The sequence below is a fragment of the Culex quinquefasciatus genome, chromosome 2 (genome assembly GCF_015732765.1).
Source record: "Culex quinquefasciatus strain JHB chromosome 2, VPISU_Cqui_1.0_pri_paternal, whole genome shotgun sequence".
Lineage (NCBI taxonomy): Eukaryota > Metazoa > Arthropoda > Insecta > Diptera > Culicidae > Culex > Culex quinquefasciatus.
The window spans coordinates 144,988,172-145,105,671 of record NC_051862.1 but is presented as its reverse complement, the minus strand read 5'-3'; the positions used below and the strand labels follow the sequence as shown (position 1 = coordinate 145,105,671).

The 117,500-nt window shown below is 39.6% G+C and overlaps 6 protein-coding genes and 1 long non-coding RNA gene across 9 annotated transcripts; 3 read left to right on the top strand and 4 right to left on the bottom strand.

Moving 5' to 3' along the window:
* Positions 1 to 47,563: 47,563 nt before the first annotated feature.
* On the top strand, positions 47,564 to 65,113 carry LOC6049916 (neurogenic protein big brain). Its single transcript, XM_001866562.2, has 6 exons — positions 47,564 to 48,092; positions 49,498 to 49,664; positions 51,514 to 51,640; positions 61,164 to 61,371; positions 62,755 to 63,536; positions 63,655 to 65,113. Exons 1-6 carry the CDS (start codon positions 47,920 to 47,922, stop codon positions 64,112 to 64,114), a joined length of 1,917 nt encoding a protein of 638 aa, XP_001866597.1. The 5' UTR covers positions 47,564 to 47,919; the 3' UTR covers positions 64,115 to 65,113.
* A 5,493-nt stretch (positions 65,114 to 70,606) lies between these two features.
* Positions 70,607 to 76,482, top strand: LOC6049915 (leucine carboxyl methyltransferase 1). Its single transcript, XM_001866564.2, has 5 exons — positions 70,607 to 71,031; positions 74,564 to 74,747; positions 74,807 to 75,158; positions 75,219 to 75,413; positions 75,487 to 76,482. The coding sequence occupies exons 1-5, from the start codon at positions 70,810 to 70,812 to the stop codon at positions 75,521 to 75,523; spliced, it is 990 nt and encodes a 329-aa protein (XP_001866599.1). The 5' UTR covers positions 70,607 to 70,809; the 3' UTR covers positions 75,524 to 76,482.
* Positions 76,483 to 78,834: 2,352 nt separating this feature from the next.
* On the bottom strand, positions 78,835 to 83,838 carry LOC119767793. Of its 2 annotated transcripts, none has more exons than XM_038257304.1 (8): positions 83,690 to 83,838; positions 80,630 to 81,502; positions 80,338 to 80,568; positions 80,188 to 80,274; positions 80,051 to 80,119; positions 79,900 to 79,989; positions 79,731 to 79,830; positions 78,835 to 79,669 (listed from the first exon to the last, which is right to left on the bottom strand). In XM_038257304.1, the coding sequence occupies exons 2-7, from the start codon at positions 81,372 to 81,374 to the stop codon at positions 79,745 to 79,747; spliced, it is 1,308 nt and encodes a 435-aa protein (XP_038113232.1). In that variant the 5' UTR covers positions 81,375 to 81,502; positions 83,690 to 83,838; the 3' UTR covers positions 78,835 to 79,669; positions 79,731 to 79,744. The 2 variants fall into 2 exon arrangements, with proteins under 2 accessions (XP_038113232.1, XP_038113233.1); XM_038257305.1 differs by lacking the exon at positions 83,690 to 83,838 and adding an exon at positions 81,563 to 81,582.
* LOC119767794 lies at positions 81,547 to 82,564 on the top strand. Its single transcript, XR_005277708.1, has 2 exons — positions 81,547 to 82,140; positions 82,204 to 82,564. It is a non-coding gene; the product is annotated as an uncharacterized LOC119767794 (long non-coding RNA).
* Positions 83,839 to 87,174: 3,336 nt separating the features above from the next.
* LOC6049910 (very long-chain specific acyl-CoA dehydrogenase, mitochondrial) lies at positions 87,175 to 89,564 on the bottom strand. The gene is made up of 4 exons (XM_038256055.1): positions 89,375 to 89,564; positions 88,991 to 89,174; positions 87,455 to 88,933; positions 87,175 to 87,389 (listed from the first exon to the last, which is right to left on the bottom strand). The coding sequence occupies exons 1-4, from the start codon at positions 89,437 to 89,439 to the stop codon at positions 87,252 to 87,254; spliced, it is 1,866 nt and encodes a 621-aa protein (XP_038111983.1). The 5' UTR covers positions 89,440 to 89,564; the 3' UTR covers positions 87,175 to 87,251.
* A 3,570-nt stretch (positions 89,565 to 93,134) lies between these two features.
* Positions 93,135 to 97,246, bottom strand: LOC6049911 (very long-chain specific acyl-CoA dehydrogenase, mitochondrial). 2 transcript variants are annotated; one of them, XM_001866567.2, is made up of 5 exons: positions 97,087 to 97,246; positions 96,887 to 97,031; positions 95,563 to 96,831; positions 93,384 to 93,596; positions 93,135 to 93,328 (listed from the first exon to the last, which is right to left on the bottom strand). In XM_001866567.2, exons 1-5 carry the CDS (start codon positions 97,152 to 97,154, stop codon positions 93,188 to 93,190), a joined length of 1,836 nt encoding a protein of 611 aa, XP_001866602.2. In that variant the 5' UTR covers positions 97,155 to 97,246; the 3' UTR covers positions 93,135 to 93,187. The 2 variants fall into 2 exon arrangements, with proteins under 2 accessions (XP_001866602.2, XP_001866601.1); XM_001866566.2 differs by lacking the exons at positions 95,563 to 96,831; positions 96,887 to 97,031; positions 97,087 to 97,246 and adding an exon at positions 93,676 to 95,550.
* Positions 97,247 to 101,002: 3,756 nt separating this feature from the next.
* LOC6049913 (very long-chain specific acyl-CoA dehydrogenase, mitochondrial) lies at positions 101,003 to 111,829 on the bottom strand. The gene is made up of 4 exons (XM_001866568.2): positions 111,552 to 111,829; positions 103,154 to 103,355; positions 102,872 to 103,090; positions 101,003 to 102,747 (listed from the first exon to the last, which is right to left on the bottom strand). Exons 1-4 carry the CDS (start codon positions 111,614 to 111,616, stop codon positions 101,344 to 101,346), a joined length of 1,890 nt encoding a protein of 629 aa, XP_001866603.1. The 5' UTR covers positions 111,617 to 111,829; the 3' UTR covers positions 101,003 to 101,343.
* Positions 111,830 to 117,500: the final 5,671 nt, after the last annotated feature.

Sequence of the window (117,500 nt, the reverse complement as noted above, 5' to 3'; positions counted from 1 at the left end):
AATAAAAACAACAATATATTCATGTGAGCAAGCTTCCTTCACCTCCTTTCGCTTCCTTCTTAAGGAAACGCTTTCATAATCTTGAGCATAAACATACACGGGGGAAAAAACGCTCAAAAAATATCCTTGATGGCCCAGAAAAAAAGAGCATTTTGAAATGGGGCACCTGGCGAGGTGGATTTCCTGCTTCTTCGTTTCGATTGTTGTACGGGGTGAGTTTTTTTTGTTTGAAATCAACAGGGGTGTTGTGTTCGAATCTGTTTGGAAATGAAAATTTATTACTTTTGAATTTGGGAGCACAATATGGTCGTGACAGGGTTTAAATTGAAGAATTTATCGATATGGATGCAACACAACAGTGACCCAATTATCATCTTCATGGGTAAAATGTCTAAAATACAATGAGGTTAGCATTAATTGCAACAAATCAATCAGTAAATTGGTGTTGTTAGAATGAAAACAAATGTTAGTTAGTGATCAGTCCCAATACCTTGCAAATGTTTTAATACTTTTGGAAAACAAATTTTATTTCTGGAAACAACCGAACCCAAATACAACCAACTCATTGATTGACGATATATGCATAGTTTTATTTGTTTGTGTGGATTAGGGAGCCAAGAAATAATGACCCCCTGCTTCACAAACATTTGAGCAAGAAATTTTTAGAATTGTTGTAGGGTATTACCAACATTTTTAGAATGATTAAAAAAATTACTGCACATTTTTGAAGATATCGAAGTTAAAAAATGTATAATAAAATATAAGTAACACTGATAGAATAAATTTGTTTCCGAAGTTTGTTTATCTCAAGCCTTCTTAACAAAATTAAAACAGAATTTCGCATCATTAACATTCAATTCCATCTTTCAGTATTTTCTTCAATTATTTTCAAGGCTAAGACGCCCATGACGCACAGAAGATTTTGAAAAAATATGTAGATTTTATAAATTTTTGAAATAAAATTCAGATAAAGAGATTTTTTGCCTTTCTTACTAAAGAAAGGTATAGGGTTTGCTTTTGGCTCCGACTCCAAATCAAGCTTCGTTCCCAAATCATTGCTCGAGAAATATTCATTCGAAAAATCTGCAAAAAAATCATGGACGACCGATTTTCGACGCCCGATCGTTTGACAATGACAGAATTGATCTATTTTCAATATCCGAATTTTGGCGCTTAATTTACTGTAGAGCACGCGTGACGTCCGTGTGTGGTAAAAAAGTGCTCAATTTTGTGGTAGGGGGTTTCTCAGAGCCCACATTATGGATTTAAGCTCTCTTAGGCGCATTTGAAAGGAGATGTGCTGAACCTGAACCAGTTCCATACCAAATTTGAATTTATCCATTTTTTAAGGGGACTCGGAGTGTGTTTTCACCTGATCAGGTGGTTTTCAAATGAAAATTCGATCGAAAATTGAAGTATTGAAATCGTTTATTTATCCAAAAAATTGCATTTTTCGAGCCCTACATCCTCCCAAATTTTCATCCATGTCGGTAATGTGGTTCATGATTTACAGCTTGTGGACTAATTCACTGTGATGGGGAAAAACCCCTAAAAAAGGTAAAAGCCAATTTTCACCAAATGCCAAAACTATTCCTTTGGCATTTTATCTAATTTTGTTTCTCCATATCATAATCTAGACCATAATCGAGGTTCTGAAACAAATTTGACCTCATTCGGATTTACCGTTCAGATTTTAGAAAATTTCCATTTTTGCCTTTCTTACTAAAGAAAGGTATAGTGTTTGCTTTTGGCTCCGACTCCAAATCAAGCTTCGTTCCCAAATCATTTCTAGAGAAATATTCATTCGAAAAATCTGCAAAAAATCATGGACGACCGATTTTCGACGCCTCGTTGACAAGTTGTCAAGTTGAGCTTCACATGCAGACGCGAGCAATGCTGGCGCGTATAGAGTTTTGATACTAGATTACCCCCTTTTAGTGCAAGTTGCTTTATCGATTGCTCGTTCATCACACATCGCCTTTCATGAACGCATACTGGACGCAAGCAGCTATTCGTTCTGAAGCCCCATGCTCATTTTTTTGATTTTCTATTTTGTTTTGCTCATTCTCTGATCGATCTTTGAGTGAACGAATTTCTGGTGAGCGTTCAAGCTTCCCATGCGCCAGTGACAACGCACATCGCGGGTTTGGTTTTCTAGCTTCGGTACGAGCCTTTTTGTGTGTTAGTATTTTGGTTCATCGTATCGGCTCGTCGGCAATGAACCCAGCGTGCGTTTGTCGTAGTGAAGTCTCACCGAGCGCTCAGTTGCAGTATGCTTCCCAATCCCAAAAACGCCTAAATGCATACTACATAATTTTCTGGCTTGCTTATTGAAAGCTCAAAATTTTGCCTAACGCCTAAATGTCAGTTTAGTGAATTCCAGTAGGCGTTTCAAAGCTTTCAAGAACATTTAGGTGGCTTTACCGTTACATCGTTTACAACACGGCAAATTCTCGGGTGTAGAAACACTTTCTGTCAGTCATTTTGTAACCACTTTAACGCTCTGGAGCAAGACGGAATTATTTTGTTACTCGTTAATTCTTGATATTTTGAAAAAATGCAAAAAACACTCAGAGAATACGAACAATTTAGCGATAGGCAGAAAACATTACGAACATCGCAAATTGAGAGCTAATTCTCTGCCTCACAAATAATTTGTTCTGATTTAAAAAACGAAAATGCTTATGTGCGAGCACAGCTTACACCCGGCCATGGCAAATTAAGCAAAAACCAGCGCTTTTCAGTTTTATGAAAAAATCATGATGAGTTTTGAATTGATTCATGAATGGACCATTCTTTATTTTGCAATTTCTTTGAAAAAAAAATCAACTGCCGTTATCTTCCTTTTGTAAGAAAGGCTCTATCTCACCCCAGGTGGGATTAAATCGGGGTTTTTGAAAAAGTCCTTTCAGCTTTGATTTTTTTTTTCAGTATATAACTCTATATAACTCTAAAACTCTAAAATTAATTTAAATATGTATGGGGTCACATTTTAATTAAACACAGCCATAATGTTTTTTTTATTATTATCGGAAGATTCAATAATCAAAACATCAATTCACTAGCTTATTTTCTCTTTTTTGACGACTTTTTAAATGAATGAAATTGTAAGACCATAAAAGCCAAAAAAAGTTGTTTTTTATGTTTTTTTTTTGGAAATCAAAATAAAAAGGTACCGTAAACTGGGGTGACTTTGATAGCCCGGGGTGACATTGATAGAAATTTGATTTGGCCACTAATTTTGATACATCCAATCCAACAGTCACATTTTTGCATATATGTTCGATAATAAGCTATCCCATAATGCTTACATGTTCAAAATTCTCAAAAATGTTTAGATATTAATTTGACAGGCATTTTAAAAACCTATCAAAGTCACCCCGGGCTATCAAAGTCACCCCAGTTTACGGTACTAAACATTACCTTATCAAGTCCAATGTCAATTCAAAGTCTTCGACAAAGCCAAAGAAAATACGATTATATCGACAAAAAACTAAACAGAAGAAATGGGTACCGTAAACCAGGGTGACTTTGATAGGATTTCAATTTATTTTTGGAATATTTTCCAACTTGTAAGGTTTGTATTGAGATTATTATATTTAATTTAAATTATGTTTAAACTGGGGTAGCCCACACATGGTCCATAAACCATTTTGAAAAAAAGTTTTTCAATAGTGTCTAAAAAATAGATACGTTAAAAATTCTTAGTTAGAATTCCAGGGTGACTTTGATAGTCATAGTTTTTCTGGTTCAAATCAGATTAAAAGTGTTCAAACCTTATTCCTAACGTCAAATGTACCATTACTAAGGATTCTAACGTAGTTTCCGAGGAAAAAATCAATGTTTCTTTTTAGTTAACTAAGTGTATAAGCCTTTTAACAAAATACATATAAATTTAAGGTGAAATTGTTTAAATGTCAAGTTTTTGCCTGAAATTCGTTGAAACTAGTTTTTGTTTACCAAATTATCGATGATTATTGCATTTCAAAAGTTTTCGCATTTTATATGAAATTGGTTCAACTGAAAATGTCTATGAGAGCAGGGATGTATAGACAAACAAACGCTGAAAGTTTCATCCAAATCGGAACACCTCGATACGACCTATTACTCACTGGTGAAAACTCGCTCTTAATTTTTCAATACCTGAGTTGATATTTTCAAAACAACATATGCTTCCATCTATTCAAAAAAATAACGAATTTCGTTAGCTTCTTGCTATAAAGTAAAAAAAAAGTCCTAATTTAATGAAGTGAGCCCTAATCACTATTATTAACCCTTGCCGCTCTCAGTGGGCTCCCACCAGGTCCACGTGCCCCGCGTACCAACGCGATCAAAAAATGAGCGACTCAAAGCCATCTGCCGCGACCTCTATCATACACACGTGACCAGTTGAAACTTGATCGGTCCAACTTCTGGTGGACTTCCCGAACCGATGATGCGCGGTGATGAAGGAAACATTCGGACGGCACATAAGGCACACACACTCCATTTGTTTTATGAATTTTGGTGCTCCCCTTCACTTTAAGTTTTTTTTTACAGGAATATTGAGAGCATAAAACATAAAGTGTCGCTGCGCTCAACTTATGCTGCGTGCCGCGTGTGTGTGTGTGTGTGCTCCGTTGGCGGCTTCTCATGATCCGATGAGGTCAGATGCTGTCAGGAGAACGTGGGAGAGTTGGGCATTGCTTGGAACAGAATTTGGAGTGTAGGAAAAAAAACTTAAACACCCAAAAACATTACAGACATTTAGGAATTGAGAAGCGGCTTCCTGAGTTGGAAAGAAAATGCCGTCGCTCCTTTTGATATGGTTCATTTGACAAAGCGTGTGGTAGTTAATTACTTTCCATAAAAACTCGTTAATTTATAACGACCGAAATTTATGACGTCTGAGATCGGCGAACGAACGTTGTTGGTTGATTTGGTGCATACTGAATCGAGTTATGAGAATGCAATGTTGAAAATAATGGAATTAAATAAATGTTTGGTTTTTTACGATTTTTTATTTTCTAGAAATCATGAAAATGATTTTTTTATCAAATTGATTCATCAATAATATTTGTAAAATTATTGTAAATGACAAAACATATTTTTAGAAATTTTTTATACCGAAACCGGAAATGGTTTATTTTTTGCAGGGCGTAATATTGAATGTTTGGCTCTTTTGAAATGCTAGTCTTGATTTCAAATTTCACGAATGTTTCATGTTTTAACATTGAAAATCGGACCATAAGTTGCTGAGAAATCGACATTAGACATTAAAAACTTCAATTTTTCTGTTTCTTTTTCTTAAAGCGGCTCTATCTCAGCAACCCGATGTCCAATCTTCAATGTCTCTTAGACAATTGTTAAGCAAATTTTCTGAACTTTAAAAAAATAGAAATGGTCACTCATGGTCACTATTTTTAGAAATAAAAAAACTGCAAATATTTCGCTAAAATCAAACTTTCGGTGGCTATATCTTGAAAAAGGAGCCCAATAACAAAAAAATAGATCTGTACTTTTCAATTGCAAATTCAATTTTATATTTAAAAAAAATTGTTTTGTATGAAATTTCTATTTTTTTAAATCACTTTTTCACCTCCGTGTACGCAGCAGCAGTCAAGTGCTCTGTGCTCTATCGTTTTTTCGAAATTTTTCGCCGTAGTTGATTGTGATTACCCGCGAGTTTGCTTCTCCAGCATGCCAAAGGCCGGCCGTGGCCGTGGCAGTTCGAGTGCGGCCTCGAAAAACCCGCGAAGTTCGTCTACCGGCCGTGTGCAAAAAGGTAAACAAACAAACGCCGTGTCGGCCGCCATCGCGCAGGGGAGCGTGAGCGCAGATGGAATCGACAAAAAGTTACTACACGGAGAAAAAAGCGTTCCGGAATTCGTGAACAATGTACCACGAAATCGGGAACAGCGTGATATTCTACGGTACGAAAACGTACCATGAACACTTTCCATGAACTAATCGCAAATCATGCACACTTGTTCACGCTGCTAAGCTTTTCAAATCCCCTAAACATTTTGATATCGATGAGCTTTAAGCTTACAAGCAATTTCACAGCGCCATCTGCATATCGTTCGATACTGTAATGAAGCTTTCAACCTGCCATCTAGCGGTGGGTTATTGGTGGGTTACGCAAGCTTTGCGCTTCCAGAATGTTCTTATCTAAAAGAAAACTTTTTTCAAAACAAAAAAAAAACAAGAAAACTAAGTTTTTCTTTATTCACAACATTACTAATGTTTACAATGCAGATTCTTATAATAAATTTTCACAATGATATTCACTCAAATTTCCTTGCGCTTGTGAAGCTGAAATCTGCTCTCCGCCGAAGATTCTCCCAACAGCGGATGCCTGCTTCCGGATTCAGGTTGTTAGCCAGCTTGATCTTACAATTTCGTTAAGTTTGAAAACAGACCAGTTCCACTCTTGCCTGGTCATCGCCGCGTCCTCGGGGGGACACACTTCGAAATGCCAACGCCCAATTTCGGAATTTGTGACGGCTGACCACAACCTGGAACGCCGGGAGTAATTGCGTTTTGTCCTGCAAAAAAGCTGAAATTAGCATACACAATACTCAAATAAACAAATAACTTACCATTTACACTCAATCCTTGACCGTCGGAATGATTCCCAAGGCCGACAATGGCCAATGTTCCAAAAAAATATGGTCCATTTTAGCTGGAAACCCGGAAACATTGACACTGAATCTAGTTTCAACATGTTTTGTTGCTAGGCGCTATCGACTAAACTTTTTTCGGGGACGTGCAGTGATAACGAGACGCGCAAACAGAACACCGTGCAGATATTCCGTTACGATTTAAAAATATATTAAATCAAAAGTTTATTATTTAATTAAATTGTATTTAATTTATACACATCTTTATAAAAAAGTTATAATGTTTTTAAATGATTCCCAAGGCCGACAATGGCCAATGTTCCAAAAAAATATGGTCCATTTTAGCTGGAAACCCGGAAACATTGACACTGAATCTAGTTTCAACATGTTTTGTTGCTAGGCGCTATCGACTAAACTTTTTTCGGGGACGTGCAGTGATAACGAGACGCGCAAACAGAACACCGTGCAGATATTCCGTTACGATTTAAAAATATATTAAATCAAAAGTTTATTATTTAATTAAATTGTATTTAATTTATACACATCTTTATAAAAAAGTTATAATGTTTTTAAATGATTCCCAAGGCCGACAATGGCCAATGTTCCAAAAAAATATGGTCCATTTTAGCTGGAAACCCGGAAACATTGACACTGAATCTAGTTTCAACATGTTTTGTTGCTAGGCGCTATCGACTAAACTTTTTTCGGGGACGTGCAGTGATAACGAGACGCGCAAACAGAACACCGTGCAGATATTCCGTTACGATTTAAAAATATATTAAATCAAAAGTTTATTATTTAATTAAATTGTATTTAATTTATACACATCTTTATAAAAAAGTTATAATGTTTTTAAAATACAATTAATTCCAATTTATTGTTATTGTGGGCGTCAATAATTAGAGTTCGAGCGCGTTGATATCTCAATTTGTTTATTAAGTTCTATAAACAAATGTAAACATTAAAATATGTACCAGCCAGCTAAACAATAATGTGCAGTGTGCTAGTGTAGGTGAGATTGGGCTCAGATAAAGTTATCTACGTGCGCATGTATTGCGTGTACGTACACTAAAAAAAATATGTTATATTGAGTCATAACGATAAAGTTTATTTTCCTGAGTACAATGACCCTTTAAAAGACCCTAAAGGATTTAAAATGGATTTTTAATTGAATTTTAAAAAATTGACTTCATGGTCCTTCTTGACAGAAAAGGTCCTACTTGACAGCTCGTTCCAAGGGGACCATAGTTTATCAATCGAATAAATGTTGTCTTGTCAATATTTGTTTTGCATTAAAATAAAAAAAAACAACAACAAAAAATGACAAGACAACATTTTTCAATGGATTAACTATGGTCCCATTCAAACAAGCTGTCAAGTAGTATGCTTTATGGCAAGAAGAGCCATGAAGCTAATTTTAGAAAATTGAATCAATAATCCATTATAAAAAGGGTCATTGTAATCAAAATACTAACCTAAATATTTTGATTTTGAAATACCGTTGTACGTCTTTAACCGATCTGTGTTCCCAACATTATAAATTACCTAAAAGAATATAAAGTTTGTATTTGATTTCAAATACATCGAGAAGAACTGTACAATGTATTCTGAATAGTTTACAACGGTTTTATAAGGTTTTCCAATGAAAATTGATTTTTAAATTAAATTACCTAAAAGAATATAAAGATTGTATTTGATTTCAAATACATCGAGAAGAACTGTACAATGTATTCTGAATAGTTTACAACGGTTTTATAAGGTTTTCCAATGAAAATTGATTTTTTTGTAAATTGTTTTTTGATCCAAAAACTTTAATAAAAATGAACTTTTTAAATGCACTGGTATCCTACTAACTTTATTTTTGAAACTTATAAATATTTAAGTACAGAGCAAGTATTTGTAATGCAATCATGGCCAATCATGGGAAACAATTTATGAAATTTTTGAAAACCATGCAAATATTATGAAGACACCGACAAATTTATAAACTAAAGTCAATAAAAACACATTTCTCTTCAAAATCTACCAAATCCAAAATATTTTTTGCCTGCGAACTATTCTTGACATTTTTTTTTTATAATTTTGATGCAAGTCGACATTTTGCGATGGATCAACTATAGGCAATTTGGAAAGAGCTGTAAAAAATAAAAATGAAATTATTCATATTAAAAGAATAAACAGATCAGATAGTTTGGTTTTGGCTTTTATGTGGATTGATCTTCAGAAACTTGTTTGAACACGTCAAAATTCGTTTTACTCCACACATGAACAAAAGGCTGCGTTGAACTTGTGTTAGTGCATGAGATGTTAGAAAGCTCTCTCGGGCAAAACACTTCACAGGTAGGTGGCGTCACAAAACCAAGCTGTTTTGGGCCATCCGGAAAGCTTTTTTAGACATAAGAATCAGTTCGCGATTTTATGAACAATGTGCACGATATCGTGTTTTGTTCTCCATGATATCATGAACAAGTTCACGATTTCATGAACAGTGAAAGTACGCGATTACATGCACATTTGTTCACGAATTTCAGAACGCTTTTTTCTCCGTGTACATCACGGGTACACGGATAGAAATCCTGTCCGAAAAACCGTAAACTAATTGTTTTAAAATCGACAACATCGATTGTTTTCGATTTCGTTTACAATGTTTTCAAATATGAAAACATTTTCTTCGATTTCGAAAACTTTTGTTTTCGAATGCGGAACTTTTGTTTTCGAAAGCTAAACTTTTTCCGTCACCCTTTTTGGGGAGCGTAACATCTGTCAAAACGCAGCCTAAAACAAAACGTCAACCAAAACATGACAGTTTGTTTGTGCCGTTTGTGCTAAGTTTTTTTTTCTGTTTTCGGTCGAAGAAAATCGTTGCCGGTGTCCCGACAACAGGTTCCGTTTGGAGGGTGTTGGCCAAATGGAGTGTTGCTGCCCAAGTGTTCAGCTGTAAACACCGCCAGGTAAGGCGTTTCGGGTAAAGTGCTCTCCGAAGTGGTGAAATCACCTGACCGGGAAAATCAAAGGTCGATCCGCTCCGCCCGCTTCGTGAAAGTGAAAAAAATGCAGTTGCCAACGGCCACCCTCGGAGACGGAGAGCGATAATGATTGCATCGCCGGAATCTTCTCATCCTCCTGCTCCACGGCCGCCGGGAAAGAAAATGTTGTCCATCGGGAGGAAATCATCAACGAGCCGTTGCCGTGCTTCCGTTGTCCTCATGTCTTCTAACAGAGGAGGGTAGGTTCTGGTGATGCAATCACTGCGCTGTCTGCCTTGTCGAGGGTGTCCGTTGGCAACGGTTCCGTCTTTCATTCCAGAACTGAACTGATCATTTCTTTCAGAACCGACACTGGCGATGCGGATCAACCTTTGACACTTCTCCCGGACAGGTGATTTCGACAGTTCCGGAAGCACTTTTAAGCCAGGTACCGAAACGACTTTGTTGGTGGTGTTTGCAGCTGGACACTTGGGCAGCCTCTTCCTCCTCCTCCTCCTCCTCCTCCTCCTCCTCCTCCTCCTCCTCCTCCTCCTCCTCCTCCTCCTCCTCCTCCTCCTCCTCCTCCTCCTCCTCCTCCTCCTCCTCCTCCTCCTCCTCCTCCTCCTCCTCCTCCTCCTCCTCCTCCTCCTCCTCCTCCTCCTCCTCCTCCTCCTCCTCCTCCTCCTCCTCCTCCTCCTCCTCCTCCTCCTCCTCCTCCTCCTCCTCCTCCTCCTCTACACTCTACCACCACAAAACACTTCTAAATTTCTTTAATAATTTTATAATTAATTATTCTGCAATTCCAATTTCTAAAATTCTATAATTACAAAATCATAAAATTCTGAAATTTTAAATTCTAAAATTTTAAAATTTTAAATTCTAAGATTTTAAATTCTAAGATTTTAAATTCTCAAATTAAAAAAAATAAAATTCAAAATTACTAAAATTCTAAATTTTTGAAATTCTAAATTTTATAATTCAAAAATTCTCTAAACCTTAACAACGGAAATTCTAAAATTCTAAATTCAAGAAATTTCAAAATTCTTAAATCCTTAAATTCTGAATTGCCAAGATTCTAAAATTTTGAAGTACATGAAATCTTAAATCTTTAAATTTTTAAATTCTAGAATTCTAAATTTAAAAATCCTTAAATTCTCAATTGCAAAAATTCTTAAATTCTGAAATACATAAATTCTGAAATCCCTAAATTTTCTAAATTCTATAAAACTAAAATTCGAAAATTCTAAATTTCTAAAACTCTAAAATTCTAAAATTCTAAAATTCTGAAATTCTAAAATTCTAAAATTATAAAATTCTAAAATTCTAAAATTCTAAAATTCTAAAATTCTAAAATTCTAAAATTCTCAAATTCTAAAATTCAAAAATTCTTAAATTCCTAAATTCCTAAATTCCCAAATTCTAAAATTCAAAAATTTTAAAATTCAAAAATTCTAAAATTTTAAAATTCTAAAATTCTAAAATTCCTAAACTCCCAAATTCTTAAATTCCCAACTTCCCAAATTAACAAATTCACTAATTCCCAGATTCTCCAATTCCCAAATTTTCATATTCCCAAATTCTTAAATTCCCAGATTTCCAAATTCCCAAATTTCCAAATTCACAAATTCCCAAATTAACAAATTCCCTAATTCCAAAATTAACAAATCCCCAAATTCCCCGATTCCCAAATTCCTAAATTCCCCAATAATTAATAATTAATAATTAATTATTCTGCAATTCCAATTTCTAAAATTCTATAATTACAAAATCATAAAATTCTGAAATTTTAAATTCTAAAATTTTAAAATTTTAAATTCTAAGATTTTAAATTCTAAGATTTTAAATTCTCAAATTAAAAAAATAAAATTCAAAATTACTAAAATTCTAAATTTTTGAAATTCTAAATTTTATAATTCAAAAATTCTCTAAACCTTAACAACGGAAATTCTAAAATTCTAAATTCAAGAAATTTCAAAATTCTTAAATCCTTAAATTCTGAATTGCCAAGATTCTAAAATTTTGAAGTACATGAAATCTTAAATCTTTAAATTTTTAAATTCTAGAATTCTAAATTTAAAAATCCTTAAATTCTCAATTGCAAAAATTCTTAAATTCTGAAATACATAAATTCTGGAATCCCTAAATTTTCTAAATTCTATAAAACTAAAATTCTAAAATTCTAAATTTCTAAAACTCTAAAATTCTAAAATTCTAAAATTCTGAAATTCTAAAATTCTAAAATTCTAAAATTCTAAAATTCAAAAATTCTAAAATTCTAAAATTCCTAAATTCCTAAATTCCCAAATTCCCAAATTCTAAAATTCAAAAATTTTAAAATTCAAAAATTCTAAAATTTTAAAATTCTAAAATTCTAAAATTCCTAAACTCCCAAATTCTTAAATTCCCAACTTCCCAAATTAACAAATTCACTAATTCCCAGATTCTCTAATTCCCAAATTTTCATATTCCCAAATTCTTAAATTCCCAGATTTCCAAATTCCCAAATTTCCAAATTCACAAATTCCCAAATTAACAAATTCCCTAATTCCAAAATTAACAAATCCCCAAATTCCCCGATTCCCAAATTCCTAAATTCCCCAATTCCCAAATTCCCCAATTCCCAAATTCCTGAATTCCTTAATTCTCAAATTCCTAAATTCCCAAATTCCCAAAATTCTAAATTCCTAAATTCCCAAATTCTTAAATTCTCAAATTCCCAAATTTCCAATTTCTTAAATTCCCAAATTACCAAATTCAAAAATTCTTAAATTCCTGAATTCCCAAATTCCCAAATTCACAAATTCCCAAATTCCCAACTTCCCAAATTAACAAATTCACTAATTCCCAAATTCTCCAATTCCCCAATTCCCAAATTTTCAAATTCCCAAATTCTTAAATTCCCAGATTTCCAAATTCCCAAATTTCCAAATTCCCAAATTCACAAATTCACAAATTCTTAAATTCCCAAATTCCAAAATTAACAAATCCCCAAATTCCCCAATTCCCAAATTCCTAAATCCCCAAATTCCTGAATTCCAAATTCCTAAATTCTCAAATTCCTTAATTCCCAAATTCCCAAATTCCCTAATTTCTAAATTCTTAAATTCTCAAATTCCGAAATTCCCAATTTCTTATATTCCTAAATTCAAAAATTCTTCAATTACTAAATTCCCGAATTCACAAATTCACAAATTCCCAAATTCATAAATTCTTAATTTCCCAAATTCTCAAATTTCAAAATCCCAAATTCCCAAATTCACAGATTCCCAAATTCCCAAATTCCCAAATTCTTAAATTCCCAAACTCCCAAATTCACAAAATCCCAAATTCTTTAATTCCCAAATTCCCAAATTCCTAAATTCCTAAATTCTTAAATTCCTAAATTCCTCAATTCCTGAATTCCTAAATTCCTAATTTCCTGAATTTCTAAATTCTTAAATTCCTAAATTCCCAAATTCTCAAATTTTCAAATTCTCAAATTCCCAAAATCCCAAATTCCCAAATTCCTTAATTCTCAAATTCCTTAATCCTCAAATTCCAAAATTCCCAAATTCTTACATTCCCAAATTCTCTATTTCCTATGTTCTTAAATTCCTAAATTCCTGAATTCCTAAATTCCTAAATTCTTAAATTTTTAAATTCCTTAATTCCTAAATTCCTAAATTCCAAATTCCTGAATTTCTTAATTTCTAAATTCCCAAATTCCCAAATTCCCAAATCCCCAGATTCCCAAATTCACAAATTCCCAAATTCTCAAATTCCCAAATACTTAAATTCCCAAATTCCCAAATTAACAAATTCACTAATTCCCAAATTCCACAATTCCCAAATTTTCAAATTCCCAAATTCTTAAATTCCCAAATTCTTAAATTCCCAAATTCTCAAATTCCCAAATTCTCAATTTTAAATTCCAAATTCACAAATTCTCAAATTTCTAAATTCCCAAATTCTTAAAATCACAAATTCACATTTTCCCAAATTCCCAAATTCTTAAATTCCCAAATTCCAAAATTATCAAATTCTTAAATTCCCAAATTCCTTAATTCCTTAATTCTCAAATTCCTAAATTCCTAAATTCTCAAATTCCTTAATTCTTAAATTCCTAAATTCCAATTTCTTAAATTTCTAAATTCCCAAATTACCAAATTCTCAAATTTCCAAATTCCTTAATTCCTAAATCCTCAAATTCCTGAATTCCCAAATCCCCAAATTCCCAAATTCACAAATTCCCAAATTCCCAAATCGCCAAATTCGCAAATTTCTAAATTCTCAAATTCCTAAATTCCCAAATCCCCAAATTCACAAATCCCCAAATTCTTCAATTCCCAAAATCCCAAATTCCCAAATTCTTAAATTTCTTAATTCCTGAATTCCTAAATTCCTAAATTCCTTAATTCTTAAATTCCTAGATTCCTAAATTCCTAAATTCATAAATTCCTAAATTCCCAAATTCCCAAATTCCCAAATTCCTTAATTCCTTAATTCCTTAATTCCTTAATTCCTAAATCTCAAAATCCCACATTATCAGGTTCTTGAATTCCTAAATTTTCTTATTTCGATATTCCCAAATCTCTAAAATAACATAATACCAAGTTCCTAAAATCACAAATTCCCTAATTTTGATTCGGGATTCCCAGATTCAGAAAATCCCATATTCCCAAAAACTCCACATTCTTCAATCCCCAGATCCCCATGTTTCCTGATTGTAAAAACACTAATTTCTTGTATTCCCATATTCCAAACAACACACACACACACACACACACACACACACACACACACACACACACACACACACACACACACACACACACACACACACACACACACACACACACACACACACACACACACACACACACACACACACACTCACACAAAGATTAGTTTGTTAATTAATGATGTATTTTTGCCTCAATAAATAAAAAAACGAATCAACTGTTTTACTGAACCAAAAGAAATATCCAACGGTCAATTCAAAACCAAAACCAACGGTCAATTCAAAACCGATTAAACCGCCACCCTTCGTTTGGGATGGCTGCGTGCTTTTGTTTTGAGCCAGGCGTACCCAATCGTCACGCTTCAGAATCGAGAACATTGTTGTCGATTTCAATGCAAATGTTACCGGACGACTGGTCGACAACATTACGAAACGAATTTTAGAGCAAATCGACAACAATGTTGTCGATTTCCCGGACAGGATTTCTATCCGTGTATGTTCCGAGATCACCAGTGCGAGCCCGTTCAGGTACTTCCAGTGCCACAACCAGTGGCACATCAACATCCGCCAACATCCCCATCAGGAACGAGTTCCAGATGCTGAGCGACGATGAAAACAACAACAACACCGACGGTAGCAGCACTTCCGACGACGACGACGACGGGCGTGCACGGAAAAAAGTGTCGACGCCAAAAAAGAACAATTCTCCAAAGGAACGTAGATCACCTCCAATTTTTGTTTTGGACACGTTGGCGGACGATGTTGACGAGTTGCTGGAAGGCCTCGGATATTGTCTTAAAATCGGTAAGTCGTCAGTGCAAATTTACACATTTGACGAAAAGAACTTCGACCTGGTTGTGGAGAAATTGAAGCGTCAAAACTTCAAGTTTTACACATTCGACCCCGTTAAGGTCGTTTTGCAGGGGTACCAAGACCGCCCGATCTCCGACCTCAAGAAGGACCTCTCGGGTGCTGGAATAACGCCGCGTGACATAAAAGTGCTCTCGTGGAAGACTACAGTCACAGGTACACACACACTGTACCTGTTGTACTTCGACCGCGGCACCGTCAAAATTCAAGACCTGCGGCGAACTAAGGCGTTGGACGGGTTTTTGGTAAACTGGCGGTTCTACTCAAAGAACCCGTCGTGCAACCTCCCGCCCCGCTGTGTGAAGTGCGGTGAATCACACCTCTCTGAGGCGTGTGCACTGCCGTGCAAAGCGGACTTGGGGGTCAAGGCAGAGCAAACGAAGGCGCGCATCAAGTGCGCCAACTGCGGAGGTAACCATACCAGCAACTACCGTGGATGCAGCGCACGGAAAAACTACCTCGAGGAGCAGGAAAAGAGGAAGAAGAAAGCAGCAGCGTCCTCCTCCTCAGCGAAGTACGAGCGAAACCGTGCCGGCAGCTGGTCATCGTACGGTTCCAGCGGACAACTCAGCGTTCCCTCCTGGATGGGGGCGATCGTTCGCCAGCGTGGTCGCTGCCGGCAGTGGCAATACGGCCCAGCAAGAAGTTACCGGAGAAGATCTCTTTACCCTGCCAGAGTTCTTTGCTCTCGCAGGGGAGATGATTACGCGGTTTCGGACCTGCCGTAACAAGGCGGAGCAATTCCTGGCCCTTGGGGAGCTGATGATCAAGCACATCTATAAAGGAAGAAAAACTGTGATCTAGTTTTAAGCTTTTTCTATTTCTATCCCCTTTCCCTTGCAATTTTAGTAAGTTTTTTTTATTTTTTTCTTACTCTTGGTGACACCTTTATTTACAAGCAATAACTGTTCCAAAATGGATTATGATGTAACACACAGCTGTAAGGAACTCCAAAAATCTGTAATGTACCTCAAAAGAACTTATTGTATCTTGATTATTCACCAATAAAACCGAATTGAATTGAATTGAATTAAATCACCTTTTTTCAAAAAATTGTAACTAGGTGGCAGATTTTTTAAACATACTTTTCTTTTTGTAAAAAAATAAGTTAATAAAAAATCGGCATTATTTCCATGAATCTATTTTTTTCTCACTTTTCTCACCTACAACTTTGCTGGAGACACCAAATTGATCAGAAAATTCACTCAAAAGTTGCAGCTGTTTGAATATTTACGTTCCTTTATGTATGGACAGCTTCCAATGGAGACAATCAATGAGATTCGATCTTGTCAATCTTTGCATAATTTAAAATCAAAATTTTGAATAGCAAATAGTAAAAAATACCCTGAACAATCATTGTGGACTATTTTTCAAAATTTAATGAATTAAAATCATAAACAAATCTTCAACAGCATGAAGTCATGTACATCGTACGGTAGTTCAACAATCTGAGTTAATACAGTTATCGCTCGGACGTTGATACGACAACACACGTTTCTACGAGCACTCTTCAACACAATAGTCTTTTGTGTTCGGCACACGCCGTGTGTCCTTAACCTCAACTAAAGGAATTTACTGAAAAGCAAAGATGGACAAAACCCGTAAGAATACGCTGAAAATGGTTTTCGGAAACGCAGCGAAAGTTCCCGCCCACGTGGACGTGCTACGGTTCACAGCGAACGTTTTGAAGATTCCGGCCACGGATGTCCACTCGATCTACCGCGACGAGAATGATCGCTGTTTTTACGTAAAGTTCTTGGATGAGCCGACCTTCGTGGAATTTACCGGAAGAATAGAGGAGCAGTACCGTTTCGTGCATAGCGATGGCCAAGTGGCCGTGGTGAAACTGGAAGTGGCCAGCCGGCTGTTCAGGTACGTGAGGATTTTTAACTTGCCGCCAGAAATCGAAGAGAAAGACATTTCGGCCGTTCTGTCCCAATTTGGAACCATTCGGCAACATGTCCCGGAACGCTACCCAACGGAATACGGCTACACGGTATACAGTGGTGTGCGTGGCGTCCACATGGAGATCGCCAAGGAGATACCGCCTAACCTCTACATCGGTCACTTCAAAGCACGCTTGTACTATGAAGGTTTGAAGAATAGATGTTTCTATTGCAAACTGGAAGGACACATCAAGGTCAACTGCCCGAAGATAGCGAGCTTGAAGTCTTCGACACCAGCCGGATCGTTCAGTGCCATCGTCGCAGGGGCGATCGCAGCCAACGCAACTGATCTCACACTACCAACCGACATGACCACGCTGACACCACAAAACAAGCCACCAATACAACCGCGCGATCCCGATCGCGGAATTTCGCCGACGCCGGAAGAAGCAGACGACGACAACGAGATGGACGACGACGATGAAGATGAGCGAGAGGAGGAATCCGGCGCTGACGAATCGCCCGATCTCGGCGGCGACAAGCATCGTAAGCCCCGAAGTAGTTCACGCAACGTACTCGAGCAGTTGGAGAACCGTTCTCGCTCTCGCAGCCTGATCCGGCCTGAAGGTACTGGGGGAAACGGGGGGAAGAATGGGAAAGAGGGGAAGGGTGGAAAGGGGGGAAAGGGGGGGAAGGGAAGGGGTCGACCACGCAAGTAGATTAAGTGATGATGGAGAAGGAGGATAGTTCGTGCGAAAAAGGAGGAGAATGGTAGTTGGTATGATCTGCAACTGTGTAAGAGAAGACGAATGTATGTGTGTGTGTGTGGGTAAAAAAACGTAAAAAAAAACAAAGAGGAGGTAAAGATGTTCAAAAAAAAAAAAAAAAGCGTAACCTCTCAATTGCCTAAAAAGTTATCCGGCTTGAAAATAATCGTAAAAATGTTGGCAAGTTAGTTTTGCCCACTACAAAATCAATTGTCGAACAAAAAAATGGCCGACCATAAAACTTTCAGCGATTTTAAAATTTATCGCCCATCACCGATGAAAACTGTAACAGATTGGTGTCCGCGTATAAACTGGCATCAAATAAATAAAAGCAAACCCCAAAAATTGATAGCCAATCAAACCACATTGAAAAGAAAAAAAAACCGCTCACGAGACGCACTCTGCGTGGAAAGGTCATAAAAATCATCCCACCCTAGCCACGGAACAAACTGCTTTGACCCGGGCGCGACCCCTCTCTCTGGGCCCTGACCCTTTCTGGGCTAACCTTACAAATTTCTGTTCTCCCGATGTAGCACCAAACACAAACAGCATAATTCGCAGCATCCTCGCCGCGACCTCAAATATGCTTTATATATGTTGGGAGGGCAGCACAGCATAAAAAACAAACAACTGTTTCATTTTCCCAGTTTCTTTTTTGCTTTCCTGACCGGGAAACACCACACACCAGTGCAGAGGGGTGAGGACGGTGATAGTTTCCAGGAGAGAGAAGGAGGAAATACTGGACGACCCCTTCGCTTGGGTGAGTCTTTTTCTTCTTGTTGTTGTAATTCTGTGAGCATCTTTTTGAACTCGCGGAATTGGTTGCAGTTTTATTTTCGATGGAGATTTTTTTCTCGTGGACCACTAGTCCCGAGTTTGGAAACAAAATAAACTGTATTTAATGATAGAATAAGCTAAAAAAATATATGTTCGAAATAACGGGAAAAACAACGGGATCGGTTTTGTGAATTTTGATGCTATGTTTTTTTTTATTTATTTTTTTTTCGTTTAAATAACAAACTTTTTCATAAATTTAAGAATTCCCGAAAATCATATTTTAATTTTTTATATCGCTCAGCGGATGGGCAGACAATACTGTCACAACCATCATTATTCACAACCAGATTAAAAAAATAATGACTAATACAGAAAAAATAGAAAATTTAATCTATTTTTTTGAATGTTTCTAGAATATCGCAATTGAATTTTAAATTGAAAAGAACGTGACATTTTTTTATAAATGGCATCGTTTTCATTTAATAACCATTGGATGATAATTTCATATTAAAATAATTATATTTTTTATTTACTAAAGTATTGTATAACTTGTATTTCTGATTATTTTTGAGGAAACTTGGAAAATTACCATAACTATCTATATTTTACATATTTCGACTTTGTAATTCTCACAAATGTTTGCTAAGATAGAAATTGCAAAAAAAAAACTAAAGAAATTAACTTTCCAAGTTATTTATTTATAAAATTTGAAAGTTTACTAAGCTTCCTCCCATTAAAAATAACATATTTTTGATTTTTACCCTGCTCCAAAAAAAAAAATATATAAATAAGTTTCGAATGCTGAAAAAATCAGTAAAAATTAAAAAAAAACTATGTTCAACATATGAAAGAAGCTAGATTATCTATGTAAGCATTAAACCAAAACAGAGAACTTGAAAAAAAGTTTGAAGTTTCTCATAGTTCTAGCCATAAACAAAATATTAATGGACAAAAATTCTCGAACAAATTATTGATTCACTGCGGGTGTATCGATACTTAAAATAATCAAATTTGTTTTTTAATTAAAAAAAAACTTTTAATCATTTTCCACATTTCATGACCAAAATATTGTCCTTTAAAATGATATTTTTTTTTTTCTATAATTCTTTTCACCTAAGGCCGTTACAAATATTTTTTGAAGTTTATGTCCCTCGACTCTGGCCACAAACGCAAAAAAAATTAAAAATTTAAATTTCATGCCATGGTTATAACATTTGAAGAAAAAAAGTGTTTTGAAATGCATTTTACACCTGCCCAGATGTTTAAAAATCTTTAGATTGCAAAATATCGAAGTATTTCCGAAATAGTTTTCTTTTTTTTGTTGAAAAAAATATTTTTTCTGCACTTTGCAACAGAATTTTACAAAAACATAAAATATTGTTGATTGATCTAAAATATGCTAAATATTTATTTTCAAATATTTTGTATAATTATTTTCAGTTCATTTCTATTACAATTTTGAAGTTTAAAAAAAATGCCCCCTAATTTTTGGAACGATTTCAAAGGGGAGGAAGGGGGGGGGAGGGGTAACATAAACTTCAAGAAAAAATTTGCAACGGCCTTAAATTAATTAAAAAAATATTTTTAATTGGGTCACTGAGAAAACATTCAAACAATTTATTGATTAGTTCTTCAATCGGTAGAAAAATAAGTTTGCCATCATCAATAGTTCAAAATTTCGATTTAAAAAACAAACACTTCCAATGTTTAAAATTGTTTTTTTTTTTTCAAAGGTTTGCAATGTTTATCAAAAATAACAAATTAAGATGTAGAAATCGGGAAAGATTTTGTCACTGTTCAAGTAAGTAAGTTTTCAAAATCTTTTCAGATTTTCCATAACTAAATTTGATATTTTTGATAAACATTGCAAATTTTTGGAAAAAATGACCAAATTTGTCAAGGACATTGGTTTGGACATGAAATGAAGTCTTTTAACCAAAATTTGGAAATTTTGAAAATTTAAAATATGTTTTTTCAAAACATAAACAAATTACCAAATTTGATAAAATCTGCTTAATATTTTGTTAAAGTGGGAATGTCACATGAATAATTTTGTAATAATGCTATCATAATTGAATTATTTTCCATGTGCTAAAACTTGAGATGTTATTTCTTCTGTTAGGCATTCTCTTATAAGATCTTTTCAATAATTTTTTTTTCTAAGTTTTGTGGGTGTTTTTATTTATTTTCTTATCGTTACCGTTGGTCAATATTCATATTCTTACAATCCCAACCAAAAATATTAAATAAAGGGAAAACCTACAAATATTTTTGTTAATCATTTACTTAAAAAAAATTGCGATGATTCATAGTAGTTTATGCAACAAGTTGCAAAAAGAATATTTTTTTAGTACATTTATCCAATGAACTTGATAAATACGACGAGTGCTAAAAAACACGATTTGCAACGAGTTCCTTACAACATTTTTTCATTTCAAAAAACACCCGTTGCGTGGAATTTTATTTAAGTCAACTGTCAATTTGTTTAGTCAACTCATCGATAAAATCAAAACTATATTGAAAAGTAAAACTTTTCGAAACAAGTGCTGAAAAGTTCAACTTTTCAGCACTCATTTCAGTTGATTTTAGTAAAGAAAGGTAGGCCTTTTCGTCATGCGAGAATGACAACCCAAGTAGCAAGAAAAACATCGCTTTTTATTTTTTTGTTGAACAATTGCTGCACAAGCGTTTTTATACGTTAATTATTGAACTACCCAAGTTGCGCACTTTATTCGCCAAGAGATTTCCGAACTGCTTGTTGAACTCGTTTACTATGTTTTCCCAACGTCCCTGAGGACTCTTGAACGCTGGAAAAAGCGCACGTTTTTCTGTTGTTGAACATCTCTTCATCCGTCAGAAATGTGCGTGGTTTAAGTTAGTGTTGCATCATTGCATAGAGAACGTTTGTTAAACATGTCATAAGAACTCTTGACTATAAGATTCTGAATTGGGTTTGGTGAACGTTGTTAGAACCTTTTAACAACATCCTATCTTTAAGATTCAGAAGTGAGTTAGGAAAACGTTTTGAGAACCGTCCAAGAACATATTGTGGCAGACAAGAAATTTAAAGAGGCTTTTCATAGTATACGTCCCAAGTTTTCGCTTTAAATATATTTATCTTTATTTTAAACTTTATTTGTAAGTAATGTCACTTTACGATACTTTAACTACTAGTTTTGTGATTTGTCAGTTTTGATAGGGATACGATGGATAATAAAAATATCAGCAAAAAAAATCATTCAATTTCATTATTATGCTTATGGAGATATTTTTTTTTTTTCAATTTTTAAGTACTAATCAACATCGCTTGCTGCTATATAATACTTTGCTGCTGGTTCCCTCGGTGGCTGCATTTTCAGTTTTCCTTTTTGATGAAGAATCCTCACGGCAAGTATCGAACCCTCGATCACTCCAAATGTTAAGTCCGGGCGCGCGTCTGCATTTTTCCACGAGGGGTTATGTTGGATGAGCTGGCCTAAACGTCAATTAGAAATCTGCGGTCATCTAGCTTTTACCAAGTTCACTAACAGTTTGCTAAAACTTCCCTTGAACATAAGCTGTTTCTATTTTTAGAACTATCTGTGCTTGTTTCGTCAACATGTTCTTTCTCGGTTTTTAAAACACGAAGGCAAACTTTACATTAACAACTTGTTTACGAGAAATCCCAGCCGAAGCCAAAGGTCAAATCTACTATGCTATCATGTTTAGCAAACTGAAATGAAACATCATGTCTACAAATGTCATTGCTCTCCGAGTTCTACAAGCATGTTTCATTTAAGTCAGAATATACTTCAAAATGAACTTTTCGTAATCCGTTGCTAGATTTGGCATTTATGTTAAACAACCATGTTTAACAATGGTTTTTTGATCAAAATTTGAACAAATTACAAATTGTTATGACACTAGTTCAATAATTAACGTAAAAAAACGCTTGTGCAGCAATTGTTCAACAAAAAAATAAAAAGCGATGTTTTTCTTGCTACTTGGGTAGTGTCATAACAATTTGAAATTTGTTCAAATTTTGATCAAAAAACCATTGTTAAACATGGTTGTGTAACATAAATGCCAAATCTAGCAACGGATTACGAAAAGTTCATTTTGAAGTTTATTAATTAAGTGATCAGGGACCAAAAACACCCCCTAGAACAAAATTTCATGAAAATCGAATGGACAAAGCCAAAAATGAAAGTAATTGGAGTAAAATAATGGATATTGGAGTAGAAATTGGAGTTAATAATAGATTAAAAAAGACTTTTTCAAATTATTTGTTATGTGTTCCTGAAATGTTTAACCAAACTCAAATTCCATTCCATCTTTATTCCCTCCCCAACCTCGGCACAAAGATTCCCATCGCGTGTTCCGGAAACCTACTTGGCCAGGACCGCGGCAAGAGTTGCCGCTATATCTGTGCGCGGACCAAGCCGAACAAAGCAGCGAATTCCTGTTCCTGTTGCAACCCCTCCGCTTACGGATTGCTTGCGGATGCGGAACAACAATTTTCCAGTGCGCTTTCTGATGATGATGGGTTCCGAGATTACAAATCCGGCGAACGGGGCTTTAAACTTTTTGGCTTTCACAATTGGCACACATTGTGGTGGTCGTTTCAATTACAAGTGCGGTAATTTTCCTTGCCTTCCCCCTTGGGCATTTTTTACTTTTATTCTCGATTTACGAAGGGGGCATTTTTTGCTTTTTTTGGTTTGGTTTTTTTAAAACGAACTATTACATAAGCCAAGCACAATTAAGCCGCAGCAGCAAGTGATAGGCACTTGTCCTGGTCGTTTTGCGTTGATTTTCCCCCTTTGAAATGTGTGATTTTAAAGCCTCGCCAGACATGACAATTATGGTTGATTTTTCCCCCTGTAATCTTGATTACATGCGGTTAGTCCTTGTAAATCTGGCCGGAAGAAGGAAGGACCCTTCCCCTGGCCGGAACCATGTGAGCATATTTTTGGCTCGCCGCCCGAGATTGCAGATGAAAAGGGGGAAGATTTTAAAATTTAAAACCAAACCACCCCGGCCCGGTTTCACTTGCTGCTGCCATTCTTCCCACGTGGCACCGCGCCTGTTTGGCTTTGCAAGTGGGAGTCTGGACAAGTGGTCACAATGATTAATGATAACACGTTTTGATCCGATGAATAACGGTTAATTGTGAGTTGAACCATTAAAAAAGTATCCTTTTTTATGTGTTTTCAACATTCATGTAAAACGCACGCTTAAATTCGTTGCGACATGTGTCAAGTGCACGTGGATGGACGCGTCGTTTTGCTGGAAACACGTTTGTTCTCACCCGATGATGTGCTGCAGCTGAAAGTTAGCCGAAATTAAGTTATGCGTCCAGTCGATCGATGATGATGAGATGGGTGCAATTACCAGCTAACGGGATAAGTTGTCTCGAAACAAAGAAATAATTTTAAGGAAAACTGCAATGAAATGCAAAATTATCACCTGTTTCAAGAGGTGGAATATGACTCAGTCACAACGGGATCGTTCATGTCTGTTCAATGTCTCGTTGACAAATCTACAGTAGCCAACAGTGATTATTTTTCGACTGATGTCATGTAGATGCACTTTGCTTGATGGTTGAGATGTGTCACAATGTAGGCAAATGTTAACTTAGAAGGTATTCAAAAATACATCGATTCCTCGTCAACCCAGCAGGACCCGGATCACATCTGAACATATTTTTCAATTATTGAGCTCTTTGTTCACGAGACTCTCAAATCCTGATGATTTAATTTTTCTTCTATAAGTGTATTTAGCTATGTTTTTAAAACTTCACAGTATTTTTCGCTAAAAACCAAACATTTCTTTTGCAACGCAGCTGAAGACATGATTTTTTCAAAAAATGTGGTGGAAAAATACCAAAAATAAAATCAAATTCAAAAAAAATGAAAACAACAAAAAATCCAAAACAAAAATACAATCCAAATCAAAAATACAAAAATACAAAAAAAAAACAAAAAACAAAAATACTAAAATGAGCATGAGCATGAGCATGAGAGATCACCCATGGTTGCCCCTCCGTTGCTGAACAGAACCGTAATATCCTTTCAGCACTACTGATTATATGCTTCGACGATCTAGTGGTGTTTCCCTTATCAACAGCATGTATGAATGCGCTGAAAAGATAAAACACCATGATTGCTAAAGCTAGATCAGTTGCGAATAGGTAACAGTCATTGGCCACCAACGGCGCCCGCCATGTCAGTTTGTAGATCTCGATTTTAAGGGACGGGAATGTTAGTTAGCGCAGGTTGCTACTAGGGCAGCTGATTTACTCTGTGCTTACACCCCACAAGCGCCAGGAACCTGAAAATTTGTTAGTAGGATAGGGTGTTTGGTCAGGATTCACCATAGAAGATGATGATGCGACCCAAAATCATAGTGTTTGTTGAAAGGTATTATGTTTTAATCTCAAGGCAAGCAATCGGATGCTGCGGATGAGTCATTTCCCGTTTATCGGCTGTTAACTTTTAATTGAAATGGATTTATCTTAGACAGCCGGCTGTGGAAAGATAGAACCAAAATTATTTGTAATTAAATGATGAAGAATTTAACAGTCTGACTTTTTAATTGAGATGTTTTTACGAGTTTTACATGATTCATGTTTAGTGGGGTACTGATTAACGAAGCGAACGACGAGTTACGATGTTTATCGAGCTGAAATGGTATGATAAGGTTTTGTTGTTATTGCACACCGACGACGAACGCGAAAAAACCCTGCGACCCGACCGAAAGGCATCGCAAATAAGACTGGCACAATTGTCATCGATGACAACCAGAACCAGCCGCACTTTTACACACATACACGCACGCGAAAAAAAAACAAAAAACACACCGACGATGAACGCGAAAAAAAAAACACGACCCGACGGAAAGGCATCGCAAATCAAACTGAGGAAATGGAGAGAAAGAAAATAACATAAAAAATAAAACCTAATCACATAAAACCTACTCACATAAAACCAATCACCCCATGCACACAAATAGCAACACAAAAGAGACGAAAATTATCACGAAAAAACAGAACTGCGCGTCCACCGAAGCACCGCACTTCTGATGGCATTATTCAATTATTATGCCCAATCACCCCATGCACACAAAAGAAACGAAAATTATCACAAAAAAAAACAGGACTGCGCGTCCACCGAAGCACCACACTTCTGATGGCATTATTCAATTATTATGCCCAATCACCTCATGCACACAAAGAGCGACACATAAGAGACGAAAATTATCACGAAAAAACAGGACTGCGCGTCCACCGAAGCACCGCACTTCTGATCACAAAAAACAAAAATACTAAATACAAAAATACTAAAATACTAAAATACTAAAATACTAAAATACAAAAATACAAAAATACAAAAATACAAAAATACAAAAATACAAAAATACAAAAATACAAAAATACAAAAATACAAAAATACAAAAATACAAAAATACAAAAATACAAAAATACAAAAATACAAAAATACAAAAATACAAAAATACAAAAATACAAAAATACAAAAATACAAAAATACAAAAATACAAAAATACAAAAATACAAAAATACAAAAATACAAAAATACAAAAATACAAAAATACAAAAATACAAAATACAAAAATACAAAATACAAAAATACAAAAATACAAAAATACAAAAATACAAAAATACAAAATACAAAAATACAAAAATACAAAAATACAAAAATACAAAAATACAAAAATACAAAAATACAAAAATACAAAAATACAAAAATACAAAAATACAAAAATACAAAATACAAAAATACAAAAATACAAAAATACAAAAATACAAAAATACAAAAATACAAAAATACAAAAATACAAAAATACAAAAATACAAAAATACAAAAATACAAAAATACAAAAATACAAAAATACAAAAATACAAAAATACAAAAATACAAAAATACAAAAATACAAAAATACAAAAATACAAAAATACAAAAATACAAAAATACAAAAATACAAAAATACAAAAATACAAAAATACAAAAATACAAAAATACAAAAATACAAAAATACAAAAATACAAAAATACAAAAATACAAAAATACAAAAATACAAAAATACAAAAATACAAAAATACAAAAATACAAAAATACAAAAATACAAAAATACAAAAATACAAAAATACAAAAATACAAAAATACAAAAATACAAAAATACAAAAATACAAAAATACAAAAATACAAAAATACAAAAATACAAAAAAAAATACAAAAATACAAAAGTCTTCATATAAGTTTGGGAGCTGTCCAAAGAAAAGTGCTTTGAATTAATTATAAAATTTGACACTTGAGAATGGATTTTCTAATATCCGGAAAAGTTGTAGGTTATGATTAGGTTATTTCAGAAAAAAAACTGTACCAGAAGAACACGACTTTGACACATTTTACCCCCTTCTCACTTAAATGTATGTAAACTACGTCTGGATCCACCATCGTTAGTTAGGTTATTAAAAGAGCTTTCCAACGAGTTCAAAACATTGAAGATCTGGCAACCCTGCCTCGAGATATGGTCACTTAAGTGACATTTATGTACTTTTTTAAAGCCGGATCTCACTTAAATGTATGTAAACTATGTCCGGATCCACCATCCGACCCATAGTTAGTTAGGTTATCAAAAGAACTTCAAACGAGTCCAAAACAATGAAGATCTGGCAACCCTGTCTCGAGATATGGCCACTCAAGTGATATTTATGTACCTTTTTATTCCGGATCTAAAAAATTCATGAAATTTGTGTACAGCTACTGTTGGTAATGAGTGAGGAAGGCTCCATTCACATAGGTGGATTATGTGAGTTTTTTCGCTTTGAAAATATAGAAAATGCACAAAAAAAAACAAAACAGAATCAAACCATCCACATTAACGACCCCCGGGTCTTTTGTGGTCTCTATTGCAAGTTGCAAGTCGCCGGGACCGTGGTGTAGGGGTAAGCGTGATTGCCTCTCACCCAGTCGGCCTGGGTTCGATCCCAGAAGGTCCCGGTGGCAAATTTTGAGACGAAATTTGTCTGATCACGCCTTCCGTCGGACGGGAAGTAAATGTTGGCCCCGGACTAACCTAAAAAAAAAGGTTAGGTCGTTAGCTCAGTCCAGGTGTAGGGGTCGTCTCCCTGGGTCCTGTCCTGGTGGAGTCGCTGGTAGGCAGTTGGACTCACAATCCAACACCTAGTTTCGAGTAGGAATCTCGCAATCGAGAACGCCAAGGCAAAGCTGTAGAGCGAATAATTTGATTTTTTTGATTGCAAGTTTCTGCTCGAACCTAGGAGTCCGAAGGCTTGAATGGGGAGAGCACCCAAACCTCTTTCTACTCCAAGAAACCTTCCATCCCAGTGTTTGAACTGACGACCTTCGGATTGCGAGTCCAACCGCCGTCAGCGATTCCACCGGAGTAGGCTTGGTTTGGTGTGTTGTTTGTACTTATGGCATGGAGACAACTCCTACACCTGGAATGACTTAACGGCCTAACAACCAAGGCCGGGACCGACATTTTACTTCCTCATCCGATGGAAGGTTGCAGCAGATGGGAATCGAACCCAGAATCATCCGCTTACAAAGCGGACAGCGTAACCATTCGGCCACGCACTGCCACAGAAAATGCACACATAAATATCAAAAAATCATTCATAGATGTTAAATTGAATTCTTAATCGAAAAAACTTTTGTGAAATTTTGAACCGTTTTTGAGTTAACAAAATTGTGTGTTTTTTTAAACAGTGGCCATACTTATAAATCATTCAAATATATATAATAAAGAGCTAAGAAATTTCTCTACTAGTTGCTTTTTTGGACATTGCTGATCCAACTTTTTTTTGCTGAGATATGGCCTCAATAATATTACTTATTAGATAATTCCTGATCCGATAATTCCTTCTCGAGGTCAAATTTCTATTCTTCACGGTTTCGAGATTTGAGATCAATTGGATCGGAGTAAGATTTTCCGATTTTCTATGATTTTTAGTAGAAATACCTAATGGTAGCACATATTAATATTATTATTTTTACTGTCATGAACTGTTTACACTATCATTTTTATCAAATGAGTTATTAGCAGCAACATTGTAAAACATCAGACTGCACACACGCATCAAACATTTTGCGGTTTTCCTCCAAAAATGGACCACACCACGAATCAAACTCGTCCACCGCCGAAAAAGTGCCCCACTATTACCAGATGCAAATTGCAGGGAAAGTCAAGTCAAATAAATTCTCCCTGATTACGCTGCAAACATTACCCGGCCTTCATTTGAATACTAGCAACTTAATTGACCATCCTTCTTTTCCAGGGCGAGGCGCCCCCGGAATTTGTCGGCATGTGGTTTTTTCGTTTTGCCAAAAAATGTTTTCCTCCACCAAAACGGGACGGGATTAATTGAATCCGCAAGCCAAAATATTGTCGGAAAAGCAGCAAGAAACAAAAGAAAGAAGAAAAAAGAAAAAAAAATCGGCAGCCGCAAACGAAACAAAGCTGCCGAAAGCAAAAGACCCGAAGGAAAACAATATCCCGGCCGAATGAATTTGAATTTTAAACTTTGTGGGAGAGTGCCTTTTCGGTTCGTTTTCCACTTGTCTTTTTGTTTTTTTTTTTTTTGCACTGATGAATTTTTTTATTTAACAAATTATTATTTTTTGTTTGTTTGTTGAATTTCAAAAATTACATTTCAATGATTGATTTCAAAATTTTAGTTTTAAACATTGAATTTGTGGTCACCATTTTTTTTGTCTGTGTTGTAAAAACTGACATGTGTACGTGGTGTGGTCCTGCTGCAAATGTGAGATGCTAACAAATTTGGCACCACCAACGCCGTCGTGTGCATGTGTTGCACTTTGCACTCTGCACCCTGCGACTTTGGTGCCAGCGCTGGGAAAGCAGACGAACACATGTGCCGCGGCTGATGCATGATGATTCGATGGTGCGGGGAAGGAAGCCTGATGTTTTGGTGTACATGCAGATGGGTGCATTTTTGGGTTTCTTAGGTTTTTGAAATTATCCTTTTTAAATTTCTAAACAGTCGATTCCGGGTTTCATATCAAAAAATTAAAGTTTCTAAACAAAAAAATGTTTAGAGAAAGGTAAACAAAAACTAAACTTAAGCTTTCTTTTAAAATTTCTTAGCAAACAAGCATTACAAAATGCTTAGGGCAAAAATCAAAATCAAATTATTCAAAATCAAATTATTCGCTATATTTCGAGATTCCTACTCGAAACTAGATGTCCGAAGGCTTGATTGTTGAGGCAATTGCAAACCACTTTTTACACCTAAGCTTCCATCCACCCCGGGATTCAAACTGACGACCTTTGGATTGTGAGTCCAACTGCCTACCAGCGACTCCACCGAGACAGGACCCAGGGAGACGACTCCTACACCCGGACTGAGCTAACCTCTTGGTTAGACCGGGCCAACATTTACTTCCTTGTCCGACGGAAGGCGTGATCAGACAAATCTCGTCTCAAAATTTGCCATCGGGACCTTCTGGGATCAAACCCAGGCCGACTGGGTGAGAGGCAACCACGCTTACCCCTACACCACGGTCCCGGCATGATCATCAAATTTTTTGGCGGTGCAATGCCAATTAAGTCTAATTTGATTTTAATAAATGTTTATAAATCAGTTGTTTATAGTTTCACCACGATTGTTCAATTTTTTAGTAGCCTGTTGGATTTTTTTTTCAAAGTTTATGTCTGGAGTTTTTATTGAAAAGGTCCAATAAACCAAATTTCCAGTTTTTTGCTGAGTGTTTTTGAAACCGCCTTGAGACAGGGGTATTAAAAACACTTAAAAAGCAAAACTGAAAATTTGGTTTATTGGACCTTTTAAAAAAAAACTTCAGATGTTATCCCCAAAAGTTTAAATATTTTACAGCACAAAACACAATTATCCAGAAAAAAAACATCAAAGACCCTTGTATTACTTAAAATTTAAGTCCCCGAAAGAAGTAAAAGTTCATCAACATGCAGTCTAGAGAAAGAATGTCTAACAGGGTAGACTATAAACACCAGCAGCAGCCGAAGCCACAACCTTACAGGAACAGACAGCAAAAAAAACTGCCGAAATTTGAATCTGGTTACACACCTGCCGGCTTGTTGTTGGAGAGTGTGAGCCTTTACCAGGCCATAAAAAAAGACGAAAAAATAGGGGTTGTGTGCACGATGAAGCAAAACGGATGAGCCTCGATGCACTCTTTTCTTTTAAATCGAGCTCATTTTTTTGAACACGCTCTGCTCTGCTCTCCGTATTCGCAAGGAGCACGACGAACCCCGACGACGGCTGCTGCTTGTTTTGGCAGACTACGCAGCAGAAGCTTGGAAGGTTGTTGGTTTTGCCTTCCTCACCTCAATGAGGAAAGGCTATACAATCACTCAAAAAATGAACTTCTTTATTCGACCTCTTAGACCCACCTTCACGTATACCTATCGACTCAGAATCAAATTCTGAACAAATGTCTGTGCGTGTGTCTGGATGTGAGTCCGTGCACCGAAAAATATGCACACGATTATCTCCGAACTGGCTGAACCGATTTGGACCGTTTTAGACTCATTCGATCCATCTTGGGTTCTCACAAGACCCTAGTTAATATTATGAAGTTTAGAAAAGTACTTCAAAAGTTATGCTAAAAAAACGATTTGCCTAGAGTTTGAAATATTGTAAAAAGGGTGGTTTTTGTAAGAAAACCCATCATGCTATACATTGTTATAATGGTATTTGAAAGACCTTTCCAACGCGTTTAAAAGATTAAAGATCTGACAACCCCATCAAAAGTTATGAGCAATTATGTGTTAATTATACTTTTTTTGAGGCCGGATCTCAAATATTTTGATGAAAAAGTTGTCCGGATCTATCATGCAACCCATCGTTGGATAGATAATCAAAATACCTTTCCAACAAGCCCAAAAGATTGAAGATCTGACAACCCTATCAGAAGTTATAAGTACTTTAGTGTTTTTAATTAACTTTTTTTGAGGATCTCAGATATTTTGATAAAAGAATTGTTATTTATACACTTTTTTGCAGTGTTGGTATTCTCGCGCTCTCGCGAGAAAAAAAACTCTCTCTTGAGTTCTCGCCGTGAGTCTCGAGCTGCCGAGAGAAACTAGCCGATTGCCCGTGCTCTCCTCCACTCGCGAACGGACATTCTCGCGAGCCAGAATTGCCCGTTCGCGAGAAGTTGAACGTGTTAGAAACAAACAAAAAACAACACAGCGATTGAAGTTACACCTCTATACCATCGCCTGGTTCGCATTCATAAGCCTGATAAACAAATTGCTAGCTTGGGACGAACGGCTAGCACAAGGTGCTCGCGAGCGCTCGCGTCGAGAACGAGAACGCGAACGGAAATGCGAGCGCAAGCGAGAAGAGAAAAGTACTACAAGTTCTCTCCCTCGCTCGCGAGCGAGAAATGCTTTCTTTCTTCTTTTTGATTTTTTGAGGCTATGTGGTGTATGAATGCGAGGAAGGCACCAACCACCTAAAGGTGGATTAAGTAACGTTTTTATTTGGGGTTGTGACATTTTCTTATGTGAGAAAAGCTGCGAGTTTTGTTTTTCAAGAACAATTTTTTAAATCATGATTTCTAAATTGTTTAAATGTTTGTAATTTCCTCATAACTTTTGCTATACCGTCAGTGGGGGTGACTTCACGGAGAGACCGGCCAGGGCAAATCTAAGAAAATCTTGGTTAATTTAACTAAAAGTATGGGTTAATTCCCACCCGTGTGGATCAATCGGACCGCGCACTGGACTTTCAATCCTGAGGTTGCTGGTTTGAATCCCGCGGCGGGTGCTCTCAAAATTCTAAGTGTAAATATGGGTATCCGGCGCTGTCTTCTCCGTGCCGTACTCAAACACTTAGGAGCCCAGGGCGGCGAAGTCCTTGTAGTTAAAAGGAGAACCCATCATGCTATACATTGTTATAAAGGTATTTGAAAGACCTTTCCAACGCGTTTAAAAGATTAAAGATCTGACAACCCCATCAAAAGTTATGAGCAATTAAGTGTTAATTATACTTTTTTTTGAGGCCGGATCTCAAATACACACTAGCGGTTGGTACTAGCAATGGTGGCCGACAGCTATAAAGTCAACTTCGTCATGGGTTAATTTTTGACACAGATTTTTTTCAACAATCGATTGTTGATTTTGTTAACCCGAAATTGCTGACCAACAGTAACCAAAAAAAATAGTTGGAATTGCCATTTTTGTTGATTTAATAAAGGGACGAGAAAAAATTCTAGCAGACGACGACTAGAATACTTTTTTGAGAATATTAACTAAAATTTGTTGTTTCTAGCTGAAATATTGAGGAATATTCTGTAAAAAACAGGCTAGACAATATTTTTCAACTATTTTTTTCGTTGTATCAATCGAAATATTTTTTCATGCAGAGCAGTTCTCTCAGATTTTGGTCGTTCGATTTTTTTTTGTATTTTTTAATCCGTCTGAAACTTTTTTGGTGCCTTCGGTATGCCCAAATAAGCCATTTTGCATAATTAATTTTTCCATATACTTTTCCATACAAATTTGGCAGCTGTCCATGCAAAAATGATGTATGAAAATTCAAAAATCTGTATCTTTTGAAGGAATTTGTTGATCGATTTGGTGTCTTCAGCAAAGTTGTAGGTATGGTCACGGACTACACTGAAAAAATGATACACGGTAAAAAATGTTTGGTGATTTTTTATTTAACTTTTTGTCACTAAAACTAGATTAACCAAAAAAAAATTTATATATTTTCATCAAATGCCAACTTTTTAGAAATTTCTAGGTTGTGCAAAAAATCTTCGACTGAGTTATAAATTTTTTAATCAATACTGATTTTTTCAAAATAAAATCAAATTATTCGCTCTACAGCATTACCTTGACGTTCTCGATTGCGAGATTCCTACTCGAAACTAGGTGTCCGAAGGCTTGATTGTTGAGGCAATTGCAAACATCTTTTTACACCTAACCTTCCATCCACCCCGGGATTCGACCTGACGACCTTTGGATTGTGAGTCCAACTGCCTACCAGCGACTCCACCGTGGCAGGACCCAGGGAGATGACTCCTGCACCTGGATTGAGCTAACGACCTAACCTTCAAGGTTTACATTTACTTCCTCGACCGACGGAAGGCGTGATCTCGTCTCGAAAAATGCCACCGGGACCGTCTGGGATCGAACCCAAGCCGACTGGGTGAGAGGCAACCACACTTACCCCTACACCACAGTCCCGGTGATTTTTTCAAAAAATCGAAACATTTGTCGCAAAAAATTTTCATCTTCATTTTTCGATGTAAAATCGAATTTGCAATCAAAAAGTACTCCAGTGAATTTTTGATAAAGTGCATTGTTTTCAAGTGATAGCCATTTTGAGGTAACTTTTTTGAAAATAGTTGCAGTTTTCATTTTTTTAATTAGTGCCCATGTTTGCCCACCCAAAACATATTTTTGAAAAGCTGAGAATTTTCTCTTCATTTTGCTTTTTTGAACTTTGTTGATAGGACCCTTAGTTGCTGAGATATTGCCAAGCATTGTGTTTAAAAACAGGAAAATTGATATTTTATCAGTCTCACCCAAACAACCCACCGTTTTTTAATGTCGATATCTCAGCAACTAATGGTCCGATTTACAATGTTAAAATATGAAACATTCGTGCAAATTTCCGCTCTTTTCGAAAAAAATATTTTCATTTTTTTCAAATAAAGACTTATATTTTAAAAGGTCGTATTATTGAATATTTGGCCCTTTTGAAATGTTAGTCTTGATTTAAAAAATTTGAATTTTTTTTTTGAAAAGATCGGAAAATGTTAAGAATGTTTTATATTTTAACATTGCAAATCGGACCATTAGTTGCTGAGATATCGACATTAGAAAATGGTTGGTTTTTTGGGTGAGATTTGGAAAACATCAATTTTCATGTTTTTAAACACTTGCATGGCAATGTCTCAGCAATTGCTGTTAACTAAGGGTCGTATCAACAAAGTTCAAAAAAGCATAATAAAGTGAATTTCCTCAGCTCTTCAAACATATTTTTTTCAAAAGTGGGCAAAGATGTGCATTAATTAAAAAAAAATAAAAACTGCGACTATTTTCAAAAAAATTACCTAAAAATGGCTTTAACTTAAAAACGATGCCTCTTATCAAAATTTCACTAAAGTACTTTTTGATTGCAAATTTGATTTTACATCGAAAAATTAAGTTGAAAAATTTTTGCGACCGATAGTTCAATTTTTTGAAAAAAATCAGTATTGATTAAAAAACCCATAACCAATTTTTCAGTTTTTGCTTTTTGGGTGTTTTTTTACACCCCTGACTCAGGGCGTTTTCAAAAACACCCAAAAAGCAAAAACTGGTTTATTGGAACTTTAAAAAAAAACTCCAGAAATGATTTATAATAATTTTTTGTTCAGATTTCAGATTTCTCCCACAAAACACTATTATTTCAAACATTCATATCTTCTAAGTTAGATAATGTACCACCACGCACTGTGGCTCAGGAGCTGTCTACTGCCCACCATTGAAAAACGGCTAATATCCACTTTTGGCAAAAACGAGATATTAGCACCAGGTGGTAGAGGACGTTCCAACGCATCTTCTGGAACTTGAATTTTACTGAAATAGTGTCTAGACTTGGCTGCCGATGCGAAAAACCAAATGGCTAATATGCCACTCTTATGGGAAATTACCTTGACGGAGATTTTGTGTCAAACACTAAAACGCGTTTTTCTCGGAATACTTGATTTGGCATAATAGCCGAATTTTCAATTATGGGCAGTCTAGTTAGTACCTTAAAACATATCAAAAGTCAATAAAAGATAAAAAAAATATATTTCCGTGTACCGTCATCAGGGGTCACATCAGTATGGTGGGTGAAATTGGGTCATATAAATTGCAGCATTTTTGTATGACCTTAATCTCTCCCTCAGACACCCCTGATGATGGTATCAATATTTAGTTTTTATTTTGTTGTTATGTATAATCATTTGAAATAAAATTGCAAAAATCATTTTTTATACAGATTTCAGTACCATCTAGAAATCAAGCACATAAGATGTCACACTTAAAAACACATTAACATAAATTGAAAAATTGTATCATCCGTGTTAAAAAAATATATTCAAAAATGTGTCCGATATTTTTTGTCCTAATCATAACTTTAAACTTTGCTGGAAGGAGCGGCCGTGGCTGACTGGTTACGATGTTCGCTTTGTAAGCGAATGGTCCCGGGTTCGATTACCATCTGCTCCCAACGAGAAAGTATACACCCAGAACTGGACATCGGCATACAAGAGGATAAAGAGCACGATTCGGTAGTAAAATGGTACTGTGTGCGGACTGAGAGGATAAATCCCGATATTACCGAGAGTACTTTACTCATGGGTTCATCTTCAAAAAAAAGTTCATTTATCAAAAAAAAAGTACCGATACCGAGACTCGAACCCAAGACCTTCGGCAAATTGAACCGTACCTTTGCCGTATGGGCCACCATGGTTCGGTGACTAAGTGGCGATCAATTGTCCATATAAGCCACTTAATAGGATGAACTGTTCCCAATGAACGAATGAACACGCGAGAGGACTATAATCTCGCAAAATAGCACTTTCCTCCTCACGTTTCTTTTCGTGAGGACTATCCTCTCGTTCTTAAACTTTGGGTGTAGGAAATATTAATCTTGAAACTCTGAACATGAACGAAAAATCAAAGTCGCTCGAGTCGGGGTTCGATCCCCCGTCCTTTGGATTGGTAAGCAAAAATGCTAACCACTAGGCCATCGCGACTTGGTGAGCTACATGACTGGAATTAGGAGTACTGCTACCACCATCAACTATATACGCGCTGGGTCCTTGTGCAAGAAGATTCGTGACCCCTTTTTTTGGTTGTTCTTTTGACATTGAGGATGCATGAATTATGTTCATGATTGAAAAATATTATCTTAAACCATTTTTTAATGCTGTATTTTTGCGACGAATACGAAGGTAACAATTAAAACAAACAAACTAACAATGTATCATAATTCTAAATTTTGTTTTTTTTTTAATTTTCGTTCTTATGTTTTCTTAAATATAAGCATGAGGCTAATAATTTAATTTTCATTAATTTCAAATAATGTTAGTCACACATCATTATTTGTTTTTTTTTTTTTTTAGCTTTTCCAAAGCAGCAAGTTTAATTTCAGCAAACCAAATTAGGTGGATTAATTTCCACTTTCCCGTCTTTTTTTTTTGGCACAAACACACACACTGTCTCTGACACACACGCGCGCAAACTTTCCACTTGGAAGAATCTGCTGCGGTGCGTTGGTGTTCTCGTCATCGTCTTCTGGGGGCTTTGTCTCAAGCTTGAAGTGTTTTCCTTGCCGTTTTTACTTTATTTTTCCCAGTACTAGGGGAACTATACCCTTTCTCAGCCTATTTCTATTATCGGCCTATCAGCACTTTGATCATGAATTACAGCTTATATAAAGTGTTTTTGACTGTGCCAAAGTAATAAATAGCTCAAATAAAAGTGAGCAAGCAACTCTCCATTGTTGAAACATCTGAAAATGTTGATTTAATAGCAGAAACGGCAAAAGTGATGAGAATTGGTCGAACGGCTTAGTGTGATTAAAATGGGTATATTTCCCCTACTTATTCTGCTGCTGCTTCCCTGGTCATCATCATACACTTTGGTTTGTTTAATGTTTTTTTTTCTGCTTGCTTTTTCTAAATTGAAGGTTGTTTTTCGGGGCTTCATACGAAACTCTTTACGAAGCTCAAGGGATGGATCAGCCGGCCAAAAAAAAGAGCAGAAAAAAACATTTTCTCAAACAGAAGCACAACAGAAGGCCTCGTCGCGGTGGTATTTATGTAAAGCAATTATTTTCAAACTCCCAGATCGTAAAGTTGAGCCTCCGGTGGCGGCAGATTTGTGTCATCGAGCGCCATCTTTTGGGGCTTTGGGTTGAAATTTTGAAGAAGGATCAATCGAAGAAGGGTTGCTTAATAATTCAGTAAAGTGTACTTGATTAATGGATAAGGTCTTGGGAGGCAGAACAGGGGCAGTTTGATGAACTTTCAATGTTAGTGTCTTGGGGGAAATTGCAATTATTAATTTACTGTCAAAAGTCTGAAAGTCAAAAATCTACACAAATTAATTGAACGTGATCTGACTCACATTTAATGTAAACAATCATTATGATATGTTTACAAAACGGAAAACGTCCAATTAAATTATTGTATCCAATTCCAGCAATTCCACAGCAGCTGCTCCTATTACCTTGTCCTGGCAACTTTCCAATAATCCTCGAAATCGTGCACCCAGCACGATGAAAAACGGTTCGGTCAAAAATGTCCCCCAGCCTTAAACGAGCTTATCACAGATTCAACCGTCCACGCAATCCCATTTTTACATGCATGATTCCTCTTATCCAGAATTTTACCTTTCCACCGTAACAAGCAACAACAACAACAACTCCTTTTTGCAACATTGTTGCTGCAGCAGCTGCCCCAAACAGGATGAAATCTGAATTCGACTGTATCGTGAGTACGATAAGAGCCGCGCGCGATTCGACATTCTCTAATTGATCGAGTGGAACGATGCCATTCGGGCTTCGAATTGAATTAAAGATTCGAACCAAAGAAGGCAACTACAACACCAAAAAACCTGGAAATCCAACATTGCAACACGTCGCAAACGTGGCGCAGCTTGAATCGAGAGCGAAATCTGCGCGACGAAAGCCAAATTGCCCGTTATTGGTATTTAAGAATGGCGAGATCGCCAGCGACGCGATTCGAATCGTTAATTGAGGCTACAACTTCATCAGTGATTGGTGATTTCGGGGCAGATTTTTTGCGTGATGTGATTTGAAAGAGGTATCTAAAAAATGGAATTACCGTGGAATATTACTTGATAAAATTTTGATTTCATGTCCATGATGAAAGGGAAATCAACAATAATAGCAGGCTTTGAACCATTCTGGATTTTCAGGAGATTTCCATGAATATAACTTTTTTGTACTTTTGGACTTACTACATCACTGAGAATGTTTATGAAATTGCGTTAAAAATTACTTCACTTGAAACAAAAGACTGAAAAAGAGTGTATTTTCTATTTTTTTTTAAATAAATACTTTTAAAAGCACATCGACGTCGTCGTGCTATCTTGTCGCACCCACCATTTCGACGTTCCGAGAAAAACACGTTTTGATGTTTGACCTTGAATAAACGTAAACAATAACAAACACGTTTTGTTTGGCTAACCATTATGTGCATTGTCCCAAAGTTTGGCGTTCTGACCTGAAATTCCTTTGGCCAGTTGTCGCACAAACATCAATTTTCAGGGAGTGACAAAATAGCACGATAAGATTGAAACTACTCTCATATGTAAAGTGACAAAAATGCACAGAGTTTTTTTTCGGATTTAGTTGAATATCTCAGGATTAAAATCGAATTTTGGGGATCTGTGAAGGTCAAAAGGTGAGGCATTGTGAGCTGCACATAATGGCATTCTTAACTCAATTTGGCCCAAAATGAACGTACGACAAGTTAACACGACGGCGAAGACATGATAAAGGGATGAGAACTTTGAAAAGTGCTTTTTTCAAAAACTTTTGCGTGAAATTTGATAAGGCCGTTGTATATTTTCAAACCATATCTCACAACCCCCCTCCTTACAAAAAAATTAAAAATTATAATGATTTTTTTTAATTTTTTATCAAAAGAAACATAAAACAAAAGAAGTAAAGTTTTTCCTAGAACAAAAGCTGCTGAAAATGGCCTCCCAAGCAACACACTTTGTCAGATAAACGTATTTCCTAACTGGTTGTATAACTAATCCGCCTCGTTATCACAACTTGTTCAACAACTCCTGTGAAGTGGAAAAAGCGCACTTTTTGTTGTTGTATAACTTGCCAGAAAAAGATGCATGTTATCAGAGTAAGTTGTACAAATGTGTTTGACAACACTGTGCTATCTAACAAGAGATTCAACGAAAAAAGGGGGCGTGGTTTACGGCTGTGCTGTCAAATCAAAGCGCACACTGGAAAGGAAAGTTAGATTGAAAACAGCTGTCTAACCGTCGACTAACTTACATGTAAACAAACGTTTCCTATTAGAATTTCAATCAACGACCATACTAATAAAAAAAGTACGCTTGTTTCTGCAAGATTTATTTAAAATAATTCGAAATTGAATTAAAAAAAAGAAAAACAATCATGGCGCGCATGTGATTAGTGTGAAATTCCCCTGCATTGCGAACTTTTAGATTTTCCTTTTTTGATGAACTTCCTCTTTCCCAAGATTCGATCCGACGACTTCGACGACTTGTTGTTATCTCCACGGCAGGTCCAGGCGCTCTTCCGCATTGCTCCACGGGGCTTCATAGTAAATAAGCTGACCTAATCGTCAATAAGAAGGTTGCTGTCTGTTTTGTTAGCTAAAGAACAAAGGCTGTCATTGGAATTGAAGTTATATGAGTTTGTTTCAAGTCAGTTTTTATAACTCCATTATATAACTTATAACACGGAGTAATATTGAAAATCGGTATGATTATGATTTGTTGTTTTCTCTATCATAAACTCTATAAGCTGATAATTTTTGTAGCTTTTACCAGTGATATGTTCACAAATAAATCGGTCAACAATCAAAACTATTGCAATCTTCAATACATAAACATTTTTGAAACTCTAAATTCCTCATGTACAAATTTACACCACCTAACAACACGCAATGTCAAGTTGAATATGTATGTTGAGCATCCGTTTTATAATCTATTCTCCGATAACATTTGTGTAACAAAGCGAGAAAACCTAAGGTTATTTATAGAATGGTTGGCCACGCCCATTTTTTAGAAGATGCCGTCACATGACAATGTTAGATAAGCAGTGAAACAAACAGTGCAATATTGTTTTTATTCAACAAACTGTTTTCGAGTAAAACATTGCAGATGAGGGAACAGCATCTTGGCATATCAGCACTTTGTTTGTTTGTTTATTTATTAGTAGCGTAAGGGAAACCCTTTTTGATTGCTACTTTCGTATTTGTCGCAGTAATACAACTTTACTTAAAAACTATTCCAAAACGCGAGACACTTCCCATGAAAACCTGCTTCCGTTCTCGATCGCTTAACCTCCGTTGGCAGCATGTTCCAGTTTACCACGCCTCGTACAAACAGTGAACTAGCGTAGGTTGCTGTGTTGTTGCGCGGGATAATCAAGTTTGCCAAACGACGACCCCGGAACGGTATCAGCTTCTGGAACAGTGCAGGTGGAGAGTGCGTGTTGATCAGCTTGTGTAGGAAGATGCAGGAGCGATGGGCGTAGAGGTGGTCCAGCGGGCATCCCAGGAGATTTGCTTGCAGATGACTTACGTGGTCGTAACGGTTTAATCCGTATACAAACCGGACACAGCAGTTCAGCGATATCCGTAGTCTATCCATGGCACTTGCACTCGGATTGACGTGTAGGATTTCGCCAAACAGAAAATGGGGGAGGATCAGCGATTTAAACAGTTTTAGGCGAGTCCCAACCGGAGCACCAGCAGCACAACTGTAGAGCGTGCGGAGACTAGCATAAATTTTTCCGCACTGCTGCTTAATCAGGTCGTCCCACTGCAGATCTGCCCGAAAGATGAAGCCGAGATTCCTCGCACTTTCAGTCCACTTGATTACCTGCCCATCCATTACCACAGGTGGCAGCATGTTGGCTTGAACAGCTGCTCTACGGCGACCAGTCACGAACAGCGCGTTGCTTTTTGCTTGATTGACATACAGTTGGTTTCGACGCGACCATTCCACTATGCTTGCGAGATCTTCGTTCATCATGCGTATGATTTCACGGGAGCAGGGCCCAGGACGACCGATGTACAGCTGAACGTCATCTGCATACATCTGGATTGAACAGAACTTGAGGGCCGTCGGCAGATCATTGACGTGGCAACAAAACAACAGCGGGCCCCACACTGATCCTTGTGGAACTCCAGAAGTGGCTACTCCAGTTTCAGACTGTTGATCACCGCAGAAAACAGTCTGTGTTCGGTTTTCCAAGTACGATCTGACCAGGTTGACCGCAGAAACAGAGAAGTTGAACTGTACTTCCAGTTTGGCACACAGCTTGCGATGTGGAATCGTGTCAAACGCTTTTGAAAAGTCGAGTGACGTTCAATTACAGCTCATAAAAAGTGTTTTCGAGTGAAATAAAGTGATAAATAGCTCAATTGGAAGTGAGCAAGTAAGTTTTTATCAAAAGTGTTCCAAAATAAATTGTTTTAATAGTGAAAATTAGCAAATTGGATGGAGTTAGGAGCGAGTGCATATTCCCTATGTTTTGTGTAGAAGTTGGAAACGAGTGAAGTTGAATGTGTTTTAACACTTGTATGGCACACATCTCATGAGTTACATAAGTCAGTTATACAAGTAGTGAAACAAACTGATATGTAACTAACGTTGACATTTTTTCTCGTATGTTGGTCCAAAACAGCTATCTAACTATTATTCAACAGTCGACAAGTTATGAGTGCTACTTGGGCTTCTAAACAAGGCAAAAAAATATTCGTGAAATTGGGCATTAGAAGGTAAATAATTATCATGTTTGACCTCGCTTGAATTTTTTTTGAATTTCATGTGAAATCTTGATGTGTTTGTCTTGTGTGACCACAAAAAGGTTTGTTTTTTTTTTTCATGAATCTTTTAAAAATTTATGATTGCAAAAAAACATTTAGACTAGTGTAAAATGCACACATTTTCATTGAAATTTAAAAAATTAGAATTGAAATTTCAAGCCATAGTTTTATCACAGACAAACAGACATGAAAGTCGAGGTCACTATCTTGTCCCAAAAATGTAACGGTCATTTTTCAAAAATCATACAGCATGGTTTATGTTTTCTGGATTCACCGCCAGAGGCGCCTTTGTGCTCAGTGCTCGTTTTTTCAAATGACAGCTTTGAGCTATTTTTCTTATTTTGTTTTGGTTGCAGAAAACACGTGGAGCATTTTTTTTCTAAAATCTTCGAATCAAATTCGTTTTTCATGGGGCTTCCCGACGGATCGATCATTTCTTCTGCTGAATTAAAAGAACCGCGAGGTGATTACGCACGGCCGCTTTCAGAACCTATTGCTCCGGTGGAATAGGCTGCGTTTGTGGCTGTGAAGATGGTTCAACCAGTGCAGTTCCTTGAATAATCGGTGCGAAAAGGGAACTTGCCTCCAGCTGCACAGCCTCGTTCTCTTCGGCGCGTGGTGGATGATTCCACGGTCTGTTGGTGCGTAGAGTGGCCAACGCCTTGTTCAGGCGCCCAACGGAATATTTTAGCTGCTAGGTTAGCTAGGCCATCTAAAATAGCCAGGTGGGGTCTTCCATCACCAACCTACCCTAAGTTATCGTATTTTATCTAGGAACAGTAGACGGAAGAAAAAAACTGACCCTGGAGATACGATTTTCCAATGGGTAAAATTCGTCGAAACGGAACGTCTATTTTCTTGTATCTAAAATACCATCTAAATAACCATCACTGCCGCTGCTGCCCATTTGAAATTTTTCTTGACCGATTCCTTCCGAAGTGCATACACCGCTGTCATTCAGGAAGAGGAGATTATCGGAATCGTAGATAGGTGTCGTTAGTGAGCAAACAAAATTGAAATTCAAATTGGTCCCACTTTTTGAACAAAAATTTGTTCTAAGTTTCATGTCTGTTTGTCTGTGGTTTTATTGAGCCTCTACCAAAACCGGAATTGGATTTTATTTGTATTTTTTGATTTGGCTCAAACTTTGTGGGGGCCTTCCCTATGACCAAAGAAGCCATTTTGCATCATTAGTTTGTCCATATAAATTTCCATACAAATTTGGCAGCTGCTCATACAAAAATGGTACGTATATATTCGAAAATCTGTAACTTTTGAAGGAATTTTTCGATCAATTTGGTGTCTTCGGCAAAGTTGTAGGTATTGTTAAGGACTATTTAGAAAAAAATAGTTACACGGAAAAAAAATTTCCCGATTTTTTTATTAACTTTTTTTTCACAATAACTCAAATTCATAAAATACGTATTTTTTGATTTTCGAGATTTTTTGATATGTTTTAGAGGACAAAAATCCGCAACTTTTGAGCTATAGAGAAACATGGTCAAAAAATCTGCCGCCAAGTTATGATTTTTTGAAAAACTTTTTGGAAAAAATCGAAATTTCATACATAAAATTTTTTTGACCTCATTTTTTTATGCAAAATTGAATTTGCAATCGAAAAGTACATTACAGATTTTTTGATAAAGGGCTCCGTTTTCAAGATATAGCCACCGAAAGTTTGATTTCAGCGAAATATTTGCAATTTTTCGATTTTTAAAAATAGTGACCATGAGTGACCATTTCTAAAAATATTTTTTTTGAATAGTTCAGAAAATTTGCTATAAAATTGTTTAAGAGACATTGAAGATTGGACCTCTGGTTGTTGAGATACAGCGGCTTAAAGAAAAAGAAACACGAAAATTGATGTTGTCTAAGTCTCACCCAAACAGCCCACCATTTTCTAATGACGATATCTCAGCAATTAATGGTCCGATTTTCAATGTTAATACATGAAACATTCGTGAAATTTTCCGATCTTTTCAAAAAAAATATTTTGAAAAAAATTAAATCAATACTAGCATTTTTAATGGGCATAATATTCAAAGTTTGGTATTTTACTAATTTTGACTGAACAAGATTGTTGAATCTGGGTTTGATATGAAATTTAATAAAATTTAATCTAAAACAGAAGCAAATCAGCAAAAACGTTTTACCTTTATTAGTCGAATATTTAAAAAAAGCAGTTCAATAAAAAAAATTCAAAATATAAATGGGTAATTCTCCGCCAACTCACACAGCGGTTGCTCCGACCCCTCTTCGATTTGCGTGAAACTTTGTCCCAAGGGGTAAGTTTTGTCCCTGATCACGATTCCGAGGTCCATTTTTTGATATCTCGTGACGGAGGGGCGGTACGACCCCTTCCATTTTTGAACATGCGAAAAAAGAGATGTTTACAATAATTTGCAGCCTGAAACGGTGATGAGATAGAAATTTGGTGTCAAACGGACTTTTATGTAAAATTAGACGCCCGATTTGATGGCGTACTCTGAATTCCGAAAAAAACGTATTTTTCATCGAAAAAACACTAAAAAAGTTTTAAAAGTTCTCCCATTTTCCGTTACTCGACTGTAAAAAAATTTAGAACATGACATTTTATGGGAAATGTAATGTTCTTTTCGAATCTACATTTACCCAGAAGGGTCATTTTTTCATTTAGAACAAAATTTTTCATTTTAAAATTTCGTGTTTTTTCTAACTTTGGAGGGTTATTTTTTAGAGTGTAACAATGTTCTACAAAGTTGTAGAGCAGACAATTACAAAAATATATAGACATAAGGGGTTTGCTTATAAACATCACGAGTTATCGCGATTTTACGAAAAAAAGTTTATTTCATAAACTTTCAAAATTATATGAAGCGGTAATTTTTCATTTATAAATCATTTTCTGTGTAATTTCACTTTTCTGCATCAATAGAAGTAATTGTAATGTTATAGTTACTGCTATAAAAACTGCTGAGGAAATTCTTATTTTAAATTTCGAATGTTTTGAATTTGCTGTGTTGCTTTAAATGTTTCATTAAACATTAAAGCTACTTGGTCCTTCAACATGGAGAAAATCATGGTAATATTAGGTACATCTGGGAAGGGGTACATCTTTTATGTCAGAAAAAATGTGTAATTTTACGTCTGGAAATGTGTAATTTTACTACTTTTCTGGTGTATTGTCACTATTTCAGTCTAAATTGAGGTAAAATTACATCATAAAAGAAGTAATTTTCAAACTTCCAAAATTACAGCTTCCAAATTTACATTATTTTTAACTGTGTATAAGACTAAGACAAACTCGCATTTTTTATGTTTGAAACTTTGCCAAACTCGCAAACAAAGCAAAAATGTAATGTAAATGTGCGAGTTTATTTGTTTTTTTTTTGTCATAGTCTAATACCTTCTTTATTTAAATAATTGTGTGGAAAATTGTCCAAAGAATCCGGAATGAAGTCCGTTGTCCAAATGGAACTCGTTTTCATGGAGTTTCTATGAATCTTTACGAGTGTTGAAATAATCATATTGAACAACATTTTGCTCTTTTTTGAAATTTAACAAGAAATAGAAATTACGTGTTGTGTTTCAATATATGTTTCTGTTCAGTCTCGAAAACTTAATATCGGCGAAGTAAGTTAGGACCATCCATATAACAAGTGGACTTTAAACCGTCCTCAAATTTTCTCTTTCCATTTGAAATATATTGAATTTAAACCATTTCAAAAAATATAAACATACTGTTCATTAAAACCCGAATTTGTATTTGGGCATCCTAACAATACAGCAATTGGTTCCTAAAATGAAGCTCAAATTTGTGATATTACTGTTCACAAGCTTATTTTTCTGAGTACAATGACGCTTCGTACGACCACAAAGGATTTAAAATGCATTTTTAAAACAACTTTAAAGAATAAACCGCGAAGGCCTTTCTTGACAGAAAAGGTCCTTCTTGACAGCTCGTTCCAAGGGGACCATAGTTTATCCATGGAAAAAGGTTGTCTTGTCAAATTATATTTTTTCATTAAAATGAAAACAAGTGATTCGAAATGGTTTTTAATCATGTTTTTGACGTTGTACATAAAAATTGACCTAGGGCAGGAAAACAGCTTAGCTATGAGACGTTGATTTTAGCAGATTGCAGACTGGATTTCGTCATGTATATATCTGGAGATTTTTATAAAAAGGTCCAATGAACCAAAATTTCAGTTTTAGCTTTTTGGGTGTTTTTTTTTTAAATCCCTGACTCAATGCGGTTTCGAAAACACACAAAAAGCAAAAACTGGAAATTTGGCTTATTGGACCTTTTCAAAAAATATGATATGATAATTTTCTAGAACAGGTTGCCTAGGAATTATTGATAATTGAGAATAAAACCAACTTCACCAAAAGATTCTCATCGCCATGACAGCCGTCCATTGCCGACCGCTCCCATCTTCAGAGACAAAGAAAAGGATTTGAAAGACGGGAAGTGTTGATGCTCCACTTTTTTAAGGGGAAAAGTCTCCAAATAATGGCACCATTATCGTCAATTTTTATTTTGAAATTTCGTGTTTTGATGACTGCAGATTTATTTTAAAGGTCGGGGTAACTTTTTCCGATTTTGTGTGAGTTGGCAGACAATTAATTAATTAAAAATGTAACATTTTATTTTAATTATAAATTTTAAAATTCAGAATGATATATCAAAAAAATTATATTCAGGTATTTTTGGTATTCAACCCAAACCAAACATCGAGCAAAATAGAAAAGTACAGCATTAAAATGTCGTGTGTAAGCCTCTATTTTAACCTTTCAATGTCTTATTCGAACTAACTCGTTATCATCAAATTTTGATTGATGTACAAAATGGTTAGTTGAACATAAAGTGTAAGTCATTGTTTTCAATGCGTACAAAATACGTTATACATACGTTCCAGATACATAAGCTTCTTATTGGAAGCTCCACATTAATTAATGTTTCACCTCATATCTTTTTGCGCCAAAATGCCAACGAAAGAGTAATTGAAAATATCAAGTCTTTATCTCAACTGAACCTAGCAATATCCATATCTCACCCTTCCACACCCCGATCCGAAAGGTCTTCCCTTCGGGTCGCCCTTCTTCCAATCACCCGGCGGATCAAAAACTAAGTGTTACACATTTCCAGCATAGAAGAAAAAATGACAGCAAAAAAAAACCCGAGTCAGACAAACGACCGCATCACCACCACCATCAACATCAGCATAATCTTCCAAAGAAAACTGCATGCTCTGCCTAGCTTGCCCGTCGCGTGTCCTACCCCTCGTTCGGTTCGTCCGCACGACTTCGGGCAAGTTCGGGCCACGTTCGGCTTCTTCCCCCTTCGTACTTATGCTGCTGCCGGCAAGCATATGATTTTGTGCATCCTTCACTGTTCCCGGCGCGGTTCTTCTACACTCATTCCCGTTTGTGTCGTTCTTCGGAGAGGACGTGCTTCTTGGTCGGTGTTCCTCCCTCTCTCGGCGACTGTTCCGCGTGCGTAGTTCCGGTAGTTCGATTACGATTAATCTTTACGCGTAGTGGGTTATCGGCACGGCACAGTTCTTCTGGATGTTCTGGATTAGTGCGTGATACGGAAGTGGTGTTTAGTGTGTTCACAGTGATTGTTCTATCAAGCATGCCGAGGACCTGAAGCTGTATGCGAGAGAGTTCAGTGTGTCGATCGACTAATTGAGATCGAAGTCTTTAATTGAACCTAATTGACCCCCCCGTTGAGAAGTGAGTGCGAGTGAGTTAGTGCAACACCATGGCCGAGGAAAGCCTTCACGTGCCCGATTCCAACATTGACTACCACATCGTGCAGCTGTTCGAGCGGCTGGAGAACCTGCGGCGGGAGCCGGGCACCAAGCTGTCCACCTCGATGCAGGGTGGTGGCCGCGCCAGCATGCACAACGAGCTGCGGAGTCTCGAGTTCTGGAGGTAAGCTAATTGGTGTGGTGTGTGACCTAGGTGGTCAATTATTAAAATTCAATCCCGAAGAAGGAGTACGTTCTTCATACAGCGATAAAGGTTCCGTACGGAACTGTTTGTTCTAGATTACGAAGCCGGTCGTTAAATATTTACGCTCGTCCCTGGACTGGAAATTTCTCCGTTTTGAAGCTTCACTCAAGCGTACCTCGTGGCTGTAAATTGAAATATATTGCCCGCAGCAAGAAATCAAAATGTCAACATTAAACTTGGGACTCAGACTGCAAATAAGACGCGGTGACTTTTTTGCATCGTGAGTAACCGGCTTAACACCTGGACATCTGAGCTGAACAATTTGGTTTTAACTTCCAGACCAATTTTTAAAATTGCAGTGAAAAAGAAGGATTTTTCTAGCTCAGAATTTAACGTGTTACTGTGGCCTTGTATTTAAGCCTGGTGCGACAATGGTCTTAGTGTGCCCAGCGGCACACAAAGTACACTCCAGAATGTACAGTCTCTCAGAGAAAATAAAACTGGGATTGGTTGTCAAACGACGGTCCCGTGGAATTATGTTGATTGAAATGTAGCGCGAATACTTGGAAAGAAAGTGATACGCCGGTTGGAATAAGAACCGGCGTTGTACTAAAGGTCTGACTCTGATTAGGGGAGGCAAATTTGATTCACTTTCTGATAAAATTGACAAGTTTTGAGCTTATCTGGAGTTTTTTTAAAAAGGTCCAATAAACCAAATTTTCAGTTTTTGCATTTTCGGTGTTTTTTAATACCCCTGACTAAAGGCGGTTTCAAAAACACCCAAAAAGCAAAAACTAGAAATTAAAAAAACTCCAGTTATGTTAGTAGTTGAACACCACAAATTTGGCGTTTCATCGTAAACAGACGTGAAACGCTAAACTTTTTTTTGATTGACAGATTGACAGATTAGTTAGAAATTGTTCAGTACTTACCAAAACCTTTGAAAACTGGAACATATTACAAACTCTTTAAAATGTTCCAAAACAACACCGTTGTACTTACCTGAGATCAGTCAAATCCCGTCATAATTTAATTTTGATTCATCAATGTTGAAGTCCGTAATAGAGGTAACCTTCGAAAATTTAATTGTTATGTTGATTTTTTGTGGATCAGGCTAATTTTGGGGCATCAGATTGTCTTTTTTGAAACACCAACCATCAATTTCCCTAGCCTATCAATCCATCAACCGTTGCCGGCATGTCAGAGAGCACAGTAATCAAACAGTTAAAAAGCGCCAATCCAACGCGGTTCATCATTCCAATTTCCGTCGAGGATATCGTTTTCACGCCGAACTGCCTCCTCCAGAGTCGTTCCGTTCCCGCATAATTCAATTTCAAGTCCAATATTCTTATCTTTCCCTCTCTCTCCCTCGTTTTTTTTGCAGATCGATAACGGCCGAGTGTTTGGCGTCCTTCTTCTACGTGTTCATCGTGTGCGGTGCCGCGGCCGGAGCCGGCGTCGGGGCCAGCGTGTCCTCGGTCCTGCTGGCCACGGCCCTCTCGTCCGGATTTGCCGTCACCGCGCTCACCCAGTGCTTCCTGCACGTTTCAGGTAATTTACCCAGCCCGCAGTGGAGGAAGTGGCTTAACTGTTGTTGGGAAATTCCGGCTTATTAAAAGTCTGAACCCAGTGGCTTTTCCCAGTTGAGCGGATTTTCCCGGTGCGGGTCATAAATAATTTTTGCAACGCCGCCAACGGCACTCCAGGAAAAGAAAGTTTCTGGGACATTTTCTGAATTATTCATCTCCAAGGATGCTCGGGCTTAGTGCGGAAAACCCAGCAAAAAGGAGAAATTTCCGAGGGTAATTATCCCTGCATTAAGCACATTTTAGAGCGCTTGGCTTTTTTTGTTGTCTTGGTTCAGGACTTACATAAAGTAATGCCCCACTTAATTACAGTCGATTCGCATGCCACCCGAAATGACCGGTTCTGGCCAGGCAGCTGCAAAAATATGAACGCGCTTGCGACAAAATATAAGAAGGAAGAAAGATGGAACTTTCATCAAAATTGGGCACCGTTGAGCGGGCGCCCATTTGCAGGGTCTACGCTTATGCAACCTTAATGATGGGTTGTTTGGTGACCATCGAGAAAACATGCAACTCACAGTTACGCAAATTGTTCGTAGTAAAGCTTAATTTGGCGTTGCATCGTAAACAGACGTGGAACGCTAAATTTTCTTGGTTTTGACAGATTGACAGAATCGTTAAAATGTGTTCAGTACTTACCGTCTAAACTGGAACAAATCTACACTTTTGTACTTACCCAAAATAAGATCAACTTCTGTGGTTTAAAATTTTGGTACATCAATGTTGACGTCCGTACTAGAGGTGACGTTCTCAACTTCAACCCTGCTAATGACAGACTTCAAAGGGGTTCAGAAAACTTTCGAAAAACCGGGTCAACAACCTCTCAAGTATTCTGAAGCTGTTTATTTCTGGCGTATAAGCGCTTCCATCAAAATTTCGGCCTGCACCCAAGATGCGTTGCACCGTAAATAGCCCGCAATTACACGCCGGGGCTCACTGAACTTGTCGAGTGCAGCAGCGCAAAGACACTTCACCGAAGGAGTTTATCAGGAGTAGTCATTATCATAATCATCGTTCGTGTTTCGTTGTTCGTTTCGAGGTTCGTTAGCGACTGCACTCTTTTCGGGGTGGCTCTGGCCACCCGGTTTTGGCAGTGGGTTTCACTTTCCAGTTCAGGGTTGCCAGCTGTGGCACAAACTATTTGGTTCTGCCTACATTCAGGCAAATATCTCAAAGAAACTAATCAAATCAATCCGATCTAAACTCCTTCCCGAATCTTCAAGCGACAAATGGAAAAGTTTATGAATTCCTGATAAACCCTTCAGCACCCTTCAGCCCTTTCGAGATCAACCATGGAGAAAACTTGCACTCTGCTTTAAAAAAAAACATATTCTCCAAAGAACAGCTGCCGGTCGTCTCGAAACTCCCGATTGCTTGATTTCAAGTTTTTTCATCCCGTCTTCTAAGCTTAAGCCGGGAACATCAATTCATTTGGTGAGATCCTTCGCCCTGTTTCTCCATTTCTGAAGAAACTCTACGAGGCGAAGATAAATCTTCAATTTTCTTCTCTGTTTATACACGACTTTTCCGCCAACAAGTTGGCGCGCTCTACACGGAGAGATTAGTGCTTGTGCAAGCCGGGACTTATTTTCAGCAATCTGCAACGACTAGTTGCGGTGGGATTTCTAACACCAAGATGATTGAAATCTAGGACAAGGAGCGTTTCGTGTGAAAAGCAGAGCTGTAATCTCAATGTTTGGAGATTGTGTAAAGATGAAGAACGCTGTTATCGGATGGCCTACCTTTTGAAGTGGTTTAAAACTGCTTTGAAATTGCTTCCAAAATTTTAAACTTTTTCATTTCTTTCCCCCTAGGTGCCCACATCAATCCGGCCGTGACCATCGCCCTCGCAGTGACCCGCATGATATCGCCCCTGCGCTTGGTCCTGTACCTAATAGCCCAGTGTGGAGGCTCGATAGCTGGTGCCGCCGTACTCTATGGGTAAGTGTTATAGCAAACTGTTCTGTCTTGAGCGCGCCAAATTGTCAGAATTTTCGTTGCCTTTTGAAGCCTGGACGCAGCAGCAAGTCAAGCACTGCCAAAGGCTAATGAAAATTTATACCCAAAAAGTACAGTATCAAAAGAGAGCGAAAGAAAGAAAAAATCTCCCCGAAAAAAACAAGCTGCTCAAGAAACGAGGCAGGTGATACTGGTTGGACCTACGGGGCAACGTGTGCCGCGTTGAAGTTAACGAACGCACCGAAATTAACGAGGCACATTTTTATGCGGGGCTTCAAGCCTTTTTTTTCGGTACGAAAAGGTCTGAAATTGTCTTAAAGTTGGAACATAAGCCCTACATGAAACATGATAAATTCAGGAAAAGTTTGGCGTTTCAGCGCAAACAGGCGTGAAACGCTAAAGCTTTTTTAACAATGACGACTGAGAGTTAATACTTACCAAAATTTATTGCAGTCCACTTCACACACTCATTACACTGTTGTACTTACCTTGAAATCAACGAATCCTTCAAAACTCACTTTTGGTATATCAATGTTAAAGTCCGTAGTTGAGACGTCTTCCTGCGAATCTTTTCAAAACACTCAAACTAACCAATTTCTAATCAATTTTGCTTCAGTTTGCGTTTGGCGCCTTAAATCTTGAAGTACGTACTTGAAATGACGCTTTGAACTCCACTAAAAGCAATACTTACACAATACCAGAGGAAGTCACACTCGACCCGTTTCAGCGCAACAATCCGACAGAGTCCGAAAGCACTGCACTGCGCAGCCAACCGAATGGTTGACGCCGGCACTTCCCCACCCCACGCCACGCGGATTGCATTTCAATGAGTGGGGCAACAGGATCGAGCACGTGCATCGGAGCAGGTGGTCGTCATTATAGAGGTTATGTTTATGGTTCGTTGGATCGCGCGCCACCACAAGTTGTCGTCGCACGCAAGTCAGCCCTTTTTCTTTAATGTAAACAGGCGATTGGCTTGGGCGAGTTTAGGTTGGTCGAGATGTTTACAAAATTTAAGCCCGAGTTTGCTGCAAAGTTCTGCACTTAGGGTGAGGACCTCACCGCGAGTGGGTCGTAAATCGTGGGGATGTTTTGATTTTGGAAGTGGATCTCGGGTGATGGCGGCTAATGAAGATGAATAGAACTCACGTCACCGACCCCCGATGTGACATTTGTGGCGATCTTAATGGCTCATTCCGGGGGAAATTAACGTCAGACGGTTGTTTTGATAGGGCTGAAATTAGTGCATTCTTGGATTTTGTTTGAGACTTGTGACGAAACGGTCGTGCGTTTGAAACAGATCACAATTAGCGGCGATACTTCTAGACTAGATCACGTCTGGCTCAAGTTGTTAGTAGAACGTTTGGCGTTTCATCGCAAACAGGGATGAAACGCTAAACGGTTGATTCTGACAGATTGACATGTTAGTTAGAGAAATGTTCAAAACTTACCGATAACGCCTTAAAACTGGAACAAAACGGGATCTTTCAATCACAATAACACATTGGTACTTACCTGAAAATCGACCATCTACCAAGTTTTGATGGTTGGTCCTCGATGTTGAAGTCCGTAATTGAAACGACTTCAGTTTGAAAAAACTTAATACCTAGGTTGGACCATTGAATTTGAAGTCCGCAATCGAAATGACTTCTCCCTTTAAATTTCAAGATGCAACAGTTTTCTGCACATTGTTACGCTAATCTGATTTACGACACCCGATCCAACTCAGCACAAACGATCTGTTTGCTAAACAGTTTATCGTTGACGACCGTGCAACGGTGAGGGGTCGCATTCTGTTTTGAAAAATCCCGGAATTCCTCCACAGATTTTGCGTTTGATAAGTGTGACTAAGACGTCACAAAGTCACGTCTTGAACGTATTCTTCGAAGGCAGCTGTCAGGCAGATTTGACTAATGAGGGATGATCCGGTATCAACCGTCTTCCAAAAAATACTTTAACTACGAATGCCAAGGTTCACTTCCTGCACGTTTTACGCGGGATCGCTAGAACTGTACTTGGAGGTCGCTCGAAGCAACAGTTCGCTTCGGTATGGCAGATGCATTTTTTAGAAAAATCTGAACAAATCTTTCACGCAGTTTCCTCTCTTTTTACGACTGCGCCGAGGACCCCGAAAGCAGGTCAATTCTTCGTCTAGCCGAGAAGGAGGAGGAGGACGCCGAAAAGGCAAAACAGCTTGCAGCTCGGATCGCCTTACGATCCGTTTTTTTCGACTCTGTCTTCTTGGCTAGGACATCAGAAGACGACGCCAGCTGTTGAACGCGCGCGTTTTCAAGGTCCGTAAAAAAGGCAAGGATTTTTTCTTCGGGGGCCACGCGGTGATGAACTGATGACTGCCACCCGGCAATTATGATCTGCTGCTGTTTCGAGAGCTGTCTTGAGGGGCTTCCTTTTTGAAGAGACGTTCGGCCAACACGTGAGTCAACGAATCCCTCGGTTTCTTTTTTGTCTCGATATGATAATTTTTTTTCTGTGCGTTTTTCGGCCCCGTTCGTCCAAGCTTAATGGCCCGCTGCTCGAGAACGGGTTGGGTAAACGCCAGGTGCAAACTGAGCGGTTGATCAGTTGTTGCAGTTGGTCGAGCGAGCGGCGTGACTTGCGGTGATTCCGGGGCTATAATCCCCCAAACCCCCTTCGGTGTGCCCTAGTTGAGAAGGATGATGGCATGCAGCTGCATCTCGCTGTCATTGTGTGCCGTAATCGAGCGACATGACAGATTTCACTTTTCCCGAAATCCTTTCTTTTCCCGAATTGAATGCCGTGATTCGGGTTCGCTATGGGACGCGTATGCAACAGGGCATAAGTCCCACATAGAGTACTCTCGTATTTGTTTATCGAGGTCCGATTGGGTTTGTTTTTCTCACACAATCCCGTCGAACCGTGAACGCACACACCTTTGTTCCTTTGGCAACGCCAAAGGACAAAGGGAAGACGATGTAGAACATCTGCGTAGAGCTACCGAAGCTAAGGATGCTCATGCTTAGAGCTCTGTCCTGCGGTTCTTTGTGCCGTACATCTTCCTTGGGCCCCCGAAGAAAGGAGCTTCCCATAAGCACCGTGAAGATGGCTTTTCAATGCATCTCCCAAGGAATCGTCCGGAGGGGAGGCAAAGCCAAATAAAAAGATTGAAAGTGCTCGATGGCAATGCATCAAATCGCTCTGAACACAATGCGAGTGTGTGCTTTTCTGTCTATTTCTTCGAGAATCCTTCTGGACATTGCTTCCCCGGCAAGAAGAACTCACAGATGGCGCGCAACTTGTGGTGAATGATTTACCGCAAATTCTGCGCTTCCTGTGCGTTGTTCTGGCCCGGCTTAGAGATACTGCCCGGTTGTGGGAAAAAGTTGGCAGCTGGTATGCCCACAGCAAACTGTTCGCGATGAGTGTGATGCCCCTCGGATTGATCCTGATTGGAAGCATGTGTGACGTGTGTTGACCTGACGCTGATGGCCCCGTCACGTCACACTCGTGACAGAAATGGGGCGTTTAATTCGTCACTTGTGCGATTCGCTTGGTTTGGCGTTTTATCGCAAACAGGCGTAAAACGCTTAACTTGCGTTGACAGATTGACAGAAGCATTCAGTACTTACCAGTTGTGTAAACCAGGAACCTTAAACTAACATGTACTTACCTGAGAAATGTTCAAAACTACGAACCACTCCAGTTTGATATATCAATGTTGAAGTCCGTAATAGAAGCATCGTTCAAAACTTCACCAACCAGTTCGGCTCGAGTTATGATTTCTCAAGTCCGCACTCGAAGCGCAAGTAATTCCTTGCAAAACTTCAAAAGCACTAACCATGATTGCAACTGTCGACTCAATAGTGCTGTTCAATTATTTATCCTGCAACTATTTTCTACCAAAAAAAAAGTCTGCCCAACCAAACCTCGAATTGCTCCCGTTTGTCCTAGTTTGCAAGTTTTCAAGTGTCGAACACTCACATTTCTCACTCCTTGCTGCCCACACACCCATTTAGTGTTTTCAGAGCTGTGAAGAGAACACTATGGGAAGCTGGAAAAGTCCGATTCCGGACCGTTTGACCTGCTCCAGCTGGCCCCCCGCTTGGGGCCAGATTGTCCCAAGTTTGCAGTCGGTCGCATAAATTTGAATGCATTTTCCAGGGGAGTGAACTTTTCGCAAAATTGTACACACCGCCTTTCTTCGGGAGGTCGATATTTGGGGGGTGGGGTTAGCCCCGAAATAGAGAGAGAACCACTTTTGGGTACAAAGTGGACCCACTTGTAGATATTTGCGGTTGTTTTTCAAGGGTTGAGCGTGGGAGGGGGGCAACAACAATTTATTGGTCGTAAATTACCGGGGGAAATTCCCTTTCTCCAGTGGTGTGGCAATGACAGGGTCTCCGGTTCTACAAAAGTTAAACTCATGTTTTGGAATGTGCCGTTTGTTCCATTCATTTCCCAGAACGCGTTGCGGCGTATCGACGAGAACGCAATCTTTCGTCAGTTGTAATTAATACTCGTCGAGGCTCCAGTTCTCGGGAAAGATGACTACATGTAAGGGGATTTCCATAGAGCAGGATTCAAGACTAATTGTGGAATTTGTGGGTTTGGCATCTCATCGAAAACAGTCGTGCGATGCTAAACCAAATATTTGACAGATTGACAATTCGACAGTACTTACCCCAAATCACTTACACATTCACTGCAAAATTCTCAAGCTACCAAAGAAAGTCATATGAATATTGAAGTCCGCAATCGACATCATCATCAGCACCAGTCTATGCGCTGCTCAGCCCAAAGAAAAATGGAGTCACCTAACCTCGTCAGCCATAAATAAACCCATCACCCGCGAGCGGGGCGACAGCAGACGCAAACATCACCAAGAAGTGGCAGTTAATAAAGTATGAAACAAGTGTTTCTCGGCTGCCGCGGCTAATGGAATCAGCTTAAGCCATTCTGTTTGAAGCTCAAACTTCAATCGACTGGCAGCACTGTTCTTCCTAGAACACGACATCTCCGGAGGATAAACCACATCAACGGCATTGCGGGGGCCACGAAATCCGTAACTTTGTCGTTGTTCTGGAAGACGCGCCCGGATCATTCCGGGTCGTCGCTGATATGTGTCAAGAGGGGTGCGATGCGATGTTCTCTTTTTTTCCCATCCAGAAAATGCCAAAACATGTGGTGCGACGTCGACAAACACATGTTGCTGGCATGAAACTAATTTAAAAATCGTCGAGATGAGATCTAGATTGGGGTCAGTCGCAGAGAGGATGCTGGAACAGTCGATGAAACCGCTTATTATGCTCTCAAGGTAATTTATTGGCGTCCCGCCATGTTCTACCGAGCTGACCTTCATAGCGAAAGTCGCGCAATTACGGGGAAGAAGCCCGTATCCCGGACTACACCTCCCTGCTGGGCCCACACAAGTACTGTCCCGAAGGGACCTGTACGTCCCACACTCGCCAAAGGCGGCATAACTGCGCAAATTATAGCTTCCCGGAATTGTTTGTCGAACTCTTTGCTCGGAGAGATCCCACATCAGTGAAATCTCTCATTTCGAATCCAGGAGGACAAAAGCCAGGAAGTGTTTGTCTCAACGAGCCAGGTGCCTGTCACACGGCAGGACAAGTTGTAGAATGCACAGAACTTGTATTTTTTACTGAAGCTCGTCCTTAAAGTAATACAATACGCTTCATCTGCGTTCGTCGTCGACGACGACGGTACCGTACCGGAAAAGGATCAAACAGAAGAAAACGTGTACACATCACAAAAGCTACGTGCAGATCCTCACCGTCGTGGGACGCGTTTGGTTTTGTTTGCTCTGGCCTGGCAAGGATCAGGAAATTTCGGTGCACTCCGCTGAGCAGGGACGAACAGGAAAAACTTGCTCGAGCACCTGCGGACCCGCTTTCGAGCTTGATTGAGCTCGCTTTCACAACATTGTTGGGAAAGTAATTACGTGTGTGTGTCGTTGAGCTTATCGGAGGGTTCACCATCTCCCGAGGAGATGTGTTGCTTTTATTGCTGGTAAATTTGGTGAGGAATTTGAAGATACTGTTTCCTTGTTTTAAAATGGGAGATGCTTATCGGGGAAAGTTTGGCGCCTCAGCGAAAACAGTCGTGAGACGCTAAACTCGAGGGGGTGACAGTTGACAGATTAACTGGGGTTGTACTTACCGGAATATGCTGCATACTAAACACTTGAACACTCACTATGACCATGTGGACTTATGTGAAGCTACTTATAACTTGAAGTCCGTAATAGAAGAGTCTTAAAATAATTTCACATGTACTTACCAGAGAAATGATACATTCTTAACTAGTTCGAATTGTATATCAAATTTGAAGTCCGTAATCGAAGCGTTAGGCAAATCTATTATGAGAAATTCAACCAAGCATGACTCCAAACATGTAACGAACTTTATTATTCATTAAAACAACCTACACTTTCTAACATTTTCAACCAACACAAGTCCCTTGAGGACACCAAAGCCCAAAAACTCTCTCTAACGAACAAGTTTTGCAACCTGCCCCCGAAGAAAAGGGAGAAAAAACAAATTCAATATCCCTGCCTCGAAGCGCAAACCCGTAGACCACACGCACTGAGAGGGGCAATTAAAAACACCCTCGGGGCAAGTGACTTTTGCAGTTCAGTCCTGTACCACGGGGGTCGTACAAAGTGTGAAACAAAAACATTTTTAGGGAAGGTTAGTTCCTGGTACGCCCGAGGGGTTGGATATTCACAAGTGTTGGTTTTTTATTGGCATTGAATAGCTGGAAAATTTTGGGTTTCACTCTGAAGAGGGGTGAAACGGTAGCCGTTACGGGCAGTGTCGTAGGTCAGAACGGTTTGCTCAGCATCGCTTTCAAACAAAAATTCTTGCTGAAGAGCCGGATTTAACTTTAATTGCAGTTAAATTTCCCATCATCGCCGGTACGGTACCATCAAATTCCTCGAAGCAACGAGCGCCCTTTCCCATGGGATCGAAAACTGTCGGCACTCATCAACAAGACGCTGGTGGGAAGATTCTCGCCGCTCGTCTGCTCAGCATGTTTCTGAAGCATCGCGTCTCCGCCAGCCGAATCTCGTCAGAACCAACGACTGACGGCGGGGAAAACCCCTTTTTCCCACCGCCCAAAGACACGCATCATCCGGCGAGTAATTGTTATTGAGTGTTGATAATGGGGGATTAGTTGCTCGATTTCTCGAAACGGATACATCATCCAGTCGGAGAACTTCCCTCGCTGTGCATATTTGCGAATGCAAAGTTAATTTGCATGCAAATTCGAGGTTTAAAATTAGCTCTCTGCGAATGACAATACCTTCCGGAAAGACAGACGCGGTGCGAGAAAACTTTACTGCTAATTTATGCATGACGGGGCCAAATTTGCCAAATATCGAAGAACGGTGATTGCTCTATTTCTGGACGACCTCGACGTGTGATTTGAGCAGCTGCTCCGCGAGGGAGTGACGTTTGGCGTTCCATCGAAAACAGTCGTGAGACGCGAAACGGAGCTGGGTGGTGACAGATTGACAGATGAATTTACTTACCTCGATGTACTGCCACTGGAACGACTTACCTGCATTGATTACACTTCAAATTTGACGCAGCCTCCAACTGGTATATTAAAGTTGAAGTCCGTATTAGAGATGGAACTTACCGAATTCTGCTACAAAGACTCTAAAAACCATCTTCACGTAACTTGGAGTTCAAATCTGACGTCCGTAATAGAAAGCTCTTAAAAGTGCAGTTCTCCCACCCGATTGGATCCCGGTCAAATTTATCGACAAATCGTGCCAGCAACGCCGCTCAAGAATAGTTTCCCGATTCTCGATCTGTACGTGCCCGGAATAGTTGGTTTCAATCACGAATTGATACCATTTGTTCTCCAGGGGGTCGTTGAAGCGCGCCATCACACAGGAAGCCCAAAACGCCTCAAAGATGGTTCATAACTCAAACGTGCATTCGGCGGCCTTTTTCGGGAAGAAAGGGGGAAAACAATGCACCACCATTACAGGGCACCGCAAGTGAGGGAGGGATAGACAATGAGATTTTTACCCCGAAAAAAAAACACAACGTCGAGTACATGAACATAAAATAGCAATTTCCGGTGTGTCATCCTCGGCGGTTTCGATGAGCACTAGTGAGGGATTGATACAAACGCGTGATTTGATTAAGGGTCGCGCGAGCCATAAATTTTCCCGAAAACAAGTGGATTCGTGATCTGGGTTGTTAATAAAAATCAAACGCACAATGGCGGAGTGGGATGAAGTGGAAATGTGACCGTTTTTTTCTGTTGGTTAGAAACTGTCACGTGTAATTACGCGCAGGGATTAAGGGTGCACTTGCTCGGAGGGAACCGGTTTTTTGTGCTAACGATGAGTATGCAAATAAAAAAAGGGGGAAGTTTGAGTGCAGCTGGAGGGTGCACTCAGATGTGTTCACGAGAGTGAAATTGGGTAATAATTGCCCGCATCTGATATCAAGTTCGAGTAGGATGTTTAAGGGAAAATAAAAATTTGAGATTAATCTGTGCTTTGATATGGTGTATTGATCTGATAAAATTGATGCTAACCTGATAGTGATACTTAAGCTTTGAGGGACAACGTTGGCGTTTCATCGAAAACAGTCGTGAAACGCTAAACGTTGCTGGATTGACAGATTGACAGAGAGTTAAAACTGTACATACCTTGATTAACTGCTACCTGGTACTACACTTTGAATCAGATCCGACGTTCTTAACAGTATCTCGTTTCTGAAGTCCGTTTTAGTAACGCTTGATCTGTACTTACCCCAACACTTTCAACTGGATCGAAACACAGTGCTTTTTTACTACTATTCTGAAGTCCGTAATCGAAGTGAAAACGCATCAAATTCGATTACAATCATAACAGCTTGGTCATCTCGGTCAAACCTCATTAGCTTCTTTTTATACTCAAAATGACAATTGAGTTTTTCCCACAGCCAATTTCCGATTCAATTGATCGGATTAATCGGTTCAGTCCCCTTCCCAAAAAAAAAAGCAAAACCACAATCAAACGTGTCCTTCCCGAGGGCATGCAAATCGTCACAGCTGACCCTCACGGTATTAATCGGCACATATTTTTTATTCATTTTACCGCATGTAAATTAACCACTTGTGTGTGTGGTGACAAGCAATTTTCACCCTCTTCGGCATCACATAATATGCTTGCGTCCAATGTTTGTTCAGATGACGAGGGGTCATCGTCATCTATTTTCGCCAAATGGGACATCTTATCGGGCATTTGCAAATCTCGCGATTAGAAAGTAATTTCGAACCTTTGTCAAAGCGCCGAAATCCTGCAGCGAGCCCTCTTATCTAATCGGTCCTTGCGCGCGCTGTGGTGCCCTCCATCAATCTCAAGCGTATAATTATCCTTTCCAGTTTGAGCTTTTTCGCTTGCTGCATTCCCCGAGCGGTTATCTGCAACGTCCCGAAAAAAAAGCGGACCATTTTCTCAAATTTAATGCTTTTTTTTTCTTCTTCCTTCTCTTTTCAGCGTGACCGTCCCCGGCTATCAGGGCAATCTGCAGGCGGCCGTGTCCCACACCTCGACCCTCGCCGCCTGGGAGCGCTTCGGCGTCGAGTTCATCCTGACCTTCGTCGTCGTCCTGTCCTACCTGATCTCGACCAACTCGTACAAGAAGTACTTTGGCTCGTCGGCGATCGCCATCGGGGCGGCCTACAGTGCCTGCAGCTTCGTCTCGGTAAGGATTTCTGGAAACTTCTTTTGTTGTGTTTGAGGAAAGAATCTGTTCGGAATTCCAAGAAAAACTAACCGTTAATTGCGATCTATTGATCGAGCAGAAATCGATTTCACACCTGCATTCCGCGCACCTTTCTCTCTAACGTTCGAAAATTGGGCGCTTCCTTTGACTCTAATTTCATCCAAATTTGAAATAAACCGCTCTCGAAAATTTGTAAATTATCCCCACCGAGATGGCCCACTTCCTGCCTGGAGGACCAGCTCAAAAGCACGCAATCCAACCATTTTCATCAACTGGCCAACATTTTCCATTTAAAAACTACACTCATAAATGCATTTGCACTCACACCCTGCATGACGAAGATAATCGTCAAAAATAAAAATGCAAACGACACAACGAACAAAAAACTCAGAGTACAAAATCATGTAGTGGCGCACTTTGGAATGAATAAATTTGGAACCTTCCGAAAAGAAACGCACCTGCCGGTTAGGCATTTCCAATTTTTGCTTTGGACCCTTGTTCGGAGGGCAACTCTCGATGGGTTCCATTATCTGTACGCAAAACGTGGAATTTTTGCTTGATTTTTAACCATGGCTTAGGAGCAACAGCTTCACTGTTGCCTAAAAGTAGGAGTTTTTGAGTTTGGTGTTTCATCGAAAACAGTCGTGAAACGCTAAACTGTTGCAAGTTGACAGATAGACAGCTTAGCTTAATTAGTACTTACCACTTTATGATGATCCTGGAACAATTAAAACACTACACCGCAACTTTTCTTCAAATTGAGAATTGTTAGCTAGAACTTGAAGTCCGTATTAGAAGTGACGAGTTGAAAATTTTCATTTCTCCCCCTTTTTGTTGAAGTCCGTAATAGAGGTGATGAAATTTATGCAGTAAATAATCTGATAAATTCCAATATTTACTGCAGTCGTAACGAATGCTTAGAATTCGTTTCCCTAATCTTCAATCACCTGAGAGAAACGTGAGGGTGCACCGTTTCGAACCACCTCCAAAAAGGTCCAGGATATTGCAACAACAACAAGAAACCATCAACTCCCATATTTGAAAAGGACATCCTGCACTGCTCGCACAATAACGAACCTTCCATGTTTCGGTGCAGGTAAAAACTCCGGTGTCCCTTTTCTTCAACCTCTCCGGCGGTTATGCTTGCATCCTTTGCTTTGTTCTGGAGATGTCCTAGTTTTTTTGGGTTGGTACCTTTCCAGAACACCAGCAGCTCACAGCTGCAGATGAAATTTCGGGGCAGGTTCCTTTTCCGAACCCCTCCCCAGCGGGGTGAGATATGAAACTTGATGCTCAATAAACTTGAGGAAATTTTTGTGAGGAATAGAGAGCTAATCAAATTTTATTCACTGTTTGTTACAGATGCCCTACCTGAACCCGGCCCGCTCACTGGGACCGTCCTTCGTACTGAGCAAATGGGACAACCACTGGGTTTACTGGGTGGGACCGCTGGTTGGTGGTATCATGTCCGGTCTGCTGCACCAGTTCATCTTCAGCACTAAGAAAACCATGAAGAAGTCCAAGGATGACGTCGATTCGAGCATCAACTCCGATGAGGACATCAACTACGACGGGGATCTGGACAAGCCCCAGCAGCCTGGCAAGTATCACACGTACCGGCCCCAGTCGGGAACGCTGGCCAGCCAGCAACGGTACTGCCAGAGCATCTACACTGCAGAACCCACCGCCAACAAGACTGACCGCGTCGAATCAATCTACGGAGGAACCAAGTCTATGTACTGCAAGTCGCCTCCGCTGACCCGTGCCAACCTGAGCCGATCCCAGTCGGTGTACACCAAGAGCAATACCGCCCTGAACCGGGGCCCGGACATGAGCATCCGACAGGGACCGCTCGTCCCCGCCCAGAGCCTGTACCCGCTGAGGGTCAACCCACCGCAGAGCTCCCACCTGCAGAACCAGAACGTCCAGAACCAGCTGCAGCAGCGTTCGGAAAGCATCTACGGCATCCGCAGCTCGTTGCGTCAACCCCAGCAGGGTCCCAACGACGGCCGAATGACCCAGCAGATGGTCGCCCACCCGCAGCAAGGCGACATCCAGGGCTTCCAGCCCATCTACGGTACCCGCAACAATCCAAACTGCTCGGCTGACGGCATCAAGTTTGATCGCGAAGCGCGCGAAAATAGGTAAGTTGCACGCAATCTTGCACAAAACATGCACCAATGCACGTTCAAAAAGCTAGATGGCAGCACCGAAAACTAACGTTCCGCAATCCTAACAGTTCCCTTCTCTAACCTTATTCAGCCGCGACGACTCGATGATGTCGGCCAAGTTTGCCGCCCGCGGTGCCCGGCCCGAGTCCATGTACGGAGTGTCCGGTCAGCGGCGCGTCCAGTCAGCCCAGTCCGATGACAGCTCGTACGGCTCGTACCACGGATCCGGTCCGGCCATCACCCCACCCACCCGGAACGCCAGCAACAGCAGCAGCAACTACAACGGTGGCCTGATGCTGCCCAACTACGGACCCGCCGGAGGACCCGGAATGGTCGCCATGAACGCCCAGCAGATGAACCAGCAGCAGCAAGAACGGAAAGCATCCTCTTCCTCGTCCAACCAGCAGCAGCAGCAGCAGCAACAGCAATCGAACCGCAACCAGCAGCAGCAGCAGGTCAGCATACAGGGAACGAATCTGCCACCGCCACCACCGGGAATGCAAAACCACCAGGCCGGCGGCTACCAGATGCATCCGGTGCGGCAGAACTAAGCCGGAAGTAGCGTAGCAGAGCGAGTGTAAATTTTGTGTGTGGTTTGGTTGTCTTGTTTTTAAGTTTAACAGATTTTGTTTTTTGAAATCGAAAACCTAGATAGGCCATAACAAGTATTTATTTATTATTTTCTATTCTGAAACCTACTTGAAAACGAAAAAACCCTCGGCGTGCTTCATTTCATTTCTAATGTTGTGTTACCTCAATGTTGATTGACATTGAACTGCCAACGTCACTCAACATAAAGGTAACGCAAAGTTTGCAAACTGTCAAAATTAAGCATGAAAACAACCTGAGGTCAATGAACAATTACTCAACAAACCAATCGTAAAAACATCAACCAGCAACGACCGTTACAAAACGTTGACTTTAAAGACTGATTCTCACCTATTTTTGTACAAGTAGAGACTTTATGTATACCCGCCTATGTGTATTCCTAGTACAAGTTGTTGACATTGTTCAAAATATTGTAGATTTATAGCGGAAGTTAGCCCAACAAAGGTTTCAAACTATCAATTCGGTTAACCACTCTCAAACTGCCATATTTCATCTTGTAGTGACCTCCCACCTTTAACTGTGCGCACACCCCTTTTCCCACTAGTACAAAATGTGTAAATAATAAGGAGCTCTACGAAAAAATCTGAAAAAAACTAACAAAATGTTAAAATGGTTCACAAATCATAAGTGCAGAAAGCTACACGGAATGTAGCCAATTCGTGAAATCGTGAATTGTGTTCATGAATTTAAGAACATGAATAAGATCCTTCGTGGTTCTCAAATTCATGAACAACAGTACACGATTACGGGAATTGATTTTTGTTTTCAGTGTAGAGCATTCTCTCTAAACGCATCATAGAAGTATATATAAAAGTAGGAAGCTACTCGAGTAGAGTTTGTTGTTTCTAATATTGAAAAATGAAATATATATTGTAAATATTTATCTATTAGTCTAGGAGAAAGCGAAACCGATTGAAATAAAGTAGTAACTACCTTGAAAATGGCCTGATTTTATTGCATTTAATATCACATTGCCCACGAGTTTTCGCAAAATAATAAAATCTGCTATGCATTCACTTGCTTAAAATTTGCAATTCTTCGAAAACAACCGTTTAAATTATAAAGATCATGAACTGTTTTAGCCCTTTAATGTCCGAATTCTGAGAAAAAAAATATTTTGTTAGGAAAATGGATTCGATAAAATTATTTGATATAATACACTCAACCCCCGGTGGTTGGTCACTTTTTTGTTTGACACTTTTTTAGTTTGTACCCCGTTGGTTGGTCAAAATCATACTAAAAAGTGACGAACTGTCACTTTTTACACGGCGCTTACGAACACTATCAAAACAAACGTTTGGTAGTGTGTGTGAACTCCGTTTAAAAGGGGTGTCAAACTAAAAAGTGACCCCGTTCGTTTAACAGTTGGTGTCAAACCATCGGGGTTTGAGTGTAGAATTATTTTGGAATTCATGATTATTCAGGCCATGACGGCTATCATTCGGATTTTAAAAATTGTCAAGTCACTCTATTGTATTTATTTTTGTAGTTTTATAATTTTATTTTTTTTCTATTTTTTTAATTTTGCATTTAAATCTATTAGTTATGTACCTTTTAAATTTGCATTTTTTCATTGTAGAATCAATGTTGCTCTTAAATTTTGCATTCTTTTGAACATGAGTGGTTAATCAAAAATATGTTTTACGTCATCTATTATGATGATGATTTTTTTTCAAGAGTGATTCTCTATGATTTTGTTTTGGATGAAACTTTGTCCATACATTCCCTATGAGCAGTTCTCTACGAAATCGGTCTTTTTTCTTAAATTTTAATTTTTGTATTTTTTAATCCGACTGAAACTTTTTTGGTGCCTTCGGTATGTCCAAAGAAGCCATTTTGCATCATTAGTTTGTCCATATAATTTTCCATATAAATTTGGCAGCTGGCCATACAAAAATGATGTATAAAAATTCAAAAATCTGTATCTTTTAATAATTTTTTGATCGATTTGGTGTATTCGGCAAAGTTGTAGGTATGGATATGGACTACACTGGAAAAAAATGATACATGGTAAAAAAAATTGGTGATTTTTTATTTAACTTTTTGTCACTAAAACTTGATTTGCAAAAAACACTATTTTTTATTTTATTTTTTTTTTTATATGTTTTAGTGGACATTAAATGCCAACTTTTCATAAATTTCCAGGTTGTGCAAAAAATCTTTGAGCGAGTTATGAATTTTTGAATCAATTCTGATTTTTTTTAAAAAAATTTTTGAATTAGTGCACATGTTTGCCCACCTTTGAAAAAAATATTTTTGAAAAGCTGAGAAAATTTTCTATATTTTACATTTTTAAACTATGTTGATACAACCCTTCGTTGCTGAGATATTGCCATGCAAAGGTTTAAAAACAGGAAAATTGATGTTTTCTAAGTCCCACTCAAACAACACACCATTTTCTAATTTCGATATCTCAGCAACTAATGGCCCGATTTTCAATGTTAAACTATGAAACATTCGTGAAATTTTCCGATCTTTTCGAAAAAAATATTTTCAATTTTTTTAAACCAAGACTAACATTTTAAAAGGGCGTAATATTGAATGTCTGGCCCTTTTGAAATGTTAGTCTTGATTTGAAAATTTTGAAAATATTGTTTTCGAAAAGATCGGAAAATTTCACAAATGTTTCATATATTAACATTGAAAATCGGACCATTAGTTGCTGAGATATCGACATTAAAAAATGGTGGGCTGTTTGGGTGAAACTTAGAAAACATCAATTTTCATGTTTTTAAACCTTTGCATGGCAATATCTCAGCAACTAAGGGTCGTATCAACAAAGTTCAAAAGTGCAAAATATAGAGAATTTTCTCAGCTTTTCAAAAATATTTTTTTCAAAGGTGGGCAAACATGTGCACAAATTTTGAAAAATGAAAAACTTCGACTATTTTCAAAAAAGTCACCTAAAAATGGATTTAACTTGAAAACGATGCACTTTATCCAAATTTCACTGGGGTACTCTTTGATTGCAAATTTGATTTTACACCGAAAAATGAAGTTGACAAATTTTTGCGACCAATTTTTCGATTTTTTGAAAAAATCAGTATTGATTCAAAAATTTATAACTCGCTCAAAGATTTTTGCACAACCTGGAAATTTCTAAAAAGTTGCCATTTGATGTCCTCTAAAACATATTTAAAAAAAATAGTGTTTTTTTGCAAATCAAGTTTTAGTGACAAAAAGTTAAATTAAAAATCACCTATTTTTTTACCGTGTATTATTTTTTTTTCCAGTGTAGTCCATATCCATACCTACAACTTTGCCGAAGACACCAAATCGTTCAAAAAATTCCTTCAAGAGATACAGATTTTTGAATTTTCATGCATCATTTTTGTATGGCCAGCTGCCTCTATAATTTGATACCTCCCGCTCTCAACGATCACTTCAATATCGACAAAACCTCGCATAGTGCGCAGGCGTTACGCTTTGTGTTTCTTAGATTACTCTGAAACGACATGATATTTTTGAAATGTTTTTGAAGCTAATTGTAGATTGGAACAAGCAAACCAAACTGCTTCAAAAAGACTTCAAAAATATTGTGTGTTGTTTGAGAAATCGACGAAATACAAAGCGTAACGCCTGCGCACTGTACGAAATTTAACTGTACACTAAAACCCCCAATTACGCTCAGGCGTTACGCTTTTTGTTAGGTTGATTTCTCGAAAACAGTGTAATGTTTCTACAATCTTTTGAAATCAATTTGTAGATCTGCACAAGACGCATAAATTGCTTTAAAAATATTGCAAAAATGTTGCGTCGTTTCAGAGAAATCGACGAAATACAAAGCGTAACGCCTTAGCGTAATCGGGGGTTTTAGTGTACTTAAAACGGTACAGTTTTTCAAAAAAAAGGAAGGTACTTTTCGATTTTTAAGTAGATTGACACACGTTGAATATATTGCAACAATACTGTATTGCTTCAGAAAAATCTACGAAAAACTACGCACATGGTATATTAATCGAGTGATACAATCGAGAAATTAAAAGTGAGTGTGTGCGTGCAACATGGAGTTAAACTTTTCGAAGTGCCATGGGAACCTTGTAACAAAACAAAGTCTTTCTCTCTAATAACAACACAAACAATTGGCTATTTGCCCCACAACATCTTTATTTCGCGACCTTCATCGCAGGATATTTTTGTCCATTTCTCATGGCCTTCTCTTCCTCAACGTCTCACTGCACGTTTTCTACCCGTTCCTCGCCCCTTTCTCCACTTCTTCCATCACCGCTCCGCGGCCTCGTTTCTCCGCCTCTTCCATCACCGCTCCGCGGCCTCGTCGGGTCGGCCACGCGGCGACCGGTTTCTACTGCGCCACGCCGTCCAGGTGCAGTCGGGTTGCCCCGCGGCCACGTGTCGCGGCCTCCAGCCGCACGGCCAACTCCCGGGTTCGGTTGTAGCCGGAGCCGGTTCCAGAAGAAAATCCGGCGCACTGAGTAGATCGCGGCAGCCGAAGATTCGGCGGCCTTCGCCGACTGCCTTTTTCTTGACCTCGCACCAACAGAGACGGCCTGCGGGCCGGACGTTCCAAACTTTCCACTCGAACTCTACTTTTCGGCGACGATTCGCTTAAACGCGTGTGGTTGCTTTCTTAGGCTGGAACCAACTGACCGAGTTGATCGGTCGACGTGCCGAACAACCAGCAACTCTCGCGATCCCGTCGTTCTCCTCTCTCGCTCACGGCCTACATTCGTGCGCTCTCTCGCCTTCTCTCGAACTGGCCGGAAACACCACGAACGTGTGGTCGTGTTTTTGCCTTGATCGCCGTTTGTGTGTGTGAGGGCGAGGAAATGCGGTGCGTTTAGTGGCCCAAAGAGGGGTGTTCTTATGGTATTTAAATTAAGTTTAATACATTTTTTGTGGTTTCTACTCAAAATTTACAAACGAAATCTTCAAACGCTACACAACCCCAACGCAAAAGCAGAGTTTTTTGCGAGCTTCGAACAGTAGCTCGCAAAAAACTCGCAGTCCTTCTCTTCTCTTGGGCACCGTGCCAAAATGCAACAAATCGTGTTTGCCGAAGCAACTAAACCTTAAACAAACTGAGGTACGCGAGCCTCTACTGCTCGCCAGATCAAAATTGTACAAAATCCTTATACTTAACTAAGCCCAATATGGCAGCGAGTCCTGCCAGAAGTGATTTGAGCGCCATCGTGATGGCAAAAACTCTTGGCACGGCCCCTTTTCCTCCTACCCAAACCAATCACAAATATTCTCGATCTGAACGAGCTTATGGCTCAAAACTCATCGATCACACATTGAACAATTCCAGACAATTGCACTTTTCCTAGACTAGCTCTTCCGTGTGGGCCCCACGTTGGGCGCCATTTGTAACAAAAAAAAGTCTTTCTCTCTAATAACAACACCAACAATTGGCTATTTGCCCCACAACATCTTTATTTCGCGACCTTCATCGCAGCACATTTTTGTCCATTTCTCATGGCCTTCTCTTCCTCAACGTCTCACTGCACGTTTTCTACCCGCTCCTCGCCCCTTTCTCCACTTCTTCCATCACCGCTCCGCGGCCTCGTTTCTCCGCCTCTTCCATCACCGCTCCGCGGCCTCGTCGGGTCGGCCACGCGGCGACCGGTTTCTACTGCGCCACGCCGTCCAGGTGCAGTCGGGTTGCCCCGCGGCCACGTGTCGCGGCCTCCAGCCGCACGGCCAACTCCCGGGTTCGGTTGTAGCCGGAGCCGGTTCCAGTAGAAAATCCGGCGCACTGAGTAGATCGCGGCAGCCGAAGATTCGGCGGCCTTCGCCGACTGCCTTTTTCTTGACCTCGCACCAACAGAGACGGCCTGCGGGCCGGACGTTCCAAACTTTCCACTCGAACTCTACTTTTCGGCGACGATTCGCTTAAACGCGTGTGGTTGCTTTCTTAGGCTGGAACCAACTGACCGAGTTGATCGGTCGACGTGCCGAACAACCAGCAACTCTCGCGATCCCGTCGTTCTCCTCTCTCGCTCACGGCCTACATTCGTGCGCTCTCTCGCCTTCTCTCGAACTGGCCGGAAACACCACGAACGTGTGGTCGTGTTTTTGCCTTGATCGCCGTTTGTGTGTGTGAGGGCGAGGAAATGCGGTGCGTTTAGTGGCCCAAAGAGGGGTGTTCTTATGGTATTTAAATTAAGTTTAATACATTTTTTGTGGTTTCTACTCAAAATTTACAAAAGAAATCTTCAAACGCTACAACCTTCACAGCAACTGCACAGAAAGTTTAACTCCATGTTGCACACACTCTCACTTTTAATTTCTCGATAAATTTGTATGTACTCGCGTTTATCACGTGCGAACTTTTCCCGCTAAAATCTCGAACGAATCATCTTCGTTACGAAATCTCTGTGAAGTGGCGTTACGATTTATCCTAGACTTCAACCACCTCCCGCGCATGTGTGTGTGCGTGCGTTGATTGCAGCGCCCGTTTCTGTCAAATCCGTCAAAACCAAAACAAAAAAGTTGCAGCAACAGCCCTCCTGTGTGTGAAAGCCTCGCGAAGGTCGTCAGTGAAAATTCCGGAAAAATTTCGCAGGTTCTCGCAAGAGGACCCTTTAACGCTTTTACGTCCAGTGAACTCCGCTCCTCCAGCGGTCCAACAGCCGGCACCATTCTGCGACGGAGCAGCGGCAGCGAGGCCGAACGAATGGAACCGCCGGCGTTTCATCCGCCGTCCTGCGACGAGGCCGTCATCTCGACGAATGACGACGCGAGCTACTGCAAGCGGTCCGCGGTCAAGCTGGGCTACTGGAAGGACGACTTCCTCGGGTACTTTGTGCGCAGCCCGGAGCGGAAGGCGCCGGAGATCAACCGGGGCTACTTTGCCCGGGTCAAGGGGATCGAGATGTGCATCGAAAAGTTTTTCAAGGTGAGTGGGCTCGTTTTCTTTTTTTTTTTTTTTTTGTTGCCTTTTTTTGGGGGGCTGCGAGCTTGCGGAGGTCGAGGTGGGAGGACGTTTGTTTATGATGGCAGGTGGAGGAGGGTTCACCTGTTTCCCGGAATTATAAATGGAACTTTTTGCTTCGGAACGTGCCTACGTTAAGGGAAATGTAAACAACATATGTATATACATGACATAATACATAGAATCCAGGTCCACTAAATTTAATTACAAATACGTACTGAATGGACTTCCAATTTATTTTGAAAAAGGCATTCACAGTGTGCTTTGGACCGACAACATCTCCGGAAATACCGCCTTTCAAGCGGTTTCGGGAAAAATGGGACTACATCCCGCAAAATAGCGCCTTTGGTGTCACGATGACGCCTTTGGTGTCACGAAGAAGTGGTGCACGTTGAATAACACGGTGGTTAGCTTCCTGAAAGGCGTAACTCACTTTCCTAGAAACGACTGTAAGGAGCTTCTTGATTTGACTTTGGCCGTTTTGAAGGAAACACCAGCGAAATTTACATGAAATAACAGTTCAAAACCATCACGCCAGGTGGATGGCAAAAATTACATATGCCATCAAAATCTACCTGCTCCGGGAACAAGGCAGCTTATACGGATTGACGTGTGAGGAAGTGAAACAGCTAAAACGGTTCATCAGACTCGGAACACTATTGTAACCGAAAAACCATCAAAATCGATTGCACAAAGGCGGAGTTGCTTGAAAAATGAACAGAAAGAATAGCTTGTAAAATTCTTCCCCAACTCTTCGAAAAAGAACGATCCCGGATCTCGTCCTAATGAACGGTCCATATCCGGGTAACCCCGGTGACCAGGCTTCGACAAAGAACTTTGCTCTATCTGCGGTGTCAATCCATAATTCCCTGCTTCTAGGCACTTGAATTTCCCGTCCGTGTTTGGGAAGTGGCGTGCAACACAGCAAGTCATGTTGCGTGGAATTTTCAACATAGTTACAGCAACAAGTGAATGACGTAGATATTCCGTTAAGGGCCGGGGCATACGTCTCCACTCCAAGCCAATACTTTTGTACACGGAAAGGAGTTCCATCTGAAATTTTAAAAAAATATTGGAATTTAGTTAAATTCAGTTAAATTGCTAAAGTTTAGTTAAAATAAGTTAAATTTTGTTGGAATTTGTTTAATTTAAATAAATTTAATAAAATTTAGTTAAATTGTTCAAAATTTAGTTAAATTATGCAAAATTTAGTAAACAATTGCTTAATTTGAATAAATTAAATTAAATCTAAGTTACCTAAATTATGCAAAATTTGTATGATTCAAATAAATTCAATTAATTTTGTTAAATTATGCGAAATTTAGATAAATTCAGATACATTTAGTTGAAATTAGTTCATTTTTAGTTTAGATGAATTTGGTTATTTTAAGTTGTATATTGAAAACAATAGTTGTGTTACGTTAAATTAAGTGGAATTAAGTGAAATTAGGTAAAGTTGAGCAAAATCAAGAAAAAAATATGTGAAATACAGTAAAGGAAAATTAATTTAAATTGAGTTTAAATTAAGTTAAATTCTGTTAAATTACACAGTTCAACAAAAAATCAAATGTTTCTTGTCTCTGAGACGAGAATATGTGTTCCTAGTAGATTTTTGCATGCTGAATCCGAATCCGGGTCCAGAATTGCTCCAAGTGGTCCCAATTTTGAGATACACTCGTTTGAAATGTTAGTTTAGGCCAAAATTAGCTACTTTGTCGACTATTTTACAAAAGAACTATTGAATAAACAACTAAACCAATACATGTACCTTAAAGTTCACGTTTTCCCCTTTCTGAAACACCCCTGGTTATTAAAATTTGATTGTTTCTACGCATATTTATAGCCATTTTAAAATTTTATTTTCAGTTGGTTCTCATTCAAATTTTTCCAACTTGCATGCAAGTCAAATTCTAATTTTAAAATTGCTATAAATATGCGTAGAAACAATCGAATTTTAAAAACCAGGGGTGTTTCAGAAAGGGGAAAACGTGAACTTTAAGATACATGTATTGGTTTAGTTGTTTATTCAATAGTTCTTTTGTAAAATAGTCAACAAACTAGCTAATTTTGGCCTAAACTAACATTTTAAACGGGTGTATCTCAAAATTGGGACCATTTGGAGCAATTCTGGACCCAGATTCGGATTCAGCAGGCAAAATTCTACTACGAACACATATACTCGTCTCAGAGACAAAATCTTGTTGGACTGTGTTATGTTAAACTAAGATCAACCATGTTTGATTAAATAAAATTAAGTTAAGTTAAATAAAATAAGTTAAATTGAACTTAATTTAGTGAAATGTGTTTATGTTTAGAATTTCAAAAAAAGCAAAGCAATCTACTTTAACGACCCCCGGGTCTTTTGTGGGCTCTGTTGCAAGTTTCTGCTCATTTCTAGGCGACCGAAGGTTATGTGTGGTGAGTCACCCAAAACCTCTTTTACGCAAATGGACCGACGTTTCACTTCCCCATCCGATAGAAGGCCAGGAGGATAAGGCGGGAATCGAACACGCGCCCCATAGCAACTTAGGGATCGGCAGCCGAAGCCGCTAACCACCGCGCCACGTTCATTTTAATTTAGATAAATTAGGTAAAATTTGCTCAAATAAGCTAAAATTTAAATAAATTTGGTTTAGTGAAATGTAGATATAATTATTTAAATTTAGTTAAAACTAGTCAAATTAGCAAATATTAGAAAAATATAAGATAAAACTAGCTGTATTTAATTACATGTAAAAGCGAGGTTAATTTGATTTAATTTCGGTAAATAGAAATAAATGTAGTTAATATTGGTTAAATTTAGGTGAATTTAGTAAAATTTAGGTAAAATGAAATACTTTTGGGTTTAAACTTAAATAAAGTACATTTTTTAAATAAGTTAAAAATTGACAGGATTTGAAAAAATCAGGAAATTAAAGTCACAGCTGTCAAATCCAGGAATTGTGTTTAGGATTTCCAACTTAAAAAAAATGGTGGTTAAAAAAACAAACAAAAGTAGTAATCCAGCTGCGTGTAAAAGTGCTGGGTGTAAAATAAATATTGTATTATTTTATGTAATTTTACCCCCTGAAATATATAGCTTATCAGTATGGGAAACCTACTTGACCGAAATGTCAAGCTCATATACACACCCTTTAAGCTTTTCATCGGCCTGATGGCCGAGTGGGCTAAGTCGCCAGTACTTACTGTTGGTGGTGGGTTTGAATCCAGTTGATTGCATTTTTTTGTGTTTGCAAAAATTGTACATGCAGTGTGTTATATGAAGCGTTTATTTTGACGAACGTGATGTGCATGCTTTTGCATGCGATTTTACTATCAGATTTTTTGCTGTGCATTCACAGCTGTATAAATCGTAGAATTTAGGTCACTGCGTCATTCAGGTCCTTTCTGGTTTGGTACAGTACCGTTTTTATCTCTCTCTCTCTCTCTCTCTCTCTCTCTCTCTCTTTCTCTCTCTCTATTTCTCTCTTTCTCTCTCTCTCTCTCTCCCTTTCAGAAAACCGGCGACAAGTGCCAAATCATCAACCTGGGCTGCGGCTTCGACACGCTGTACTGGCGGCTGCGCGAGATGGGCCACATGATCACGAACTTTGTGGAGCTGGACTTCCCCACCGTGACGGCCCGCAAGTGCTACCAAATCAAGCGCAACAAGATCCTGCTCGAGAAGATCCACGTCGAGGGTTTGTCCACCGGCTTTATTTGTTTGTCCTGTCGTTAATGTGTCGACCTTTCGTTGCAGACGGTGAAGTGCGCCTCAGCCCGACCGACCTGCACTCGTCCAACTACCACATCGTGGGCGTCGACCTGCGCAACATCGACGAGGTGGCGCTCAAGCTGCAGCAGTCCGAGATCGACTTCACCGTGCCCACCATCTTCCTGGCCGAGTGCGTGCTCGTGTACATCGAGTCCCAGAACTGTCACAATCTGCTCAAGTGGTTCGGCTCGAACTTCAAGTCGGCGGTCTTTGTCAACTACGAGCAGGTCAACATGAACGACCGGTTCGGCGAGGTGATGCTGAACAACCTGCGGCAGCGGGGCTGCAGCCTGGCGGGGGTCGAGTCGTGCATCTCGCTGGACACGCAGATCTCCAGGTATTGCTTCTTGTTGTGTATAGAATGAAATCCCTTCTGAATCCGACGTTGTTCTTTCAGGTTCCTGAACTGCAGCTGGCACGGTGCGCGGGCGTGGGACATGGTGCAGATTTACAACAGCATCCCGGCGCCTGAGAGGTCCCGCGTCGAGCGGATCGAGATGCTGGACGAGGCGGAACTGCTCACGCAGCTGTTCCAGCACTACTGCATCTCGGTGGCCTGGATCGGCGAGCTGTTTCAGGATATCGAAATAACGTAAGTATAGTGGGCTCTCCTCTTACCACACTGTCTATCTCTTCCTCTCAAATAAAACTCTCCCTTTTCGTAGCGTTGAGAAACGACTGTCTTCGTTGAACATTGACTAAGCCAAGGAACGCCGGAAGTTATGCTAGTTCTATTTATTTGTTTGCCCCTTTGCGAGTGATGTTTTCTCTAGTGGATTCTTCTGTTGGCAGCGCTTCTCTCCTTCTCTAGTTTGGGCGCAACTTCAAATGGGGTGGGAAGGGCGTTCAAAAGTGTACTAAACCTTTTGAAGATTGTGTGCAACAAAAAAAACCATATAAATATAATTGTAGCAAAACCCAACTGAAACAAGACAACTCTTATCGAATGCAATGTGATGTGGATGTTTAAAGCATTGATGTTTGAATCAAGAAACTACGCAAAACAAAATCTTTAAAATGATTTAGCCTACGACCGTACTACCAAAAAAAAAAAACTTTGCAAATTCAAATCGTTTTCAATCGTGTTGAATTCAAACTATTTATCGGTGTAGTGTATATTGTTCGTGCAGCCAAGCAAGTCAAACATATATATATATTTAAAAGAAAAAAAATCACAAAAGAACAAATCATGGGAAAAAGTAGTCTTTTAAATTAGCATTATCCAATAACTAGCAAAAAAGCTCTCGCATCCTCGAATGAGAAAGTAATCGTTTTTTGGGACTGTCTGATTGTAGATAGATTTTAACAAATTTCAGAACATACAACAAAAAAGTAGCTGGAACTTTTCACCACAACCTTGTACTAAAAAAAAAAAACAGTTTGTCCTGCAAGCGGGAGTTAGTTTGATTTTTTTCGTTTTCGTTTAGCCATAACTCCCCACATAGAGATATCTAACATTTCATAACATACACACATAGTCGGACAAAGAATCGGTAAAAAAAATCCGTAACTTGGCAAGGCGGAATCGTCGTTCACTTTTGGGGTGTGTGTGTGATAACCGTTTATATTTACCAAAATCACAGTCAGAAAAAAATACAAATCAAACCAACCAACTTGTTGCTCTAATCGTAAGAAATGGAAAATAAATTCGTGAAACGTGATGCACTGAGGAGTGTTGCGTTGCGGAGTGATGTATCACCGGCCATTTTGAAAAACTCAGAACGTTTATCCTAGTCACCAGTTACAGTGAAAAATGTCACAAGTCAATAGAGTAAGCTACGTGCGCATGTATTGCGTGTACGTACACGAAAAAAAGTGAGGTTAAATTTTGTACCGACCAGCAAATCAAATGATGTGCTAGTGTGCGTGAGACCCTCTCCGATCCTGCTCAAATTTGGCAGGGCTGTTGATACTATCAAAACATGCAAGAATCCCGAATCCAAATCGGACCACCCCCTCCATTTTTGTACCTCCCCAAAAAATCGACTTTGGAGCGAACCTCCTAGTTTCTCCGGATCTTAGAAGGTCGGTCTAAGACTCAATTTTGAAGGAAATTGGACGTAGAAACCATTTCCATGATCAAAATCTTGATTAATTTATTTTGTCTACCTGTATTACGCAATTGGGAACTTCAAACGGCCGTATCTCAAAACACCCCAACTAATTTTTTTGATTTTACCTCTCCATCGTATTCCCCGGACAATTTTACATAAGAATCACTTATCGACAGAAATGAATATGTTTCGTTCCAGAGATATCGAATTTTAAAGTTTTGTGTTTTCGAGATTACCTACATCAGCTTCATTCGCCGCATCTGCTAGAAGCACACAGGCGGGATGATCAATAACTGCTATCTGGTCATTTATTTATATGATATTTCATCTTAAATATTTTTTACCAAATTGGGCAAACCCTACGCAGTAGGGTGTTCCTTTGGTCGTTCGCTGTGAGTTGTGGATTGCCTGCTTCTCTAATGAAGGTTCGACTGGGGGGGCATGCTTATTAATTTCTCGTCGCTCCATACCCTCAGTGACGTGATGGGAGCAAGGGCGTCTATGCAAAGTGTCCCTACACCCACTACAAATTTCCGGCGCTTGGGGAGGGAAGCGGGAAACCATTTTGATCTATGCGCCGGTATTTGTAGCAATAAAATTCGTGCAAAAAAACTTATGCACGTGGGTGTACAGATTACGGAGTAAAAGATGATCGAATTGTTCACCTAGCGCTCACATGTGTTTCGGGACCACTTGCCTGCGGGTATGGGGATCATACATACATACATACATACATAGGTACACAAATGGAGGGGGTGGTCCGATTTGGATGAAATTCGGGATTCTGGCATGTTTGATAGTACCAACAGCCCTGCCAAATTTGAGCAGGATCGTAGAGGGTAATTTTAAATGCTGTTATGCTTCAGATGGAATGACCCATAAACCAAATTTCCAGTTTTTGCTTTTTGGGTGTTTTTTAATACCCCTGACTCAAGGCGATTTCAAAAACACCCAAAAAGCAAAAAAAAAAGAAATTTGGTTTATTGGTCCTTTTTTTTTTAAAAAAAACTCTAGGTTTGTCCTTTTTTGATAAAAAGTATTTATTTAAACATTTCCTATAAACCCCTTATAACTTGGATCAACTTCAATCTTCTTGCAACTTGTTTTTCTTCAAACACAACAGTAAAAAATTATTTATTAATTCGAAAAATATTTGCAACTGTCTAACGAGTGTTCAATAAAAAAATTAGAATTATTCCAATACCTTTCTATTAAAAAAGAAGAGGGCATAAAATTTTCTTTTTAAAATAATTTCTCTTTTTATTTATTTGTTCATCTCTAAAATTCTTTTCCCATACTGAAAGCAGCATCATGCGGATGGAAAGTACGTTTTCTGGCCGGACAAAGCGTCTTCCCATAATGTCAAGAATATCTTGAGCAGAGAAGGATACAGTAAGTGCCGAAAGTAAGGAATCCGACCACCTTGCCGACCCATTGAGGGTTTTTAACTCCCTGAGTGCCCTAGTGTACAAACATAATCGGCGAACCAAGGACACGGAGCGGTTGACTACGAAAATCCGGAAGATGGACGTCAGTTTTGTAAAGCGCAATTGTGAGAACATTGCGACTAAGTTGTGTCGTACGGTTGACCAGGGATCCGTCCAAAATATTCATTGAAGTTTTCTTGAAGAACAAACATTATGTTTTTAATAATTTAGACTAAAAAGTGACATTACACCAGAACAATGGTAAAATTACATATTTTCAGAGGTTAGGTTTTTAACATCATTACACGTATACACACTCTCACAAACACAATCTCATTTTAACTTACCTCTTCCGCCGTTCAAAATGGAATGCGAACGATTGACTCGTCCATTATCCTTCTTTTACATTACCGGACTTGGACTGACTCAATTGATCCTGGCCTGGATCCTCAATTGATTCTGGCTCCCCCTTCGATCTGCGAACAAAAAGTTTTGTTCGGAGAGTTTGACAGCTATTTAAATCTCAATTTGGTTTTTGGGATAACATAGGTTTTATTCTTAGGATAAAAATAATTACATAAACAATAGAACTAAACTATACACAGTAAAACAAAAGTCATGGTGAATGAATACATCTTTTATGGCAGAGGTTTGATTTTACCTCTGAGAATGTCTAAATCGCATACGCAATGCAAAAAACTTGCAATTACAAAAATAATATCAAACTGGTTTTCAATCAAGATTGTTCTGGTGTAATCCGAAAACGTGATCAAAAATAAGGCTCTTATCTGCGTATTTAATTGTCGGTGTACAGGACGCCGCACTATTTAATCATTTTCTGGCGAATATTTAACTTTGCAGCTCAAAACCAGTTATTGAATCGAAAAAATAAAATTCTTAAAAAAATGCCTTTTCTCGATTTGTGTGCACCTACGTCAAAGACTCTTACTCTTTGGTCTGAGGGTCTTGGTTTGACAGATTTGGTCTGACAGCTTTATCATAGATTTTGGTCTGGTCCAGGCGAGGGATCCTGGTCCGCGCACCAACTATCTAATGATGTACTCATTCCAAGATGTAATATTACTAAGATTTTTTTTTACTGTGTAGTTAGTGTAATGTTTTTTCCTCGCAACCTAGAGGCGATAACGTTTGGAAGAGTTCGCATCAGCGACACAAATGATAAATGTCCCTTTCTCGTGCTGTCCAGCACAGCTCTTTGATTGCCTTGCTCGAATTCAATCGCCTTGATTCGATTAGAACTCAATCATACGGCATTGGGTTCATTCAACTTGAAGTTTCTTACGTTACTTCCAAACGTGTATTCTTGAGATACTGTGCTCTCTATCCAACCGGTTTCATAATGGGATCTGTAACATCAATCAAAAGGTATATATTTAATTTTAAAAGCTCACTGTTTGTTCAAACTACCTTCATTCCCATCTTCAGTGCAGTTGTTCAATAGATGATTCCGCGTCTTGGGTCGTGTTAGTTGCAGCTATTTCTAGGTTTTCGCTGGACATGGTAAGATCTGCCAAAACAGACAACGCAAGTATTGTTTCTTTGCTTTAAAAAATAAATAATGTTTAGTGCAATTTACCATCATGTGAAACCACCAATTGAATAATATTGTCATCTTCATCTGTTACATAATGAGCAACCTTATTAATGGGAATTATTTGGTATAATGCTGAAAAATCATCAAACAAAATTATTTCTTGAATTAGAGCGCAAATTTATCAAAAAATTACCTTCACCGTTCACCAACTGTCCGCATGAGTTCAGATCGTTAGCTGAAGTTGTGCCATTTCCAATAACCCCTGGAGAAAAAAATAATTAATAATACTTTATGAATGATTAAAGCTGTCAAATCATTGTTTACAGTTACCTGTGGAAGTTTCCGCGACGGTGCCATTCATCAATGGGGCCAAGTGGTCATCTCCATGCTTCATACTAGTTGCCATTTCAACCGCAGCTGCAATTTAATTATATGCATGTAAATAGTTTTGTAACTTTAAAGATGTTTAAACTAGGTTACCCATATTGACATCGCGTAATTTCTGCAACATTTCGACTTTAGATTCTTCCGCAGACGCAATACTTGTTGTGAAAAATGAGTCCAAGTTTTTGCCAAAAACAGGTTTCATGTTTGCTGGCATGGTTAGCTTCATTTCGCACAACTTGTTTTCGCTTTCCGGAACGCCCATGTTTGGTGTCAAACGCTGATCCAAGGGTACTTGCCTTCCTTCGGTAGTGGGATTCGCAGCAGCTGTAAGTTACCAAATAAATAAATACAAACGAATCTTTTCAGTTGTGCCCAAATTAAATACCTATTTGCTGCATAAACTTATCCATGCACGTTTCCATGGTTCTACGCACTTCGGTGTTAGCGATTTTAAAAGCAGGTTCCATAGTTTCCCGCAGAATTCGTTGAATATCGGGTATTTGTTTTTTCTCAAAGCTAAGAAAAACTTCTGTTCCTCCAGTGACAGACCTACCCGACTGACTTTTGCGTTTTCCTAGGCTGCTGCTACCGGCTTCTGATGCCGGTTTCGATTCCGAAAGCAGCAATGCTTTTGCCGCATCATTTTCCCGAGTCGTTGGGTTATTTATGACCTTAATTTCAATCTCCTTTTTTGCTAGAATTTTGTGTTCGCCATCGTATAATCTGAACACGAGAAATAGGCGCTTCTTGCCATGGCAAGAAGTCAGACACGGGAATTTTAAAACCATGGTTTCTGTTACCGGATAGAACATGGTTGGGGGATTTTTCTTCACTTCCATAGGTACCTCCCAGTCATAACGTGCCGATAAGTCTTCGGAGTAAAAGAAAGCATGTTGCGGTGATGTCGCATGCCTTTGATCTTGGCAAATGTCTAGCATCGTTTTTAGGTCAGATAAGTACGTGAGCGTAACATGAATCTTACTTTGGTGTCTATCGATGCGGGAATCCAGTTCTAAATTAAACTGGGTTGATTTATTCACATCCGTGAACACCTTGCCAGGTATCTTGTTATTGTTGCCTGCCACATTAAACAAAAGTTGAGCCGAAGAATCCGACGAAGGATAAGTCATTTCAGCGATTTGGTTCTACAACGGAGCAACTGAAACTGAACGTCTAAGGATGACAACAGGTTGGCTGGTTGTAAAGGATCGAGTTAAAAATATGCGTCTGACTTTACGATTACCGATCTTCAACAGAACTGAAAGAGAGAGAATATAATCAAGGCTGTATATCATAAGTTCTCGCGATCTTAGTTTACATTAGTGTGAGTGCATCATTCCGTGCCAGGAGAACCAAAACATAAACAAAGTCACCTTCATCGGAGTGACAGAGTCAGACACTCAAAAAACCTTTCACCACAGAGTTGCATGAAAATTCCAGTGGCAGTCCATTTTTGGTTCAGAACAACGTTTTACAGGAGTCATGCAACTGTCACAGTGAATTCACGTCATCCCAACTTGATTCTCACATAGCCTGCACTCACACAATTAAACGCTACGTGAAATTCATGCCTGAAAAATTGGAGGCGTGGCTTACAGTCAGCTGTGTTTAGGTCTGCATGAAAATCTTGTCATATCCGCAGGGTAACTGGTATGGAAAAAATCCACTTACCTTTTCATGCGACATTGTGGTGAAATGTTTTGTGTGTCTGCAACAATGTTTGAAGAGGTTGCATGAAATTCCTGTCTGCAAATTTCAAACCAGGCGAGCAGTCTGAGGACGATCAGTTGGCTGCTGATTCTCTTGAAGTGAACATCGTTTAATTTTTTGTCGGTTCAGCTGGTTATTTTCTGACATTCCTCGTCGCGCTGTTTCAGCCAGATTTACAGTTCGATGGTTAGTATTTTTGTAATCATGTTGTATTTTTTAAAAATTAAATTTCAGTTGTCTTATTTCTAGACCCTCAGGCCAATTGAAATATAAATCCGGAGGTGCGCAAGGACCAGCAAAACCAGGCCATCAAACGTCGCAAAATGAAGACAAGTAAAGCTGAGAAAGGCGCTGGCAGGAACCAACAGAAAATTAAGGCTGCTAAAGTGCTCCAGCATACCGGCCCGCACACCGTTAGCGAAAATCCGGATACGTGAATCAAATTCAACAAAAATAGGAGAAATCCACCCAACTTAAACCCTTCACCCGGAAAGCAGCTAAATTGGTAGTGAATTGTGATTAATAGTGTTTTATGAACTGTGATTAATATTGTGGTTTAAAGATCGAAAAATCAAATCTTTTGACAATAAAAAGTTTCAAGAACTATTAACTTGTGTATTATAATTTTTTTTATCTGAAAAAAAAATAATAAAAATAAAGAAATAACCCACTAAAATGCCATTTAAGGTTCAGGTGAGTTTGACATTCAGGTCATGTGAATATTGCATGGAAAGCCATGCTTATTTCACGAGAAATTCATGCAAAGCTTGCATGATGCGGTAGTGAATAACCATCGAGGGTCTGTGCACTGAGATTCAGTTCCCACATGACGTTCATGTCACTGTTGCATGAAATGCCAAATGGAAAAAAATCACGTATATTTTCATGCAACATTGTGGTGAAAACTATTTTGAGATAGCGATTTTGTCAACCGCACAACTACACACTCGATCACGAGTACCAGAAAGCCATGGTATAAAGGATAAACGTCAAACAAGAACAGGGTTGCGAAGTTGTTTAGATTATAAATTAGAAGACTAAAAATTTGCTTAAAATGGGTGAAACATTGGTCATGAATGCGAAATTTTGAAATTAAACAAGTCTCCTTAGTCCGATTTCGGATGCTAAAAATTCTTGCAAAAAAAAACAGCAATTCCGCAATCCATGAGATCAAGAATGAGAACCACGGTTAAACATTTTGCTTTGAGCTACTCGAAGAATAAATTGTTTTTTATTCACTGCATTGGGCATTTTATCGAGACATCCATCCAACAAATTTCTAGGATGTGAATCCCTTTTTGCGTCGACGAGACATCTCGTAGACATCAACGAGCTCGTCGTGACTTGGGGAGAAAATAAACGGACTATTTTGTGTTGACTGTTGTTGTACAATTGGGTACTAAAGCCCTATGTCAATTTTTATGTACAACGGTAAAAAACACGATTAAAAACCATTTCTGATCATTTTTTTTCATTTTAATGCAAAATTTTTTTTTGACAAGACAACATTTTTTTGATGGATTAACTATGGTCCCCTTGGAACGAGCTGTCAAGTAGGAGCTTTTCTGTCAAGAAGGACCTCAAGGTTAATTTTTCAAAATTAATTTAAAAATCCATTTTAAACTCTTTGTGGTCGTACAAAGGGTCATTGTACTCAGAAAAATAAGCTTTATCGCTGTAAACAATAATATCAGCAATCTAAGCTTCATTTTAGGACCCAATTGTTGGTACTCACTTTATACTATTTTACTGCTGTCCTTCAAATAATTATGCTCATTTGCGTTGAGAACTGTAGTAATTACATGAAAACATACAAAGAGTTGCAACCGACTACTGCACACTGATATTGTTGCTCTGTCAGACCAGCTTGTTTCAAAAGGACGTAAACAACGTGCCTATCCCACTTGCTCTATTGACATTTCGCATTGAGTGTGAGTGAGATGGGCTGCTTTTAAATCCAAGTTTATGTCCTAATGAAAATTGATTCACTTGTTGATACCGGTGAGAGAACAAAACAGAGAACATAAAACAGAGAGAGAAAGCAAGTGAAATAACTGCAGTGTTGCCACAAACACAGATTTCCAATCATCCAAATTTAATATTTGTAAATTCACGGCGTAAAGAGTGAAACCATGAAACAGAATTGAAACTGGTTAAACGTTTAATGACAGATCATACATACCATACCAATCAGCTTAGAACACCGTAACGCGGTGTCAAGATATTAAAAATATATAGCGGAATCAAAAGGAACAACTCGTCTCTTTGTGTTCATAGAAAAACCAAAAATCGCTCGAGGCGGGGTTCGATCAATAATGTTAATCATATTAGGCAATGACGACTTGGTGAGCTTAGACTGGAATAAGTAATAATGTTACAATCGAGAGCGTGTTGTGGCGCTGCAGGCCAAGGGTGGATGATACTGATGATACTCCTCGGTTGACGCCCAGGCGAGGAACATCCCGGAAGGAGCCCAACTACATCCGTAGTGCTGTTCGATCATCTTGGTCAAAACAGTTTGACTCTGGTTCCTTGCAAGTGTCCTAGTTTCTTACCTCCACGTTGGCTTGGTTTAGTCATCATGATGGTGGCCTGTGGAAACGGCTCGTAAACCTTTGACCAGCGAGGGTCAGAGTCGAGTCGGCTAGAAGAAAGGAACGTGTCAATGTGGGAAAGGGAAGTAATTTGTGATTGTAGACGGTATTGTTTTGATTCGCAGTATGTTGAGTCAACTGTTGTGGATGAACCTGAACATCGCAGAACGAGGCCTCTCTTCTTTCCGTTTCAGCTACCACCTATTTTCTGTTTAATTTGTTTCACCGATTTGCTAACTCCGCTTCTGTTTATCATCCATTTAATTTCGATTTTACCTATTAGATTCTCTTATCTCTCAACGCTTTTCCACTATATTTTCCCAATTGATGCTGTTGTAACAAGCTGTCTGGCAGCGATGTCAATTATGTTTGTACTGTGCCTCTTCTTTATTTATGTGTTTGAATAATTTGTCATCTGCCCTAAAAATTGCCGTTAAGGTGGTATATGGTGTCTCTCACTTTTGGGGCAATGACTGTCAATGATGGTTATGAATTCAGTTTCCAGAACTAGTAAATTGAAATGAAAAAGAAATCACTATATGTAAAACGCTTCTACAAATAAAACAAAGAAACCCATTTTTTGATTGAAACCATCTGAATTAAGATTTGAATGTTTTTCTAAAACAAACATGGCCGCCAAATGGCCGATCGGGAATGATGTCTTCCAGAGCCTTAACACAATCAAAGCTAGTTTTTAATCTCTATTTATAAACTGTTGTTTATTTCTTTATCTACTTCATGAATTAGTATCTTTCTTTTACTATTGATTCTTTAAACAGTAGATTTCCTTCACTGTCCATTGTTTTAAATCTTCACCCTTTTCTTCATACAAGTGAGGTTCGAGTGATCAAAGGATCACCGGGACCGTGGTGTAGGGGTAAGCGCGATTGCCTTTCACCCAGTCGGCCTGGGTTCGATCCCAGAAGGTCCCGGTGGCCAATTTTGAGACGAGATTTGTCTAATCACGCCTTCCGTCGGACAGGGAAGTAAATCTTGGCCCCAGACTAACCTAAAGAGGTTAGGTCGTTAGCTCAGTCCAGGTGTACGAGTCGTCTCCCTGGGTCCTGCCTCGGTGGAGTCGCTTGTAGGCAGTTGGACTCACAATCCAGAGGTCGTCAGTTCGAATCCCGGGGTGGATGGAAGCTAAGGTGTAAAAAGAGGTTTGCAATTGCCTCAACAATCAAGCCTTCGGACACCTAGTTTCGAGTAGAAATCTCGCAATCGAGAACGCCAAGGCAATGCTGTAAAGCGAATAATTTGATTTTGATTTTCAAAGGATTAACACAAATCTTACTATTGTGGTTTTGCTAATTTTTTATAAAATGCTTAGGACCAAATAATTATAACAACACACCGCGACACAAGAAATGGCAACAAATAAACATGATCCAACATTAGGAAATATTTCAGGAGAAAACAATACCCAATAAATAATAGTTATATTTTGAATTATAGCTATACAGTAGAGTGCCTAGAAAATATGACCCCCTGCTCCACCAGTGGAAAACGGTTTATTGGGTTATTTTAAGCATCTGTTCAAATTTGGATTGCAGCATCTGTGCAGATTTGGATTGATTGTGTAAAAACACAATGTACCACCCCCGGCCGAGTTAAAATGCGTAACCGGAAAAGAAGGTGTGAATGCCTGGCACGAACAATCAAAGTGTGTTCTAGCGTGTTGCTCGTACTGACTCAGAGCAAGGGTGAGATGTAGGTGTAAGGGCAGTGCGTGCTCGTCGATCGGTCAAGACCCGTTCTTACATTGAAAATTGCGAATTGCAAATTGCGAGCTAAGAGCGAGTTGTGACGCTATAACCACTTCAAATAGTGTCCAAGGCATTCATAGAAATACAATGTCCCATCCCAGAGGGTTTCGGAGCACCAAAGCATCTTAGCATGGGGCTCCCAACGAATAAAGCATATCTCGGAGCGTATGGTGGGGTGGTGTTTCCTAACGCTTCTTCCTCCCCTGTCGATTCAGAATTGTGTTGTTGTTTTCAGTGCTCAAACTCAACCCACTTCAACGAATCCTGTCTCTGCGATGCAACTTTACCCAGTAGGCCTGGCCGCTTTAACGTCTGTGATGTTTCAATGCATTCTAATGGAATAGGGCACTACAAATGCCAATAAATGCCAAGAAGAGTGCTGGGCGTAATCTAACCTAAGGCACTCTCCAGGATTGTCCCGCCCGTGTGGATCAATCGGACCGCGCACTGGACTCACAATCCAGAGGTCGCCGGTTCGAATCCCGCGGCGTGCGCTCTAAAATTCTTTGTGTAAATATGGGTATTCGGCGCCGTCGCTCCGTGCCATACTTTCATACACTTAGGAGCACAGGGCGGCGAAGTCCTTGTAGATAAAAGGAAGACACTAGTGGTTGGTACTAGCAATGCTGGCCGACAGCTATAAAGTCAACTTCGTTTTTACTCTCCAGGATCCCTTCGAAAGATTGACAGCGCTAGGGTTTGATTAGACTAGATTAGCGGGTAGCACCAGGGGTTACCTGGATTTGGACCAACCAGTGTATGACAGCTAAAACGAAACTATTGGCACTACGCCCCCCGGGGCATGGCCTTCCTCTATGACAGTATGACAGCTATTAAATATGAAAGGAAAGACCTACAGATTGTATGAAACAGACTTTTTACGAAAATATAAATTTATTCAATATTCACACAAGTAACACTTAATACTTCAGGATATTCAACATTCGACTGGCAGCTTCTGCACGACACCTCCCGACTCGAGCACATTCTTGGCAATGCTGGACATCGTTTTAAAGTTCTCCAGGTGGAGCCGTTTGTTAATCCGCTTGAGATTACCGGTGACACGGTTGTTTGCCTGCGAATTACAACAAATAAAAAATGTTGAATTTGACACAGAAGTGGGAATGTCTTCAATCCTACCTCAATACACCACGCCTTCGCCATAAGCACCTCGTGCTCCGCAGAGGGCATCCCTGCGTTCACGGCCCGACTAGCCCGGGACAGCACGTTGGCCATCGCGTAGATATCGATGGCGGAGTCGGCCAACCGGATTAGCAAAAACTGCTCGTCCACGATGCGCTTGCCGTACTTGATGAGTAGCGATTCCACCGCAACCGAGAACATATCGATGCTTTCCGCGCAGAACTGAGCGGACTCCTTCAGCTGGGGTGCCACGTACTGGCTGAGGTCAGCTCCGCCGATTCCGATGGTTCGTGCAGCTCGTCGGGAGCCTTCCTTGAAGATGAGGCCGAGGTTTGCGGTGGGGTTCTTGAACGCTAGCTGGAGTTCTTTGAGATGAGAGCCGGCGTACTGGATTCCGGTGAGGGCTACGAACAGCCGCAGAATGTCGTTGGCTCCTTCAAAGATTCGGTAGATTCGAATGTCACGGAGGATTTTCTCCAGTCCGCTGGCCGTCATGAAGCCGTTTCCTCCGAGGATCTGGATGGCTTCGTCGCACACTTGCCAAGCCGCTTCCGAGGCAAAGATCTTCGAAATGGCCGCCTCAAGATGGTAGTCCTTGGCACCGTTGTCCATGTTCCCGGCCACCATGAAGCCCATGGATTGCGTCACGTACTGCAGCATGGCCATCCGAGCCAGCTTCTCTTGAACGTTGCCAAACTCTTTGATCTTCTTCCCGAACTGGACCCGGTTGTTGGCGTGCTCCGTAGCCTTGGCGATGCAAATCCGCATCGTACCGGCCAACGTCCCGGCCATTCCGAACCGTCCGTTGTTCAGGATGTTCATGGCCACCTTGAAGCCGTTACCTTCTCCTCCGAGCACGTTCTCTACCGGGATCTTCACATCGTCAAAGAACACCTCGGTCGTGTTTGAACAACGAATGCCCATTTTCTCCTCCGCTGGTCCACTGGTCACTCCGCCGAAACTACGCTCCACAATGAACGCGGTAACCTTGTCCCGCTTCTTGCCCGTCTTGGGATCGTCAACCTCAGTCTGGGCAAAGACGGTCAAAATATCCGAAATTCCTCCGCCGGAAATCCAAATCTTCGACCCGTTCATGGTGTAGAACTTCCCGCAGGCACTTTTGACCGCCCTCGTCCTGATCGAGCCCGCATCCGAGCCCGAACTCGGCTCCGTCAGGGCGAACGCAGCTATAGTCTTACCGGTGGTCACCATCGGCAGGTACTTCTTCTTCTGCTCGTCGGTTCCGTACAGCAGAACGCCCTTCCAACCGATGCTCTGGTGCGCTCCGAGTACCACGGCCAGTCCCAAATCAACTCCCCCGACGGCGTCTCCCATCGTCGCGTACCCGGTGTTGGACAGGTTCAGTCCACCGTACTCCTCCGGGGCCATCAACCCAAAACAGCCCATGTCCCACATGGCTTCCATAACGGCGTCCGAAGGCTTGCCTAGTTTCTCGCTTTCAACGGGATCGTATTCCTGAAATGAGCCAGATTTAAGACCAGTTGGTAACACCCAAACGTTCTCAGAACATACTGCAAAGAACCGATCGACGGGCTCCCTGAGCGATCGGATGAACTCTTTCTGCTCGGCGTCGGCGGCCTCCGGGTACGGGAACACCTGCACCGGTTGGATCTCTCCCCGGAACAGATTTGCCATAAAGGACAGGTTGGGAGCGTCCGCCGTGCTGTTGAACCGCTTCGGTGTCGCTGAGAGACATCTAGAACGAGTTGAACGGATAAACACCGCGCTGACATCGACAGCGTCGAGTTTGGACTTTGAACCCGCGGCTAAGCTCGAGATTTTGACGTCGTTTGGACTTTAGAGATAATTCAGATAAGCGTAAACTCCCAAGTCACGGTTTCCGTTGTTGAGTCACCTTTCTACATCTACATCGTTCTAAACAACACTATTACTAACCTTGAGATCTGCACTACTCCAGAGCCACTTTGCTGCAGTACTTTCACCCCGGTTCGAATCATCATCGTCAATTTAAGCAAAACAACAACCAAAGAGAGAAACGACCTCAATTTCCTACAATGCACTCCTCGTAGCTAATGTCTTCACCGCTCCGTTGATAGCTGCAGACTGAGCAAACGTGCTGGTGTCTCGTTTGTATTTTACAGAAAGTTCAACAAGTGTGTGTGTATTTTTTTATGTTGCTTTTCCGGGGATGCATTGAGGTCTTGGTCGCCGAGGGGGTACCATGACAGAGTCGATTTCGATAAGGGATAAATCCGTTGAGGGTCAACTTATCCTGATAACGATGAAATCTACAGGTTTATGAAATGATAGCTTTTAAGTTGCAGTTTTTTGCATTCCAATTTCTATTCATAGAATGGAATTATTTTTCATTCAAGTTAAGAAGCGGTCTGCTGACGTCAAAAGACTTAAAGTCTTTAAGACTTATTTATTTTTCGCAAGATGTTCAATGCGACCCAAGTTAGAGCTCTGACGGCCATTTGTTAGAATAACCCGCGAAAGACCATTTCCCGGTGATTCCCGTTTGATTGCCAGTTGACAACGAGGTACACGTGACTGAAACGAAACGAAGTTGACTTTATAGCTGTCGGCCATCATTGCTACACCCTTACCAAAAATCATGATTTTTTGAGTTCCAAATCCCACTTTTCATACGATTTTTTGAGTTCAGGTACTACAACCATAAAAATGGTTATATGGGTTGAACTGAAAAAATCGTATGAAAAGTGGGATTTGGAACTCAAAAAGTCATGATTTTTGGTAAGGGTGTAGTACCAACCACTAGTGTCTTCCTTTTATCTACAAGGACTTCGCCGCCCTGGGCTCCTAAGTGTATGAAAGTATGGCACGGAGCGACGGCGCCGAATACCCATATTTACACAAAGAATTTTAGAGCGCCCGCCGCGGGATTCGAACCGGCGACCTCTGGATTGTGAGTCCAGTGCGCGGTCAGAAGTACACGTGATTAAGCTAACTATTTTTTTTCCATGGACAACTATACGTCCCATTATCAGTTTCTGGCTTTTCTGGCAAACAATATAGAAAAAAATCGTCTGTTGATACTCCAGTAAAAAGTATGTTTTAGATTTTTTGGAAATAACCTGTTTCAAGTTCAAACATTGCCAAATATGAGATTCTTATCTAAAGCTATACGACTTTGCTAAAGAACCAATAACGCTACGAAAGTTTATATTGGGTACACAAAAGTCATTTTTGTAAGAAAACAATTTTGTTTACTGGTTTTGGCTAATCTTAAAGGAATTCTCTCGTATTTTCCTTTTTCCGCGAGCTTGGGAGTTTCTCATGAATTCCAAGAATCCCACGAATGAAACTCCCTATGTAAATAAAAGGCATTCTGCGTAATTAGTTCTTCCATTAGGCCCCATACTATTTTGCGGCTGATCGTACAAAAAAGGCCTGTGAATCTGGAAATTTTGATTTTTGAAAGGGATTTTCTGATAAAAGAGCAAATTTGTACGTTATGATTAGAACATTCCAGAAAAAAATTAGTACAAGAGCAAAATTGCCCGATATTTTTTAAATTTTTTATAACTAAAACTTAAAATCTTGTGCTTTCTGCTTGTATATTTTCTGAAAAATAAAACTGTCAGCCAAAAATTTGAAAATAATTTAAAAATGCAAAATCTCATTTTCAAGCGAAAATGATTTTACTTTTATTTGATAAAGTAAACCCTTTTTCAAGTTATATGCATTTGAACGGGATGATTAGGTTTTTTTTTGCAATTACAAAACATTTAATGGAGGAAAAGCACATTGCAAAAAATATTTTCGAAACACAGAGAAAAGCTCCACAAAATCTCTTTTTTACTTTGGTGATCGCACTGGCTGGTTTTCAGCCTGAAAGATTGAATTTTGTAAACAATTGGAAACCTTTGGTTCGATTTTCGATGTAAAAAATGAAATCTTGTGAAATTTTCTGATCTTTTCTATAAAAATGATTTCGAAATTTAAAATCCCATCCCAACTTTTGATAACTTGAATTCGAAAAGTTACTTTTGCTTGTAAAATGTCGAAGTAATATTCACAGAACAGAGTAGAAAATTTCACTCAAGTTCCATTTTAAATACCTTATATCGAATGCAATACCTATAGTTTTCGAGATATCACAAGTTGAAAAATTAGGGCTTGTTAGAAGACACTTATAATATAAATAATATAAAAAATCACAAAATATGAGGTATGACCAGAAAAAAAGCAGTGTTGCTATTCTCGCGCTTGAAAATTTTCTCTCTCTCGATTTCTCACCTCGAGTCTCGAGCTGCCGAGAGAAACTCACCGATTGCCTGTGCTCTCCTCCGCTCGCGAACGGGCTTTCTCGCGAGCCAGAATTGCCCGTTCGCGAGAAGTCGAGTGTTTGAAACGAACAAAAAACAACACAGCGATTGAATTTACACCTGATAAACAAATTACTAGCTTGGGACGAATGGCTAGCACAAGGCGCTCGCGGCGAGAGCGAAAACGCGAACGAAAATGCGAGCGCGAGCGAGAAGAGAAAAGTACTCCAAGTTCTCTCCCTCGCTCGCGAGCGACAAATGCTTACCTTCTTTTCGCTCGAATTCCAACACTGGAAAAAAGTTATTGGAAATTTTCCCAGCTTTTCGACACAAAACTTTTGCATTTGTGCTTTTCTTTCAGACAAATTTTACTTTAGAATGCCAAAACAGAACAGACGCCTACTGCGGGATTCGAACCAGCGACCTCTGGATTGTGAGTCCAGTGAGCGGTCCGATTGATCCACATTGACGGGAAAACACTAAAGTTTATCATAAAATGTGTAAAGTTTTTTTGTTTACAAATTTGATTGAGCATCTAAAAATGATTTAAAAGAATGCTTGAATTTTTTTTATATTTTTTCAATTATTTTGATTTGTTTTTAATTTCTGTTTCGCAGTAATAAATTTTGCATCATCCTAAACTCTAGCGCAAAAATAAATTTTAAATCCCCTGAAACATATAAAAACATGAAAATAAAAAATACTTGTTTTGGAAATTTAGCTTTGAGTAATGAAAACTCAAATTTCAAAATCAGTATTTTTTCCTGTACCTATTTTTTTAAAGTCCGAATCATAACCTACAATTTTTCCCAAGACACTAAATCGATCAGAAAATCCCATATTTCACACATTTTCGAAAATTCACAGGTCAATTTTACAAGACCAGAGCCTGCATAGTTTAGGAAGCTTTGAATGGAAAAAAAACTAATAATGGACAAAGTTTAACACAAATTAAAATAAATACATTTGCGAAAACGTTGAGAATTATTCAGAAGCTTTGGCAGTTAATAATGCAAAACGGATTGCAAAGTTGCATGCAAGTCTTCATAATTCAATTTGAAATCTAGATTACTTTCTTTTTCAAAACAACCAAAGCGCCATGGGTTTCCTATGTACATAGGACCTTTTGGCAAAGTAAGCTAGAATTTTTAAATTTTTTAAGGTATACCTATAGGGCCGTTGTATGTATTTTTTGTACGTTACATTGTATGCAATTTTCAACTTGTATGCAACACTGGAAAATCGCCCTATTTCTGTTCAGAGCAGTTCTTCATCTTTTCGCTATTATCGAGGTATTAGGATTAGGTATCTTCATTATGGAGGATAAACTATCAAGGTTTCATAGGAAACTGAAATACATTTGTTTTAGTAAGGAAATTCGGTTTTAGTCACAACACACCTTATTCTCATTAAATATAACAAACGTATAATTCATATTTTAATACTACAACAATATTTAATCCACTTCCAACGGGTTCGTATGCGCCACACCTTGATGGTCGCAAATGTTCTTCGCAATCTGCCCCATTTTCTGGTAGTTGCTCTGGAACGCATCGGACTTGATCCGTAGAATATTCTGCTGCACACGGTTGTGACCCTACAATGAGACAAACAATCAATCAATGTTTTCGAGCATGGCGCCTTTCACTCACCTCAACACACCACGCCTGCGACATCAGCACTTCATGTTCCGCCGAGGGCAGCCCCTTCTGGACGGCTCGCGTCGCCCGGGACAGCACGCAGGCCATCGTGTAGATGTCGATCGCCGAGTCCGCTATCCGGGCCAGTATGAACTGCCGCTCGACGATGCCCTTGCCGTGCTTGATGAGCAGGGATTCTACGGTTTGGCTGAACTGGTCGATGGACTGTGGGAAGAAGTTGTGTTTGTTAGAATTTGGGAGGCTTGGTTGATGTAAGATGAGATGGGGTGGCAAGTGGATGTACCTGGGAACACAACTTGGCTGAGTCTTTCAACGGATCGACAACGAACTCGCTAAGGTCGGTAGCTCCCGCACCGAAGCTGCGCGAAACTCGCTTGGATCCTTCATTGAAAATCGTGCCCATATTCGACAGCGGATTCTTGAGTGCTTTTTGTAGTCCTTTGAGTTGATTTCCGGCGTACTGAATACCGGTGAGAGCGATAAACAACCTTAACACGTCGTTCGCTCCTTCGAAGATCCGGAACACTCGCATGTCCCTCAAGAACTGTTCCAAGCCGGTGGCCTTCATGTACCCGTTACCTCCCAGTAGTTGGATGGCTTCGTCGCAAACGTACCAACCCGCTTCCGTTCCGAAGATCTTCGTGATGGCCGCCTCCAGATGGTAGTCCATTGAACCCTTGTCCATGTTTCCGGCAACCATGTACGTCAGCGTTTGCGCAACGTAGTGATGCATCGCCATTTTGGCGAGCTTCTCCTGAACATTCTCAAAGTCCTTAAGCTTCCGCTTGAACTGAACTCGTGTCGTGACGTGCTCCGCAGCCTTCTGGATGCAGGTTCGCATAGTTCCGGTCAGCATGGCGGTTAGTCCGAATCTTCCAGAGTTCAGTATGTTGACCGCAACCTTGAAACCATTACCGACTTCCCCTAGAACGTTCTCAACAGGGACCTTTACATCGTCATAGTACACGTCCGTGGTGACGGAGCACTTGAGTCCCATTTTGCTTTCCGGAGGTCCGGTAGTGACTCCTTCGAATCCTCGCTCAACGATGAAAGCGGTCATCTTGTCTTTCTTCTCCCCCGTCTTGGGATCAACGACCTCCGTCTGAGCGAAGGTTGTGAAAATGTCGGCGATTCCTCCTCCGGAACACCAGATCTTCGAACCGTTCAAGATGTAGTACTTCCCGCAAGGACTCAGCACGGCTCGAGACTTGACAGATGCAGCGTCCGAACCAACGGACGGTTCCGTCAAAGCGAACGCCCCAAACACCTTGCCCGTTGCCAGTTGCGGCAGGTACTTGTCCTTTTGCGCTTTGGTTCCGTACAGCAGGATTCCCTTGGTTCCGATCGTTTGATGCGCTCCCGAGTGGATTGCGAACGCCAGATCACTTCCACCGGAGATGTCTCCGAGTCGTGCCGCTTGAACGTTCATGAGGGCCAGCCCACCGTGTTCTTCCGGTATTGCGTAACCCATGGCGCCCAACTCCCAGTAGGCATCCATGGTCTGCCGGTCCACGTTCGCCGTGTTGTCGTTCTTGTTGCGATCGTTAACTTCGACGAAGAACCGGTTGAAGGGATCAACGAGGGCCTGGATGTACTCGCGCTGATCCTCGTTCAGCGCTTCCGGGTATGGGAACAGCTGGGACGTCTGTAACTGTCCGCTGAACAGATTCATCATGAAGGATTGGTTCGGTTTTGGTGGGTCCACTTTGCCGGTAGCTGACAGACATCTAACCGCTCCGTAGCGCAGCAACTGCTGGCCATTACGGCTGACAACCTGTCCTGCTAGCTGGAACATGATTTTCGCTGAACCTGTGAAACTTTTTTTTCTAGATCACGTGTTATTTCCCAACAAATCGTGTACGTCTATACTGGGCAAAACTTCAAGACTGATCGGAATCCGTCGGAATCGTCGCTTCGATATCTGCTATCACTTCTAATCTATCCAAATTTTATCAAACCGTGCCGGTGAACTTTGCTCTCTACACAACTTTGCTGGAGTCCGCCGATAAAATCGGCGCTTGTGTACGGAAACGATACTCGGGGGTTAGCGGATGATCCTTTGGAAATTCCGTACGGTGGGAAATTACCAGTCGTTATCCGCAGAGCGTGACTTGAAAGCGATGCAGAATGCAAACACAATGAGTTAACAGAAACGATGATGATTACTTACCTGAGAGCAAAGCTTGGCGGAATCTTTCAGCGGATCAGCGACAAACTGCTCTAGATTGGTACCTCCTGATCCAATACTACGCGATATTCGCTTGGATCCCTCTTGAAGAATAATTCCCATATTCATGAATGGACTCTTCAAAGCTTTCTGCAGTCCTTTGAGTTGTTGCCCAGCAAACTGAATGCCGGTCAAAGCAATGAACAACCTTAGCACATCGTTTGCCCCTTCGAAAATCCGGAACACCCGCATATCTCTCATGAACTGCTCCAGTCCGGTAGCCTTCATGTACCCGTTACCACCCAGTAGCTGGATAGCTTCGTCACAAACGTACCAACCCGCTTCCGTTCCAAAGACTTTCGTGATGGCCGCCTCCAGATGATACTCCGTCGATCCTTTGTCCATGTTGCCGGACACCATAAAGGTCAGTGTCTGCGCCACGTAGTGATGCATTGCCATCCGGGCAAGCTTCTCCTGGACATTCTCAAAGTCCTTGAGCTTTCGCTTGAACTGAACTCGAGTCGTGACGTGCTCCGCTGCCTTCTGAATGCATGCCCGCATCGTGCCGGATAACATGGCTGCCAGTCCGAATCTCCCTGAATTCAAGATGTTAACCGCAACCTTGAAACCATTGCCGACCTCCCCCAAAACGTTCTCAACGGGCACCTTTACGTCGTCAAAGTACACATCCGTCGTAACGGAGCACTTGAGTCCCATTTTGCTCTCCGGAGTCCCCGAAGAGACTCCTCCAAACCCACGCTCGACGATGAAAGCCGTCATCTTGTCCCACTTCTCTCCCGTCTCCGGATCAACAACCTCCGTCTGGGCAAAGGTCGTGAAGATATCGGCAATCCCTCCCCCAGAGCACCATATCTTCGTTCCATTCAAAATGTAGTACTTCCCGCAAGGACTCAGCACAGCCCTAGACTTGACGGAAGCCGCATCGGAACCCACCGAAGGTTCCGTCAAAGCGAACGCCCCAAACACCTTGCCCGTTGCCAGTTGCGGCAAGTACTTCTCCTTCTGTTGCACACTTCCGTACAGTATAATTCCCTTCGTTCCGATCGACTGGTGCGCTCCGGCATGGATCGACAGCGCCAGGTCGAATCCACCGGTGATGTCGTTCAGCCGGGCCGCTTGAACGTTCGTCAGTCCCAGTCCGCCGTACTCCACGGGCGTACCGTAGCCCATGACACCTAGCTCCCACATGGCGTCCATGGTTCGCTCGTCCACGTGCGATGCCTCGTCGTTCCGCTTGCTGTCGTTCACATCCTGTGGAGAACATCAACTTAATTTGACAATCTAATAAGTTTTCAGAGAACCTTACGGTAAAGAATCGGTTCACGGGATCGATGAATGCCTGGAGGTACTCTCGCTGGTCTTCACTGAGGACGTCCGGGTACGGGAACAACTGGGTCGTTTGCAGCTGCCCACTGAACAGGTTCATCATGAAGGATTGGCTCGATGCGCATCTGAGGAAATTTCTTGTTACAACCGTTGATTTGTTACACGGTTTAACCAAATTACCTGACCGCTTCATAACGAACCAGCTGCTGACCTCTGCGGCTCGCAATAAGTCCAACTAGCTTGAACATCACACCAAGAACAAAAAATTTCCTTCGGGAAGAAAGTGCTCAAAAACGTCCGCCGCTGTCCGTAGTCTACGGTTGAATGTAGGCCTGTTGGACTTTCCCGTAGCATGGGATTCCTCATCCATATCGTTATTTTTATCAAATTTAAATCAAATGGATTTGGCTGGCGCGTGACCAACAATTACTACCCCTGGCGGAGTACACAGTAGTGCAGTGATAAGATTCGCTAGTGCGACATAAGATATACGTTAAATCACTGGAGGAGTTCATGTTGGAAAGAAATCGATTTTAATTTATCTAAAATATAACGGCTGTAAGTATTGTGTATTGTGGTAGCCTACCACTGGTAGGCATTGAGTTAAGCGTATTACAAACGATTTATTTTTCTTTCACGTTGAAAATTTGCCTCGCTTATTTGGAGAGAAAAAACTCAGTTAAAGCGGATTATCTTAGTTTATTAATTTTATCGGTGCCCGGTTCTTGTATCGCAATGCGTAAGCTTTTGAGTAGTACACCCATTCTTGATTCTTTGCCTCTTTTCGTGATGATTTCAAAGTTTCAATATGAGTCATGTGAAAGCATGGGATTCAACATCCCCATAATCACATCCCTTAAAATTTTATTTTACATGGTCGGGAGTCGAGCATCTAGGGTGGTTGCATCTACACGTTGATCCAAAAGCTAGATCATTGTATGCAATGCACACACATTTTTTATACAATCAGTGCAAATTCTTTATATACAGTGCTGCCTGGGTCTTGTCCAATTTTTTTCCTCTTTTTAAAGGGATATGGGGAATTCTCCGCGGTATTCCCTAGTGAGTTTAAGGGAATTTGACCAGTCTTGAAGGGGGAAAGAAGTTGAAGTTGAGAAAACGAGCTTCGAAAAATGGAAAAAAATGCTGACTAGGGGAACTATACCCTTTCTCAGCCTATTTCTATCATCGGCCTATCAGCACTTTGATCATGAATTACAGCTTAAATAAAATGTTTTTAAATGTTGCAAAGTAATAACTAGCTCAAATAAAAGTGAGCAAGCAACTCATCATCTGAAAATGTTGATTTAATAGCGGAAAACGGCTACAGTGATGAGAATTCGAACGGCTTAGTGTGATTAAAATGGGTATATTTTCCCTGGCCAGTGGAAAAAAAAATCAAATTATTCGCTCTACAGCATTGCCTCAGCGTTCTCGATTGCGAGATTCCTACTCGAAACTAGGTGTCCGAAGTCTTGATTGTTGAGGCAATTGAAAACCTCTTTTTACACCTAAGTTTCCACCCACCCCGAGATTTAAACTGACGACCTTTGGATTGTGAGTCCAACTGCCTACCAGCGGCTCCACCGAGGCAGGACCCAGGGAGACGACTCCTACACCTGGATTGAGCAAACCTCTTGGTTAGACCGGGCCAACATTTACTTCCCTGTCCGACGGAAGGCGTGATCAGACAAATCTCAAAATTTGCCACCGGACCTTCTGGGATCAAACCCAGGCCGACTGGGTGAGGGGCAACCACGCTTGCCCCTACACCACGGTCCCAGCTGTACATGTGGAAACGGTTCGTTATTCTTTGGCCACCGCGGGTCAGAGTCGAGACAGCTGAAAAAAGGGGCGTGACAATGTGGAAATGGGAAGAATGTAGAAGGTTTTGTTTTGATTTGCAGCATGTTCAACGTATTTAACTTTAGAATGACATGCTAAGAATAAAAAAATGTAACAAGAAGAAAAGGCGGATTTTCAAATTTCACACAAACTTGAACATGTTGAGATGATGGACTCACAATACTTTCATAAAAAACTAATTGATTTCAAATTATTTGCAGCATTGTTAAAAAGCATTATAGTCAAGGCACAAAACTCGAAAATAGCGATGCAAGGAGCAATAAACAATACTTTCATAAAAAACTAATTGATTTCAAATTATTTGCAGCATTGTTAAAAAGCATTATAGTCAAGGCACAAAACTCGAAAATAGCGATGCAAGGAGCAAATCGGGTAACAGGCCAGTTTTTATGGATCTAGACTAAATCGACCCTCCTGAATCCGAATCTGCCTGTTGATTTTTCCGATTCTCAAAGGGAACCGAGATATTCAAGATGGCGGCCAATACGGCGGCTAAGTGGAAAAATCACAATAAAAGGATTTTTAAGCTCAGATGGGCTGGCTTACGCTGGTAATCCTTGGTCAACGCTGAATTCTCCAGGGCACTCTCCTAGCGTTCATCAGGCGCTTCCGGCCGTATAAATAAGCGAACACCACACGTAATTAAAAATTTCCAACATTCTAATTTCGCCATATTGGCCGCCACATTGCACATTCTATGAGTACTTAAGGGGTCATATTTGAGATCAGCGACCCCAATTTAGTAAAATTTGAGTAGTTGATTGAACTTAAAAATCCTTTTATTGGGATTTTTCCATTCATCCGTCATATTGGACGCCATCTTGAATATCTCGGTTTCCTTTGAGAATCGTGAAAATCAACAGGCAGATTCGGATTCAGGAGGGTCGATTTAGTCTAGATCCATAAAAAATTGCCTGTTACACGATTTGCTTATAGACACGAAAAATGAGCACCTTTTATGAATTCGTGCCTTGACTATTACAAGTTATACAATATTTGGTGCATTTAGCGATGTTTCTTGTTTTGTCTGTGAATGTATTGTATAAGGGTAATTCTCCGCCAACTCACACAGCTGTTGCCCCGACCCCTCTTCGATTTGCGTGAAACTTTGTCTAAAGGGGTAACTTTTGTCCCTGATCATGAATCCGAGGTCCGTTTTTTGATATCTCGTGACGGAGGGGAGGTACGACCCCTTCAATTTTTGAACATGCAAAAAAAGAGGTGTTTTTTTAATAATTTGCAGCCTGAAACGGTGATGAGATAGAAATTTGGTGTCAAAGGGACTTTAATGTAAAATTAGACGCCCGATTTGATGGCGTACTCAGAATTCCGAAAAAAACGTATTTTTCATCGAAAAAAACACTAAAAAAGTTTTAAAAATTTTCCCATTTTCCGTTACTTGACTGTAAAAAATTTTGAAACATGTCATTTTATGGGAAATTTAATGTACTTTTCGAATCTACATAGACCCAAAAGGGTCATTTTTTCATTTAGAACAAAATTTTTCATTTTAAAATTTCGTGTTTTTTCTAACTTTGCAGGGTTATTTTTTAGAGTGTAACAATGTTCTACAAAGTTGTAGAGCAGACAATTACAAAAATTTTGATATACAGACATAAGGGGTTTGCTTATAAACATCACGAGTTATCGCGATTTTACGAAAAAAAGTTTTGAAAATTTTGGTCGTCGTTGATCATTATCACCCGCGACATTGGTCACCCGCGACAGACACGGACGACGAAACATAGAGAAACGCAAAAAGTAACTTTTTCAAAACTTTTTTTTCGTAAAATCGTGATAACTCGTGATGTTTATAAGCAAACCCCTTATGTCTATGTATCAAAATTTTTGTAATTGTCTGTTCTTCAACTTTGTAGAACATTGTTTCACTCTAAAAAATAACCCTGCAAAGTTAGAAAAACACGATATTTTAAAATGAAAATTTTTGTTATAAATGAAAAAATGACCCTTCTGGGTCAGTGTAGATTCGAAAAGTACATTAAATTTCCCATAAAATGACATTTTCCAAAATTTTTTACAGTCGAGTAACGGAAAATGGGAGAATTTTTAAATCGTTTTTAGTGTTTTTTTCGTGTGAGTTGGTAGAGAATTACCCATAACGAAGTTTGAAATTTGTCCCGAAAATTTGAATTAGTATGGGATTTGTGGAAGTTGGAATCGGTAACGGAAAATCTCGGATTATTGTGATATTTTCAAAACCAATCTTTTTATACATACAAACATAATCCAATTTATTCAGTTCTATAAAGCAATTTTCGTTACTTATGGCTGTATATTTACAAAAACAAAACAAAATAGGTGGTACGTAACTCATTACAGCTAGAATGTCAATTGGTAAAACCATACGTTTAGTGGGTGATGATCTACATGAAATTGGCTAACTATCTTCCCTTACCCTCTGTTTGTGCATTCCCAATTAAGTCGCGGAATGCCCTCAAAACCTCTCAAACTCTCTCTCACTCTATCGCGGACTCCCTAATAGAAACTTTCGTTAGAAAATCATTGTGAATCGATCGTCGCAAACGCAATTTCGCCTGTTTCGTTCGCCGCTTATTCAACTCCGAGCGGATTGGTTACGGCGATGCCATTCTTGGCACAAACCGTCTTCGCAATGTGCGACATCCGGCCGTAATTCTTGGCGAACGCGTCCGTGTTGATCTTGCGGATGTTGACGCGCACCCGGTCGGCCGCCTCGTGGCACCAGGCTTGGGCCATCTGGATTTCGTGCTCGGCAGTGGGCAGGTCCTGCTTGACGGAACGGGAAGCCCGCGAGAGGACGACGGCCATCGCGTAGGTGTCGATCGCGGCGTCCGCTAGGCGGTTCAGCATGTACTGCTCCTCGACGATACCCTTGCCGTGCTTGATTAGGAGGGATTCGACGGCCTGGCCGAAGAGGTCGATGCTTTCGGAGCACTGGCGGGCGGCGTCCTTGAGCTGGTCAGCGACGAACGGGGTCAGGTCGGTTCCACCCATGCCAAAGCTGCGGGCAGCCCGGCGAGAGCCTTCCTTGAAGATGAGTCCGAGGTTGGCGGCGGGGTTCTTGAAGGCTTTTTGCAGTTCTTTGAGATGGCCACCGGCGTACTGGATTCCGGTGAGGGCGACAAACAGTCGCAGGATGTCGTTGGTACCCTCGAAGATTCTGAAGATTCGCAGGTCTCGCATGACGCGCTCAAGGCCGGTGTCCTTCATGAAGCCCATGCCGCCGAGGATCTGGATGGCTTCGTCGCACACGTACCAGGCCGATTCCGAAGCAAACACCTTCGAGATGGCCGCCTCGAGATGGTAATCCACGGATCCCGAGTCCATGTTGCCGGAGATCATGTACGCCATCGATTGGGTCGCGTAGTGATGCATGGCCATGCGGGCCAACTTCTCCTGGATTCCACCGTACGTTTCCAGCTTCCGTCCAAACTGAACTCGGTTCGTGGCATGCTCGGCGGCCTTCTGAATACAAGCACGCATCGTGCCCGAAAGCGTTGCCGACATTCCGAACCGACCGTTGTTCAAGATGTTCATGGCCACCTTGAAACCATCGCCCTCCTGCCCGAGCACGTTCTCCGCCGGGATCTTGCAATCCTCGAAGTAAACCTCAGCTGTGTTCGAGCACTTGATGCCCATCTTGTTCTCCGGCGGACCGTTGCTGACCCCGCCAAAACCACGCTCCACAATGAACGCCGTCACCTTGTCGCGCTTCTGGCCGGTCTTGGCATCGACGACCTCCGTCTGCGCAAACACCGTGAAAATGTCCGCAATTCCACCGTTCGAAATCCAGATCTTGGACCCGTTCAGCACGTAGTGCTTGCCGTCGGCCGACTTGACCGCGCGGCACCGAATCGATCCGGCGTCCGATCCGGAGCTGGGTTCCGTCAGGGCAAAGGCCGCGTACACCCGGCCCGTAGACACCTGCGGCAGGTACTTTTCCTTCTGCGCCTTCGTGCCGTACAGCAGAATTCCCTGGATTGGAAGGAATCATTAGAAAGACGCACAGAGGACGTTTGAAAGATTACGAAATTCCAAAACAATCTCGATTACCGCACGCTATCAGCGGCTACGATCTGCTCCGTGAACCAAAACTCACCTTGAAGCCAATACTTTGGTGCGCTCCGATGCAGATGCCCAGCCCCAGATCCTGCCCGCCGATGATGTCGCACATGCGCGAGTACTGCGTGTTGTTCAGGCCCAGCCCGCCGAGCTCCGGTGGGACCTGCAACGAGAACGCACCCAGCTCCCAGAGCGCGTTCAGCGTGTTCTCGTCCAGGTTGGCGGTGGCGTCGTTCTTGACCGGGTCGTTAACTTCCTAAAAGGCGAAAGCCACTTTAAAATTAAAAATGCAATTTCAAAAAAGCGATCTGGAAAGCACCTCGAAAAACTTGTTAACAGGATCCACGAGGGCCGAGGTGAACTCCTTCTGCTCGGCGTCCAGCACGTCCGGGTAGGGGAAGATCTGGGCCGGCTGCACCTCGCCACGGAAGATGTTGGTCAGGAAGGACATGTTGGGCTTCTTGTCGGCCGCCGACGCCTGGGTGTCGGCGCGTTTGGCCTGCGGCGCCGCCGAGAGACATCTGCAGGTGGGAGGAAATGAAAGAAAAAATATTCATAAATAAAAACTATTACATTATAGAATATTTTCAACTGCCTATGCAATGCTAAAAGTTGTATAAAGTTGTGCATATTTTGAGCGTCGAAAAAGCCGACAAATTATAGAAATTTCCTTTCAATTTGGTTATTTTGTGTGTAATCAATGTTGGTATGTCAATTATTAAAACATAGTCCATTGCCATTACCGCCATTACCCTTATGAAACACAAAAATTGAAGAAGTTGGAACGGTATGTCCATGCGTCCTTTCTTCTTTGTCGATTATGTGGAATAAAGTCTTTCAAAGAATATTCTTTTCGGTAAACGCAACGCAGTAGGGCTGGCAACTTTATTTTTATTTTATTTTTTTCGTTTTTGGGTGTCTTAGTCCAATTTTTTGTTCATCAATCATCCCGGCTATTTATGCCACACCGGTTTACGGTATGTTTCAATGAAAAAAAAATCATATAATTTGGATTTACTTATTTGAATGGACACTTAAGGAGGGGGGGGGGTATGGCGATTGTCCACGATCCATACAAAAAAAGTTTTTTTTTTGTATGGACAACTGTCCACGAGGGAGGGGGGGGGTAACAGATTCCCAAAAAAGTGTCCACGTGGTTTATGGATGGTCCCCTGCCGTTCTACGCATAATTGTCTCATGTCATTTTTGGACGATTTTGACTTTTTAACATTTTTAAGTTTAGCTCAACGTATACTCTAAGAATAACACATAAAATATAGTACTTTGTTCGGAAACTCATTAAAAACAACACCAAGTCTGTTTGTCCCATCGTTATACTTCTACGCATAAGGCTGGTACAAATATTTTTAAAAGTTTTTGTCAGCCCCCCCTTCAAAATTGGCCCGAAAAATAAGGGGGCAAAAAAAATATTTTTACAATAAACTTCAAAATTGCAATGAAAATTCAAGTGCAACCAGCTGAAATCAAATTAAAATACATTCTCCTGTGTTTAAAATCATTTTTAACATGTTTGGGTTTATTAAAAAATCTTAAGATTTTTAGAAAATTTTCGATGCAAAATCTTTTTTTTCGATACAATTTTTGTTTTTGTAAGATCTTAAATTTTTTGAAAACTAATGATTGCAAAACAACTGAACTAGTGAGAAATGCATTTTAAAACACTTTTTTTCATTTAAATGTGAAAACTATGGCTTGTTATTTATTTTTTTGCCCCCTTGACCTCGGCCAAGTATTTTCTAACACGGAATGATTGGTTTTACGAAGTATTATGCCTTGTTTACCTGTTGTCTAGCAAGAGGATCACAAATAAGGGTGATAAACTGCTAACTGGGCCGATTAGGGACTCATAGGGCGATAGGAATCCACGGGACAACTATGCGTAGAAACACAGAAATCGGTCAAAAAATTCAATCGCGTTTTTCTATGTTGCATTTTTTTGAACAAGGGACAATTATGCGTAGCACGGCAGTTACTAGTATTGAAAATCAAGAATTGACTAAGAAGGCCGATATTCATAGGGCGTAGTCTTGAAATGCCAAATATAAAGGGACAGATTTTGTTTTTTGCTCTGACTGAAGCCCATAACAATGATTAAAATTCAAAAAATCAGATAACCGTAAAAAATTTTGAAGTTCAAATACAGTCCAGACTGGATTATCCGAAGCCTCGATTATCCAAAGTTCGATTATCCGAAGGTTTGCTTGGGACTTCGGATAATCGAATCACGAACAATTTTTTTTCGTATTTTTTATTTCCTTACTTTAAACACAAATTTTACACAAAATTTTACAAATTTGAATCGTTGATTGTCTGTAAAATTGAAAATAATACATTTTTACAATAATTCATCACCGCCATTTTGGCCGCCATCTTGGATTTTAAAATTCTAAATCACTTTAGAGTAGTTAAAGGGTCATACTAAAGCACTACAATTAAAAATAATACAACGAAAAAAATGTTTTTTTTCGTGATTCGATTATCCGAAGTGAAATTTTGCCAAGGCCTTCGGATAATCGATTCTGGACTGTATATAAAAATACTGGTAATCAAAAATCACAGTTTAAAATTTAAAAAGTAAGATATCGAAAACTCAAAAATCAAGAATTTCATAATTTGCAAATTAAAAAATTCACAATTTCACAATTTAAATATCAATAATTTAAATAAAATTTAAATAAAATTAAGTAAAAATCTGAAAATTAAAAATAATCAAAGAGATTATGAAATAAAATTTCAAAAATTCCGAAGTTGAAAAACATAAAATAAAAAGAATACAAAATAAAGAAATAAAAGTTCAAGATGGTATGTCAGAGACATAACCGAAAGACATAGGACCAAACAATTTGAAATTGTTGTTGGATTGCTAGTGAAATCTGGAATAAAATTATTTTATTTTGTTTCATAGATTTGTCGGCAAAATTGTCATAAATGTTCCCCCAAGGTGAACCTTCCATGAGGGCACCGGCAACTCCAGGTTGTGGCCACTACTGTCGAAATGTCAATTTTCATGTTCAGTATCAAAAACCATGAATTTTGATACCCATATTGCCACAACTCGTATGGTTCTGTAAAGACCCTCGAGGCCCCGGGGGAACCTGCTTTGAGATCACCGGCCACTCCAGGATGTGGCCACTACTCTCGGAATGTCAATTTTCATGTACAGTATCAAAAATCATGAATTTTGATACCCATATTGCAACAACTCGTTCTGTAAATGTCCTCCCAGGCCCCGGGGGAACCTTCTTTGAGGGCAGCGGCCACTCCAGGTTGTGGCCACCACGGTCGAAATGGCCATTATCATGTTCAGTATCAAAAAATCATGAATTTTGATACCCATATTGCCACAACTCGTATGGTTCTGTAAATGTCCCCCCAGGCCCCGGGGGAACCTTCTTTGAGGGCACCGGCCACTCCAGGTTGTGGCCACTACTGTCGAAATGGCCATTATTATGTTCAGTATCAAAAACCATGAATTTTGATACCCATTATGCCACAACTCGTATGGTTCTGTAAATGTCCCCCCAGGCCCCGGGGGAACCTGCTTTGAGATCACCGGCCACTCCAGGATGTGGCCACTACTGTCGAAATGGCCATTATTATGTTCAGTATCAAAAAGCATGAATTTTGATACCCATATTGCTACAACTCGTATGGTTCTGTAAATGTCCCCCCAAGCCCCGGGGGAACCTTCTTTGAGGGCACCGGCCACTCCAGGTTGTGGCCACTACTGTCGAAATGGCCATTATTATGTTCAGTATCAAAAAGCATGAATTTTGATACCCATATTGCCACAACTCGTATGGTTCTGTAAATGTCCCCCCAGGCCCCGGGGGAACCTTCTTTGAGGGTACCGGCCACTCCAGGTTGTGGCCACTACTGTCGAAATGGCCATTATTATGTTCAGTATCAAAAAGCATGAGTTTTGATACCCATATTGCCACAACTCGTATGGTTCTGTAAATGTCCCCCCGGGCCCCGAGGGAACCTTCTTTGAGGGCACCGGCCACTCCAGGTTGTGGCCACTACTGTCGAAATGGCCATTATTATGTTCAGTATCAAAAAGCATGAGTTTTGATACCCATATTGCCACAACTCGTATGGTTCTGTAAATGTCCCCCCAGGCCCCGGGGGAACCTTCTTTGAGGGCACCGGCCACTCCAGGTTGTGGCCACTACTGTCGAAATGGCCATTATTATGTTCAGTATCAAAAAGCATGAGTTTTGATACCCATATTGCCACAACTCGTATGGTTCTGTAAAAGTTCCCCCAGGCCCCGGGGGAACCTACTTCGAGGGTACCGGCCACTCCAGGTTTTTTCCACCACCAATTCGAAATTTTTCATGAGAACCGCCGCATCATAGTGGCTTCAACGCGGTCCGCTTCGCTCGAATTTCCTCCTTCTGCTGCAGGTGGTTCTTCCTTCTGGTTGCTGGTCCTCTTCTTCTATTGGCCGCTGCTGCTGCTGCTGCTCCGCGCCTGCCCGACGTGCACAGTTCGAGTGCTCGTTCCAAAGTGACTTGCTTTTGCGAAATTTTCTGCTTAAATAGCGGCACAGCCGGAGAACGGCACAAAAGGGGCGCGGCCTCGAATGCATACGCTCGCTCTGATTGGTCATCTGTCCGATTTGTACTGAAAAATTACTCATTTTGATTGCATGTTTTAAGTGCTTTAACTATGTTTAGTCAAACTATCTATGTAGTTAAACAATAGCTGAAGTCTTCCTCTTTCGATTGGTGGTCCAACCGTCTGGATTGATTCACAGGGAAAAAAGATATAAGCGTTCAAAATGTCCCCTTTTTTAACGCTTAAATGTGACGCTTTGGATCGAATTTCTGAACTGGCCCCCCAATATAGTAAGTAGAGACATAGTCCTATGTCAAAAACATACAATTTTTAAAATTCCTAAATTAACAAATCGAAAATTCAATAATGCTGGAAAAATAAAATCAAAAAGAAATTAAAAAAAGCGAAAAGTTTAAAAAATAATTAAAAAATCTATTTTCTGAGGACGTATAATTTTTTTTTTTCATTCAATTAATGTACTGAGTTCCGAAATTATTTTATTTGTTTTTTTTTTTCATATCTCAGAAGCCTGATTAAGGATATTCGCCATTTTTGGATATCTAGAGTTTTTTTTTAAAAAAAAAAAAAAGATCCTATAAGCAATCGTGTTTCATATGTTTCAAAAAATAAAAAAATCAAACCATCCACATTAACGACCCCCAGGTCTTTCGTGGTCTCTATTGCAAGTTTCTGCTCGAACCAAGGAGTCCGAAGGCTTGAATGGGGAGAGCATCCAAACCTCTTTATACTCCAAGGAACCTTCCACCCTAGTGTTTGAACTGACGACCTTTGGATTGCGAGTCCAACCGCCGCCAGCGATTCCACCGGAGTAGGCTTGGTTTGGTGCGTTGTTTGTACTTATGGCATGAAGACGACTCCTACACCTGGAATGACTTAACGGCCTAACAACAATCAAGGCCGGGACCGACGTTTTACTTCCTCATCCGATAGAAGGTTGGAGCAGATGGGAATCGAACCCAGAATCATCCGCTTACAAAGCGGACAGCGTAACCATTCGGCTAAGCCTGCTGTTTATTGATCTTTAAAAAACTCAAGATACGTTACTTAAAACATTCTGAAAAATCATGGTAAAAAATTTTCAGCTGTGAGCTCTTTGGTTCTGAGTATTATTATGTATTAGTATTAGTATTTTTCAATAAAAGCTCAACTAATTTTATAGCTTAAATTGATTAAGCACTTTTGATCTGGAATGTTGCTGTCCTCCGATCAAAACACTTGCTATCGATTCCTTCTTACCGAGACCGGCTATCTGCGGCAATCACAAACACCGGCAACAGTCAGCTAGTGGCCTGTGATAACGCACAATAGCTTCAAGATAACAACCCTAGCACCGAATACGTGTAATTCTCCCCCCGAAAAGGTGTGAACGTGATAAGCACATAAGCCTTCAACGGTCAATCTAGAACAGGGGTGACCAAAGTATGGCCCGCGGGCCAAACGTGGCCCGCGAAGTGATTTTTTGTGGCCCGCGGACCAATTTTGAATGATCATGTAAAATGGCCCGTTAATTGAAAATAAACCGTAATTGTATACTTCTCAAAATCAAGGGTTATTTTTAACTTATGTTTTTTTTTTTTTAAATTTTATATTAATGTTAATTTTCATGAATCTTTCTAATTTAAAACAATTTCACACGTTACAATATGAATAAAATTAGTAAATATCAAAGTTTTCAATAATTTTTTTTTTGGAAATGTATATGAAATGTTTAAATTTGACTGAAGTAAAAAAAAAAATGTAATCATGGTTAAAAAAAAAGTATTACATATTAATTAAGCAGTCTTAATGACCCTTTTTATGGACTGAGCCATTAACTTATTTAGCACTAAGAAATCTTCCATCTCGGGGTTTGAACTACTGACAGTTGGATAACGAATCTGATTGACTACCATCTCATTTAGGCAGACTAAATGTTAAAATCAGAGGAATTAGACTGTTGCAAAAAAGCCTTTTTCAATCCAACTCTTCCCCGGCTCGAAAAATCAGAGACAAACATATTTTTTCAGGCAAACTTACAAATTTCAATTGAAAATAATGTGCAATCAGCTGAAATCAATTTAAAATTCATACCTCTGCGTTCAATTTGAGCATGTTCGGGCTTACTCAAAAATATCTAGAAATCTAGAGCGAAAGAAAATTCGCTTAAATTTTTATTTTCGTCCAATCTTACACTTTTTGAAAATAATACATTTTCTATTTTTTCATTGCAAAGTTGTTTAGGTATTTGAAAAATACAAAAAAAAGCAATAAAACTGATGGAAAACTGTCTTTTATTTATTAAATAACGAAAATCTAGAGTTTTTTTTTTAAAAGGTCCTATAAGCTATTGTGTTTCATATGTTTATAAGACCTAATCAAAAAAAAAAAAAAAAAATCTGGAAATAGCATAGCATAGCATAGCATTGGTGTCTACCCGTAGCTGCTACTTCGTTATTGACCAGGACCCCCAAACATTGCTCCGTGGACCACAGATGAAAAGTAGGAACCAATCATCACCCCTTCGCAATTTTCAAAGGTCCCTATCGTGCTGATCAATACCGACGCCGGCCACGACCAGTGGTAAGACACGGGGAAGTGGATGGGAATGTTAGCCGATACTTGAGTGATGGGACCGCCAAATCGACTGCGTCTCCGACAAAGTATCACATGAGTTTTGAGGGGTTAGTAAGATGGGTATGAGGTCAGGATTCACTGTGGTAGGTGATGCGACCATGAGCAATTTGTTTATGGGTTGAAATTTTAAAAATCTTAGGCAGCCGGCTGCGGAAAGATACCTATCTAGGGATTTAAATATAGTATTAATTCGACCGCGATTCTCCAGAAATTCTCCGTCGGCGTGCCTTCCGATCAACGGTGATGCAGGAAGGGCTTCATTCATTAAAATTATTTTATATCATAAGCCTTAAAACATATCCGTCGACGTGCCTTCCGATCCTCGATGATATGGAAAGGACTTAATCTAGCAATACGACTTGCTTGTCTCAAAAAACATAAATCGGATCGTTTCTATCGAAAACTATATAAAGAGAACAAAAATAAAATTCATCGGCCAACGAACGCGTGAACAAAAAATAAATGAAAAAAAGAAGAAGAAGAAATCCAATCACCCCATGTACACAAATAGCGACACAAAAGAGACGGAAAATAACAAGAAAAAAAAACAGGACTGCGCGTCCACACAGGCACCGCACTACTCAAAAAAAAAAAAAAAAGTCTGGAAATGTTCAAAAAGTAACAGCAAATTCTCAAAACTTCAATTAATAGATATAGTTTTTTGCCTTTTAAATTAAAATAAAGTTATTTATTTTTTTAAATTACCTTTTTTATACATTTGGCCCGCAAGCTCATTTGAGCATCTAATTTGGCCCGGCATCCAAAAACTTTGAGCACCCCTGATCTAGAACCACATTTGCGCACGTTCTGAATTAGGTCATTCGTTACCAAAGACCGCTCTGAATCACACTGAACTCAGCTCTGCGTGACAAAGACAGTACAATTCCATGTTTATTCCCGCCGCCGTAAGTCATTATCAACAACCGACCTTTGGTCGGAGGAATCCTTCCGCTGGACTTGTAATCTATACTGGTATAGTGTAGAGTACATTCCTACTGATGTAGAAGGCGCTAAGTCACCGCGAGAGACTATCAGCTTTATTGACGTGATCAAAAGTTGCACAGTAAAAACTTTTGAAATATTGGTTGCGACGAACTTTTATAAACACAAAAAATACAAGCAAACGTGTCTCATGGAATTGCATGTAAATTTAAGTTTCTTTATACTGTGAGCCTGTGGGCGCTCAGCTGCTGCACGAGAGATGCACGGGGTTTCGTCATAGGTTGAAATCCACATACACACACATCCGCAATCGCTCTTGTTTACGCGCGCGAGACACTGAGTACGAGACGAAAGTCCAAAGTCCAAACTTTATTTACATCCTAGAACTGATGAGTTTTGCATTTTTTTATTGCCTGTTCCAACCTCCATCAGAGATAGCTTATTAATAACTAATCTATTGCGCCGTTACCTCATCAGTTTGCGCTAAATTAAACGCCTTTTAAACACTCTAGCCTTTGTTTCATAACTTGTGAGCAATGTCAAAGCAGGGGAATTACCTTCGAAGTTCAATGGCTTTCACCTTTTGGCCATTGCGGATCACGATTTGGCCCACTCGGAACATCCTGGTTGGTGGTAACTTCCGGCACTAATTTGACGCTAATTCACAGATTTGAAGCACGTATCACGAGCACCCCGAGCAAACAGTGCTAATTGCTTTGGCTGAAAAAATAGTTAAATCGCACAGAAAAAAAAGTACTAAGAATTACACAAATCAAGCCCGAACTACGTGTGTGTCGTCTCGGCGAGGGTTTTGACAATAATGGTGCGCTGTGTTGGCAGCAATAGTTTGAAGGGGAGAGAATCGGAGATACTGACAATACAGTTGTTGCAAGAGAGAGAAAGAGGGAGCGAACACTTGAACGACTTCAACAACTGGCAATCGCAAAGATCGGCAATGTGGAATGACGAGTGGTGAACCCCTCGGTTGGTGTGAGTCGCAGGACCGAATGATGTGTGTGCGTTACGAGAAGAGAGTGTGTGGATAAATATTGCCTCAAAGTAGGCAGCAGGTTTGAAATGGCGGTTTGGAGTTTATGAGAAAGACAACATTTAGGATAATATTTCATAGAGGATTCCAGAACTATTTGATGGAGTGAGTAGTGAGTCGTGTTACACGGAGAAAAAAGAGTTCCCAAAATCGTGAACAAGCGTTCATGAAATTGAGAACCACGAACAAAGTGTTCAAATTTCATGGTACGTTCTTCAAAATCGTACCATGGGATTTGAACACTTTGTTCGAGGTTCTCAATTTCATGAACGCTTGTTCACGATTTTGGGAACTCTTTTTTCTCCGTGTAGTTTATAGAAAAAACTTTTTTCAATGGCGCAATCTGACACTTGTTCAATCTCAAAATTTGAAATCTTTTCAGTGTTAAGATTTCCTGTCATTCTTGAATGACGAAACGGCCTACTTTACTCTACCTAAAATAACAGAAGAAGATTTTAAAACACTTTAGTTGAATGTGATGGAAGTCTTGAAGACGAGACGCAACAAGGGCATCAAGTATCGTGATCAACTGTACCTGGTTCATCTCGAGAAAGGATCGACAACGCCGTCTGAGCTGAAAGCAGTTCGGGCAACTTAAACTTAGAGTTTTTGAAAGCAGCGTTCTGCAATAAAAATGGAAAATGATACTTTTTGCCAACATTTGTCAAGGTTGGAATCATAGAAAATAATTTTTTTTTTCTTGTTTTTTTTTATGCATTTGCCGGTAGTGGTGGGCAAAACCGCTCATTTCTGTGAGCCGCTCATTTAAATGAGCGGCTCATCCGCTCATAGTCAGAAAATAGATTGGTATAAACTGAAGCATCTGCTCAAGGTTTTTAGATTTTTTTATGAGTGTCACACTTCGTATGATTTTTTGTTGGTTGATAATTTAAAAAAATATATGCTGTCATCGCACTTTTTCTGAACAGATCTTCCATTAAACATAGAAAATCATCGATTTGCTTTATCCTTTATTGGAAAGCATTTCAAATATAAACGTTTTATATGGAAAAAGAAGAAAAACATTGATCTCTGATATCCACAATTATCCAAAACTGTTTTCATAGAGAGGTAAACAAACTTGAGTTTTCTTCAGAAGTGAATATTTTCAACCAAATTATTGCTTTCAATCGTTAAAAGTAATGAAAAGTAAGCTGAAGTATCGTTTTGATAATTATCTTCCCATTATTTTGTGAAACTATAGAATAAATGTGGTGTTCAGTAACAGGTTTATCTGAGGTAGCGTTTTGCTTCACGGATTCAAAATCCCAATTTTTTTCTTCTGTGTGTGTTTTGTATATAGGCAGGTGGGGCAAGACGACCATATGGGGCAAGAGGAACAATCGCTCGTACGGCAATAATTTTTACAATTTTGATTATTTCCAGTATGAGGATTTGTTGCTAGTAATGCAATTAGCTGATTCTACTACCACATAACCGCCAAAACGACGTAAACGCCACGGGGCATAAGATTTAATGAAGTTTTTTTCAAAACCTTTGTTATCTTAAAATATTTGGAAAGTACAAAATAAGGCTTAGGGTTCGTTTTAAGGCTCATTTTATCAAAATGCTATTTTTCCTAGATCAGTAGTGTCCCTACCAATGACTTGCACCTATTATAATGTATGATTTAACTTTTAGTTATTTTTGTTGAGAGCATATGGATTTTTAGTATGGAAAAAAATGCGAATTGCTGCAACGACATATTTTATTGGGAAAAAATACATAAAAGTACTTAAAAACTGATAAAAAAATGTCAAAAAAATCGTCCATGCAAAATACAATGATATTATGAAAATTTCCTGTTTTTCATCTAAGTAATATTTTTTTTCGTAAAAACGATCAAATTTTTAGTAAAATATTATTATTTAATCTAAAAATGAAAGAATTGTTTCAAATACATTCTAATCTGATGTATCTAAGTGATAACAGTGCAATTGTTAGCAAATTAACATGTTGTTTCATGCATTGTTCCTCTTGCCCCTATGGGTTGTTCATTTTGCCCCACTAGTTGAAAAAAAACGTACGGAAAATCAAAATTCTTAAAATGATTTTTTTACATTAAAACAGGATTTTTTAAAACTTGTTCTATCGAATTCTTAGTCAAGACCTGGAATAAGATGATTATAAAAAAATCCGACAGATTTTTTAACGTTTTTGATGGGTTATAACGAGCATTTCGTTAGCTTGTTACATTTGCCCCACTTTCCCCTATAGGAAAATAATTGGCGTCGTGTAACAGGCGCCCCGACACAGGCTAGCAAGAAGCATATTCGTTCTTTAGCTTGACCCGGTTCATATGAACGGTTCGCTCAATTCAGCCCATCTCTATTTGCCGGTGTCGAGGAGGGGGCAAACAATAACAAAAATATATAAAAAAAACTTCAATAACAAGCCAAAGTCTCAACATTTGAATGAAAAAAGTGTTTGAGCAGTTTTGATACTGATTTATGCGGTATTCATGTAAATTTTCTCATAGAGCAAGTTTGAGATAGTAAAATAACTGAAATGGTGAATAAAGCATTTTATTAAGTCTACAACAAGTGTTGGAACAATGTTGGAATATGTTTACAATAATATTGTTTCAATCTTGCGGCAAAATTAAATATATTTAATTTTTTTGCAGATTTTTTAATGAAATTAGAAGTCTTATCAACTGAAAATAATCTTAAATGCCCCATTATGCATCGATAATCATATTTACTGCCCATGTTCGCATAAATGTCCCATATGCAAAAACAGCAAGCTGAGAAAAACGCATTTGAAGTTTGTCCCATACATAAGGCTACGTGTTAAGTTTTCGAGAAAAAACTGGATTTCCTCCTGATTTCTAGAACAAAGTACTGGATGTTATAGGCTTTTCTGAAAGAGCACACCATTTTGAATCAAACTGCATCATTAACTCAAAAGTGATGAAAATGCATATGGGACATTTATGTGATCAGGGGCAGTTTAGCATGTTTAAAATCATTTAACAATATTTTGAACTTTTATGAAATTCCAATGTACACTCAACCCCCGGTGGTTGGTCACTTTTTCGTTTGACACTTTTTTAGTTTGTACCCCGTTGGTTGGTCAAAGTCAAACTAAAAAGTGACAAACTGTCACTTTTTACACGGCGCTCACGGACACTATCAAAATAGAAGTTTGGTAGTGTGTGTGAACTCCGTGTAAAAGCGGTGTCAAACTAAAAAGTGACCCCGTTCGTTTGACAACAGTGGGTGTCAAACCATCGGGGTTTGAGTGTACCTACATCAGAGCACAAACTTTTTTTTCGCGCAAAACTAAAATTTTCATCAATACTTGGAAATTTTTTAATTTTGTTTTGTTTTGTTTTTTAAAGTTTTTGTCGAGGGACATAAACTTCAAAAAATATTTGCAATGGCCCAAATGCCACGTAAGCAGGACTGTATCTCAAGATATAAGATGCATCAAAAAGTAAACATGCAAAAATTTGATATTGAGGAAACATCCTCTTGTTTTAACAAAACTTTTTCAAAAGTATTATAACATTTTTTTAGAACAGTAGATCTCATCCTCTTTAAATTTAGATTTTAGTAATTTCGGTTTTAAGCTGCTTGACATTTTGAGAAAGCATGACTTACAAAAAGTGCATTGATTGGTACCTTTGTAGTTATCAAAGGTGCAGGTACAAACAACTTAAAGCTCGTTTTCAAATTAACGTGTTCTAGTCCAATGAATTGATAGCGAAAAGGTCAAAATTAATAAGCCAACTTTACTGCCTAATTTCAACTCCACCTCCTTCCCATTCCAAAACAAAGCGATCAATGTATCTAGCCCCCAAAAGACACTTGTTCTACCAGGGGGGTCGTCCAGTGGCGGTGTTCATAAACGCTGCGCTCTACGCGCACCTAATTGGATTAAATTTGCTCTGCCAGAGCCCAAACTTGAATCACCGTTTTCCGCTCCCCGTGAAAAAGAAGAAGAAGCTTTTTCCGATCCTCTTTAAACTTTGGCGCCTCATCAGCAAACGGCCTGCTCGGAAGCTGGAAGCAAAGTAAGCTAACCGTTTCTACGCAACGGGGATCCCCCCGAAATTGCCTGTATCGTCTTCCCTTCGGCACCCGGTTGCCCTTTTTCGCACTTGCCTCTCCTAGAAAACGGATTTCGGGACCGGAAAACTGCGTACGAAATTGACTACTGCGAAAAAATAAGAAATTAAATTGCATGTTCAACAAAAGGAACATTCGCAAGGAATACCAGAAAAGCAATAAAAGAGTTCAACGTGGCCACCTCTCTCTCTCTCTGTCTGGTAGGCTAGATGGTCCTGGTGTTTTCCTGACCTGGTGGACCAGGCCAGGCAATCTGGGGTTCTTGGGGTTGGAAACAATACGTTGGTAGTCGAGACTTGGTAATTTAATCACTTTTTAATAATCTTAATTTTGCTCAAATAAAAAAAAATAATTAAAAAATAATAATTTTTTCTTTTAGACCATTCAATTGTGGTTTTATGTAAGAACTTTTAAATGTCCAAATACCCGATCTCCCCTAACCATCAAGTCATGTCCTATAGTCCTGACAATCGGCCACAACTGATACTCTTTTTTTCCTTGTTAGTTTTCCTCCAAGCCACCTACACGGTAGGTGGTGTTTTCCCCCCAATGAACTGTTTTGAAATGCTGTGCAAATGGTTATCTGTGTGCGTAGGAGGTCTCGTTTCATTTTCATGACGGTATAAGAAAAGGGTGTTGGGTGGAAAGGGAGGAGTCTCTAACCACATTCCAGAGGCATCATGACGACGGCATGACCTTCGTCGTTTGCCTTTTGGTTTGCTCGACTGGGCTGGGTGCGTATGAATATGAATACAGCTTTTCCTGCTTCATCAACTACACGTGTTCCCGTTATCAGTTCAATTCTGGATCATCGAGTTGGAACTTAGTTGCACAGAGAAATTCTTTCCGAGTTGTGGCAAGTTTTCATGCTTGGGTACGAGTACGAGTGTCCCCTGCAAAAACAACTTCGATATTGAAAAAATATGAATAGAAACTTAGCTTGTCATATATATATATTAATTATCAACGCTGGTTTTTTAACACGTTTAAAATTATTCTGACTATCTAAGATTTCAACTACTTTAATCCCTTGAAAGCCAATTGTTTCAATTGTGAAAAATCATTTGATTAAAAAGTACAGAATAAAATAGACGAAACTTTACTTATTCACATTTTAAACCGATATTTGGAAAATCTTGATAACTAAAAACTAAAAACTAAAAACTAAAAACTAAAAACTAAAAACTAAAAACTAAAAACTAAAAACTAAAAACTAAAAACTAAAAACTAAAAACTAAAAACTAAAAACTAAAAACTAAAAACTAAAAACTAAAAACTAAAAACTAAAAACTAAAAACTAAAAACTAAAAACTAAAAACTAAAAACTAAAAACTAAAAACTAAAAACTAAAAACTAAAACTAAAAACTAAAAACTAAAACTAAAA

Excerpts from the sequence above, each read along its gene's own strand:
- LOC6049916 (XM_001866562.2), top strand. The coding sequence starts at position 47,920 with ATGGCCGAGGAAAGCCTTCACGTGCCCGATTCCAACATTGACTACCAC. Across the intron at positions 48,093-49,497 it reads CGGAGTCTCGAGTTCTGGAG|ATCGATAACGGCCGAGTGTT; the intron begins GTAAGCTAATTG and ends TTTTTTTTGCAG. Across the intron at positions 63,537-63,654 it reads CGCGAAGCGCGCGAAAATAG|CCGCGACGACTCGATGATGT; the intron begins GTAAGTTGCACG and ends AACCTTATTCAG.
- LOC6049911 (XM_001866566.2), bottom strand. The coding sequence starts at position 95,187 with ATGTTCCAGCTAGCAGGACAGGTTGTCAGCCGTAATGGCCAGCAGTTG. Across the intron at positions 93,597-93,675 it reads CAGCCAAGTTGTGTTCCCAG|TCCATCGACCAGTTCAGCCA; the intron begins GTACATCCACTT and ends TTCTTCCCACAG. Across the intron at positions 93,329-93,383 it reads CGCAGGCGTGGTGTGTTGAG|GGTCACAACCGTGTGCAGCA; the intron begins GTGAGTGAAAGG and ends GTCTCATTGTAG.
- LOC6049913 (XM_001866568.2), bottom strand. The coding sequence starts at position 111,616 with ATGTTCCGAGTGGGCCAAATCGTGATCCGCAATGGCCAAAAGGTGAAA. Across the intron at positions 103,091-103,153 it reads CTGTTAACAAGTTTTTCGAG|GAAGTTAACGACCCGGTCAA; the intron begins GTGCTTTCCAGA and ends TTCGCCTTTTAG. Across the intron at positions 102,748-102,871 it reads ACCAAAGTATTGGCTTCAAG|GGAATTCTGCTGTACGGCAC; the intron begins GTGAGTTTTGGT and ends CTTCCAATCCAG.
- LOC6049915 (XM_001866564.2), top strand. The coding sequence starts at position 70,810 with ATGGAACCGCCGGCGTTTCATCCGCCGTCCTGCGACGAGGCCGTCATC. Across the intron at positions 71,032-74,563 it reads GCATCGAAAAGTTTTTCAAG|AAAACCGGCGACAAGTGCCA; the intron begins GTGAGTGGGCTC and ends TCTCCCTTTCAG. Across the intron at positions 75,159-75,218 it reads CTGGACACGCAGATCTCCAG|GTTCCTGAACTGCAGCTGGC; the intron begins GTATTGCTTCTT and ends TTGTTCTTTCAG.
- LOC6049910 (XM_038256055.1), bottom strand. The coding sequence starts at position 89,439 with ATGATGATTCGAACCGGGGTGAAAGTACTGCAGCAAAGTGGCTCTGGA. Across the intron at positions 89,175-89,374 it reads GGAGTAGTGCAGATCTCAAG|ATGTCTCTCAGCGACACCGA; the intron begins GTTAGTAATAGT and ends AACTCGTTCTAG. Across the intron at positions 88,934-88,990 it reads CCGTCGATCGGTTCTTTGCA|GAATACGATCCCGTTGAAAG; the intron begins GTATGTTCTGAG and ends GGCTCATTTCAG.
- LOC119767793 (XM_038257304.1), bottom strand. The coding sequence starts at position 81,374 with ATGACTTATCCTTCGTCGGATTCTTCGGCTCAACTTTTGTTTAATGTG. Across the intron at positions 80,275-80,337 it reads ATTACGCGATGTCAATATGG|CTGCGGTTGAAATGGCAACT; the intron begins GTAACCTAGTTT and ends ATTAAATTGCAG. Across the intron at positions 79,831-79,899 it reads ATTGGTGGTTTCACATGATG|ATCTTACCATGTCCAGCGAA; the intron begins GTAAATTGCACT and ends CTGTTTTGGCAG.